Source organism: Elgaria multicarinata, chromosome 5, assembly GCF_023053635.1.
Source record: "Elgaria multicarinata webbii isolate HBS135686 ecotype San Diego chromosome 5, rElgMul1.1.pri, whole genome shotgun sequence".
Classification (NCBI taxonomy): Eukaryota; Metazoa; Chordata; class Lepidosauria; order Squamata; family Anguidae; genus Elgaria; species Elgaria multicarinata.
The window spans coordinates 109,288,831-109,410,726 of NC_086175.1; the positions used below are offsets into that span (position 1 = coordinate 109,288,831).

Below are 121,896 nucleotides of genomic sequence, written 5' to 3' on the forward strand. Positions count from 1 at the left end.
CCAGTGTGATGTTGCCAAGAGTGGGGGGAGGAGGAGGAGGAGGAAAGAAAGAAAGAAAGAAAGAAAGAAAGAAAGAAAGAAAGAAAGAAAGAAAGAAAGAAACTTTAGATGGCTTGTTCTTTGTATTCTGGAATATGGATCTTCCCCACCCCCAGCCTCTCCTCTGCAGAGCCAAGCCTTCGATATTAGAACCACCAGCACTTTGTTAGTTTGAACTCAGTACTGACGAAAAGGCTGCAGGGATGCGTCTCTGCAGACGTCCTCCTCTAACTGTGTAGAGTTGCCATGGAAATCTATGACACGCAAGTCTGGTAGCTGTCAGTCTTCTAATGCGTGCTCCAAGGGCAGAGACGGTTGTGCCCAAGCCGTTTTTACTGCTTTGGTAGAAGGGTGGGAGACATTTCAATTGTGTGAATTACAGCCGTGCTGGATCAGACCAAGGAATCATCTAGTCCAGCATTCTGTTCACATAGTAGGCAACCAGCTGCCCACAAGCAGGACATGAATGCAGCATCACCCTCCCACTCATGTTCCCCAGCAACTGATGTATATAGGCTTACTGCCTCTGATACTGGAGGTAGCACACGACCATCAGGACTGGTAGCCGTTGATCACCATCTCCCCCCCACCCCCTTTAAAGCCATCCAAATTGGTGCTCATCACTACATTTTATGGTAGCTAATTCTGTTTTTTAACTATGCGCTGTGTGAAGAAGTCCTTCCTTTTATCTGTCCAGAATTTTCCACCAAATCAGCTTTATGGGGTGACCCTGGGTTCTAGTATTATGAGTGAGGGAGAAAAATGTCTCCCTATCTTGTTTCTCTATTATGGAAAGCAGAACCGGGGTTCAAACTACATGAAACGGTAATCATGTAGCTGAGCCTGATCGTTTTCTTTAGTTTAGTGTAATTTGCAAGATATACCACTGGGTTTTGACACAATTTTCTGCCATTTTTTAATTACTCTGCTGCCTCCTATCAGGCCCCCAAATCCCATCAAGCTCTTAAAGTGAGCAGGTTTGAAGTATTTTTGGTGGGCGGAAGATAGAGGCTCCATGTCTTACGAGGCGGGATTTTCACTGTGTGTCTCCTGCTTGCCTGATAAATGTGCCGTCACTTTTTGTAGGCCACAAAAATCTTACCTTGACACATCCAGCCTTTTTTTTTTTCTTTTTTGGAGGAGAAACTCACAGCTGCGTTGGCTTCCTGCTCAGCCCACACAATTCCGCAGGCCTCATCTCATGGGCCCCTGCCTAACGCCTCTGCATTGCCCTCTGCTGCACGTGGAATGAGAGAAGCAAGAGGCCCTCTCCCAAGACTGGTTTCAGGGAATAACAGGTGTGCTTTATTTTTATTTTTCTGGGCCGGTGGGTATCCAGTAGAAGCCAGTGGCTTTGATTTTGGTGGGGCTGCGAATCCATACTGGGTTTTAATCAGAACTAGCCAGAGCTCTAAAGGAACTAACCAAGGTGCTGAATCCTAACCCCGAAATAGGTTCAGCACTTTGGATAGCTGCTTTACACTTTACACTTTGGTTCAGACTAAAATCCAGAATGGATTCACAGTCCCACCAAAATCGAAGCCACTAGGGATATACAGTTTGGGTAAAAACTGTTCTGGCTGTGCTTTGTGGATTGTCAGGTGACTTCCGTTTTTTTTGTCTGCCCATTGACAGAATCAGATTTTTATTTATTTTTAGTTTCTGAATTTGTGCAAATCCCCCCCCCCCCCAAAGGTACACTTTCATGCTTTAGCCCACGGGGGGAATGCACATTTTGGTCTTTTCTTTTTCTTTTATTAAATGTGCCTATTTTTTATGATGAAATTTTTGCATAATTCCCAAAGGTTAGGAAAATGGCCCACAAGACTGCAGACACTGCCTTACAGGAAGAAAGCCAGTCTGCTGCGGAATTCATGGGTCGGATTCATAAAAATCGAAACTCATTTGGTTCTGTTGCATATTTCTCCAATGTCCCTAAGAGCCACCAGCCTCCACTGCCTCTATCATATGTAGACACCCAGTCCACCCTTTCCACCCCATCCCAGTGTAAGTCTCTGGGATATCCCGAATATGCAAGTTGGATTTCATGGTTGGCGGATTCTCCTCCAAAGTGTCTAACTGAAACTGAGTTAAACCAGACGATTTGGATTTTCGTGTGTGCTTGGAGCAAAGCTACCCAGACCTGGATCCTGTTTTACACTGAGTTTAAGGGGACTGCATACAAGCTGTGCATTTCCCATTTCAAAGCGAATTATCTCTCAATGAAAGAAGTATTTGTTCCTTTTCGCCAATCACTTCCCTCCATCGGCAATGCTTTTCCATATGTTGGCTGGGTTCCTTGAAGCCGTGCCTTTGAACTGCTCTGTTCGTGGGCTCTTGCTAGCAATGATTTCATCACACAGAATATATAAACTTTGTTCATCCTCCAGATTCCGGACCGAGGCAACACAGGGCCTCATTCACAATCTGCCTTTGCTAATAAAGCCAACTTTCCTAACAAGATAGTGCTCCTCCAGCCACCCTCGGATTTTTACAATAAGTAATTGTATTTGACAAACACCCTTCCCCCTGCCAAAATGAGAAAAAGAATTTCATTAGAAATATATTCAGAACAATTGCTAACTTACCAGGTGATCCTATCCTCAGTTTTTGCTCACTGGGTGGGGACAGGATTGTTCCCAAGTATCTGGGCCAGCCTACAGCATTTCATGGCCTGAAGCAAAGCAGCCATTGGCACCTCCCCACTCAAGATGCATAATACTCAAGGCCATCAAGTTATTTTTGCACCCTAGACAGAAATTCCCACAAGCACCCCTCCCTCTCTGTAGATATACAATAACAAACCATCTGCTGCCCTTTCATGACACCCAAAATCACTTCCCTGAGGCAACCACCCCACCAGTCAAGGGTAGACATGGTAGGGCACCTGCTGAGGGTTGACACTCTCACAGTCTCCTGGAATTGCCTCTTCTTCAACGGCCCGTCATTCTGGCCCAGACAACGGTGGTGGTGTAAAGGAGGAGCAGGAGTTGCCATGGCCTACTTGCTCACTGGCCCTCTGTCTGTCATGCAAGCAAGTGGTAGCAATGAGGAGGAGGAGGAGGAGGAGGAAGAGCAGCTGGTGAGAAAGTACACTCACTGAGGAACGGGGACCACTGAGGGTGTCTTTCTAAAAGGCCCTCAGAAACCTGGATCTGCCTAAGAGCAGGGCCAGCCCTGTGCCTGTAAACAAGTGTAGGACTCTATGTCAATGTAACACTATCAGCAGAAGGATGGAGGTCTATGGTGCAGGGGCATTGTAGCAGACTTTAGTTGGAATCCCTTGCTTACTAAGGGGTTGGTTGCATCCCTGCTGACAGTGTATTCAAAATTAGGTGTGAGGGCAATCAGGTGGGTGTCCACACGAGAGAGGGCCTTCTCTGCAGTGGCCCCAAACCTCTGGAACAAACTCCCATCCGAGGTCCACCATGCACCATCCTTGCAGGCTTTCAAGAAGGCCTTAAAAATATTTTAGTTTACCATGGCCTTCCCATGATGAGTATTGTTATTGCTGTTATTGCTGCTGTTGTTGTTCCTGCTGCTTTTATTGTTTTAATTGCTGTTTTATTGCAATCATATTTTATTGCTTTTAATATTTTTAATATTTTATTGCTGTTAATATTTTATGTATTATATTGTTGTAAGCTGCTTTGTGAGGGCCTCTGTTTTGAGAGGTGGCCAAGAAATGTTGTAAATAAATAAATAAATGTAAAAGGGGCATACATTTAAAATAGGATTGGGCAGATGTCGGGTGTGAAGGCTCTGCTTCGATTTTTACTTGAATCTAGAGATCCACCAACTGGAGCATGGTGAAAAAGACATATTCTTAGAATTAAAGAATCCTGAGCCTAGGAATTTGCTTTAAGTACCAGAACTAAAGAAAGGTCGTAGTCCTTCCACTTAAACACCCCCCTCCCAAGTTGTCTTCATTTCAAACAGTATAAATTAAGGCAGGGAAGAGTCACTTTGTTGTTGCTGTTGAACACTTTGCAGTTCAGCATCCTTGCCGATCTATTGCAAATCGCTCAGAGATCTATCAGTAGATCCCAATCCAAACATTCCAGTTGAGGTTGGTGGAGAGCCCAAAATGACTGGTTCATCTCCTCCCACTCTGCTTCACCCACACAGCCACAACAGTGATTAGCATGCTAACCAAGGAGCAAACTAGATATGACGTTAAATGCTTGACTGTGATTAGTATGTCTAGTTTTAAAATAAAAATAAAAATCCAAAATAGCAGCCAGAGAGATATGGGAGCAAGGAACTGAAGGTACACAAAGTGCAGAACAGAAGTTTAACCCATTTCCTTCATTCCTGCAGCCCTGATGAAAATCCCCCCTCCAAAGTTTCTATTTGCCCCACGAGGGAAGCTTCCATTGGCATCATGAATTGTTTGCAGCCAGGAAAGAAAAGGTAGAAACAAGGAAGATAATACTTGTTAGAATCAGCTATGAAGTTGCACCTTGGGCAACCTGTACAATGGTGTTGCTCAGTATAAACAAGTCCATCTGAAGACAGAAGGTTCATTTAGACCAGGAATGCTGAACCTTTTTCACTTCAATGGTCAAACTCCATTTTGGAGAAGTTCTGGAGTGAGGGGGGGGCATTCTAGTGGTGGGCAAGACAGAAGGAAAAACAGGCACGCCAAAGTACCAAAAGAACCAGCATATTTTATCTTAAAACTCTTAGTGTTAGCTATGCCTTAGGAGAGGCGTTTCAACCTTTTAGAAGGGGAGAAAAGCTGCACAAAAACTAGTGGTTCTGGGGAAGGGGGGGTGCTATTTGGAGAACTACAGCCAGCCAGATTGGGACCCCCCGGTGGGATGATTTTTGACCATGGGTTCTGCACCCCAGATTTCAGACAATCTGAACTGGAGCCTGCCTATCAAGAGGTCCTTTCTTACTAACTTGGTTCCACTCATCAGTCACAAGTAGCCCCCGCCCCACCCCCAAATTAATTGTATATATGCACTGTCCTTTTAGCAACCACTTTTGGGGGTGGCTAACGATCATAAAACAACCAATAGACAAAGAGTTTGCAAAAGAAGCAGGAAAAAAATCAAACCACAACACAATTTACAACACTTCGAAAAATAAATAGATGATGATGATGATAATGAAAAAAGCAGGAGGAGATCAGAGATATGAGTAGCAGCAGGTTTCACTCCTGTGGTCCCTGGAAGGGCATCCCTGGGTCGTAGGATGTTTCAGATCTCTCCTTGTGAGAGTGGAGAGAGAGAGAGGTGTTGACCCTAGGAGGAGGAAGAGGAGGAGATCTGAACTCATTAAGGATGTTGCAAGAGTCCAGTTGGGGATTCCAGTGCAGGGGGTTTCTGCCCGTTCGTTCCCCCAGAGCCCAGCCCAGTCCTATGCTTGCTTGACTTGACACAATGCCGAATCGGGCAAGCGTGGGGATCCCCTCTTAAGTGTGAGCTGCCATTTTGTGGGAAATTGTAGGTAACTATTTTATGTAAATTGCCATTTTGTGCAAATCGCAGCTATAAACAGGGCCGTTTACACAGGCGCAATTTTGAGTAAATGGCCCTATTTACAACCGCCTTTTGCGCATAATGGTGATTTAGAAAAGTAGGTTGACCATATTTTGGAAACCAAAAAGGAGGACAACATGGACGGCCCCAAGGGGGGGTGTCCAGCACCAAGGGGGCGTGCCCACCCGAACATAGCCTTGGTCACATGTCTGATTTTACAGCATACATTTAAGACAAATCTGTTCTACATAACATCTTAATGTTAAAATCACTGAAATAAAGAACAAGTGAGAGATTCAAAGTATATGAAATTAATTTCACTTACTCCTACTTTTGTAGGTTTTGCTGTACTTTGAAGCTTTTGCTATATTCTGTGTGTTACATTCTCCCCTTCCTTCAAATATCTTTTCTGACTGTATCTTCACTCATTGCAAGCTGCTGTTGTTGTTAACAGGGTTTGCTACTGGCCGGCCGGATGGCTGGCTTTTTTTAATTTCAATTTTTTAAAAAGCTTGTGTATATTGTCACAAGTTTCTCTACTCTAACATTAGAGTGGGTGTTGTGGCAGTGAACACTACTTTGCCCATTCACACTTCTCACTTATATACATTAGCTTCTCAAGGCTTGTGTGTCGGCACCACTTCACACATTCAGACTTTGAACTCCTGTCTTCTTCCTGCACAAACATGCAACTCTGAGACCCTCTTCCTAATGCCCTGCGTTTCATGTCAGCACCATGGGGCTAAGTTACAACAGATGTCTCTGGGTTGGCTGTGCATCCTCTGTTGTCTCTCACTCTAAGTCATTGCAGACAAACCAAAGCCTCCAGCTTCAAACAATCTCTCTCTCTCTCTCTCTCTCTCTCTCTCTCTCTCTCTCTCTCTCTCTCTCTCTCTCTCTCTCTCTCTCTCTCTCTCTCTCTCTCTCTCTCCCCCCCCCCCAAAGTCTCCCAATGGTCCATCTAGGCTGCACACTTGTGGCTTGGGATATTACTTATTGCAGGTTATTGCTTGGTCATGTCTGGTGACTCTTACATCGTCATCATCATCATCATCGTCATCGTCATCATCATCATCATATCCCGCCTTTTGCCCAATACTTTAAAATCCTCTGCCACCAGCCGCCTCCACCTCCTCTCGTCCTGCACAACTTTGATGCACTCTTAAAACACTTTGTTTGGCAAGCCAGCCTCAGGGCCAAGCTACAGGTGCATCTGGGTTGCCTTCAGCCTCTCTCGGCCTTATGTCAGCCTGCCAACATTTCCAGCCTCAAATAATCCCCCATCCCCCACCCCTCTCTACCAAAGTCTCCCAACGGTCCAGCCAGGCTGTGCACTTGTACCCTGCGGCTGGGGGTAGGGCAACAGCTTATAGCTTGGTTGCATCCGGTGACTCTTGTTTTTTTTTTAAAAAAAACTCCACCACCAGCCACCTCTGCCTGCACCAAAACTGGACTCTGAGACACACTTTAAAAGGCTCTGTGTGGTACAGCAGCCTCTCAGGGCTCAGCTACAGCCATCTCTGAGTTGTGGCTTCAGTCTAACTCTGTCTCTAAGAGATATGCCAGCCAGCCAAAGCCACAAATCTATCTATTTTTCTCTGGTATGCACTTCAAATGTTCTACGTTGCATCCCAGCAGTGCAGTCAGAGCCTAGCTCACAAGTGTACAAAGTAAAGTGGAAGGGAAGTGGCAGCGAAGCAAAGCAATGATATGCCAGGTTCCAACATTCGCAGCAACAGGGCATCCGCAAAGAAGAGAGACTCTCTCTCGACTGGCACCTTACTGTTGGTCGTGAGAGTTTTTCTCTAAAGATGATGCTTCATCGCCCATGATGTGGAAATTTGAGAAAAAGGCCTCTGGCCCATTCTGTTTTGCCCTGTGGGCTGCTTTGACTGACCCCTCCTTTCCCACATTTCGATTTGTGGATGCCTTGCCTCTGCTGAGCTCCAGGTACCCGACTGCACACCAAATCTGCAACAGGACAGGTGCCCTGCTTGCCCAGGACTTCTTACCTTAAAACTGGAGATCCCCTTAATGCCAAGGGCTGAAACTGCTCAATGTGCAACACCCCAAAGAGGAGGTTTGACAACCTTAGTTTGAAGGATATGGCTCCAGCAGTTTTAAAAAACAATAATTTTAAAACGTTGAACTTTTTAAAAAAAATCCTAAAAAAAACAATGGATGAACAGAGCTGATTCAAACTTGGCATGGCTAAATCTCTCCTTAAGAGCTATCATGGTGCCAACTTTCAGCCCTTTATCTTTAAAAATGTCATTTTAAAAAAATAATAATTTTAAAACCTCAAACTTTAAAAAAACCCCTAAAACTCAATGGATGAACAGATCTGTTTCAAATTTGGCATAGCTAAAGCCCTTGTTAAGAGCAATCATGGTGCCAAGTTTCATCTCTTTATCTTTAAAAATAACATTTTTAAAAAATAATTTTAAATCCTCAAATTAAAAAAAATTCCTAAAAATCAATGGATGAATGGATCTATTTCAAATATGGTATGGCTAAAGCTCTACCTAAAAGCTATCATGGTGCCAAGTTTCATCTCTTTATCTTTAATAATGACAATTTTTAAAATAATAATTTTAAAACCTCAATTTTTAAAAAGAATCCTAAAAAATCAATAGATGAATGAATCTGTTTCAAATTTGGTGTGGCTGAAGCTCTACCTTAAACCTATCATGGTGCAAAGTTTCATCTCTTTATCTTTAAAAATGACAATTTAAAAATAATAATTTTAAAACCTCAAACTTTAAAAAAATCCTAAAACTCAATGGATGAACAGATCTGTTTCAAATTTGGCATAGCTAAAGTCCTTGTTAAGAGCAACCGTGGTGCCAAGTTTCAACTCTTTATCTTTAAAAATAACATTTAAAAAATAATTTTAAATCCTCAAATTTTAAAAAATTCCTAAAAATCAATGGATGAACGGATCTATTTCAAATTTGGTATGGCTAAAGCTCTACCTAAAAGCTATCATGGTGCCAAGTTTTGTCTCTTTATCTTTAATAATGATGATTTAAAAAATAATAATTTTAAAACCTCAATTTTTAAAAAGAATCCTAAAAATCAATAGATGAATGAATCTGTTTCAAATTTGGTGTGGCTAAAGCTCTACCTTAAACCTATCATGGTGCGAAGTTTCATCTCTTTATCTTTAAAAATAACAATTTTAAAAATAATAATTTTAAAACCTCAATTTAAAAAAAAATCCTAAAAAAAAATGGATGAATGGATTTGTTTCAAATTTGGTATGACTAAAGCCCTACCTCAGAGCTACCATTGTACCAAGTTTCATGTATTTATCTTTAAAAATGACGGAGTTATAGGCATTTTTGCTAATTCCCATTAGAGCTGCTCTTTGGCTGGGGAAGATTGGAAAAAATCCGGATTTTCCCTCCCCCTCCTGGATTTGTCACCAAACCCCGGATCTTCTAGAACATTCCTTCTAGAACATTCACAGGAGAGACAGCAAATACATGTGCTCCCAGTAATGGAGAATGTAGAGGGAGGAAAAGAAGGGGAGGAGCAAGAAACTATGCTTTAGGTTATAGAGATCTTAAGGCTAGCTATGACCAAAATTCCCATAGATTAACTGCAACACTGCCCCCTTCCTGTTACTTGTAGATGACGTTGCAATATTCCCAACTCCTCTCCCCTGGTAAGATTGATCCCTCCACTAACATTTATTTCTGATTTCCCCTCCCTATATCCACTCTTTTAATCATATTTATCAGGAAAAGGGACAAATTACTTTAATTTCTGCTAGCGTATCCTGATCCCTTCTGTCTTGCTCTCTGATCCTCTTCACAGGAAGTGCTGGGAAATTGAGATATTTGGGGAAACCTGTTATTCAGAGTTTCCATTCATCTTACGTCTGTTAATAGCTGTTACGTGGGTTTCCATAAATCTCTTGAGGCTAATCAACAGCTTCACCACTGTGATATTTAACTGAGTCTCTATGTTTCGAAAGAAAAAAAAGTTAGGCCTCTGGATTGTAAATAACATCCCCCCCAATCTGATAATTGGAAGAGAAAGCTATATAGAAACGCACCTCTGGGCTAATGAGGTTACTCCTCAGCATGGGCTATGATATCTTCATGATATCCAGCAGCCAAAGAAGAGTGTGCACATTCATTTGGAGGAAGGGGAATATACTCCAGAGAAAGTGATAACTTTTGACAGTTTGGCGAGGACAAATTTCTCCAAGATGACTGCCCGCATCGGGTTGAAAAATGTCATTACCAGATGGATGTGTTCTTGGGAGCAGATGGCCTTTCGCAAAAGTCAGTAACTCCTTGTTGTGTTGTTGCTGTTTGAAAAACCAACACAATGTTGAAGCTGACCGTAGAATTTCCTGCAACTCAGCTCCTGGGAAAGAACTCTTGAAATGGATTGATGGACTAGCCCACGTTACATCAGGGCTGGGATGGTTCTATCACTGTGGATCTGGGCTGCAGCTTTTGCAGTTTCCTTATCTTCATTGGTTTGGATGTTATAACTCTAACATACTGGATACCTACGGACCAAGGTGATTTCCTTTACTGTGCGCTCCCAACCCAAAGTGTGCCCTGACTTCACCATTGCGTTCTTCACTTCCTCCCCTAGAGATGTTCACTGGTGTGTGTGTGTGTGTGTGTATGCACTTGCAGTCCCCAACCTAATTGTGGAGGCTCTTGGCTCTGATGACAGAGGGGTGGCGAATCTCTTGAATAGCTCCTTTAGAGTTCTGACTGAAACCTGGAGTGGATTCACTGCCCCACTGACATTGGAACCCCGAGCCTCAACTGCAATCCATAATGACATGCAGCCCCGAGGGCTGAAAAGGTTGTGCCACCCCATCCCAAATATGCTTTTTTGGTGTGCATTTCCATGGAAAACGCATATTTTGGTTTGGATATTTCAAACTGAGAACGTCAGAAAATCTGGAGAGTGAGTATCTGCAGAATAACTATGTTCCAATCTATGTATTAGCCTGGGACATGCCAATTAGCGGGCTGTCTATACGTGTTAAAACAGTGGTTCTCAACCTTCCTAATGCCGCGACCCTTTAATACAGTTCCTCATGTTGTGGTGACCCCCAACCATAAAATTATTTTCGTTGCTACTTCATAACTGTAATTTTGCTACTGTTATGAATCGTAATGTAAATATCTGATATGCAGGATGTATTTTCATTGTTACAAATTGAACATAATTAAAGCATAGTGATTAATCACAAAAACAACATGTAATTATATATTGTGAAATATTTATTTCTAATTACAAATAAATGAAATTTTGTCTTGAAGCACGGGGTGTATGTGATAGGGTTGGTGCAATGATGTCATCACGCCGGGCACTCGTATGTGGGCATATCTGCATGTGGGCGGACCCTCCTGGAGACGGATAGAGGAGCGGTGTCGTTTTACCTCCAATACTGCTGCTTTCAACATAGTAGCCGCTTTTAACAGAGTAGCTGCTTGTACGAGGTGTATGTGATAGGGTTGGCGCAATGATGTCATCACGCCGGGCACTCGTATGTGGGTGTATCTGCATGTGGGCGGACCCTCCTGGAGACGGATAGAGGAGCGGTGTCTCAGTTCCTAAGACCATAGGAAAGATGTGTTTTCCGATGGTCTTAGGCGACCCCTGTGAAAGGGTCGTTCGACCCCCAAAGGGGTCGCGACCCACAGGTTGAGAACCGCTGTATTAAAAAGCCCTGCAGTGGCTGCACAGTAGTGCGCTGCATCGGTTATGCAATGCAGCAGCAACCTCGACGCCACCATGGGGCTTTCCTGCAAAGCTTCACATTTAAAAAGCTGGGGACTTACCCTGACTTTTTAGGCTGGAGTGAGGCGACCCTAACTTCACTCTGTTGTCGAGGCGGAGGCGTTCCCAGGAGGGTGGGATGGCGATCCAAATGGCCGGCGGAAAGCCTTCTGTGTGGGATTAGGTGCCACCACCCCGCAGCAGCGAAAGTGCGGTTGTTGTTGTTTTGCAAAAGCAGTGGCAACCTGGCGCCTTCAAGGCAGCCCCTAGATCAGATTGCTTAAAAACATGGTCTGTAAAAAATGTTGTCTGTAGCCACTGCAGAGATGTATTGGGAGATTTTCAGGGATCCCTTTCTGTAGGGGGCAGCAGGACTAATAACAATATTAGTTCACTTGCTAGACGGAACAGTACAACTAGAAAGAAATGTTCTTGATGTTACAGATTCCTGTTGAGATGAGGTGGATGCAATATGCCTTTTGGGGTTTTGAACCACACCCAAACAACTGTAGATTACTCGGATCCTGAAACGTTGACTCAATGTGCACGCTGTATTATCTGTCAGGATTATACTAATTCCTTATATGACAGCGCAAGCTAATTCTTCATGACTTCACTAGGCTGTTAGCCAAAAAAAAAAAAACCCACTGCAAAAATAGCATCACTGCAAAATGGGATAAACATCTTACCTGAGTCTCAAAAGCCCCCAATGTGTTACACTTGCATGGGGTGTATCTGAGACTTCCTTTACAGCCCAAGTGACATCACCTGGTATGCCATGAAGAATCTAGCATTATGTCTCTTTAAACCCCCTTCTGTGTTAAATGGTTGTTTGCATCTTTATCTGCTGTAATAGTTGCCCCAGCTGTGACAAGGGTTTCTAGTTCCTAACTGCACAGGCTTCTCTTGCATTTAGCAGCTGCCTTTGAGGGAGAAGCTCACCAAGGAGTGCATGCTTGTCCTGTCCCTGCAACATGTCATGGGAGAAGTCACACCTTTCAAAGGTCTCCTGTCCACCCACCTATTAAAAGCCCTGAAATCCCCTTTGGGCAATAGTTGGCCACCTTAACAGTCCCAGGCTCACTGGGAGGGTACTCTTCAACCAACTCTGTGTTCTCCTATATTTCTTTCTCCTGATAGAGGCTCTGTGCCTTTAAGAGCTACATCACAGGTAGATGTTCAAGGGGTGCAGACTTTCCTGAAATAGAGATGTGTTGATGGAGAAAGTTGCATCTGTTTTGATTTCTGCCTACAATGTTAGGTGTTAAAATTACAGATCTTCTGTTAAGGAACGGGCTAGAAAGTTTACCACAGGCTTGGTATTAGAGTTTTCAGGACTCCTTTTGGAAGAGCTTCTGTAATTTTAGTACTTGCATAACAGGCAGAATTTCAACAGAGGAAGTTTCCCCGATGTATCTGATATCTGTATCTGAGAAGATAGTTTCTTGCCTGATATGATACTATCCAAACCATTTCTATGCAAGGATCGGTTGAATTTCTGCCCATTGAGAGGCAGGTATCAAAGGCATAGAAACATTCCTTCCCCCCCCCCCCCACACCCCTCAAAATACTTGGCAAACCTACCAACCACATTTCCCTTCACCTTCTTAAGTTGCATGCTTAAGTGTAGATTCTAGTGACTGAAATTAGGGTTGCCAATCCGCTATGTAGGTCAATGCTCTTGAGTCTTTAATAATAGGTCCCAGGAAGGGGTCATGGCAAGGGCGACATCGCCCATAGTGTAGCAGTGGTTAAAAAAAAGAAGAAGCCATGCCTGCTGAAACTTGCCTAGGCAGTGAATACTATGATACAGTTCAGGGGTAGACAAACTGGTACACACCAGGTTTTTTTTAAAACTACAACTCCCAGCAGCCCCAGCCAGCAAGGCCAATGTCTGGGAATTCTGGGAGTTTATTTATTCATTTGTTTATTTATTACACTTATATACCGCCCCCATAGCCAGAGCTCTCTGAGCGGTTTACAGAAATTAAAGTTGTAGTCCAACACATCTGGAGGGCACTGGATTGGCTATCCCTGATATAGGATTTGTGGAGGATAGGTCTGTCAATGGTTGTTAGTGATAATGGCTATTTGGAATGTCCAGGATTCGAGATGGCATAATCCCACTCGATTCCAATTGCTGATGAGCAATGATGAAAGAGGGCTATATTGCCTTTGTGTTCTGATTGTTGGCTTCTTGGAGGCATCTGCTTGGGCACGGTGAACAAGCAGGATGCTGAACTAGATGGATGTTGTAAGGTGATGCATGTTGGGGCAAAAAACCCCAACTTCAAGTATAACCTAATGGGATTTGAGCTGGTGGTGATCAAACAAGAAAGAGATCTTGGGATTGTGGTGGACAGCTCGATGAAAATGTCCACCTGGGCCAGATCTACACTACTGCTTTAAAGTGCTTTATAACCGTTATAAAGCGCTTTAACTGCTTTAAAGCGCTATAAAACTGTTATAAAGTGCTTTAAAGCAGTAGTGTAGATCCAGCCCCAGTGTGCGGCCACTGTAAAGAAGGCAAACTCCATGTTAGACATTATAAGAAAAGGAACTGAGAATAAAACTGCCAGGATCATACTGCCCTTATACAAATCTATGGTGCGACCACACTTAGAATACTGTGTACACGTCTGGTCACCACACTTAAAAAAAGGATATTACAGAGCTGGAAAAAGTGCAGAAAAGGGCAACTAAAATGATGAAGGGGCTGGAGCATCTCCCCTGTGAGGAAAGGTTACATCAACTGGGATTGTTTAACTTGGAAAAAAGGAGACGAAGGGGAGACATGATAGAGGTGTACAAAATTATGCATGGTATGGAAAATGTGGATAGGGAGGCATTTTTCTCCCTCTCTCAAAATACTAGAACTGGGGTCATCCCATGAAGCTGATTGGTGGGAGATCCAGGACAAATAAAGGGACTGTGCATACAGAGTGCATAGTTAAATTTTGGAACTCACTACCACAGGATGCAGTGATGGCCACCAATTTGAATGGCTTTAAAAGAGGGTTGGATAAATTCCTGGAGGTGAAGGCTATCAAAGGCTACTAGCCCTGATGGTTGTATGCTATCTCCAGTATTCAAGGCAGTAAGCCTGTGTGCACCAGTTGCTGGGGAACATGTGCATTCCTGGCTGATTGCTGGTTGGCCACTGTGTGAACAGAGTGCTGGACTAGATGGACCCTTGGTCTGATCCAGCAGGGCTCTTCTTATGTTCTTATGACCTTTGGTCTGATCCAGCAGGGCTCTTCTGAAGTCCCTATGACTTCTGCAGAATGGACAACACATAGGTTGTCATCTACTTTTAGTATTTATCCAAAGAATTCCGCCTCAGGATGCTTTCAGCCTCCTGCCTTTCATTAGCAGCTAATACCATGCAGTTTCTTCATGCTAGTTGGCCCTTTTCCATCAGTTTAGCTTTCCTTTTGGCTCTGTTTCCTCACGCGATCACAAAAGATGTTCATTGCACACTTCAAAAATAGCTTCTTGCAAGGAAGTTGCTCTCAGCTGGATGTAACTTAGCCAAGCTGTATGTGATGTATGGAAACCAGCAGGTGTTAAAAGAACAAAAACATGTGAGCCATCAGCGTAATCACTCAGTCACTAGCTAATTACATTTCTATGAACATCCTCTCTACAAAATAGTTTAGCTGCAATTAGATGCAACAGGTTTGTCTTGCTTGGATTGCTTGCATGCATCCAAGGAGGCAGCTATTTAGTCTTTGGCTTAATGTCTCACAGGATGCCCAAACCGCCCTAGGTGCGCAGGCTTCTCTCATTCCACACACCTGAGCATCAGAATGTTGCACATTAGTCAACCTGCAGCAAAGAACAGCAGGACCACGAGACAGCTAAACAATGGTGTAGCTACAACCCCTGGCTAGTTAATCATAATACAAGGAATTCTCACCTCCATGTTGTACTGATCCATACATTCTTACTCTTCCATGTTGTATTGATCTTCTTGGATGATACCAATTTTCCCCAATCCATTCCAACCAAGTTTCTGGAATGATTCTGGCGCTGAGACAGTATTGCTCACCTTGTTAGTCTATGATAGGAGGAGGAGGGGGGGGCAGGAGTGAGACCTTCTTATTTCCTCTGGATATCTCAGTAAGGTTTGATACCATTTGTGTCTAGTGTAGGGCTGTGCACCGCTTTGGACCGAGGCTCTGAATCTGAGTCAAGGAGGGCCGATTCAGCCTGCCTGCCTCAGCCCAAATACAAGGTGATACCGGTTTGGCCCGAGGCACCCCAAGGCAAAGCAGATCAGTTCCAAACACCTCAGGGTGCCCTGGGCCAATTTGGGGCAGTGGTGGGCCATTCTCCCCGCCCACCTGCCCATGTGGGCAAGCTGACATGAAGCCAGCCATGAATCCATTGGCTGAGCCTTGACCTTTAGATGTCTGTCCTCCTTGAGACTAGCTAGCTGCTCAGTGTCTACCTCTGAGAGAGGGCTGACTATGTCTTGAGAGGTAAGGGTCAACAGCCGACTGCTCTGAGGACCCAGGTTTCTCCTGATGTGCTCTCTAGGATCCCTGATACAGGCTGTTCCTCTGTGATGTTTGGCTTGGCGGGGGGTGGAGGGAGAGGCAGGTTCCCGGTCTTACTCCATAGAGGGGGCTTCCATAGGGGCATGATAGTCTTTGCCCTAAGGTGCTTACAATCTAAAATGTACAATCTAAAATTTGACAAATGGAAGACAACAGAGGAAAGGGAGGAAAGGGAAGGGTAAGCTTAGGAAAGGGAAGGGTAAACATACATAGGCTTAATCTACTTTGCCCACTATGGAATACTTTGGATTGGATCCAGGATCTGCCTTCTACAGACAGAAGGGCTCCACTCATGGAAGGTGCCTCTGCCCAGTTTTGGGTGGATCCCCCCCCCTCTCCCACTGCACCATGGCTCACCTCATTCAGCTGGAACCCCTGATCTTCTGTGTAGTATTTTCAGGGGTGCTGGAGCAGCTGCCGTGGAGAGGGGGGAGGGGGGGCGTTCACCTCCATCAGCGTACTCACACACATTTAAATCTGGAACCAACCCATATTGTCTGCAACATGAGAAATAATGCGCTCAATCTGCAGCCTGGGAGATTTAGGCTGGAGGTTAGGAAGCAAGGTGAGTGTACATAAGAAGTGGGACAGGTCGCCAAGACGAAATATGTATTGCTAGAGGTCAGGGCAGGTTACGGAAACATTCAATTGGATTTGTTTAGGGAAGTATAATTCTTGAGGAATAAAGTAAGAGAGTTGGCTGGAGGGCATCTTTAAGGTCACTTCCAGAGATATATCCAAGGGTGGCCATCAGTGCAGATAACGATATCCTGTTATGTTTTTGTCGACAATAACTTTAGGTAGGCTTCCTGTTCCCAACATCGGGTGAGACTTGGTTAGCCATGAACCATTGTGAAGAAATAGATCTACAAAGCACCGTAAGTCTCTAGTGCAAAGGGCGAGCAAGTTGTGGCCCTCTAGATGTTTGGCCTATAACACCCATCATCCTTCTGGTTAGGGCTGATGGGAATTGTAGGCCAAAACATCTGGATGGGCCACAAGTTGCCCATCTCTCTTTTGCCCTACAATTCTCTTGAGTTTTGCCCTACAGAGAGCTGGCCTTGAAAAGCTGCCTCTGGTCTTCTCAATGCTCGGTGAAGCAGGGAGCACAAAACAAGAATGTCTGATCCAGTATATAGCAGGGAGAAACTCCTGTGAGAATAGAAGGCACAGCCTCCTTATGCACTTACTTAAACTTTCTGCCACCATATGACCCAGTGCAGTAGCTTTGGCCCACCGGCAACCTCTGGGTTGAGTCATTTCCTCCTCCTGTTGTTCTCGCATCTCATGAGGCCAATTCAGTGAGCTGTAATTTAGGCCTATTTACTTTTTGCTCTTGGCCTCTGATTTCAACCTGTTTCTGGTTGGTGGTGAAGGTATGTGCCATGTGTAATATTTTGCAGTGCCTGAAAGACACCCACCTTCTCGCAACAAGAACAAAGTCAGCTTTAGCCTAGTGAGAAACTTTGAGGCACTGTCTTTCAAAGCTTTGTCAAGTTCATTAAGGAAGACAGTCACAGTTTTCTGCTATTTTTTTATTTTTAACTCAGCAAGCAGGCATGTACATGTGGCTGGGACTCGATGTATGCACAGGTGGTGAAACAGATACATGTTTGCTCAGCACACATAAGAGAATATGTGCAATCTCCTACATATAGTACTAAGGTTGATATAGAAATGCCACCATGGGAAGCAGCTCGACAGCTGCTCTGTTCTTGTACATGTTGCTAGGGCCGGCCCTGCCATTAGGCAGAGTGAGACAGTCGCCTCTGGTGGCAAAAGCTGGGGGGAGAGCGAGGACTAGTGGGAAGGTGTTGACAGACAGAGCTGGGTATGCCATAAGGCCTGCCCTATACCCCCTAAGCCTACAGGAGGCAAGCTTGCACCTTCCAAATGTTTTGGACTACAACTCCCATCAGTCACAGCCAGCCAATCCAATGAACAGGGATTATGGAGTGGCAGTCCAAAGTATCTGGTGGACATTGGGTTGCCTAATGTCCTTTGTTAATGTCCTATTGCCTAATGTCCTGTGGCCCTTTGTTAACCATGGAGGATGCTGTCCCATCATGCAGTGTTGAAGTATGATTCCATTGCTAGTCTGGTTGGCTCCTGTATGAAAACAGGGTCTTGCGGGGAGAGGCACCATTTTGTCTTTCATCACAGGCAGCAACATGGCTTGTGCTGACCCTGCATACTGCACATGCTCAGTCATGATGGAGTAGCCCTTCGTTTCAATAAGGCAGGATTGAAGAAACTCTGGCCTGGGGATGAAGAAACTCAGGCCCCTTGTGGTCTTCCCAAAGGTGCCTGGTTGGTCCAAGAGGCGTCTGGTTGGTCACATGATGGAGCAGATGACCCCCTTCCCCTGGTATCACCCAGGAGGGCTCTTCTTATGTCCATGTTCATTTGTTGCTTGTGTGGAATAGATGGACCTTGGGACAGTGCACAGCTGCATCACTATGGGCAGGATCAATGGGTGAAGGGGGGGGGGGATGACTTCTGCACATGACCCACCCCTTCCAGAAACAAGCTGTTTTAGGTCTTGCCCCCAGAAGTGCTACATCATGGCCACCAGGCTGGCCACACAGGGAAGGCCCCCATTGGATCCTGCCCTGTGGCTTCCTGGCCAATAGCAGGCATGTGACATCCTTCCCTTTCTTCCTAGGAATCTTAATTTGGCACATGGTTGGATTAGGAAGTAACTTTTTCAACATTTTAGATCATCACAGGGCAACCTGTGGTCCTCCAGATGTTTTAGCTTACAGCCTACAACTCCCATGATCCCTCACTGTTGGCTATGCTGGCTAGGGCTGATAGGATTTGTAGGCCCAAATACCTAGAAGGCCACAGCTGCCTGCCCCTGTTTTAGAGGGAGATGGCTTTTGGCAATTCACTATCTCTCAGCTTTATGGCAGCTTCCTTTCTGTGCCAAATTGTACCTGCGGGAGCAAGGTGGACTAAAGGCCCTCTTAATCCAAAGCTTTAAGAGGGCCTTTAAGGCCATAATTGGTGGGGAAAGGACTGCAACACAGGAAGATGGAATTGATTCCATTCCAGCATTCTGCAGACTTGATCCTGATTCTCCATGCCCACACCTGCCATTTTAAAAGTAAGGAACTATAATGCAATGCACTCATTTTAACGTAATGTGTCAGTCTGGCGCTAACCTAGTAGGAATGTTGAGATGATAAAACTCAGAATTATCCACTTAAAAGTGTCCTAGAAATATTTAACAAAGAAGAGATTCGCCCCCCTCCCCCCTGTCCAGGCTTTTGACCCTTCTGAAATGACCACTTAGCCAATTTTAAACCAGATGGATGGATGTTATTTCGCTTATTTTCAGTGAAACAGAATTTTTGAAGGACACTTTCATGACAGTGCAATAGAAAATAGTGAACAGATGATGGACATGAGTTAATGATTTAGTACATAGCTGTGCCAGTTGGGGGTGATTTCATTTTTTACGTTTCTATACCACACCATGATAACTGAAGCTCTCTGAGCAGTTCACAAAGATTAAAAACCTTTAAAATACAATATTATACCTACTATAAAAACTGTTTACGTTCAAACATATAAACAGGCTGTGTGTGTGTGTGTGTGTGTGTGTGTGTGTGTGTGCTTTTAAACAATCAAAAATAGAAAAATCTGGGACCTGTTTAAAACCTCATCATATGGTATCAAATGCCTGAGAATTGAAGAAGATCTTAATGATAACGATGTTGGTAGGCTCCATGCAAGCCCTTGTTGGGGAGATGGTTCCAAAGACTCTTGAAACTGATAAAGGAATAACACAGAAATGAGGGTCAGAGTTGGTTTGAATGGTTCTCTAACAGAAGGTTTTAATAATAATAATAATAATAATAATAATAATAATAATAATAATAATAATAATAATTTTATTTCTTACCCACCTCTCCAATGCAGGGAATAAAACAAGGATGCCTCTTGGCTTCCACCCTTTTCAATATCTATGTTAATAATCTGGTGTCACAGTTAGCTCAAGTAAACTCTCTTTCCCCAGTAATTATGAATAAAAAGATTTTTATTTTAATGTATGCAGGTGACGTAGCACTTCTCTCTCTCTCCCGCTTGGGTCTGAAAAATCTCTTAGACATATTCAGTGCTTACTGTAAATATGAAAACATGGCAATAAACTATTCTAAGACCAAGATAATGGTTTTTGGCAGTCATAGTCCTAGGCAAAGATGGATTTTGGACCGACATGTTATTGAACAAACCCGTTCATTTAGATATTTGGGCGTTCTTTTCAGTGAGTCTCTCTCATGGAAAGGGCATAGGGAGGCAGTGAAACCGAAGGCACAGAAAACTACAGGGGCCTTAATGAAGTTTTATTAGAATAAAGGGTGACAGTTGATTGAACCTGCCCTAAAAGTCTTCAACAGCAAAGCTTTATGGGTCTGAAATTTGGGGGGTTGACAACACTATCATTAATGCCTTGGAAATTGTGCGGAACCATCCCTCCCCCCCTCCCCCGCTGAAAACTCTACTCTCTCCCACCCAGAACCCCTGCAGCTTTTTTGCGCACAGAATCTGGATGGCCAACAATTAGGACAAGAGTAGAGTGTGCTCAGTTAAAGTATTTTAAACGAGTTGCCACCTTGCCAAACGAACACCTTCCAGCTGCGTGTTACCTGGAAATGAACAAAAATTATTATTGGATGGCAATACTCCAAAAGCTCCTGCATAGCTATTACTTTCCTCAGCTGAAGCCTGTCCTTCATATGGATAATAAGCAACTAAGGGATTGGCTATTTAAACAGCCAGGGAGAGTCAGACTGCTAAGTGAAAGCTGAGTTTTAGAGCTTTATCACACCAGCGTTATACTGTGTAATCACTGCGAGTTGCATGCAAAGGACTCAGAAGCTTTCCACCTTATAATCTGCTTTGATTGTGAAGAACTCCCATGCATCCTGCCTTAATTGTGCAATAAAGCAAAAAGATTTGCCCCTACTTTTTGAATGTATCTTCCGAGCCGCCGCTGGGGCGCAGGAGCAGGATTTTAAAGAAATGCTTACATCTGCGTAAGCTTTAAAGATAAAGACACCAAAATTGGCAAAGTAATAGATATTAGGGAGAGCTTTAAGCATACCAAATTAGAATTTAATTGGGTCATCCGTTGATTTTTAATGATTTTTTTACATTTCCCCCCTTAAACTCACTTCCTGGTATGCAAAGGATTGCTGTCGCCCGGTAGCAAAAACAACAACAACGGCAAAAGCTTAGCACTACGGGGATAATCTGAGGGAAGCAGGTACGTAGGATGAAGCTCTTAGTTACGGCAAATTCTAAGTTATCTGTATAATTTTCTACTGTTCGAAATATTTGTATTACTGCATATATGTATAAATATTTTCTTCTGAATGTCATGGCCTTTGGCTAGTACAATAAACTTTGAAAAACATAATTAGGGGGTCACCACTGAGAAGGCCTTGTCCCTTGTTGCCACCTTAAGAGCCTTCCTCGGTGGAGGAACTTGGAGAGAGTTCTCAGATTTTGATTGTAGTATCCGGATACTTTCCAGTTGGGCGAGGCACTCCATCAAGTATTGTGGTCCCAAGTAATGTAATGATGGGAGGCGTACTCCAGCACATCTGGAGAGAAACCGTTTGAGGAAGTCTGATTTAATATACACATCTCTTACTTCCCTTCCATGATTTCTCAAAATGAATGGCTTGCCATTTGTGCATGTGAAGGATTTGCTACAAATACTTCTGTCAAGAAGGAGTGCACTCTTTGCTACATCAGGAAATCTGTCACCTATTGCCCCTGTTTAGTGCTCTACTTCTGGTTTATTCTCCAACTGAAAGGGGTGGGGTGGACACCTTTTCAGGTTTCAGGGTGTGACAGGGGGGGTGGAGCTGGCAGGCAAGATTAACAACTATGTTTAAAGGCCTCCTCCAGTTTTATATTCAAGGTTAAATTGCAAAACACACACACTCAAGAGGCAGTGTATTTTAAGAGCATTGTGTTGCTTACTTTTTATAACTCATAATAACCATAATAATGTTGATTCTCCTTTTAGGGAATAATCACATATGGTCTGGATGTTATGGATGGGACAAATGCCATGCTTTCCCTAAATAGTGCCCTTGGAGTGCATGTATCTCATTAAAGTGGTAACACTGTTCCTGTGATTGGTCTTGGCAGATGCCTTCTAAGCCATTATCCTTCTCTTCATACCCCTGAGTACTTCAATAACTTGCTAATTTTTTCGGCACATTTCTTTTCAGTAGACCAGATATTTCACAAACTATCTCCACCCCAACGCCGCCTTTTCCTGAAATATTTTTGATATACTGTATCTACTGTAATGTATTGGTATGCATAATGGTGCAATTTATGGAAATCTAACTTTATTCTAAGGGAAGAAAATTAAAGCCAAGTCTACAATTGCAGTACCAGCATTGTGAAAGACAAATGTGAAATGAGATACTAAAAGTGTCTGGTGGCACTTTAAAGACTTATGAGGAGGAGGATTTAAATCCTGTCTTTACAAGTTAAAGTGTTCTGAAAGTAGCTTACAAAATAAGACAACAAAATAATAAAAATTGGACTTAAAACAGTCACAGGTTTATTGTGGCACAAGCCTTTAGGAAGTAGAGTCCGTTTTGCCAGATCCATTAAGTATTTTAGGGTGACTATATGAAAAAGAGGACAGGGCTCCTGTATCTTTAACAGTTGTATAGAAAAGGGAATTTCAGCAGGTGTCATTTGCATGCATACAGCACCTGGTGAAATTCCCTCTTCTATACAACTGTTAAAGATACAGGAGCCCTGCCCTCCTTTTCATATAGTCAGCCTAAGTATTATCAGGCTTCTGAGGCTCCTTGGGCAAGTCACCCTCAATGGGCCACTTTAACACTTGCATCTAAGGGGCCTTGGAATGTGGTTTGTATAATGTGGGAATGGCATAGAGTGGAAGGAGGAGGGAGCAAAATGCCAGTTAGAAAGGGAAGATGGTTGGTGGAGAGAAGGCAGCAGGGGAGGGAAGGAGGAGAGCTGAGAGAGAAATCGCATGGGGTACTGGTTCCCTTCTATTCGGCACTGGTTAGGCCTCATCTTGAGTATTACGTCCAGTTCTGGGCACCACACTTCAAGAAGGATGCTGACAAGCTGGGCCATGTTCAAAAGAGGACAATGAGGATGATCAGGGGTCTGGAAACAAAGCCCTATGAGGAGAGACTGAAAGAACTGGGCATGTTTAGCCTGGAGAAGAGAAGGCTGAGAGGAGACATGATAGCTCTCTTCAAATACTTGAAAGGTTGTCACACAGAGGAGGGCCAGGATCTCTTCTCAATCATCTGAGTGCAGGACACGGAATAATGGGCTCAAGTTACAGGAAGCCAGATTCTGGCTGGACATCAGGAAAAACTTCCTGACTGTTAGAGAAGTACGACAATGGAACCAATTACCTCAGGAAGTCGTGGGCTCTCCCACAGTAGAGGCCTTCAAGAGGCAGCTGGACAACCATCTGTCAGGGATGCTTTAGGGTGGATTCCTGCATTGAGCAGGGGGTTGGACTCAATGGCCTTGTAGGCCCCTTCCAACTCTTTTATTCTAAGAGGGAAACCAGCACTGTGGTGAAGAAGACAAAGAAACGTATAAAGCAGCCTTCAGGTAGAAGAAGAGTGAACCTCCACAACACAGACTGGCAACAAAAGACTAAAGGAACTGAGAGAAGGCATTGTTGTTGGTTCAGACACACACATACATTCCTGTCTGAATGCTTTACAGAGCCTGAGCATCCTGCATCTAGTTTTATCACAATCCATGCAACAGTGATTCAGGACTGAATGTCTTCAAGATAATAACTCACTGAGCAACGTCTTCCCAATCCTGACCTTTGTTCCATAGCCCATGTTGGTTCTGCTGCTAGTCATCTGGCTTCATTTTATGCTGATTTGAAAATGTAAGAAAAATAGGCATTGAGCAATCTGGCTTCCTTTGCATTTTCTGTTTGAAACACACAAGGCCGGTTTCCTCTTTCTTATACATTGTAAATGAGAATGCTTCCTGCCAAGGACAATGATGCAATCACGTCAACAATAAGGCCATGTTGTCTCTATGCTGGGCCTGGGTCTGGAGTTCCCCTTGGCATTTATTTTATTTGGCATGGGAGTAGCTACCCTGATAAAGAACATCTAATTACTTTTCATTTTGATGGGGAGATGCACTGGAAGAAGCTGGTACAAAATTTCACAGGGGATGATGCTTTCACATGTGCATTTAAGAATGCATGTTTGTTTCTTAATACCTTACTTTGTGGAGCTTTACTCATGGATTTGTTTGATGTGGGTTAGGAAATGGATACCCCCCCCTCAAAATCAGCATCCCCCCAATCTGATGCCTTCCAGATGTTTTAGACTTCAACCCCCATCAGCGTCAGCCAGAATAGCCAATGGCCAGGAATGCTGGATGTTGTAGTCCAAAGCATCTGGAGGGCATCATATTGGCATTGGAAAGATTGAATTGACACCCTTTTCAAGGGAGTGATACTCTTTGCTCTTAACCGTAGCCGTCTCATCCATCAAAGGGAGATTCACATGCATGGCTGATATAGAGGCACATCACACTGCTCACCCACCTCCATTTGGACATAATAGGTGTGTCCGATGGGGATGCACATTAAAAGAACTTCACTGTCTGTCAATTAACTTCTGGGCGTGCTTCAAAGTGCTGGTTTTTATGTTTAAAGCCAAGGGTGTTGAACCTCTTTCAGCCCTAGGGACAAATTCAATTTCGAAAAAGCTCTCAAAGGCCACATGGGAGCAAGAAGGAGCAACAAATGCACAGGAACATTGCAATGTGCTTTTCTGATTGATTTTTCTTTAAATCCTGTTTGTATCATTCATGGTTTATTTACTAACATTGCTACTAGTCACATATAGAGATGTTGGATAAATCCTCAAGGGAGTTTGGATTTTTATGAATCTGACCCATGGATTCTGCAGCAGACCGGCTTTTCCCCTGTCAGGCAGTGTCAATGGACTTGCAGACTATTTTCCTAACCTCCGTAATGTTGCACAAATTTTGTCAAAGTAAAATACACAAAAACAATTTTAAAAAATGCCAAAAATTCATATTTCCCCTATATGCGAAAGCATGAAAATGCACATTTGGACGGAATTTGTGCATTTGCACATGTGAGAATTTGTGCAAATATGGAAACAAACAAAAAATCCGATTCTGGCAATGGGCAGATGACAGAGCAAAAGATGCCTGACCATCCGCGAAACAGAGACAGAACAGGTTTTGCACAATCCATACTTCCCAGTAACACACAATAAAGCATGGCTACAGCTGGATTGGGGCCAGTATGGTGGTGTATTTTTAAGCATGCAAGTTGGAAGCGACTGAACGACTAAACAACAACAAACGTGTGTCCATGCAATAAACAAAGCAAAATTAGAGCCTCATGTGAACGAGGATTTGAAGTTGAATGCTTTGCTTTCCATCTCTCTATCCTAAACTGACATGAAACTGACAACAAAATCAAAGCAAGCTTCTTTAGGAAAAAAACAGCAACATAGCCTGAAGTGCAGACATTGACAGCATAAAGAGAGCCACTTCCTGGAAGCATTTCGCCTGTTTTAGTCCCGTAAAATCTATCAAGCCACTTACGGATCATCTGAATCAACAAAATTTGCTTAAGAGGGAAGTAAAGGCGCTTTCATTATAACACACATACATATACACTATACATACAGCTTTTTTCTTTGGCCGACTAAGAAGCCCAGATGAATATATATAATAATAATAATTTATTTCTTACCTGCCTCTCCCTCTGGATCGAGGCGGGGAACAACATCAAATATATATAAAAAACTATAACATATATAAAACTGATTAAAAACATTAAATTACTACAATATTAAAATAACAGCCAGGCATTTTAAAATTCAACTGGGTAGGCTTGCCAGAAGAGATCAGTCTTTATAGCTTTTTTAAATTCAGAAAGACTGTTGAGTTGGCGGATCTCTCCCAGCAGGCCATTCCACAGTCTGGGAGCGGCAGAAGAGAAGGTCCTCTGGGTAATCTCTCTACCTATAAAGTGGAAAATATGTGTGTGTTACGTATGTCCTGAAATGTTTACCCACTTCCACATATGGTACTGTCTTAACACGGTTCACCCAGACAACTGTTTGTATACATGGATCAGAAAAAATCTAAAAACATGAATTTTGGGGTTTAAAGTATTTTTTAAAGAATAAAAAACCTAGGTTTATGCCTACAATTCCCAGCATGACTTGGGTGGAACTCCCAGCAGGCCTTGGGTGGGAGGCCAGACTTACTGGCCTTTGGTGGCCATTGTGATTCCTAAGCTCAGTCTCAAGCAGTTAACCTAATTCCACATAAAAGAAAACAACCCACATAAATGAGTTGCATTTTATTTATTTATTTATTTATTTATTACATTTTTATACCGCCCAATAGACAAAGCTCTCTGGGCGGTTCACAAAACCATTTGCAGTGCCTCCTCTCCCACCTGCCACTTGTGGGTTTAAAATCATAACTAGATACAACAGCATGTCTTTGAGAGGCCGAACTCTGGACATGCTCAAAGGAACCCCTTCCTGATATCGGTTTTCTCAGAAACTGAGGGAAGCACACACACAGCCTTCACCCTTAAGAGGGAGGAAGGGAAGGGAAGCACTCTGTGCATGCACAGAAACAGGCTTAATGAAGGGGGCAAGTGCCTGGCCCAGTCTTGGTCCTTCAGCACAGGCTCCTGATAAAGCACTTCATGGGCGAGAAGTGTGGGCTGAGGCAGTCCCAGCAGGACTTGGCCAGAGCTGGGCACATCCACTAACAGCCGCTTACCTCCCCTCCTTGGTGATGCTACTCCTGGATGCTGTGTCAAGGAGCAGCATCAGCCATGAGAGGAGAAAAGCACCTATCAGAGGACATGGGCACCTGAGGGCTGCCAAAGGCATGCTGGAAGGTGTAGTACTAGCATTCTATCTCTCAGACCTAACTCGGCCCCCACTAACTGACTTTCCCCATCTGCCACTAACTCCGCCCACCATTCCATTCTAGCCTTAGCTGTCAGTCATTCCTCCATTCTCTCTTCTATTTTAATAGCCTTGGGTAGGAGGGAAGATTTATAAGGCTGTGACAGCCATCATCTGGAAGTGGCTCACCATCCTGGGCCTGACAGGAGAGCGCCTGGGTTGGCTGCCTCAGTTACTAGGCCCCATCAGGAGCAGAAGGGAAGGAGGTTGCAGCTCTGGGCAAAAGGCATGCTGGGAGTTGTAGGATACCAATATCATTGAGGGGAAATAGGTGCAGGGAAAGCAAAAGAAAGCTTACATGTTCCTTAACTCTTGGTTCAGTCACTCTGGATCCTTTTTTGGATCCCACCATCTTATTCAAACCTGACAGTTTTTGTCACACGCTTCTCACATGCTCCCCCCTCACCCCCTACCTAGACCTTTCTTACTTGGCAGCAAAGGAAGTTTCTCCCAGCATAGGAAGAACATCCTTATCAGCTATAAGGTACAAACTCTATAGCTATTGTGCAAAGAAACTACTGTGCATTGTTAACGTCTCCTAGTATCAAAAAATGTGACTAGTGTGGTGTAGTGGCTAAAGTGTTGGACTGGGATTTGGCAGATCTGGGTTCTAGTCCCCACTCTGGGTTTTAGTCAGAACCACTAGAACACTAAAGGAGCTATCCACTTTGGATAGCTCCTTTAAAATTCTGACTGAAATCCGGAGAGGATTCATCGCCCCACTGACATCAGATCGACCAGCCTCCACTGAATTTGGTCAAGCCGAGTACAAGGCACAGGTGGGCTTTGAGCCCCCAAATCATACCGGTCCTCCCACAAAGCACAGCATACCCAATTATCAGAGAAACACACATACACCTACCCTCCTGCTCCCCCACACTCTATCTGGAAGTGTCCGTAGAGATTTACTCAACTTCTTCATTGTTATCATTTACTCTCCTCCCTACTGATATAAAACAGCCTGTTATCACATCATATCTACTTTCACAGGAATGTTTTGTTCAGAATAACTGTTTCACTGAGATGCACAGTCAGTGTCTGCTGGTTACAGAGAAAGACCTGCCCCTACCAGATTTAGTCCGTGGTGTCGGAAATCAAGCACTTGGCTTTGTGTTTTGGGCACTCCGTCACAGCTGCTTGAAAGTTGGGGCTCGCGACTGAATGGTAAAACCTAGCCCATGCTGCCTTCAACACGTGGTCTCAGGCTCCATGCGACTAGCTTGCCATAGGCAAGAAGCAGAGCAGGCTGGCTTTTGAAGCGTAGCCACCACACATGAAGTAATTATGTGAATTTCCTTTAACTTACAAAATGAGAAGTACAGGATTTCTAACCATGAAAAACCAAGATGACCCAAACCAACTTTTTGTTCCTGATTAGCTCTAAATTTGTAAGGCCAGCAAGCTGCTTAAAAAACATTTTCTTTATGACTGTTAACATGCAACACGCGTCATTTCTTATGGATTACATGGAACACTATATTTACTGGCCATGAGGAAGTTGCGACAACTTTTTTTTTTTTTTTTTTTTTTTACAAAAGAGAGATTGTGGCTCACAGCAGACATATGGAATAAGGTTTGCAATGAAAATGAATAAACAGATATTTATTCGCACATCTAAGGGTCAAACTACATGCAACGTTAATTACATTGCGTGTAGCTCCCATTCTTGTTTTTCTTTACTCAGGGGTTCCAATTGTCTGGAAGTTTATGTGTGACCAAGTGCATGCATGTAGGGTTTGGGGGCAATCAGGGGGTGGGGCAGGCAGTTAGGAGCGGGGCTAGCCATGTAGTCCTGCTGCCTGCTTCTCCATTCGTAGCTTCTACACATCGACAACGCATGAATAGCCCTACTACTGAATAGTGCTAGTGTGAACACATGAATAGGGCTTGTGTTGCAGTCCAATGTTATATGTGTTAACCTTGGAAATAAGCCTTACCGACTTCAGTGGGTAGGACTTACACTTGAGTAAGTGTGTATACTGTATAACTAGTTTGGGCAACCCATGGCCTTCAGTCACAATTCATGCAGCCTGCAGCATCTCTAGAAAATTCTGTCCAGGCCATCCTTGTCTGGTTGAGGAGGGGCATCCCCTCCTCCGCGCTCCCCCTCCCCCAAGCAGAGAAAGAAGAGTGCTTTGAAAGCTCAGGTCTGCTTTCATAAGGCATCCCCGTGGAGTGGGGGGAGGAGGGGTGTGTGAATGTCTGGTGGGTGTCATACGGGGCTGGGCAAATTTTTTTCTGTTGAGAGCTGTGTTTCCTCAGGGGTAATCTGTTTGGGGCTGCATATCTGTGGTGGTAGGGAGGTGGCAAGTGGCAGCAAAGTGTGTGCCATGCAGCTTGCTCCGGGTCCCCTAAATTAACCTGCTGCCTTCAGCTTTATATACTGCTGTATCAACGGTCTAATCTACACCAAGCAGAATATTGCACTATGGAAGCAGTATATAAAAGGCCGGAGCCACACTACTGCTTTATAGAGGTATGGGCCCATTGACACATACCATATACTGCTTTCATAGTGCTATATCTTGCGTGGTGTGGCTCCTGCCTTTTATATACTGCTTTCATAGTGCAATATCCGGCTTGGTATAGATTAGGCCAACATCACTGCTGAAGACACATTTCTCTGCCGGTCCAGTTGAATGTTGTACATGGAATGGGAAGGAGGCACCATCTAGTTCTTTGCCTCAGGCAGCAAAATGCTTTGGGTCGGCCCGGTGTGGTGGGCAGGGCCTAAATCAGCACTAAGTCCGCACTGGACAATGCCAGAGCGAAATGTGGCTGGGTCACCCCTCTTTTCTCTTTCTGCCAGGGAAGGCACAAATCACTCTTGCCAGAGGTCTGAAATAATTACTCTTGCCAGAGGTCTGAAATGAGACCGAGGGCCACAAGTTGTCCACTCCTGGTGTAGTGTGTAAATGAACAGTGTGTGGGGTGTGTATAAATGAATGGGTGTCTCTGGTAGCAAATGGATGTGTGTGTTTGAGTGTGTTGAAGAGAGCGCATATGTGATCTTAAGAGAGAAAGAGAATGGAATGGTTCTGGCCCTGCCCATCACTGTCTCTGGCCCTGTCCCATGCCAAATTCCCTCGGAGGGAATGTGACCCTCTAGGGAAAAACAGTTGCTCACGCCTGTGGGACTGATCTCCAAGTAAACATGTTTCAAGCTGACGTCCTAAACGTGCTTATTCAGAAGCAAGTGTCACTGGAATCAGTAGGGTTTCAAAGCGTTTATGGTGAGGACCAAACAGCAAATTATCTTTGTCGCTAAAGTAGCCCCACACCGGACTAATTGCGTGTGAAATACAATCAGCAAATCATTACTTGGATTCTTGGGCAATGTAATAATAAAAGGAGAGTAATGACCAGAATGAAATGACAGTTGATTCCTGTTGTGCTCAGTAAGAATGTGATAATATGATGTATGATGGATACTTAAAATTAGACTCCTGCTCATATCACCATATCATGATGGCTTACAGCATTGTAGAACATACCCAGCCAAGCAAAATTGCTTCTAGAGACCAACATTTACTTTTTACCACTACTTTGGCATCAAAGTTTCTGTGCTAATTTAAAGAATCAGGGTTGGGGAGACACACTTGTGTGTATATAAAAACAGTAGAGAGTATTTAATTAAACCCTTTTCTATGTAGAGAAATAGTGGATGACTTACCGATCCCAGAATTGCTGTAAGGATTTTATTTATCATTAAGCTACATTTAAAAGTAAAGCGTACATATTATGGTTCGCAACAGTTTGAAAACAGGGCTTTGGCTTCCTACTTCCTTTTCTTCTCACCAGCAGGTGGCATCGGCACAATCACATCTTACAAAACGTGGGGGTGCATAAGGGTCTTTGCTAGTGGAGGAAGGATTTCATGCCTGCGTTGTGCTGTCCTCTCCAATCAAGGAAGTTGAATTCTGTGGCTCAGGGCCACTTCTCATATCATGTTTTGAATACTAAGCTGCATTCTCCTGAATTTCATTCTAAGTTTCATTTTCTTACATGAAGAAAAGGTTACTAATTATGAATCTAAAACAATGAAGAGTCTTGTGACACCTTAAAAACAAACAAATGTAACATTACATCTACTCTTGTGGGTAAGTTCCCTTCTTCAATCAGATGAATGAAGGGTAACTGTAGCTGCAAGATTAAATACACGTATACATTTATGCCTGTACACACAGAGACACACACGTATGGGGGCGGGGAGTGTCAACAGTGTGTTAAAATGCAATGCAATTAAAAAGGAACAGTCTGTGGCATTTCTAAGTGAAACTCAAATGCATACTAGATAAGCAGAGTGGTGACCATTTGTTCACACTAACAATGCTTGGCAATTATACACCCTCCTTAGGTTTGCTTTGCTAATCTGATGTTTGTAGTAGGGTTAAAAAGGAAAATGAAATCACAGCCCTTGTACCTATTAAGTCCAAAACAAATACAATCAAATCGGCTGATAAATTGTAACTCGGCAGTTTGCTACAACAGGCAAACATGGCTACCCTTTGGCATTAAGCTATACATCTGTTATGACAGCATACAAATCCATGGACTTGGAAAACGTAGAAAGTGGGGCCAGCAAAGGAAAGTTTAATTCTGGCTTAAAAGTGGTCTTTCCATTAGCCCAGTCTTCCCTAACTTAGTGGCCTCCAGTTGGGTTGGGCTATACTTTCAACCATCCCCAGCTAGTATCAGCCATGCTGGTTGTGGATGATGGGACTTGCAGTCCAACACATCTGAAGAACACTAGGTTGGGAAAGGCTGAAATAGTCCTTTGTGTTGCATTGCTGCTAATATGCATTGGAGCCACCAGCCACCACTGTATATAACCCTGGCAGCTTGGCAACCCATGGAATGACAAAGCACCATTTTAGCATCATTGGTTTAGGTATATGTAAATGCACCTGTGTTTCAGGTAAAACTGAATGACGTGGCTATGCTTTTTTTTGTTTTTTTGGAAGATGATTCAGGCCTCATCCCTATGCACTCAAATGGGAATACCCAGCGGTGACTCCAACGTGTATCAGCTCCAATTTCGGCGGAGCTGTAAATCCATTCTAGGTTTCAGTCAAAACCAGCCAGAACTGTAATGGAGCTATCCAGCCCATTTTTGAGGATAGGGTTCGGCACTTTGGATAGCTCCTATAGAGTTCTGGCTGGTTCTGACTGAAACCCAGAATAGATTCACCACCCTCCACTGGTGTATAACTCTTTCAGTACACTGAATAAGGAAGGCAGTGGCCAGATCTACATCAAGCAGGATATTGCGCTATGAAAGTGGTATGAAAGCAGTATATAAGAGGCAGGAGCTACACTACTGCTTTGTAGTGGCATTGAAGTGCACTTACAGCTGTTGGGGCCCATTGACACATATCATAGACTGCTTTCAAAGGGCTTTCATAGTGCTATATCCTGTTTGGTGTAGATCTGGCCAGTGACTCAGCAACACTTCACTAAGCAGTTTATATTCTTTGAATAGTTGAAAACAAGTGGTAGGATTCATTCTACTGCAGTTATTGAAATACACTTGCCAATAATTTATTCATTTGTAAATAACGTTGCTTTTTTGCAAGGCATCTACCATACTGAGAGTCTTGTGAGCATTTAATGCTCTCTTTCAAGTTGGTTGCTCAAGGGGGGTGGGAACACAATGCTGCTCCCATTCCTTATGCTATATATGTTTTGACGGCCAACTCAGTTCACTTTTGGAACTCCTGTTAATGATTTATAACAGTACAGTAAAGAAACAGGTTTTCCCCCTTCTTCATTTGAAAAATGAGTAAACATTCTTCGAAGGAGTGAGACAAGGCATTTTGCAAGGGTGGTTACAGGTATTTCCAGCTTAAGTTGGGCTGCCCATCCCAAGAGGAAGCACAGACAGGATGGAACCTGGTAGAACATACAGCAGGAGTGCAGATCCAACAGACCTGGGGCCAAGCCCCAGAAGGCCATGCCTCTTCCCTGGCCCCACCCTCTTTCCTCCAACTACCAATCACTTGGTGGTTTCCTGCCTTTTGTGAAGTTTTTCCAGTTCTATTTATTTATTTATTTATTTATTGCACTTATATACCGCTCCCATAGCCAGGGCTCTCTGGGCGGTTTACAGAAATTCTAAAATTAAGATAAAAACAAGTATACAAAATTTAAAATTCTAAAACACAGGACATACACACATAAAGCATTAAAAACCGTTAAAAAAACAACTAAACATGTGGGTGATTAAGATGTGCCGCCATATGCCTGGGCAAAGAGCTCAACTTCTAAAAGTTGAGCTGCTTCTTAGATACTGGCAATAAGAGTTTTCAGCTAAAACATGGTGACATTTTTAGCTCTGCCTCTTTGGGCTTTGACTGGAATGGTGGGTGGGACTAAATGGAATTTGACCCTCAGGCTGATAGAAGCTCTGTGTCCCTGATGTCTACATGGAGAGAGCAATCCCATTGGTTTGGAAGTGTGTGTGTGTGTGTGGGGGAGCAAAATTCACATTGGAGGAGCCACTGCTTCCTAATTGCTGACCAGGGCAGACAGTGGGAGGTAGATTCCTCTTTCCCCTTTCCCTATTTCATTTCCCCCTCTTGTTGGCACCAATGAGAGGGAGAATTACCACATGTCAAGGGAATGAAGGGGATTCTGAAGATCCACAGTCATTTTTAGATTCATGATTAGTAACCCCCTTATCCCCTACTGCCGGTGAAACACCAGAGGGGTACATCTACACTAGTGGAAACTGGTGGCTCTGATATCAGTGGGGCTGTGAATCCGCTCTGAGTTTCATTAAGAACCAATTAGAACTCTAAAGGAGCTATACAAGGTGCAGATCACTCCTTTAGAGTTTTGACTGTTTCTGACTGAAACCTGGAGCAGATTTATTACCCCACTGATATTGGAGTCACCAGCCTCCACTGTTCTACACTGGAGGAGGTTTCCAACAGAGAACTGAGGGCTCCTGGGAATCCTAAGTGCACCCCCTGGTAGTAGATCAGTACTTCTGCAACATCCGATATCTCATCAGAGGCCAGCTGATGGGCTGTAGGATTGCAGCCCAAATGCATCTTTCTATTTTATGTGCAACTTTTAAAAATGCCTAGTAGCAACCACCATTGATAATTATTTGGATTAAAACAGTTGTTGTTGTTGTTGTTGTTGTTGTTGTTTTAAACCCTTCCTTCCTGTTATTGTTGTTTTAAAACCAACAATACCCCTCTGAAGCTGCCTGCGGTCTACAGGAGAAGGAGTTCTCCCACTGGTGCCAATGGGGGATTTTCTTCCAATTGTAAGCTGCAAGTTCTGAGAAGAGATTTCCATCTGGACTGCAGCAGGGGAGGAAAAAGTTAAACTCCCATGTGACACCTGTTGCAATTCTGATAATGATCCCCCCCCCCCGAAAGCAGCTGCTATTTGCATTTTAAAAACATACGTGATAAACTACATTCCAGTATCCGAGGCAGTTAGGCTATATGCAACAGTTGCTGGGGAGCATGGGTGGGAGGGTGGTGTTGCACCCATGTCTTGCTTGTGGGTTCCTGGTCAGCAGCTACTTGTCCACTGTGTGAACAGAGTGCTGGACTAGATGGACTCTTGGTCTGATCCAGCGTGGCTCTTCTTATGTTCTTCCAGCAGGGCTCTTCTGAAGTCCTTATGACTTCTGCAGAATGGACAGCACATAGGTTGTTTTCTGCACTCGTCAGGAAACAAAGCACTGTTGGCTTAAGTGATCTGCATTTGTGAGAGTCTGGTGAAAGGATTCTATGGTTGCTGCAACAGCCTAATGCTATTACAAGCAAGCAACGAGACAAAATCCAGTTCTAAAACCCTTCTTTAAATCAAAGCTGTGCAACCCAACCCTCCCTCCCCCCTCTCTTTAATTGAAAAGTCAAGGATAATTTTAAAAAATGCAGCTAACCAGGAGTGAGATGCATGTTTATAAAGAAAACAAAGTACACGTGTATTAGACAGCCAGGCTTAGACTAAGGCAATGGGAGAGGGAAGGCCCTGCTGCATTTAATTTATTTTTTTGCTTTTAGACTGATACTACCATGCAGTGGCCTAAACAATGTCTAGTGTTCATTAATCAGGAACGCTTTTGTCTATTTAAGAGGCTTACAAAGATGAGCTATATATGTAATTTCCAGGGATACAGTTGGCACACATTTCATCTGTCGAAAGCTTATTTTCTCCCTGTAACAGCTACCCCCACCCCAAAAAGCCATCTAAAAAACAACACAGAATCAGAATGTTTTCCACATTAATTCCTTGGGGAGAATGGTTGGTGCAGCTCACATGTTCGCTGACTGTTTCAGAAATTCAGAAAACATCTGCCTGAGTGGGGACCCTGTGTTCCTCCAGATGTTGTTGGATTCCAACTCCCATCACACTTCTGACTGAGGCTGATGGGAGTTAAAGTTCAACCACATCTGGAAGGACACAGGAGGTGGAGCCAAAGTCCAAGGCCCTGGAGCCCAGAGTGCTACCAAATAACCACCCAGAAAGGAGGCATTAGCACCTGGACCAGGGTGGACCCACCAGGGCTGACACTGGTCAGTGCAACATGCCAGCCGGGCATGTGCATGGGTTACAGATGCCCATTTTATTACTTTTACTCAGGTGTGTGTGTGTGTGTGTGTGTGTGTGATCATCTTCTGCAACAAAATGGTGGTTATTTCCAAGTATCTTATTTATTTATGCATTTAAAATATTTCTTGGCCCACTTACAGGGCAGAAGCCCTCCCAAGACAGCATCCAGCAGTACAATACATAAACCCAATACATTACTAAGAGTAAGATAAAAACCGCAATAAAAACAGAAAGAACAGAATAAAACCAAGTAAATGTGCTTAGAGTCAGGGAAGCAGAAGTCATCTTCATTTGATTCCTGTAGTCATGACTAGTAAGTTCAAAATAAGAAGCTGCACACATTTATTATTATTATTATTATTATTATTATTATTATTATTATTATTGTTATTATTTCTGGGAGCACACTTTCCTTCATTTTCCTGTCCAACCTGACGCTAAGGATTTGGGATGACTCAAATCGGTTTTAAAAGGTAGCACAATTTAAAAAGGAAAAGTAACCTAACTGCAAGAGGTAATTATACTTTTAAATTAAACTGTTTCTGCTCAATAGTTTAAAACCTTGCCATTAAAACTAGCCACTTACAAGCCCAGAGACAAACTCTAAAAATCTGATTCTGTTTTCTGTGTAACAGGCCTGCATAACACTCATTACCCAAATCCTTGGATTACCCAGATGTAGTCCTGGGTATAAAAAACACATGTCGACATGGCTGTTTGGGAGACAGAATTATGTGGATTCAGGACACATTTTAATCTCTCCAGTCCATGTGCATCCACATTCCTATCCTGCAGGATCCCTTTGCTTATTGTCCATGGCCAGACCTACACCAAGCAGGATAAAACACTTTGAAAGTGGTTTGAAAACTATATGCAGTTCGTCATGGGCCCCAACAGTTGTCAATACCATTATAAACCATTATAAAGTTGCAGTGTAGATCCTGCCCAGGTCCTCACCCATCTATACCATGGCGAGTGACAACTGTAGGACCAACAGGCTGGTTTATGTCGTCTGCATGGCATGAGGCATCCCAAAGAGATACCTGCACTTTTGAGGCGCCCATTTTGAATTCTTCCTTCAGTTCCTGTAGGAATCTACATAGGTTGCTCTACAGCTGGGTTTTTGTTTATTTATTATTTGTTATTTCATTTCTATCCCTCTCTTCCCCCTCCCCCTTGCAAGGAACCCAAGGTGGCTTACGTGATCTTCCTTCCGTCCATTTCATACTCACAACAACTTTCTGTGGTAGCTTTGGCTGAATGTTTGTGACTGGCTTAAAGTTATCCAGTGAGCTTCATGGCTGAGTGGGGACTAGAACCTGGATTTCTTGAATCCCAGTCCCAGCTCTATGCACCCTGCTATCCTCAAAGATCAAATATTAGTGTGTAAGACCATGCATGCAATGAAGCCCCATTGAACACAGTAGGACTTATGACTGAGTAGACTTGCATAGGATTACACTGTAAATTACAGTGGCATTTTCTCCAGTAAGGCTCCCTTCCCCGAATCCACAGTTGAGGCTGGTGGCTCCAATTTCAGTTGGCTTTGAATCCATTCTAGGTTTTAGCCAGAACCAGCCAGGAGCTATCCAAGAAGCTGAAACTACTTGGGGTGGGGTAGGGTTAAGAACATAAGAAACGCCATGCTGGATCAGACCAAGGGTCCATCTAGTCCAGCACTCTGTTCACAGAGTGGCCAACCAGCTGTCGACCAGGGACCAACAAAGCAGGACACGGTGCAACAGCACCCTCCCACCCATGTTCCACACCTTGGATATCTCTTTTGGAGTTCTAGCTAGTTCTGACCGAAACCCAGAATGGATTCACAGCCGCACCGAAATCAGAGCTGCCAGTGCTTCCTGAACTAACTTGGAGGCATTGTGCGCAGAAGACAGGTTGATGCTGCTTGCATAATGGTGGTCCCTTTGTGGAATGTGACAGCTAACTCCCTAATTAATCTTCGAAATGTCAGAGCCAGCTGGACGTAATCAGGCCTGACAGTTCAAGGGCTAATTAACTTCGACCCTGCATCTCTTACATAGCTTCCTGCACACTTCTAGGTCACTTGTTATTTTTCTTACTTTTGCTACTTGACTCCGGTTTGGTTTCAAGATGCGCGCACACACACACACACACACACATGTCGGATGGTATGGAAAGAGTGACGCGGCGGTTTGTTTACATGAAGCACTGTTAGATTGGGTCACGGTGCGTTACTGGTGGCAATCACAAGAATCCCCTGGGTAGGTCTTGACTTGAAGGGAAAACAAAATATACAGCAAGCTCAAAGCTGGTCTAGAGGGAGCGGCTCAGCACAGCCGGCTGTTGTTGAGTATCTTATGGAGGCATTAGTATGTAAGAAAGCAGAAGGCAAATCTCCATTTCCCATTTTTAGCCCTGTGAATCGCCTCTAAGTCTACTTCTTGGGCTTTTAGACTGTTCCCTTGGGCGACATAAATTTGCACCAGCACAACTTGCTCAGCCTTTCCCAAACTGGTGCCTGCCACATGTTTTGGATTACAACTCCCAGCATGCCTGAGAATTGGCAGTGCTGGATGGGGCTGATGGAACTTGAAGTCCAAAACATTGAGAGGGCACCTGGTAAGGGAAAGCCGATTTAGCGGAAGGGAAGTGCATTGCATATGATGCTTCCCACCTATGTAAATTTTGCAAAAAGTTCTGGGAGGAAATGTGGGTAGCGTTTTGAATCTTTTATAAATCCCACTTTTGAAATTTGCACCTGAGGGACAATTTTCAGAGCCATAATCTTAAGTAACTTTGCTCCGTGATTGCATTGCGGCTGAACATCTTAAGTCTTCATTTGCTTTGATTGATGTTACGGCAATAATGTTAGTATCTGCTTGCTGACATCGATATTTTTACTCCTTTTGCAGTTGTTGTTTTAAATCCCTAAACTGAGTCGTATCCATAATTGACAATGGGGCTGTTGTTGTTTTTGGGGTGGTGGCTGTGCTGGTGGGAATTAATTAGGAGAACATACATGCATCTTTTTGCAAACAAATTTAAGCGAAGAGCATTTGTTTGGGACTACTCTTCTAAATTGATAGTTTCGGCTCTAATTTAGGGAAGAACCACAACATAATAGAATTTTGAATAAGCAGGAGTGCTGTTTTATCCAAGGTTACTTTGACATAGAACTAACTACAGACATAATTTGGGCAACGGGTAGTTTTGGACAATAGGAGATTCACTGCTTATGAATATGGCATGTGTGTGCTGGGGAAAAGTCTGGGAGAGATACAATGCATGATGTCACCAGTTTCCTTGGTGATCCTTTGTATTTTCCCATTTCTTTTCACTTGCAGCTTTCCTTGACCTGACAATTCACACTTCGCTAATGAATGTTACTTTCCTTCTGCACTCCCCTGAGCTATCTGTGATTACGGAGCTCGAATCTAATAGCAGCCAGCATCATAAATAAAGCCTTACGGTTTTGCTTTGTACACAGAACTATCCTTTACAGTGAGCTCTGCCTAGACGAAGAGTTGTTTAACTAAAGATATGGAATTGGGTTGGCCACTTATGCACTGGCAAAAAAAAAAAAAAAAAGGATAAGAGAGGGCAATGGTTCACATAAAATTCACATACAGTAATTTAGATGTAGAGATACAATATTAGAAATGCTTACCCTCATTTAAATAGGAATACAATACATCACATCATAGTGGGCTGTGGCTAGGTGACCGTTGTGTCTGCCTGCTCAGTCTGCTCTCCAGGTGCTAACCCAACCTTTCCCAACTTGGGGGCTGTCAATATGAGCTCAAAGCCCCACAGTAGCTGCGAACTTGCGCTGCATCAGTTGTATGACACAGCTGCAAATTCGCAGCCACTGCAGGGCTTGTCCACAAAGTTGCGCAGTAAGAAAGCCGGGGACTTACCACAACGTTTTTAGTGGGAGCGAGTTCAGTATGGCTCCTCCGCTGTCCGACCTCACTCCGTGGCCGATCCGGGGTGGTTGGGTCCTGGTGGAAGGCAACCAGTGATTGGTCACCAGAAGCCAGGCAGAGGGTGGGCTGGGCTCCAGTACCCAGATGACCGCCAGAAACCCCATGCTTCCTCCTTGGCATGGGGATTACCAACACCACCCCACAGCAGAGAAACTGCAGGGTTTAGGAGGAACCCTGTGCCAATTTGGCACCATGAAGACACTCTCTTGGTGGCCTCCAGATGTTTTAGACTACACCTTCCAGCATTCCTGACCTTTCCTTTTGGCATCAACATTGTCATCTTTTTGACTTCCATCTACTCCAAGGTATTTAATGGCATCTGATGGGTTTTTTTAATGCTAGGTTTTTTTTAGTTGGGTGTTGGTAGTTGTATTGTTAATTGTTTTTACCTGTTTCAAACGGCTTTATTTTTTTGTATGTTAAAAGCTTTTATATTATATTTTCTCATGTGATGTGATGCCCAGAGAGCTTGGGCTATTGGGAGGTATAGACATGAAAGGAGTGAATGAATGACCATTAGCCATGGCGGCTGGCTGGCGCCGATGGAAGTTGTTGATGGGTAACTTCAAGGCTGCTGCTCCCCTTTTGATGGTTCTTTATCTTTAAAGCAGACTTGGAGTGGACTTCCCTCAAGTTGAGGAGACATTCAAATAGAGGACTGCCCTTCATAAAATAGGACACATGGCTACTCTATGGACTGGGCAATCTCAAGGGGGTAAAAGCACCACCACTATATATTTAAATGGCCCCATGCAACTCCAAGTTGAGTGCTGGGCACACATTTAGGAATACTTAAGAACTATTCAGAGTTTGGTTGATAAAGCTACACTGGGATGCTCAATTTTAATCTGGAGTGATTTTTTTAAGCCCTAGGGGAAATGGGAAAAATAAGTAATCCCAGGGCCTGTCTGCATTAGTGCCTTCCTCCTGTGCTTTAATGGCCACTAATTTAATGTGCATTATTCATCTGGCACTCGCATGCTACACAGCTGGATGTTGATGCAGTTTCTCAATTGCAATGCTGGAAAGGCTATTCTGGATTGAGAAAAGGTTGCTGCCATCATTTCATCACTGTCAGGAACACATTATTTCAGTATTGTGTGAATGAGAGCTCACCATTTGTGTGTGTGTGTGTGTGTGTGTGTGTGTGTAAGGGGTGGAAATAGCTGTCCCAAAATAGCTAATTAAATAGCAGTCAACGAAACCAGAAAAGAAATTTAGCAGAAGAACCTCAACAAGAAAAAAGGAGAAGCTAAGATTGGAGCCCCTCAGATTCAGAGTCCACAAAGCTCTCTGAAATAACACAGCCTTAGGCTGGTGATGTCAGAACACCAGAAAAGAGTGAGCATAGCCAAACATCTCCCCAGAGTGAGTTCTAAATTTTGGTGCCATTGTTGAAAAGGCCCTGTTGTGGATAATTCTCTATCTACTGTGTTTCAAATGGTTAGGGGACTCAAAGCAAGGCCTTAGAAGAAGAGCTCAGATGTACAAGTAGGTTCATGTAGGGGATGGTGGGCCTGTGAAATGGTAAAGCTGGCCCTGCCTTGCAACGTGCTAGACAATTTAACCACTCCCATGCATGTCAAGGGACAGATCTAGTCCCCATGATGCTACAATGTAAGTCTCTTTTCAGAATAGAGAACTCTGGATCATATTATTTTATTATTTATTTACTTTTGTAATCTGCCCTATATCACAATGATCTCAGGGCGGAGTACAGATAAAATAATACAAACAATATTAAACAATAAGTATATATATAGCTAAAAACAAATTAAACCATTAATAAGCTAAAACCAGTACAGAATTTAAAAACAGTAAAAACAATTAAAACAATGTACAGGTTTGGTGAATTTAGCCATCAAAGGCTTTGTTAAAAAGCCTTGTTTTAACTTGGTGCCGAAATGAAGCCAGTGCCAGCACCAGTTGGACCTCCAAGGGGAGGGCATTCCACAGCCAGGGTGCCACCACAGAGAAAGCCCTCTCCCATGCCCCACCATAGCGTATGTCTTGTGTTGGTGGGATGCAGAGGAGGGCTCTTCCAACAGATCTCAAGTCTCGGGCAGTCATCTATAGGGAGAGGCGCTCCCTCAAGTCCTGAGGTCCCGAGCCGTTTAGTCCTATTTATTTCAATGGGTCTATGTTAAGCATGACTAAAGACAGGAACTTTCTACTGTTTTAGAAGGTTGCTAGAATAGGTATCAGGCAGATATTCAACAAGATAATTCTGCATGGAGTCATACTGATACTTTTCCTGGTGAACATCTTCCCGTAATGCCAAAGTCCAGACAGGGGAAAAAATGGTAGCAACCATCAAAATCAAGTTATATCAAAAGATTATAGAGAAATGCTTCAATAAATTTATTCAAATGTCTCAGATTATCAATAGGAGCGGTGCAGTGGGGAAAATAAGCATATAAAGCAGAGGTGAGTACATTCAGGCAGTCTGAGGGCCAATTTCTCTCACCCTTGGTCCCTCTGGTGCTCAGTCTTGCTGCCACCACCCACTGCAACAACAACAAAAGTGGGAGGAGTTCATGCTAAACCATACTGGCTGCTACAAAGCATTACAACGGACAAATTTCGGTTATTCTCAAACTACATTTGTCCACTGCAAGCCACCATATGGGTTAGGTGCCAGGTTTTGGCAGCAAACCTTGACTTTTCACTCACTCACTCACTCACTCACTCACTCACTAACTCAATCTCCCCTCCCTCTATCCTTTGGTGTCCCATTGGGGTTTAGCAACTAGATGTCTCCTTTAGGTTAAAAAAAGACCCACAAAACATGGGACCTGGCAGGGGGAGGGAATTATATGTGATAAAAGCCAAACGTAGTTTTAAAGGTATCACAAGGGGGCTTTCTTCACAGCGCCACTCCGCCACTCCTTCCCCTGAAACCCCGCAGTATCATTGCTGTGGGGTGGGGGTGGGAAATCCCAACACCAGGAGGTAGTGTGGTTTTGCTTGGCAGTCATCCAGGTACTGAAGCCTATCCCCCACTCTCTTCCTGGTTTCCAGCCAGCAATCACTAGTTGCCATCCGCCCCGGAATGCCCCCGGATCAACACCGGAGTGAGGTCACTCAGTGGAAGGGACGTGATGACCTCGCTTCCAAGGGAAACGTCAGGGTAAGTCCAGCTTCAGGGAAAAGCCCTGCAGTGTCTGTGAGTTGGCCATTGTGCCATATAACCAATGCAGCACCACTGCACATCCACCATGGGGAAAAGAAGATGTTTAGACAACCCCTAGGTCTATGAGGAAGTGGTTTGCCCCCTGCTGATTATCTGTTTCTTGTTATGGCTTTCTCGTTTGTACCATTCTAGGAAGACTTATCACACTATTACTTACCTTTCTTTCCTGGAAAGTTGTAGAGTTTGCACATCCTGTGTAATTGAGGTAATAAAAACAGTGCTACGTATATGTTAAAAAAGCAAAAGCAAAACACACCCCCTAACTGATTAGTCAGCTTGAATTCAAGCTTTGCTAGAGAGCAGATTCCAATTTAAGCAATAGTCATTATTTCACCTATCACTAGGCAGGATTCATGCATCTTGGGTAAACACCTTTACTAGCACTTCCCACTTAAGGACAGACCATCTGGAGACATGGCAGGAGTTGTCAGCGTTATCCAGATTGCAGGGTGGGGGTGGAGGCTGAGAGTAGGGTTGAGAAAGAGACTCTGAATCGTACAACAATGAGCAGGCCAAATCTGTGTTCAAAATTGCTGTCTCCACCCCTAATCCAATTCTGAACCAATCTCAAATGCAATTTCCTTAAATTTACATTGCACTTAGAAGTAGGCCTGAATCAAAACTTTGAATCAAACTATTCTTCAGGTTCGAAGCTGCTGCCCAGAGAACTCCGACTATTAAATGGTCTAAAAGTGTGGTAAATAAAAAAATGTAGATGCTTCCTCAAGATTTTTTGCTGACGTTCTCCTGTGACCGCCCTTCTAAGAAAAATGTTAGCTGCAAAATAAGATACTTGTACATGATGTCAGAATATTGGTGGTGTGTGTTCTTCCTTCCTCAAATCAGATTGATTATCCCAATTCGGGAGTGGGGGAGATGCTGTCTCTTCTCACTTGTGTCACTTACTTAATCTTTCCGGTGGTTTCACTAAACTCTTCCTTGCATAACAGCCAATATACATTGTGCTCAGCTGCAATCAGTAGGAGTTTTGATGCTGATTCCTTTAGAAGTAGGATTGCAACCCTAATCCGAATGCACTATGGGTTACCTTTAAGGGTTTTAAACATATAGGCAAATGCAGGCAGGGGTGTGCAATTCACCCCATGGCCCAAAGCTGTATTAACGGCAGCATTTAAATCCCCTTCCCTGCCCAATTCTGCAATGGCTGAAATTGAAACTGCTCTTTTAAATAGCAAACTCAGAGGTGTGCCAACCGGATTGAGTCAAAACAGGGTCCCTGACAAACAAGACGGAGCTATTTGCCTGCTCAGGGTAACCCAAGGTCTGGAGAAGTCCAAAACAGTAAGAAAAAAAGCCAATGGGGGCAAAAAACAAAACAAAAAAAAAACCCAAACAGCCGAGGGGCTGATCCTGTTCAGAAGTCATGGAATGTTGACTCTCTGTTAGAAAAGAAAAATGGAAAATGTAGGCCTGGTTGACACACTCACCACAGCCCAACACAGCCTATTTGCAGTGGTCCACGGTGGCCATTTTGAATATTTAAGCCAGGGCAGGCAGTCACCATGGCTTATCGTGTCATTGAACCTGGTGAGGGTGGGTTGTTGGGGTGGTTAACAAACCATCCACAACCCATGGGCTATTCTAGAGTTGTAGGTGGTTTGTTAAACATGCCAACTAACCATTCTCACTGAGTTTGGATGATATGATAATTTATTATTATTTATTTATTACAAATTTATACTGCCCAACAGCCTAAGCTCTCTGGGCAGTTTACAACTAAAAAGAATGATAAGCCATATCAACCACCTGTTGTGGCTTGAATATTCAAAATGGCTGCCAGAATACATTGCAACCCACTTTGGCTTAAAGCCATGGTGTGCTTCAGCAGTCATGTGAACTGGGTTTCTTGTGTGGGTGGGGAAGGGGAGAGATGGAATGGCCTGTTGGTAGAGGACATAGCTGGCTGGCATCCTGAACATAAATACTCCCTTTAGGGAGTGGGGATACACTGCAACATTTTGTTGCAGGTTCTACTCACCTTTATTTAAAAATGTTACCGCAAATTCTAACAGGGCTGGAGCTTGTCTGGTACAAGGTTGAAGTTGGGTATCTTATTTACTGAGAACGAGCCCATGAGGTAGCCTGCCTGCATATTATTTAGTATTTATTTCCTTTAATAAATGAATGAGGCCTAAGGGTTGTCTCCATGTTTACCATTGTGGGTTACAATGAAGACAAATGTTTTAAACATACAGTAATTTACTTCATTTTCATGAATATTATGAATATCAACTCATGGCTTAGAAACATTTGATAGAAGCTGGAATATTTTTTGATATGGATCCTCAAACTCATGGCATGAAGCCATTACATTTGACAAATTGGGGCTTTGTATTATCCATGTTTTGCCTTTGTTGAATTAAAATCAGTGAATTAACACTTCTTCAAAGAAATGAAAGCTGCACAAATTTCCCTAAATTTCAAGCAGTAAGAACAAACTATCAGCTTCTTTCTGAACCTAAGGGCTTTGTTTTCGCCAGGCTGAATACTAGTGCCGGCTCCAGATTTATGAAGGTCTTTGACCAAGACATCCTCAATGCCTCCCGCAATACTTTATTTATGTATTGATTTATTTGATGTATATCCACCTTTCTACCAAAAAATGGTACTCAAGGGGGCTTTCTGACCACCTGTTGCTATTGCTCCTCTTCTTTCCCATTGTTGCTACCAGTTGCTTGCTGGACAGGCAGAGAGCCAGCCAGCAAACAGGGCATAGCTCTCCTGCTCCTCCTTCTCACCACCATGGTTTTCTAGGCCAGGGCGAGAGGCAGGGGGACAAGCAGATTGCAACGGTGAAGAGGAGGAGGAGGAGGAGGAGGAGGAGGAGCACATCCAAGATGTTTTGGGCATGGCTGGCCACACAGCTGCACGTCAAAAATGGCTGACTTTAGGAAACCTTTTCATAAATCAAGGACAGTGCCAGCGCCACATTTTTGAGGTTCTTTGGGAAAGACACCATCAGTGGGAGCCCTCTCCGTGAGTCCACCTTCTCACCAGCTCCTATTGCTCCTCCTCCTTATCTAGGCTGACCATATGGAAAGGAGGACAGGCTCCTTTAACAGTTGTATAGAAAAGGGAATTTCAGCAGTTGTATGCGTGTAGCACCTGGTGAAATTCCCTCTTCATCACAACAGTTAAAGCTGCAGGAACAGATACAAAAGAGGGCAGGACTCCTGCTGCTTTAAGTGTTGTAAGGAAGAAGCAATTTCACCAGGTGTTGCATGCATACAAATGACACCTGCTGAAATTCCCTTTTCTATACAACAGTTAAAGACACAGGATCCCTGTCCTCCTTTCCATATGGTCACCCTAATTGATGATATTCTCCATAGCCACACCTTCAAGAGGACTCCAAAAATGCAGGCAGCTGTGTTGATCCATACCAACAAACCACTTATAGCAGTTTTCATCCCACCAGGACTTTTTTTATTAGCAGGGATGGTGACGTCATCTGCCACCCCTCCTCAGACTTCCATGTTCCTTCTGAGTTTAGCTGCAATCCTTAGAGTAATGGGAAGGAAATGAATTTCCCCTGTTCCAATGCAAAATATTTTTTGAATGGGCGACTTAGGGTGCTAGCCTCTGCATGTTTAGGCTGAAAGAAGTCCTACAACTCCTAGCATGCCCCAACCAGCATGGCTGGCTGGAGGATGCTGGGAGTTGTAGGACATTTCATCTATCTAAGCGTGCATAGAATCTCACCCTTACGCACGTTCATTTTATGAAAGGGCTGCTCCTGGAGGACATGCTAGAACCGCTTTGTTGAGATGGATCCACACAGCTGCCTGCATTTTTGGACTCTTCTTGAGGGCGTGGTTATGGGCCATGGCTATGGGGACTGTCATGATGAATGCCTACACTTCAGAAATTACTCCTATACCATTTCCCCTTATTCCCCATGCCAGGGTCCCAATCTGGATCAGCCCTCCTCCACCTCTGCTAATTGGTTTCTCTTCTAGTTGGGCCATAACATATCTACCTCAAACTACCTCAAGTTAATTCTAACAGTTAGCCACAGTTTTGCTTCTGCTTGCCTCTTCCCCCCTCCCCCTAATCTGCAGTGAGGCTGAGAGCAAGGCTGGGTTTCATTTATATTCTTCTCAGATCATTTTCTAAGGGGAAATAAATATAGCAGAGCGACGTCAGCCAGAGAACAACAACAAAAAAGGCCGACAAAAACCGAGAAAGGAGGGAGCATTTTTTTAAAAAGGAAGAAAAATGGAAATGTTGTACATCCAAGGAAAGAAGTAGGACTGAGTCCAGGTTTGTCGGGACCCTCAGCAAGTGTTTGCTGTGGGGTTGGCCACAGATTTACTTGGTGGCAGTGGTGGGTTGTAACACACCACCACTTTCAACTTCCACAATGCGCCAGAGCAACATTACATCAGGCACTCTAAGGCACTATGGTAAATTTTAAATGGCGGATTACAGCAGAGGCTGGTGGCTCCAATGTCAGTGGGTTGTGAATCAGCTCTGGGTTTCAGTCAGAGTGAGTCAGAACTCTAAATGAGCTATCCGAAGCTCCTTTAGAGTTCTATCTGGTTACTTAGGGTGACCATATGGAAAGGAGGACAGGGCTCCTTTGTCTTTAACAGTTGTATTGAAAGGGGAATTTCAGCAGGTGTCATTTGTATGCCTGCAGCATCTGCTGAAATTTCCTCTTCATCACAACAGTTAAAGTTGCAGGAGTGACCAGATTTAAAAGAGGGCAGGGCATCTGCAGCTTTAACTGTTATGATGAAGAGGAAATTTCACCAGGTGCTGCATGCCTACACATGACACCTGCTGAAATTCCCTTTTCTGTACAACTCTTAAAGATAGAAGAGCTCCTTTCCATATGGTGCCCCCAATCTGGTTCTAACTGAAACCGAATCAGATTCACCACCCTACTGACAACAGTGCCTCCAGCTCCACTGTTGGATTTTAGGCGCCAGGTATGGAGGGCCCAGAGTAGCTTGCAGATCTAGTGGGCTGGATGAGGGGAATCTCTGGAGCCTTGGCAGTTGCCCAAGGTCACCAAGTGATAATGCCAGACCTGGAAGAATCTAAAACACTGGCCATTAATGGAAACATGCCTTGGATTGAGATGCATGTTAGAATTGCCAAAAATAAATAGTGTGGAAAGTTAAGCGGGGGGGGGGGAATGAAAGGTATGAATCTGAGGGCTTAAATAGAAATCATGTGAAGAAAATGTGTTCACAGTAGTTCGCATCTTAAAGAACATGAAGAGCTAGTAATTTAGAAAGTTAATAAAATCAATTTTCAGTAAAAGAAAAGAAAAAAACACCCACACATACTAAATGATATTCACTCCTACCCACCCCAAAGGTGAGAATGTATAAAGAAAAGAATATGAAAAGAAAACAAAAACAAATCAATGTTCTTTTTAAGCTCTCACCAGGAATTAATAACACTCTAAAGCAGAGTGACATAAAGGCGTGTGGGGGGAAAATCTGAGAGAAAATAATAATCAGTGTTTCTAAAAAAGACTTCAACAAACAGAGCAATCGTATGTGGCATCAGGGCAGGGGAGGGTGAGTTATGAATCCTCCACTACTTCCAAGAGATAAGAACACAAGAAGAGCTGTGCTGGATCAGACCAAGGGTCCATCTAGTCCAGCACTCTGTTCACACAGTGGCCAACCAGCCATCGGCCAGGGATGAACAAGCAGGACATGGCGCAACAGCACCCTCCCACCCATGAAAAGGGAAAACATCATGATTGTTTGTAACCTTTATTTCTCAATGTTGTTCTGAATGAATAAAGAGAAGTGTATGGATGTGGGCCCAGAAAGAAGCAACCCTGATCATCCTGAAACACCTAGGAAGTATGTTTTGAAAGTATTTGATATCAATGAAAAATATTCATAAATGGTAGATGATGCTTCCCTTGTTAGGAGTTGAGTGTGTAGTTTGGGAAATGGAAATGCTGCTGGAGAGATTAACATCTCATATTGTGAGCAACATAAACATAAAAGGTTTATGTATGTAATGTAAGAGCATAAGCAATTAGCAATTAATTGCATAAGTAATTAACTCATGGGGAAAAAATCCCATTGCCAGAAAAAGGAAACAACTCAACTTGCTTTTTGTTGTTGAAGGAATATGTGCCATACTATTAGCCCACTAACATATATTTATGTGAACAAATAAAACATTACCTGATGCCAAAGCATTACTTACTGGGAGTTCTGAAAGCAGATTTTTTTAAAAAGTGCATGCATTATGAAACTAGCTGTTCAGCTGCTTAATATGAACTGTGAGAGCATTAATCTTCTTGAGAGGAGGAGGAAGTTCAAGCTGTAATGCAGAGGCCTGTTCAAATGCTCCCCTAAAATCCCAGATGAAGAGGTAAACATTTGCTAATGGGTTTTTAAGAGAAATGCAAGCGTCATTAATAATACTCAAATACTGCCACCAATAAAATCTAAGCAGAGTGAAAATGACCAGTAGCTATAAATTCTTGGTTTTTACTATACACATTAAGAATGTTGCTGCCATACTGAAGACAGCTTTAAGGACAGTAGAAGAGATAATATCTGGTTTCAAACCTAAAGTTTTTATAAATAAAGGGATCAATCTAGTTGAGCTAACAATTTTTTTGTACTAAGGTCCAACTCTGGATGTGACTGAGAGTACATTTAAAATAGATGAAGTGCACCAGGTTTCAAAACACTGCATAATCCAGAGAAACGGTCAATTATTTTTTAAAAATAGGTGTGTAGACACCACATCTGTAGTGGACCAATTTTTTGCCATAGACATTGGACTGACAGATTAGACAATACAACCAAGGGAAGAAATCTCCATAAAGTTGCTTTGCCACTGAAGGTGAAAGAGTCCAAACATGAAATGTTGCTGGTACATTCCCCCACAATCCATTTCAGCATCTTGTTGAAATTTTGGATGTAGGGTGGCCATGTGTCCTCTTTTACAAAGGACAGTCCTCTATTTGAAGTGCTGCCAAAGAAGTATTCTCTGTTTGAAGGCGTTCTCTGTTTGAAGGGTTGCCCAGTCTAATTTTGGTTTAATGATAAAGACCCTGTTCAGACAGCACACTAAGCCATGGTGGTTAAGCCTTTTGAGCTAAACATTATGGCTTAGCATGTTGTGTCGGCCTGGTTCAGACAACATGCTAAACCATGCTGCTTAGCCACAAAATGGTTAAGGGACTGCTTTTTGTGGTTAAGCAGCATGGTTTAGCATGTTGTCTGAACCAGGCCACTATCTGAGCAAACCTGGAGATCTTTCACATGCTCAGTGACATTAGCAGGTGAGCTTCTCCTCACCCTGCACTGCTCCCAATACAGATTCGATCCCCTCCATCAACTTCATCTTGCTTTCTGTTAGGAAAGGTACTGGGTGGAGGGAAACCTTGGATTCTTCTCTGCACATACAATGCATCGTGGGTGGCTGAATGTCCAGCCACTAAATTGTGTTGCTTGTCCACAGAATTGTCCAAGGCATCCCTGCCTCCCAAATCCCTTTCACTATGAATTCGGCTCTCTCTGCTGCCTCGTGTGAGTAGGGCAAAGCAGGGGTGGTTATCATGTCTGTTCGGGGTACTAGCCTTCGCACAGACGTAATTATGTCTATCTATGCTTGTTTATGAACATTACCATCTCCTAAACTCTGTGCAATTTCTCATTTGTAGCATTTCCCTTGTAGGAATGTCTCATTTTGTGTGCATTGTATGATATAGCTGCATTTCTGACACATAGCACCTAACAATAGGTTGTCAAACAGAGGAACCACGCAGAGACTGCAAACTTAAAAACACAGAAATCACGTTATCATTTAAGAAAACATGTGTGCAGGCTAATAATAAAAGAGAATCCAACCTGGTGTTAGGTACAGACAAATATTTATGCTGGTGTTTCTCATTAAATGTTTTGTGTGGGAGTACCCTCTGCGACATTCAGATATATTATCAGCAAGAAAAGAATGCTGGCATAGGCCTGTGTGCATAGAATTGATCTTTTGTTTAATTTTGAATCAACACAGCTCATAATTAAGCTTTAAGAATAAATTATAGAGATGGGCTTCTGCTGCTATTAAGAGCTATTAGAAATCCAAGCCAGCTCAAATATTGTTATTAAAAACACACACCCGAAACTAGATATTCCAGAGACCTTTGTTAACTGCCTGTTGACTTTACAGCAATCAGGTGGTGTTTTCTTCTTTTTTTTAATACTTCCTGTGTGGCTTAAGGGACATGTTTATGTACTATACACATAAAACTACTATATACATAAATACAAAACATAGAATAAAATTTGATTTATGGGGTTCTTGTATTGCATCAATACCATTTTCTTAAAGAGAAATCTGCCAGAATACTTAGAGCTTGGTATTTATAATTATTTAATATATATTTTTGTTCAATCAAACTAATTTATATTTGTGTAAATCCATCTCCACATCCCATGCTAGTTTTTCCATTTTGGGGATTTCTTTCCTTCAAAAAAATAAATAAACCCCTTTAAAAAAGCAGTAAAGCCGAAAGGGTTTATTCAGTTTTTTTTTATAGTAACAACATTTAACTTTGAGAAGTCTTTGTTGATTGTGCCTGGTATCTATAGCAATAAGTGTAAAGGAATGGAAACTGTGGTGTTCCCATATTCCAGAGAACACTAAACTATTGTTCTGTTACATGTCAGCCATGGCTGAATGGTTGCAAAGAGTTTTCTTAACAACAGAAAATGGTACCCATGTGTTATATGACCTCTTTGGCCAATTCAAGAGCAGTGTTTATAAAAGATTGTCATTCAATCAGGGTTGTGGGAAGACTGTAAAGCAATATGGAAATCATCACTCCATTTCTAACATAGTATATGTGTGGTTTGATTTTTAACATGTGTCAGTTTTGATATCCAAACGCACACCCATTGAACTGTTCAATTCCAACCCTTATTGTTCCAAACCCAAGGCCTACAGAGATACCAGGCTCTGCCACTGTAGATGTGGAAATTCAAGAGAACTTTCCCACTTTTTTCTTTCCTTCATGATTTCTCATGACTTGATGAACTCCCAGCTAGTTGTTAATACTAGAGATGCACAAGAATTTTGTTTCTGTTTACAAATCATGTGAAGTTGTCCCATTCGGAACCTGAAACATGAATGCAAGCAGGAGCGTTTTATTGGGAGTGTTGTACCATGCACATCATATCACATGCTTATCAGTTTCCCCCAAATTTAATTTTCATGCTTTAGCCTGTGGGGGGAAAGTGCACATTTTTTTCCATGTTCAAAAATACACATTTTTCCTGTTAGGAAAAAAAAAAGATGCTCACATTCAGGAGCAAGAATGAGGTGAGATGAGCAATGAAGTGGGAAACAGAGAGCCTTGATTAGCTTGAACATTGCTCATTCTCCCATCCCTAGGTATCACTACATAATATTTCTTGATCATGTTGTCCCCAGTCCTGAAGGACAAACTGGCTATTACGAAGTCACCAGCGTGCTCTCTTCTGGAGGAAAACTGAGCAAAAGGTGTTTTGCGTTGTCCACCTCTGATAAGGGGAAGCTAAACTATATCCAGAGAAAATTAATTTCAGCCAATAATAATGGCTTCAACAGGAAACTCTGCTGAATGTTGGTTGAAAAGCTACTCTGTGTGGTAAGAAACCAGGCAGGCAAATAACCCAACTTTACAGTTGGCTTCTAAACCAGCTCTCAGTCTTCCCCAACCTTGTGTCCAAACACATCTGGAGGGTGTCAGGTTGCCAACGCTAATGCTAGAATAAAGTAGCCATGCTCCTATCCACTCCCAGTCAAGAGCAGAACAAAACAAAAGCCAATGTAGCAATAACAACAGACACCCATGCAGTTTAAATGGAAACTCTGACACTCACTGACAAAGGCTCCATTTTATCCATGCATTGAAAGCTCCAATAAGCATGCACCAATGACTTCTGCCCCCTAATGTTAACCATACAAGTACACATGCATTACCCAACCAGTAAGCACAGTGGTTTCCAAAGTGGGTGGTACCGCCCCCTTGGGGACAGTGGGATTACATAGGGGGGCATTAAGAGGCAACGGAGCAGCAGAGGGGCACTAAGAGGCAAAGGGGCAGCAGTGGGGTGCTCGAGGTGGTCTTTTCTGAGAAGCGCCTCTCCAGAAGGTCTTAAAATCCAGGGACATTTTTATGGGAGAAGGTAGTTTGGTCCCAAGCCATATAGTGGAAGAATCCACACATGTATTAATGCTGTTTAACAAGAGTCTTTTAATGGTGAATTGAAATGTTTCAAAAGCACCAAAACGCTCATGAAGAGACACATCCTGCTCGGTATGCCCCGCCATGCCAGCTACAAAACAGAGACATTCGCTCTCTTTTCCCTCCCTCCCTCGGCAAGCCTGCGGAGGGTACTTCCCATTTAAAGGGGCCAATTGAGCTACAAAATGACATTGAGCTGAAGCCAAAGTTTAAGAAATCGTACCAGGAGTTTTGGTTACAGAAGGAAATTTCTGATCACTATCCTGCACTATGGAGAGTGGTTCAGAAATTCCTGGTTGCATTTCCAGCATCATATTTGGTGGAATGTGGCTTTAGTGTGGTCTGCCTACTTCTCTCCAAGCAAAGAAATCGACTCCAGATTACTAAATGTGGTGATTTAAGACTCATGTTAAGTGACTTTAAACCAGACATTGGGAAACTGGTATCACTTCATCAAGCCCATCTATCACATTAAGAATTTACAGAATAGTGAGGTACTCTACCCTAGTTACTAAATGTGATATCTAATATTCTTGCTAAATGTCTACCAGACATTGAAAAGATGATATCACTGGATCAAGTTCATCAATTATGTTTAATTGAATAAAGTAAAACAATGTAATTGGATTTTGAATAAATATTCAATTAATTGTTACTGTTTTGAATTTTATTGTTATTATCTTCCTTAGTGGGTTGTTGAAAACCGCTATTCTGAATAATGATTTTTATGGTGTAGGGTAGGGGGCACTGGGCATGAGTTTGTGGAATCAAGGGGGCGGTTACCTGAAAAAGTTTGGGAACCACTGAGTTAGCAGGAAAGAGGCTGTACCTTCTTCTCTTGTACTAGTTGACATGGTGCTATAGGTAAGAGGCCATTGGAGAGAAACCATAGTATGCAAAAAGAAGGGTCTGGTTCTTGCTGTGGGGGAAAAATGCCTCCATGCAGATGTTTTTATAACACTCCATACAACACCCTTTTATTGCTGGCTGGAGAGGAACCAGCACTTTTTAGAGGAAGGAATGCACATGCACAAGGAAGAATGGAAGCTATAACGGCATGTTCACACCACAGACAACCCTGTGAGTTACTTTGTAGTTACTTGGGGAAGGTCAATGCAATAAAGAATTGAAGATGTGGATCTGAGTCCTATCTGAGGAGATTTAAATGTGTCTGTCCCAAAGCAGAGCCCACAATGTATTTATTATTATTATTATTATTATTATTTATCTATTTATTTATTTATTTATATAGCACCATCAATGTACATGGTGCTGTACAGAGTAAAACAGTAAATAGCAAGACCCTGCCGCATAGGCTTACAATCTAATAAAATCATAGTAGAACAATAAGGAGGGGAAGAGAATGCAAACAGGCACAGGGTAGGGTAAACAGGCACAGGGTAGGGTAAAACTAACAGTATAAAGTCCGAACAACATCAAGTTTTAAAAGCTTTTAAAAGCTTTCTTGGCCACCTTTCAGGGCAAAAGCCCTCACAAGGTGGCTTACAACAAGAAAATACATAAAAACAATTAAAACATTGAAAGCAATAAAAACAAAAAATTAAACAGCAATTTAAAACAATAAAAACCAACAATAAAATCAGCAAGAACAACAACGGCAATAGCAGAAATAACAGTACTCATCATGAGAAGGCCATAGTAAAACAAAACATTTGCAAGGCCTTCTTGAAAACCTGCCAGGATGGTGCATGGTGGTCCTCCGATGGGAGTTTGTTTCAAAGGTGTGGGGCCACAGCAGAGAAGGCCCTCTCCTGTGTGATCACCCACCTAATTGCTCTCACAGATGAGAAGGGCCTATCTTTCTGATCTTAAAGAGTAGGCAGGCTGATATGAGTGAAGGTGGAACATGTAAAGCACATGCAAGTCTCTCTCCATCCCCACCAGCAATCCTGATACAGAACACTCTTTTCTCACTGGGGAAGGGAACAGGAAGCATTGCTACCAATAAAGAAAGAACGGTCTGCATTAGGATAGCTGGGGAAGGTAATTCAGAAGATTAGAATGGCATAGTATGGTAAAGGCACCTAGTTAGGACAAATTCAGTATAACACCAGGAACACATTTTTCCTACTCCTGCTTTAGGAAATTGCATAGTACTGATGCCACATAGCAAAAACTCAGGTTGAGAGAATTAGGGTGCAAAACAACAGAATGAAATTTAATAGGGATAAATGCCAAGTTCTACATCTAGGAAACAGAAACCAAATGCTCAGTTACAAGATGGGGGATACTTGGCTCAGCAATACTACAAACGAGAAGGATCTTGGAGTTGTTGTAGATTACAAGCTGAATATGAGCCAACAGTGCGATATGGCTGCAAGAAAGGCAAATGCTATTTTGGGCTGCATTAATAGAAGTATAGCTTCCAAATCACGTGAGGTCCTGGTTCCTCTCTATTCGGCCCTGGTTAGGCCTCATCTAGAGTATTGCGTCCAGTTCTGGGCTCCACAATTCAAGAAGGATGCAGACAAGCTGGAGCGTGTTCAGAGGAGGGCAACTAGGATGATCAGGGGTCTGGAAACAAAGCCCTATGAAGAGAGACTGAAAGAACTGGGCATGTTTAGCCTGGAGAAGAGAAGATTGAGGGGAGACATGATAGCATTCTTCAAATACTTAAAAGGTTGTCACACAGAGGAGGGCCAGGATTGTGGGCTCTCCCACACTAGAGGCCTTCAAGAGGCAGCTGGACAAGCATCTGTCAGGGATGCTTTAGGGTGGATTCCTGCATTGAGCAGGGGGTTGGACTCGATGGCCTTGTAGGCCCCTTCCAACCCTGCTATTCTATGATTCTATGAATCCTATGCAGGTTAAGACAGAAATAAGTCCTACAACTCCCAGCACTAAACAACCCTTTTATACCCATATTGCCCAGGTTTGCATGAAACCACAAGCCATGGCATAAATGTGCTGCCATGGCTTGCATATTCAAAAAGGTGGCTGGCAAGCAACGCAGCCCACTGTGGCTTAAATAAGCCATGCCAGGCCGATTGGATTGTGTGAACCAGGCAATTGTTTTCTCATAGCAGTGAATACTCCATCTGTAAGTCAAGGTTCTTTCTTTAGTTCCTTCGTTGTTGACGGTTCTTGGGGCTCTTCCACACGTCGTACTGAGGCTGCTTCTATGCGACCCCAGTGCGACCCCCAAATGATCGTGTAACTTGCCTTTGGAAGAGCCGAGGAAGAGGCGTCCTTGCCGCCGCCGCCGCCACCCACAGACCTCCTCACCGGCTGGCGAGGAAGGAGTTGGGTGGCGGCGCCGGCAAGGACGCCTCTTCCTCGTCTCTTTTACAGGCAAGTTACACGATTGTTTTCGGGGTGCACTGGGGGTGGATGGGAGCGCCCTGAGTACGACATGTGGAAGAGCCCCACTGGTTTCAAGTGGCTAGCGTTGTGTAAATTGTGTGCAGTATCTGCAAATCTATTTAAAAAAGGACGTATTACTTTGTTTTGAAGGACAAATGATTTCTTCTCCCGCTTGATCCTGGTATTTTGATCGACTCCAAAAGCAGAATACTACAGTATTGAGCCTAGACATTCTGCACCTGAAATTGGGGCTCGTTTTATAACACACACTGATAGAGAACTGGAGAAAAATGCTGTGTTTTCCCAGGCGAAGAACTATAAAAAGGTACCTTTGGTGCCTAAACCTAATCAGCAGAGGCAGGCAACCAACAGATAAGAACACTGAGAAGTCTTAAATGTTCTCAGAGGGCTTTCTGAATGTAAACATACCAAGGTACACCATCTAAACACATGACGTTAATTTACTCTCAGCAAGTAGTTCATGTGACTAATTGGGGTTTGAAAAGGTAGGGAGGTCACTATTTGACCCATGCCACGTTTGAACAACTTCCTTCTTTTCAGTTTGTGTCTTGCAATCTGTGATGATCTCCCCTTTTGTGTAGCCCACAAACCAGTTAAACTGGATCACTTTTATTTAATCTGAGATCTGGCTGAAACTCAAGTATTCTCAGTGGAGGCTGTTGGCTCTGATGTCAGTGGGGTTGTGAATCCAATCTGGGTTCCAGTCAGAACCCACCAGAACTCTAAAGGAGCTATCCAAGGTGATGATCCGAACCCTCAAATAGGTTCAAAACTTTGGAAACTTCTGACTAGTTTTGACTAAAACCCAGACATCAGAGCCATCAGCCTCCATTGAGTGTTCTGATTTTCCAGTCGTCTGAAGTCGGCTTCCCTTTGGAGAGTGGCTGTGCTTGCCAATGAAACTGCATTACCTATTGAAGAAGGAAATCTGAGGCCGGCCTATAGCGCTCTTGGGGCACAAGGGAAAGGGAAAGTCCTGCATAGCACCGTGACAGAAACTCCCTCATCCCCCACTTGTCACAGAGGACAGTTGTCTTTTCAGCAGCAGGGAGTTTCCATGCCTCCTTAGCAACGGTTGCCGAAGGCGGTGCTGTTACAATAACAAGCCGCCGCCAAGGCAAAGGTTGCGTCACGTCACTTTTCTGAAGGCGGGTGGGGGGGGGCAGAGGGAGACCCTCGCTGCCTTTCAAAACTACACTACCCATCATGCCGCGCGAGCAGCGGTGCCCGGCTGGGAGGAGCCGCGCCTGACGCGTCGCCGCAAAGGAGCAGGAGGAGGAGCCCGAAGGGAGTGGGGGATGGGGGTGTCGGGTCCGTCTTTCCCCTGCCGTGTCCCCTTTTCTCAGCTCGGCGCAGACGCCATGTTGGCTTGAAAGGAAGATGACAAGAGGCGGCTGCAGGAGTAGCGGTGACGACGGCAGCGGCGGTGGGCAGCGGCGAAGAAGGGTCCCGGGGAGCGGCTCGCGTTGAGGAGAAGCTCTTTCGCCTTCTCCCCGCCCTCGCGTCTTCCCCTCCTCCCGTCCCCTCTCGGGGAGACGAGGAAAGGGCGAGCAGCCCCGCCGCGTCAGCTGTGGGGGGTTGCCGTTAACCGTCTGCTGCTGAGGGAGCCCCTGAAGGAGGAGGGAGAAGAAGAGGCGGAGGAAGGGAACTGGCGGAACAGGAGCCGGCGGCGGCGGCGGCGGCGGCGATGAGAGCTGAGACCTGAGGAAGGCGAGGCGGAGGGGGCGGCGAGCGCTGCTCCTGCTAGCGACGACTGCAGTTTAAATCCCCCCTTGAGCTGCTGCTGCTGCTGCTGCTGCAGTTTGAGGGGGGAGGGTGTTATTTCTTTTCCCTCCCTCTTTTCCTGCTCGCTTTTAGGGTGTGTGTGTGTGTCTCTTTTTAAGGCTAAATGTTATAAAACGTACAAGAAGGACCTGTGAGAGGACGAGGACCCCCTCCCTCCGGCCCCTTCCGCACGTCTCTCCAGTCTCCTCATCCCCTCTTGTACTTCGTGAAAATTGGTGGGAGAACAAAACAACCCCTCGGACAACTTCGGCCCCAGAGAAAGAGGAAGGTCCCCTTAGTTCCCTGCTTGAGTGCCTGTCCCCTTTTTTTTTTTTTAATGAGGAGGTGACTCGGACGCAGAACTATCCTCTGAATCATCTTCGTCATTCATTATTGGTCTAGGCTGGAGAGGAAGACCGAAAGAAGAGAGAGAGAAAAAGCTCCTACACAATCCATGCCCTTGTATATTTCTACCTGGCACCACTGGTGTTGGTGCTGCTGCTGCTGACAAAGATCTGCTGCCATCTCTGGTTTCTCTGGCGTTTCCTCTTTGATCAAGCTTTTTCTTAAAAAAAAAAAAAAACCCACACCAGTTCCTCTTGGATTCCCCCGGCCCCAGCCCACAATTTCCTTGCTGCAGGTGAAACTTTTATTGGAGGAAAAGAAAGCTCAGAACTTAACAAGACACACACCAAAGATTGGTTAGCTGGAAGATCTTTTATTTTTGCTGTATGCTCTTGGCTGGCTTTTAAATTTTTTCTTCTGTGTTTCTGAAACCATCGGGGTAATATCAAGATGTCCAGCAGTGTTCCATCTGATATGGTAAGTACACATTTGACTTTATTTTCAAGAATACATTGGGGAACTGATTTCTGGAGGGGTAGCCTTGTTTGTTTGTGGTGATAGTTTCTGTTGCAGGAAAAACAACAAAGAGTCATATGGCACCTTAAAGTCTTAACATTTATTGTGGTAGAAGCTTTCATGGACTTAGAGTCCAGTTTTTTTTTGTAGCAAGGTAGACCTCAAAGGCAGAACCATCTGTCTCCTTTACTATATTGGACTTAATTATCAATTTTGTTTCATTGTCTAACTTTTTAATAAACATTTTAGAATCTAACAGGGGCAAAAGATGTGCTATGGAATGAAACAAAACTATTTTAATTTATAATTCCTTACCTGAAACTAGTTTAAATCTTACTACTTTTCTTTCCCTTTCACTTCATCCATTTTACTACTTCACTTCAATGGAAGGATACTTAATATCCTTGAACTGTTCAGCAAGGCCAGCGTTTTACACAGTATCTTGGGGAAAACAGCAGTTCTGGACTCCCTTCTCAAGGATAATAGGCACTTCCTATTCCAGGCTCTTTTTGAGCTGATTTTGGATATCCCATATCGGTAAAGTGTCATATCAATGATCTAGCTGGACATATTTTGAAATCTGGACAAAAGGAGGTGAAAGCATAGATTTGAGAGGGTACCACCTACAGGTATACTTATGAACAAACAAGTTTGGATCTGAATTATTTCTAAACTCTATGATGTATTTAACTTGATTCCTCTTTATATATTAAAAATATTCTTTGTATGTAAACTGTAAATCTATTGGTATATTCTTAACAAATTATGCCATGCAATTTAAAGATAAATGATTATGGATTTGAGCACTAATATGCTCTTCATGTTTGGTATAGTGTCTAATGTTTCAGGGCCACTATCCATGCTTGGCATAAGGTGTTCTTTTTTTTTTTTTTGGCTCTGCATAACAGGAAAGCAGTAATTTGTGACAAAGGCTCTACTATAATAAATGATTATCCGCAGCTTATGCTCCAAGTGACTTGTCAAAACATTGTCATCCCTCTCCCCCGTAAACAATAGAAAGCATACTGTTGATTCCCAATTCAAATTCTTATTTGATTCTGTGGGTTGTGGCATCTTCTCAGTTCTGAGGATAGCATTATTTCACACTTTCCTTCTCTTCAGCCTTGAAATAATGAAATGATTTTTTTTAAAAAACATTTCTAGTGATAAGACAACAATATGATATATTGCTAAAAGCTCTGGGAATGATCCTGACAAGCTAAAGCATGTTTTATGCTGCAGTTCTATACACATTTAGCTAACATCAGTGGAACATCTGAGTAGAGATGCATAGGTTTGCTGAGAAAGCCTAATTGATTTCAATTGGAAAGTTAAGTACATGTTTAAATATAACTTTCCCATTGAAATTTAGAACTTTAAAGTGCTTAACTTTGCTTGGATGCCACCTTGGGGTTGTCAAACATCTTCAGGTTTAGTCTGTTTTGTTAACTTTTGCTTTGTCTGCTCTGAGCCTTTATTGGTGGTCAGTTCGGCTACTGGAATGAAAACTACAAATTGCCTTTGTAAATGTGCTGTACTTCTTTATTCTCAACATAAAAATGCCTTCCTACTTTTGATGAGTGTTTTGTTGGGTGTCTACAATTTAGTTCTAACTACAAAGGTACACACTTAGAATTACAAGTATCATCAATTAAGAACATAAGAAGTGCCCTGCTGGATCAGACCAAGGATCCATCTAGTCCAGCATTCTGTTCACACAGTGGCCAACCAGCCATCGGCCAGGGACCAACAAGGCAGGACATAATGCAACAGCACCCTCCCACCCATGCTCCCCAGCAACTGGTGCACATAGGCTTACTGCCTTGAATACTGGAGATAGCACACAACCATCAGGGCTAGTAGCCATTGATAGCCTTCGCCTCCAGGAATTTATCCAACCCCCTTTTAAAGCCATCCAAATTGGTGGCCATCACTACATCTTGTGGTAGTGGGTTCCATAATTTAACTATGTGCTGTGTGAAGAAGTACTTCCTTTTATTTGTCCTGGATCTCCCACCAATCAGCTTCATGGTATGATCCCGGGTTCTAGTATTTTGAGAGAGGGAGAATAATGTCTCCCTATCCACATTCTCCACACTATGTATAATTTTGTACACTTCTATCATGTCTCCCCATACCCTCCTTTTTTCCAAGCTAAACAATCCCAGTTGATGTAACCTTCCCTCATAGGGGAGATGCTCCAGCCCCTAAATAATTTTAGTTGCCCTTTTCTGCACTTTTTCCAGCTTTATAATATCCTTTTTTAGGTGTGACCAGAACTGTACACAGTATTCGAAGTGTGGTTGCACCATAGATTTGTATAATGGCAGTATGATACTGGCCGTTTTATTCTCAATTCCTTTTCTTATAATGCCTAACATTGTAAAGCTAGTCTATAAAAAAAAATAGGGAAACTGTTTATAAAGGACTTGGAAAGAACCATCAAAGTGCTTCTAATTCAGATTATCAATATCCTTACTGTAGAATCTAATATTGAAACTAGATCAGTTGCTGCAACTGATGCTTAGCTGATTGCTTCTAAAAGTGGTATTTGTTAAGGCATTTCCATGATTTCATCTTATGATTGTTTGGAACACAGGTCATAGTCTTTACTCATTTACTTGCAGTCAAATGAAGTATCAGAACTAGGGTTTATCAGATTAAATGTGCTATATTTATAAAATATTACTGCCTTTATTATATGAAGAAAGTTTGCTGAGACACTGGATTGGATCCAGATTTACTTATACCTGGAGTACTCCCATTGAAATCAATGGACATAAAATGATTTAATCTAGATTTTGCAAAGCAGCAGATAAAACAATTTTAAAATTTGTATAGATTTTCTTGCCTGGATAAGAGAATGGAACCTAATTTTGTTCATATCTCTGAAGTAAAGCAGGGTAAACTATTCCTAACAGTTTCTATAATAGAAAGTAGGTTATGCGGTCATCCAGATTGTCTGGCAGTATGACCCTGCTAATGTATACCCACTCACACATGCATGTGAATTCCCATTATGACATGGTGTTGGAGGTTCTTGTAGGATACTGAATAAGTTCTGTTAAACAGACTGGTGGCTAATGCTACATGCTTCTTTTAAACCATCCCCTCATTTAGTACAACATTGCAATGTTTGATCATTCATAATTGTATCTAAAAATAAGTGAGACATATCTTTAGCATGTTGAAAACTTTGATCTTTCAATGACATCTGACTTCCTCCTTCAACTGCAGTTGTTCATCCAGTTAAATATTTCAAAACACTAATCCTAAAGCGATTAACATAATTCTGTCATTTGCATTTCATTAACATATAATGATTGCAAACTAAATTCCAGGCATGCCAAGTTTGTTGTCTGTTGTTGACGTAGCAAAGCATGGGGCCAAAGACTGAGACCTAACAAATATTGGAGAATTGATTCAATTGTGAAGTCCCCTGAATGGTGTCTGCACATATCTACTAAAAGGCAGCTGCATGGTTCCCAGTGTAGGCATGCTCCAGCCACTAAGAGAAAGTCGCCAGCACCTTTACCCAACCACAATGGTTTTATCTGGAATAGAAACTTATCTAGAAATAAACCATGTTTTAACTTACTGGTGTATGAAGATGGGAAGACAGATATAAGGAGATTTTTTTTTCTTTCCGTGATCTCCTTTAAATAAAGTTTGTATGTGAAGATTCTTAAAATGTTAGTGTCATGCTATAAACGTAGAAACCAGTATTTTTCAATAACCACTTTTGATGTGTAATTTAAAAACTGTGAATCAGGGACCTGTTAGCTGTATGTTCCTTAACTTGTTTAATTTGCCCATTACTCCTAAGACTCGCATGAGTATATATAACTCCTCCCATCTCCACGTCACGATCCCAGCTCCTGTGTAATAGTAGCTGCACTGCTGCAGAATTTAGGATTCTGTGAGTACATCTCTTCCACAGCTAAACCAAACAAGTGAGAGAATGGTCAGCTACTAAGCTGGTGCTGTTTCCCAGTACTACAAGTGGTATGGCTGGAAATAAAAAAGGAAGAAGGGTGTATGTCTTGTAGTACTTATACAGCAAGAAAATCTATCTTATCTGGGCTGCCATCTAAAAGGTTTGGTGGCAGATGGACTGTCTGTCTGTCAGTTTAATACTTTTCTGAGATATTATTTAATGAGTGCACAAGTATCTGCAAATGTGAAATTTAAGATGATTTGGTGTAAAAGCAACTAAAATGTAAACATTTTAAAACAGATTGAAATTGCTTTGTCGATTTTACCTATTTATTTTATACAGTGCTAAATACTTCAACTATGGTATACATTTACAGGTTCATTGTTGGAAGCGTTAAAGGATGAACTGAAATAATCAGTGCTTTGATACAATGTTAACAGGGGCTGCTTCACCAAGGGATGAGCCTCAAAAGAGCTTTAGGAATCCAAAGGATTTATGCTTCTGTTTCTCTTTAAGAGATCTTCTGCGTTTGCCTAAGGAGATAAAAATATCTCAGGTGGTGTAAGCCTAGGCCTTTGATTTTATGCAAGTTGGATTAGTTCAAGAGATGTTGTAACGTCCAGCTTTGTTAAATACACTATCAAAACTAAAAATCTGATATAATACAACTGTAAGGTTTATTTTTTAATTTTTTACTGCAGCTGTACAGTAATGTTGAGTTGAGCCCACTAACAGTGTATATTTTAGTATTCAAAGCATTATTTATCCATGTTCCTAAACATGTAATTATCTTATAGCAATTCACTATATTACGAATGTGTAATTGAAAGTTTAATACTTACTTGAAAATAAGAAGAGTCCTGTTAGGTCAGACCAATTCAGTATTCTGTTTCCCAGTGTGGCCAACCAAATGCTTTTGGGAAACCCACAATCGGGGCACAAAGGCAACACTTGTTGTTACCCACTAGCAACTGGTATCCACCCCAGAACAGATAGACTACATTTACTTGTCATGCTTAATAGCTATTGATGAATTTCCCATCCACTTTCAAGCCCATCTAAGCTAGTGACATCTTATGGCAGTGAATTGCATCAATTATTTATGCATTGTTGGTGTGCAAAATAATAACCTTTGTCTATCTTGATTCTCTTACCCATCAATTTGATTGGGTAACAACAATTTGTAATATTATGGAAGAAACTCTTTCACTCTCTCAACATCTTGTATAATTTTATAGACTCTTTCATGACTTCCTTTGTCTTTTTTTTCTAAACTAAGACGCCTCAAATGATTTAGCCTTTTCTCATAGGGAAGGTCCACCAACCCCTTACTTGGCTAGATACAAAACAGAGATGACCATTATTATAGTGTTTATGTCCAAGCCATACTTTCCCCCTAATATAATAAGAGTGAAATCCTTAATTTCCCATCTCTCTCCATTTCTAAGCTATCAATTCTACCTTCCCACTCCTCCTTCCATTGGTCTTCCCCCAGATCTGCAAACAACTGTGATAAAGTTATTGGAATTAAGCTACTGGAATTGCTGAACTGCTGTAGTTTCCTAAATAAAGACACTAGGATTGAGATGGTTAGGCCATGTAGGCAAGAATGTCTTTGAAATGAGAGAATAATAGTGATAGTTATTTAGGCTGTGTGAATCTCAGTTTGAGCAAAGCTAGTAGATCTTGGAAGATGAAATCGCAACAGTGACATAGTCCAATGAGCAACAAGTAATCCTGTAGAAAATTCTTTCAGATATATTGTCTCCTGCTGTCTTTTTGCCATCAGATTTATATTCTTTTAGGGTTTTTTTAAAGTGTAATTGTAATAGAATCCTAGAAAAATAGAATAGTAGAGACTGTCCAGCTGCATCTTGAATGCCTCTAGTGTGGGAGAGCCCACGACCTCCCTAGGTAATTGGTTTCATTGTCGTACTGCTCTAACAGTCAGGAAGTTTTTCCTGATGTCCAGCTGGAATCTGGCTTCCTGTAGCTTGAGCCCATTATTCTGTGCCCTGCACTCTGGGAGAATCGAGAAGAGATCCTGGCCCTCCTCTGTGTGACAACCTTTCAAGTACTTGAAGAGTACCAGAAGCCAATTTGATTAGTCAATGTAGAAAGGCAGGGTGTATGTGTATGTATGTATGTATATGTGTATGTGTGTGTGTGTGTGTGTATATATATATATATATACACACACACACACACACACACACACACATATACACACACACATACACACACATAATCTTGAACAGTTATCATAAAGCAGGTTAGGCAAGTTGTTGGGCACATTTTAATTTATTGTATTAAATTAATGTATAAATTAAATCACACTGTTAAGTACTTTTAACAATGGAAAGAAAATTGGTGTAAAATGATATTTTTGATTTTGTGTTCTGTGTAGTGTCCTGGTCAGTAAAGAGCTTTATAGGGAAGTCACTTTTAGTAGGTAATGAAGATGATGGGTCAGGTCTTGCTCTACCTTCCCTCCCCCAACTTCCTAAAGTAGACTTTGGCAAGTGCCATTGCCACAGCCACTGTTCCCTCTACCCTCCACTTGCCTGGCAAGTGGGGGCCAGGTAGTGCTACTCGGAGGACTAGATTTGGCTAAGACATATAAAATACAACTAGGCTGAATTTACAGTTCCCTATAACCTCTGTAGAGATGGAAGATCATTTAGGATGGGTTAATAGATCCAAATGATCATAGGGAATATTTGGCTGACATGGCCAGTGGCTCTGAGGGGAGTTCTAATAGATTCTTGAAATGGGAAATTCAGGCCAAGACATAATAATGCCTAGACCCCCCACTTGCTTCAATTTCATTGCTGGCAATGAGGAAGAAGAGCTACATCTAGAGCCTACATGGATGAAAATAAGTAGAGAACTTAGCCAAATCTGGCTTAGAGCCCCTTTGAAGATGAAATTTTTGGTGGTATCGGTAGGGAAGATCTTGTCCTGTACTACAGTATTCTGTAAGTTTATCAAAGTACTTTGTAGATAAAATTGTTTAGATCCATTCCAACGTGTTTCACTGGACAGAGAGCTTGGTGCTGTTTGCCTCACTGCATGCTCACTGAACACTTGTCTATTTTAGCTAGTGTTGGCCTGTGGGGAAGCTTAACTATCTTGGTGATTGTGAATGCTTCCCTGTATGAAACCGCCCGGAGAGTTTTGGCTATGGGGCGGTATATTAATAATAATAATAATAATAATAATAATAATAATAATAATAATAATAATGGAATGATGTTAAGGAAGCATTCTATCTCTCATTTTTGTTGTTTCTTCGTTCAGTCGTTTCCGACTCTTCGTGACTTCATGGACCAGCCCACGCCAGAGCTTTCTGTCGGCCGTTGCCACCCCTAGCTCCCCCAAGGTCAAGTCTGTCACCTATCTCTCATACTAGGGAGAAAGTAGAAGCCTCTGTCCAACTTTCCATTCTTGGCCAAGGCGGTTGAACAGATAGTGGGACCTCAGGTCTTGGTCCTTTGGAATGAAGCATATTATCTAGATTTATTTCCATCTCAGATGAAGTTAGATTGAAATGGCTTTGGACTCCTATTTAGATGACATTCTAGGAAAGAGATGATCCTACTGGCTATTCTGGATCTCTCTGTACTTTTGGTACCACTGACCTTTTTAGTTTTTGTTTTTTGTACAGTATGTTAATTGCTGCCAATGATAGGGTGCATATTAATCCAATTCTTTACTATTGACATTTTACTGGTTTGTTTCTGGGCCTCAAGATGCTGATCTCGATCTTTAATTTAATTAGCTTGTTTACTTAATTTATATACCGCTTACCATATCTAAAGATAAGTCTAAGGGGTTTGCAGAATCTGAGATTAAAATAATAAAGTTTTAAATGGTGTATATCTAGGATATGACTTGGAAATACCTTTCTTTGTGAATTAAGATTATCTGGAGAAATGCTTCCATTACAATTGACTGTAAGGCTGGCTTCTATTAGGTATAGAGCTTTTTCAGCAGTGGTACCTGTGTTTTAGAATTCCTTCCCAACTGAGCCATCAAGCGTACTTAATTGGATTTTTTACGTAATTAGAACTTTTTTGTGTTGCCAAGCTTTCTGTAGTCTTGAAGTTTGCTGACTTTTAATATGTTGCTGTACTTGTTTTCTTAGTATTAAAACTTGTTTAATTGTATTGCTATTTTTATTGTGAACTGGTTTGAAGGCCTTGTTGACAGAAAAAGAAGATACATTGTAACATGCTAATATAAGCCTGAGCAAGATCTTTGGCCATGGTGACAAATGCCTACTTTTTTCTTTGTCTGTCACCTTAGTCTGGCTACGCTATTTATTTACTGATGTGGCAGCCAGATTAGTGCAACCACTTCCTTGCTGACCTTCCTGTTGTGTAGTCTGTTGAGGTCAGTTCATTTGCCACCTTTAAATAAAACTTTAATAGCTAAGTTTATGTCGCCCTTTTTCAAGTCTTATGTCAGCTTCCTTTCACATGTCCAGTGTTATAGTGAAACCAGGGCTCACAGAGGCGCAGTACCAGTATTTTTGATTATGGGGGACGCTGATGTCAGCATGCCACCTCGCTTGGAATTCCCTGTTCTCTGAGCTTAGCTGCAAGCCTCACATTTCAAAATTTGCCACTGCACATGTCAAGCCATTTTCAAAGTACTCACGTTTATAATGTTCTACTCTTTACACCTAACTAGGTGTATAACACCTATTATACAATAGGCACTAGATGCATGTTAGCTTTAGGTAACCAGGAAGTATATAGACAGTTTTCGTATACCACTTAATTACAGGCCCAGTGTGTGTTTAGCGAAATCTTACAAGATGCTGGTAGAATCTATATTCTTGGAGAAAATTACATCTAAAACCAAAATTCTGTATATCTCAAACTTTTAATTTTTGCTATATATAGAAAATAGTCCCTTAATTTTCACTGCCCATAAATACTTAAAATTAAAAATAATAAACGTACAAGAAAATGGCATTAAATATATCATGAGCCAAAGTGACATGAAAATAGAGAAGAATCAGGTAGAGAGCTGACTTTAAGCATAAAGTTTAGGTAAGGCACAGCAGATGAGTTCAAGTTTCTTTAATGTCTCTTCTTTGAAAACAAGCTTTTCTTTAATTGATGGGCCCAAGCTGTTTTTTATGACTCCCTTCCTGATGTCTTTTTAAAGGCAGGTCATAACATTTATTTTCAAAGTAGTTTTTACTGATTCATCCTACTGCCATTTGTGCTTATACTAATTATTTGTATTTCTAATTAGTTTTAGATAGTAGAACTTGTTATATTTGTAGAGCATGGGAAGTTTAAGGAAAACTAGAATAGAAATGTTAAAAATAAATGGATCTTCTATTAATTCTTCATTAGTAGCAAATGATTAACTTTCCAAAGCATACTCTCCTAGAAAATGAATGACTGGCTCCATTCAGTATGCTCACTCATGGAGCTTTATTTTCCAGAACCATAATGGGTTAGCGTGTTGTCTGTGGAATGTCCCACCCACCCACCGTGGGTTAATTCCCCCAAATAAACCACCCTGAAAACCCATTGTCTGCAGTAATGGTTATTTTATCTATGATGCATTAGCATGTTGTCTGTCACGCTTGCGGTTTACAGAGATCTACAGAGCTGCTCAGCAAGAGTGACCAAAAATGCTGCTGCTGCTCTACTCCTCTTAAGTGATCTCTGTTCCCACTGCAAAGGAAGCTGGGACACTTACTCTGTGTAGCTTGTTTGCCTGATCATCTGATGGGAACATGGTAGATGGTTTGCATAATCACCTGCCCTGTGTAGCTTGCCACCCACCATGGCTTAGCTTAATATATGAACCCAGGCAGTATGTATCTTTTGATTTTAAGTATGTGGATATTTCCAAGTGCAGGGCAGGACAGGGGGTGACACAAGGGAGGTTTCTTGTGTCAACAGCTATGGGTCTGGTTGATTTAAATATGTAGTTGAGTTAAATATGTAGTTCTAATTTGGCATTACTTGACACGAGAATACTAATTTCTGAAACTGCTTTAGCTTGGCATCTAGATTCAAATGCAGTTGGCAGATTAAATTGTCAGTGGGTAGAGATCTAATATACCAGCTGGGTGCTAGAAGAGCCATGTCATTAAACTACAAGTATAGAATATAAAAATCGGTATTTATTTATTTATTTATTGCATTTTTATACCGCCCAATAGCCGAAGCTCCCTGGCGGTTCACAAATATTCAAGAATTAAATATTTCACCTTCTGCTAAATTGAGTCTGATCTATAAATGTGAAAGCTATTTGCAAAGTGCTTTGTGTAGAGACATGGCAAAAATAATGCCTTTATAAATCTGGAACGGCTATTTGATGTCCATATGCCCTGTTGAATGGCATTGATAATTGATCAAAGATAATTGATCACAGATTACTTCATTCTGTAGTTTGAGTAAATCGTTAAAAAATCATGTGGCAAAACTTTCAAATGTCAGAAATAAACTTGGCATAGGTAATTATAGCTTAGTGTGGGGGCGGGGTGGGAATTGTTCAGAATATATTGTGATTTAGATCTGGGTAGTAAGAAATGCAGGGTGGATTCCTGCATTGAGCAGGGGGTTGGACTCGATGGCCTTGTAGGCCCCTTCCAACTCTGCTATTCTATGATTCTATGAAATACTTTGAATAGAACAGGGCTTACTTCATAGTAGTCTAAACCAACTTTTTCTTTTTCTTTTTTGTTCAGTTCTCTTTCTAAACTCTTAGACTTCTATCCTAAGGTGCTCTTGCATAAGCAGAAGACACTTCACTATATGCAAGGGGTGGTGGGCTTTTCCTACCCTGTTCCAGAGAATTCCCCAACCTTGGAGAGTGGATTTGGGAGGGCATTCAAGGGCTTGCAAAGGGAAAGAAGAGACAGAGGTACAATTTCTGAACAGAATGGATGTTAGAATCCAAGCCTTGGGTATCTTTTGTAGCAGAGGTAGGCAACCTGGTGCCCTGCAGATGATTTGGATTACATCTCCCATCAGCCACAGAAAATATAGCTAATAGTCAAGTTTTATGGGAGTTATAGTCTGAAACCTCAGGAGGTGCTGGGTTTCCAATCCCTCGTATATAGGATTCCAAGTTATTTCAACAACATCTCTTATTGGATACTGAAAGGGAAAATTTCAAAGAACGTTTAAATGTGTCCAATATGACCAAAATATTGAGTTCAAAATATGGAATGAGTCCAAATTATTGCTGACTTAAAATAATTATTTTCATTCGTTCTGCTGATACCGTTTTAAAGACGTGGAACAAACTATGGCAATCATTGTGTCTCTTTGGGAACTATTAAGTGGAGTGTCAATTATGACTTCACTTAGGTTTCTTTCACATTAGTGGATTTGTGGGTGATTGACACTGAATCAAAGCACAGGTAACTGGCAACTAGGGTGGATTGACTTTAAGATGGAAATCCTATGCACACCTAAGTGGAGGTAACTTCCACTTAATTCAGTGGGACTTAACTACTGAGTAGATATGCATAAGATTGCACTGTAAATTGGGTTATTTTAAATCAGTGATTTGAAATAGTTTAAATAGTTTCCCATTAGTATCTCACATATTTCCTAAAATGATGCATAGTAATTGACTAATATAATGATTAAATATGTCAATTTTTAGAAATGTAGAGCATTTGCACAATCTAGATTGTTTGTAATATATCTAATTTGATATGTTTTACTATCTATCTATCTATCTATCTATCTATTAAAGGGTACAGTGGTTTTGTTAATGGATAACCTTACTCATTACATGTGTCGTGTTGCATTGCTTTTGGAATGTTAACTAGAAGTAAAATCTGCTTTACATACAGATTTTTATCAAACTTAAGATGTTACATAAAACTTCTAAAATCTATGACAGACCCTAGAGTTCCTTAGGCTGTTATTAAAACCTAGTACAGCCTTCCCCAACTTGGTGTTCTCCAGATGTTTTGGACTACAACTTTCAGCATTCCTGACCATTGACCATGATGACTGGGGATGATGGGAATTGGGGGACCAAAACACCTGGAGGGCACCAGGTTGGGAATAGCTAACCTAGCAGATCTCATTTATTCTGCCCAATTCTACCCCTTTACTTTTATTCATAGGGCTCATATATACCAAGCAGGAGATTCCACTGTGAAAGCTGTATATAAAAGGCAGGAGCCACACTACTGCTTTGTAGTGGTACTGAAGTGCACTGACAACTGTTGGGGTTCATGACACATCTACACCAAGCAGGATATAACACTATGAAAGTGGTATGAAAGAGGTATATGGTATGTGTCATGGGCACCAACAGTTGTCAGTATGCTTCAGTACCGCTACAAAGTAGTAGTGTGGCTCCTGCCTTTTATATACTACTTTCATACCGCTTTCATAGTGGAATATCCTGCTTGGTGTAGATGAGCCCTCAGACTGGAACAGTGGTACATATTTTCCTGTTGGAAACAACTATGGGCACAGATCTTTCTAAAAGCAAGGGCTAGTAGTTATTGAGCAGAGTAGTTTATTTTCATAAGATGAAGAGGAAATATCCGTAAATTGAGAACTGAGCAAATTTACAGAGCTCAAATGCTTATAGAATACAAGATTAACCAGGCGAGCACTGTGGATAGTTCTCCTAATGATTTATTTATTTATTTATTACATTTCTATACCGCCCAATAGCTGAAGCTCTCTGGGTGGTTCACAAAAATTAAAACCATAATAAAACAACCAACATGTTAAAAGCACAATTACAAAATACAGTATAAAAAGCACAACCAGGATAAAACCACACAACAAAATTGATATAAGATTAAAATACAGAGTTAGAACAGTAAAATTTAAATTTAAGTTAAAATTAAGTGTTAAAATACCTGGCGACGAAAGCAGTACAGTGTAGGCGCCAGGCGGACCTCTCTGGGGAGCTCATTCCACAACCGGGATGCCACAGCAGAGAAAGCCCTCCTTCTAGTAGCCACATGCCTCACTTCCTTTGGCAGGGGCTCACGAAGAAGGGCTCCTGTAGATGATCTTAAGGTCCGGGCAGGTATATATGGGAGGAGGCGTTCCTTCAGATAACCTGGCCCCAAACCGTTTAGGGCTTTAAATGTCAATACCAGCACTTTGAATCGGGCCCGGACCTGGACTGGTGTAATGGAAAAGGACTGGCGTAATGTGATCTCACTGGCCAGTCCCTGTTAGTAAATGGGCTGCCCTGTTTTGTACCAGCTGAAGCTTCCGGACCATTTTCAAAGGCAGCCCCACATATAACGCATTGCAGTAATCCAAGCGAGAGGTTATCAGAGCATGGATAACTGTAGCTAGGCTCTCTCTGTCCAGATAAGGGCGTAGTTGGTATATCACCCTAAGCTGATGAAAGGTGCTCTTTGCCACTGAGTTCACCTGTGCGTCAAGTGACAGTTCTGGATCCAAGAGCACCCACAAACTACGGACCCGATCCTTTAGGGAGAGTGCAACCCCGTCCAGGACAGGGCAAACATCACCTCGCCGGACAGATGAACCACCCGCTAACAGTACCTCCGTCTTGTCTGGATTGAGTCTCAGTTTGTTAGCCCTCATACAGTCCATTACCATGCCCAGGCACTGGTTCAGAACAGCCACTGCCTCACCTGGGTTTGATGAAAAGGAAAGGTAGAGCTGGGAATCATCTGCATATTGATGACACCTCAGTCCACATCTCCGGATAACCTCCCCCAGCGGCTTCATGTATATGTTAAACAGCATAGGGGATAAGATAGAGCCCTGTGGAACCCCATGGCTTAGGAGCCACGGCACAGAGCAATAATCCCCCAGCACCACCTTCTGGAATCGGCCATCCAAGTATGAGCGGAACCACTGCAACGCAGTACCTCAAACTCCCAGCTCAGACAACCTATCCAGAAGGATATCATGGTCGATGGTATCGAAGGCCGCTGAGAGGTCCAGGAGAACCAACAGGGTCACACTCCCCCTGTCTCTCTCCCGACAGAGGTCATCCCACAGGGTGACCAAGGCAGTTTCTGTTCCAAAACCAGGCCTGAAACCCGATTGAAATGATACACACTACAAGATGGTAACTCCTGGAGTGAAAGGCTGGATTCAAGTGATGACTTGCCAGTCTCTGGCTCCCATTATGAGGCCACAACAATATGGAGAATGACCTGTTGTACCATGTTTTTGTCTTTAAAAATCTTAAAGATTTGTTTATGATTCCTTATGCAGTAAAGCTGTTCTTAACTCCAAATATTTGGTAAAAGAAAATTAATCCCATTTAAGAGTAAGTTTGAGATTGATTTAATTTTTACCAGGTGATTTTTTAAAGAGAGGAACTTAGTTGTTTCTTTTATACAGAAGCCCAGTTTAAACAACAACGAAAACATTGTTGATTGAAGGTAGACAACCTGTTGCCCTCTAGCTTCTCATCAGCTTCAGCTTTCATGCCTTCAATATAATGGTTTTAGTTGGTATGTTACTATTCCTGATGGGCCTCGAAATCCCATCTGGCTAGCTATTTGCCTCGAAGGAAGGCTTTTTTCAAAGCTGTGATACTGGTTATTTCACTAGTCTTATTCTTACACCATCTTCAGCAGACATTAATATGCTATTGATACTTGCTAGCAGTGAATTCTATTGGAATCAGTGGTATTTGCTTCCTAATAGACATGGGAAAGCCCGGAAAAAAACCCAGAAAAATTCAGAAAAAACTTTTTTTCTGTTTTTCCCCCAAAGACTTTTTTGTTTGTTTTTCCCGAAAAATTGAAAAAAATGAAGAAAAAATGGATTATGGAATGTTTTATTTTAGCATGATGAATAAAATGTTTAAGAGAAGGTGTTCAGATATTTACTTCTCCAAATGCTTTTTAAAAACTATGTACAGTATCAGATTATTACAATTCCTAGGTTCCAAACTGAGTCTACAACTCTCAAATGCAAGAGCAAGATGCATTTCTGCCTCTAGGGGGCACTGCCATTGAAGCAGGGACTGAAACTGATAGTGGTGGCTACAGTTTAGAAAATGAGTCTCATTAAATTTCATGCATATTCATTGAATCTTGGTCCCCACTTTTTCTCAGTTCTTTTTATAGGAATGGGTGCTTTACGTCTGATTGACACTGTGGAGGACCAGCAGAGACAGAAATAATTTTCTTTGTTACTAATGTTGATGGTTTCTTCTGTTGTTTTTCTAAATTGTTTTTCCCTGTTCCTCATAAACTGGCAAAACCAAAGAGGTTCCTTACAATTCAGGTGCCCCTAACAGTTCAGGAGCTTGTAGCTCCATTTGTTACCAAAAAAGAAAAGAAAAAAGAAGAAGTAAAAAAATTTAAAAAGTAAATTCAATTTGTAATCATTGTTTGAATACACTGTACTTTTAATATACCAAACGTAATAATTTCATGCCAAACCAACTTGGACATAATTACATTTTATGTTCCTAAAGTAACAAAGTGACTTTCAATCTGAAAAAAGTGCTAATATTGCATTATTTCAATTTTCTGAAAATTTCTGAAAATTTTCACCCCTGAAAAAAAAAGTTTTTTCCCCCCATGGCTTCAAAATTTCCAGAAACTTTACATCTCTACTTCCTAATAAATGTATTTAGAATTGTGGAAAATGTATTAAGGAGGGAAAGACGAAATAACTGCACAGTGTCTCTTGATTGGTAGTGCTAGGACCTATCAGTCTGGAAGGGGCTGTCTTAATGAGTGTGGAGAAAAAACTCTTTAATCCTCAGGTTTCAACATTAAATTGTAGTGCAGTTCCAAGAGCTTGAATGGTGGGAAGAAAGGAAACTTAGGTTTATGCACACCAAAGTTGTTGCTGAATGATTTTGCATTCAGATTTGAGTAAGAGAACTGATAAGCAATATGCTATCGTTCTCCTTTCTGGTTGAAAGGGCTAAAATAGGAAACCCTTTAGGTGCTAACAGCTGGCAAGGATACCTTGTTAAATTAAGGTTTATACAAATGCAACAAAATATACTGAATGCACAGAACTTACATGTATTCAGTTTTGTCAGTGAAAATCCTAATAGAAAGGGTTAGTCAAATATTACAGTGCATAGAACAGGCTATATAATACGCTATATAAAGCAGAGAGATATTGTCTGTATAATAGGCTATATAAAAGGAATAGGCTATATAAAGGGGAAAGATACAAAGCAGAAATATCCAATTTGTAGTGCTATTTGCTAACTAAATTGATGGGAATTCTATTTTCTTTACCAATTTTATGAGATTTTAGTTTATGGTGCTTGTTGGAGACCATATGTGTTTTTAATATAGTTCTGTCAAATGCCTCTGTTAATGGTGTAAAAGTCTACGGTTGTATGTAAAACCTTCAAAAAAAGAAGTCTTATCCTTGTTGTATTTGTCCATCTCCTTTGCCTGACCTATACGTTAATTTTTCTTTGTGAGAATTGAGAAGTATTCCAGAGATAAGTACACAGCAAATGCATGTGGATATGTTTCATTGCTTAGTGCATAGCACATCTCACTGGCATCTAACCTCAAGTAACATTAATCTGTCTAACATTCTGTTCTCAATCTGAAATGGCTTTTTGTGGCTCTCATTTTAAGCAAGTGCAGCGTCTCAATATAGTGAGGTGTTTTTATTAAAGAAACATTCACTGCTGACTTGCCTCATGTCTTAATTTAAAATAGCTTGTATTAATTTTAAAATAGCATATAAGAGTTGCAAGCTCTTTAATATTGAAATACTTTGAAACTGGAAGACTTACTTCTGTAAATGCTAAAGGTGCCAAATAGTTTAAGGCTGTCCATTTAGTATTCTATGTTGTTTACTATATCTATTTCCCCCCCCAAATGTAATCGAAGTAGTTTGTTGCTGTTGCATGTCATTTATTTATTTATTTATTTATTACATTTTTATACCGCTCAATAGCCGAAGCTCTCTGGGCGGTTCACAAAAATTAAAACCACAAAAAACATCCAACAGGTTAAAAACACAATTACGAAATACAGTATAAAAAGCGCAACCAGAATAAAACCACACAGCAAAGTTGATTATAAGATTAAAATACAGAGTTAAAACAGTAAAATTTAAATTTAAGTTAAAATTAAGTGTTAAAATACTGAGTGAATAAAAAGGTCTTCAGCTGGCGACGAAAGCAGTACAGTGTAGGCGCCAGGCGGACCTCTCTGGGGAGCTCATTCCACAACCGGGGTGCCACAGCGGAGAAAGCTCTCCTCCTAGTAGCCACCTGCCTCACTTCCTTTGGCAGGGGCTCACGGAGAAGGGCCCCTGTAGATGATCTTAAGGTCCGGGTAGGTACATATGGGAGGAGGCGTTCCTTCAAATAACCTGGCCCCAAACCGTTTAGGGCTTTAAATGTCAATACCAGCACTTTGAATCGGGCCCGGACCTGGACTGGCAGCCAATGAAGCTGGAAAAGGACTGGCGTAATGTGATCTCACCGGCCAGTCCCTGTTAGTAAACGGGCTGCCCTATTTTGTACCAGCTGAAGCTTCCGGACCGTTTTCAAAGGCAGCCCCACGTATAACGCATTGCAGTAATCCAAGCGAGAGGTTATCAGAGCATGGATAACTGTAGCTAGGCTATCTCTGTTTAATTAAATAGTATAATTCTATCACCTGTACAGCAGAAATAAGTCCACATTTTTCCTGAATTTACTTCTGAATAAGAATTCTGAATCACACTTCCATTTGATAGCATGAAATTATGGGGTTTTCTATCTTCCACCTCCCCCCGCCCACCTGATTGCTCCCATGGATAAATTGGGAACATGTCTTAGACTCATGGGCTTCCTCCTCCAATTTTCTCACCATGGGATATCCTATGGTTAGATGAACACAGGATCTTCTCTGGTCCTGTGAGTTAAATTTCCTGTCATTTTAGAGCACTAAAATGCTTTTTATTTAGATAAATATGAATTTGACATACAAACACATTTTATTATTGCTCAGCTATCACAGTTGCTCAGTCAATCAGTCAACTGTGTATACAAGTTGGCCCACAAATTTGCTAATTCGATAGCCAGTGCACCATAACAATGATTTATAAATCTGTATACTGCCTGGGCAGAGTTCCAGAGACACTATGAGACCACAACTGGAACTCAACGTTGGCCCTCACTGAGACCCATCCCACTTTGCAGCACCTCTTCAACAAATAGACATTTAACACGTGGTTGCCTGCCTGCAGAAAGTACTGATTTTTTAAAATGGATATTAGGATTGTATGTATGGGTGTTTGTGTGGCTTTTTAAAAATTAGATTTTCTAAAATGACAGCCGAAAACTTGAATGTCATCTTTATTCTATTAGGCTTCATATTGCAAACCATTTTATTAGATTGTGAGCCCCTTGGGGACAACAGGGCTAGCATTTGGAAAAACTGCTGCAAGCCTCTCCAAACCAATAGGATCAGGATATGAATCTAATAAATAAAATAACTTCACACTTTGTTTTGGATTAAGAACAGAGAATTCTGTGGATGTTTTTGGTGGGGGAGAGGGGAAAGCATGTGTTCAGCATACTGAATAGTTCTGAGTAGCTCATATGTACCAAAACATTTCAAACAATTCTCTTTGTTGGGAGGAACAGGTGGTTTTGTTGAGAGTGCGTAGAATGCTTTTGCAGGTATAACTACACAACCTATTGGTCCTCTGCCCAGCGCAGTTTATCTGTTCGCCTTTACATATTTAGTTGGAGAACAATGTAATTTAATGTGGACTACTAAGTGCAGTTCTTAACCAGTCTAATTTAATAACATTAATAGTCTCAACAGCTTTGCTAATCAGAAGAGAGGCATGAGGTGTGTTGCAGCCAAAGTCCCATTAATTTAAAAGCTTTATTTAAGCACTAGTCTGGTAGCCATAAGCAACGAGGAATTGCATACAAGCAAGTGGATGGAATTTGATGCAGGCAATCGAAACCAAGTGGGCTACTAGAGGAGGGAATCCCCCCACTCTATACCCAGCACAAAAATGCAGCTTACCATCACTCCTCTGCCAGCTCCCAGCAGGTTAGAAAAAATATATTTGCAGGTTAGTAATTTTGGGGGTCTAATTTACAAGGCTGATTTAAGAGTTAAACATATATATTAACATTTTCTCATAGAAAACCATAAAACTGAAATTAGTGGGCCTTGGAAACCATTTTTGCTAAAGTACATTTGTGTGTGAATTTTGATGAGTTATATGTTTTGTACAAATGCTTTCCTAAGTGATTCCTATAGACAAATCTTGAATGAAGTATTGAAAATGGAACTGAAAGAATCATTATTAGAAATTGATGTGAAAACACCTTTATAATATATAAAGGTATTTTTCTGAGGAGAGATGGCCAGAATTTTCAAAGTGGTCATGTAAACCTCCTGTGCTTGTTGAAGACTCAAAATGTTTTTTAATGAACTGTTTCAAAATAAATAAATCTCTGCTGATAGATTGAACTTTGGATGCATACATGGAACTGACCAGTTACTAGTTTTACAGAAAGCTTTGAATTCTCAAAACTGTAACCATGTTATACTTTTTTTTGTCTGTAAGAGTAATCTGACTGCAAATTTGAATAATTGTTTAGCATGTAACTTAGCAGTGTTAGTTCTAGATATGTTTTTGTTAGAATTTTGCAATGTGGAGGATAAATCTAGTAGAAAAAGAAGCAGACATGAGAGAAAAAAATCCAGGATCCACAGTTGGGTGATACCTTTATTATGACCAACCAAAATGCCAAAGAATAGTGTATAAGCTTACAAGTTCTCCAGAATGGGAGGATGGAAGAATAAACAGAAAAGCTCATTGTTGTAACCATGAGTTGAAGTTCTTCAAGCCAAAGCTCTCCTAATACTATCAGCCAAAAGGCATTGTATAATATTCCACCTTTTCTTGAAATATTTTGTTCTGGAGAGAGAAGGTTGATGAAGCATTGGAAAAACATGGAAGGGCTTCAAACTGAAGACAATGCCATTCCCCCCCCCCCCTGTAATTCTATGAATGAGGCAGTGTGGTTACACAAAAGCCTCATCTGGAAGCACCCAGTCCCTTGAGATGTAGGCTGAATGGATTAATACCTGCTAGGTGCTGCTGGAATCAAATTATACATGGCATTCTGAGATGAAGAAGTAATGGGTGACCCCCATTTCTGAAAACATAAAAGCGAGCTGTAACTCAAATCAGTCTCTTGCCTTGGGAAAACCACACAAATTCCTGGTTAGAAAGAGAGCCAAAATGAAACATGACATTCTATTGGCAAAGCCAGAGATTAATTTTAAGTAGTGTAGTAGGTAAAAATGTAATAGAAGCCCAATTGTTTAGCATTACCTAATTATGTACCTAATGATACTAAAAGCAAAACTGAAGTACTTTGGCCACATAATGAGAAGACAGGACACCCTGGAGAAGATGCTGATGCTAGGGAAAGTGGAAGGCAAAAGGAAAAGGGGCCGACCAAGGGCAAGATGGATGGATGATATTCTGGAGGTGACAGACTTGACCTTGGGGGAGCTAGGGGTGGCGACGGCTGACAGAAAGCTCTGGCGTGGGCTGGTCCATGAAGTCACAAAGAGTCAGAAGCGACTGAACGAATAAACAACAACAACACCTAATTATTGGAAGGAATAGAATCTCCAAAAAGCAAAGACTCTCTTCAGGTGGTAGAAAAACCATCTTTCTCTGGTAGATTCCAGCCTGGATTGCTGAATATATCAATCTCTAAGGTACATAAAAAGAAAATCCAGGAACATGTAGCCTACATTTTGACCTTTTCTGTTTCTTCCTCCATTCCTTGCTTTTGTACCACCTAGTCTGATAAAATGTGCTGTACATTCTTTTGTGATGTTTTGGTTAGTCTTATAAGGGTATTGCCCAAAGGTGGATCATGAAACGGTGTTATCAAAACTAGAAACGCACGAAGAGATTTTTGACTACTTTTTTTTTTTTAATGAAAATGGGGTAATATGAGGTACTCGCTTTATGCTGGCCAGAGAGGATTGAAACGTGGAAGTTTCCAAAAGTCCAATATATTATGAATGTATTGAGGCAGTTTCTAAGATTTCAAATAGATGAAGGGGTAGAAATGTCTGTTTAGTTTTTCTATGTGTAATGTGTTGTAGCTGTGATATAATTTCACTATGAAAAATGTCTCCTTTAGAGAATGCGTATATCTGGGCTAGAAAAATCCTAAGTATGTGAACACATTATTATTATTATTATTATTATTATTATTATTATTATTATTATTATATTTATTTGTATCCCACCTTTTGCCCAATACTGGGCCTCAAGGCGGTCTTACAAAGTATAAAACATACATTGTATATATATAAAAAACATTTTAAAAACACAACAAAATTATAAGTCATTAACATACATGGGGGGCAGATTATTCTCCAAAGGCCTGCTGGAACAAACAAGTTTTAGCCTGCTTCTGAAAGCACATGAAGGAGGGAGCCAGTTTAGCTTCCCCGGGAAGAGAGTTCCAAAGCACTGGAGCAGCCACTGGAGCAGGCCGTCTCCCATGTTCCCACCAAGCACGCCTGTGAAGATGGTGGGACTGAAAGAAGGGCTTCTCCAGAAGATCTTAAACTATGGGCAGGCTCATAAGGGAGAATATGGTCTTTTAAATAACCTGGACCCGAGCCATATAGGGCTTTATAGGTCATAACCAGCACTTTGAATTGTGCCCGGAAACAGACTGGAAGCCAGTGGAGCTGTTTTAACAGGGGAATTATATGCTCCCTGTAACCAGCCCCGGTCAACAATATGGCTGCAGCTCTTTGAACCAGCTGGAGTTTCCGAACACTCTTTAAAGGCAGCCCCACGTAGAGCGTGTTACAGTATTACAGCATCTAATTACTTGATGCTCATGTCTAGGAAACAATTCCCCTCAACTCTGAAATAAATGTGCTTTTTATATTGATTTATATTTTCAATATAGCTGTTCCTCTCCCACATTCACTTATTTTCCTTAAGTTTTCTCATTATATTTCACCACAATAGTTTCTCAACCATTAGTCAGTAACATTTGATCTACCTATAAACCCTGGCAGGAAAATCCATATCACATTAATCCAAAGATAACAAAAGGTGGTAGTACTTTTGACACGATATTTTAAAAGTGAACTGATCCAAACTTTCCTTCTGAAAACTGATATTTCTGGAGAACACTAATAGTGCTAAGAGCAACAAAAAGATCCTTTTCAAGTATGTTTGAAGGAAGAGGAAGGAAACCGCATGCTGCTGCTCAGTAACAATGGTGAAATTTTAATGAGTGACAAAGAGAAGGTGGAACTGCTCGACTCTTATTTTACCTTTACCTTCTCCCCCAAAAGGGAACTGTATATAACCTTGCAGAAGAAGTGTGACTGGTGAGAGGTCAGGATTGGTATTCAGGATAGATAAAAATTTGGTCAGGAAACACTTAGCTACTTTAAATGAGTTCTGGTTTTCAGGGTCAGATGAATTGCATCCTAGGATACTTGTGATGTAATCTCAGAATTTCTGTCTATGATCTTGGAGGAATCCTGGAGAGAAAGTGAAGTGCCACAGGCTTGGAGACAGGGAAATGTTGTCTTATTCTTCAAGAAGGTCCGCCTGACCTTGATACTAGGAAAATACTAGAACACATTATGAAGGTGTTGATTTGTAAATAGCTTGATAACAGAGAAGTCTGGCAGGATTTATTCTTGACAAATCAACGTTGGATCCTACTAATCATCTCTCTTTTTCCCATCATGTTACTAGCTTAGTGAATTTTGGGGATGCTGTGGATGTAATTTAACTTTTTATCAGCAAAGTATTTAATAAAGTCTTCCATGATGATTCTGGTTAGAAAACTGGTTAAATGTGGGATAGTCGATACATACTGTTGGGTAGATTAGAAAATTATACTCAAGTGGACAACAGGGCTGAAGCAGTGTTCAGCAAAGTTCTGCATTAAGGCTAAATACAATAATAGGATGGGGGGATACTTTGATTGCTAGCAATACATTTAAAGAGGACCTTGGGATTATAGTTGATTACAACTTGACTCAGCAGTGTGATGTGGCTACAAAAAGGTTAATGAAATTTTAGGCTTCATTAATAAAACCATCGTTTCCAAGTCATAAAGAGTAGTAGTTCTGCTTTATTCTGTAGTGGTTCAATCGCATTTGGAATACTGTGCCTAGTTCTTGGTGCTGCACTTTAAGCACCATATATTCAACTGGATTTAGGGGAGAGCAATGAAAGATGGTCAGACGTATGGAATACAAGCCCTACGAGGAAAGGTTGATGGAATTGGGTATGTTTAACATGGAGAACAGAGGATTAAGGGGGAACATAATATCATTTTTCAAATACTTGAAGGACAATTAGAAGAGGGAAACAAGTTGATCTCTGCTGTTCTAGAGGGCAGGACTAGATCTAATAGGCTTAAGTTACAGGAGGACAGATTTGTTTGAATATTAGGAGAAACTTCTCAACAGTAAAAGCAGTTTGATGATAGAACCAATTACTGGGCAAGGGGTGGACTTTTGCTTTTTTGACATCTTCAAACAGAGGCTGAATTTCCTGCAGAGGGTTGGATAAATGAGCCTACAAGAATCCTTCCAACTCTTACATTTGACACGTGTAAGCGTAGAAACTTACACTCCAGAAGAATTCTTGACTATAATATTGGTTTTTAAGTGTTTTACAAAAGGTGCCAGTGGCTTGCTAGGTGGAAGGGAAGGACTCTTCTATACTTAGGAGAAGGACAACATATGCCTCCTCCTCCCAAAAAACAAACAAACTCCCAATGCAAAAGTCTTGAAAATAAATCATTGTTTTTAATTTACAAGTACTCTAAAGTTTCAGCAAGATCCAGAATGGGGGTGGGGGTGGGGATCTCTACAGAAATTCCCCCTCAAGGCTAATGAAAGAATGTTTCTATCCCACAGTTTCCATGCTAATATATTTTAGATGATTACTATAAAGAATGGTTCTTCTGTTTCTTTAAAGTTTATCCCTTTAGTTTTTGAAATCAAATTCTTCAGCTTTACTCAACTTTTTATTCTGATCTGTTTGTTGCTTACAAGCTCCTTCTAAATATGTTTTCAACTTATTCTTCAATGGTCTTACTATATATCTATATTTTTATATCTAAAGGTTAATTTAAACAGAAAGCCCTACATATGAGATACTATTTTTTCTCAGTTTCTGTCTCAGAGCTTATTTTTTATGTCTCTGAAGGGTTATTGATGAGATCATGAAAAATTAGTTTCTCTCCATTAGACTGCTTTATTATGTCTAATAGTGTGCATTACTAGTTCTTTAGATTGAATATTTCCAAAGACCACTTTTATATGTCTGTTTAATGTTTTTGATTTTTTGCCACTTCTGAATTAATTCTAGAAGCCTTCTCCTTGAGAATCGTAGCAAAATGTTATAAATGTATATGTGCCCATAAAGTACAACAAACCATGGGTTAACTCTTGATTGTTTAACATATAACAACCTAGAATTTCTGTGTTTGGATATCACATTAACAACCCAGGAATGGGGTGTTCCTAGGTTGTTAATTGAAAGTGCAAGTGCTGAGCATTCAGGAGGCAGCGGCTTGCTCAGTGCTGCTCAGCCCCAACAACCCATAGTTTAAACTACCTGTGTAAAAGCAAGTGGCTAAGAACTGTAGTTCAACTGCCCTTCTCTCTTCTGCGTTATAAACACATAAAGCACCTAAAATTTGTTAAGTGTTGTACAGAGAATAAAAGATAAGGCAGTCCCCTGTCTGCAGGCTCACAATCTAAAAGGAAAAGGGAATGTGGAGGGAAGAGGATAGCCTTAATTTTGAGAACATGGCTACTTGTACTCCAATAAGGTGGAGGGGAAAGAGATCATTTTTCATATCACTGCAAAGAGGTAGTGTAGTGGGGGCATAGATCTCCCACTACACTATATTTGAGCAATTGGTAATAGGGACAGATAAAGTGGGTATGGATCTCTGAAGAACATATAACTTAACCTGTAGGGATTTTAAGGTTGAGATTTGTTTGTTTTTAATATGCTTGACTCTGATTCTTAAAGACATTTTGATAGAGATCTTTTTGCAACTTTTTTTGCTCGTAGCTATTTGTTCTATTGGAAAACCTTTACAATGTGTGCTTTCTGACCCAGTTTTGTTATGCCTGGAGTGTCTAGCAAACTGACTTCAAATGAATAAGCAGAAAAGACCAAATTGTGTTTCAACACTTAAGACAGTCTGTTATGCCCTTGTATGAATATTAAAAGCTATGATCTCACTGACACATCTATAGTGAAAAGGCTTTAAAAATTCTAGTAGTTGCCCAATGATCTACACAATGAGGCCATAGGTGTATCATCTTCTGTAATTTAGTATTCCTGTCCCATATTTAATTCCTGACATGGGCTACCAATGGTGCCTCAAGACTTCCTTGCAGCAACTGACTCTTTGTAGACCAGACTGTTGCCCTGGTCTAGTGCCATCCTCTATTCAGTATAGAGGAAGTTCCTGTTCATGAGGGTGCAGTTGAGCTCTTTATTAAGTATTATTGGGATGGGGAATTGTAAATCTTCGTAGGTATGACCTGCAATTGGCATGTTCTTATTAGGTATCTTGCCCCTACGATTCTCCTGATCAGTGGCTTCCTGGAGTCTTGCCAGAGCTATCTTAATCTGGGGTACAGGAGCTGAATGGGGGATGGAGGAGGTGTTGGAGGGAGGAAAGGCAGTAGATGGTGGAGAAGGAGGTAAGGGAAGAAATTAGGCAGCGAGGAGGGGATGCGTACAGCTGGTGGCTGGAGACTTCATGGTCCTGTTGTGGCAAAGTAGAATCTCCTTGGAATCCTCTTCCAGCCCCTGTGGTTGGAGACACAAGAAACTTTCTTTTCCTGCAGCTTTTTTCTTGTTGGGTCTCCTTATCCAGCTGCACAGTTTCCACACTTTTCTCTCCCTCCGCCCCCCAGCTGCTGAGCAGCTGATGGTCAAGTGAGGCAGCAATTGTTGGCTCAGGTCCCCATGCCCAAATTTTCCTGGACAGCACCCAGCAGTTGATCTGGGGCACCACAGCATGAGGTTCCTGGCCCTGCACTGTGGCAGGAAAAAAACATTCTCTGCTTCCTAGAACAGATATGAGTTTATCCTCTGCTGCTCAAAGGAGGGAAGCTGAGGGTTCAGTCTACTTACTGTGCTGCTTACTCAGTGCTTTCTCTGGCCTGCCCTCACCTCAATGTGAAAAAGAAGAACTGAAAAAGAGCTCCATTGGACTGGTCTGTGCAGGTGTGGAAGAAATGTTGTTTAAAAATAAAGATTACTATTTGCTATGGGTGTCCTCCATGGATGCCTATTTGCATATTAATTGCTTGCTCTTGTTTGGTTCTGGATTAGGCTAATGTTTGAGAGTCAGGCAGAGACATCCTCCTGGATGCCTACTGCATCCTCCCCCTGCACAGTAATGCCTGCCTGAAGTGTGTTAGTGTCAATGTTACCTTTGAGCGTGTGCATAGGCAGAGACATATGCGCAGCACTGCCATTGGGCAGTGGAAACATGAGGGGTGTGTGAGAGGAATAAGTATGGGCTCTAGCTGGGGACTCTTGCAGGTATGAGAGAGGTCACTGCTCTTTCTTCTCTAAAGGACGAATCGTTGCTGGTCTGTGGTATGGAGATCAAACAGATGCATGTTTTGTGCCTTGCCATTTTTCAGTTGTCTGTATGCTCTAACCTCTACCAATAGATGTGGAAGTTACATTTCCTCATTTATAGGAAAGATTACTGTTGGCTGTGGGTATCCTCCATGGATGCCTATTTGCATACTTATCACTTGATCTTGGTTGGTTCCGGATCAGGCTACCAATCTGGGTTAAAAAAAAAGGCCTAGGATTCATCAGTTAGGGAGAGATATTCTGGAAGAATAGAAACACACACAAACACACACAGCATGCTTAGGTTGAGTTCGCTCTTCATACCCTCCAGTTAGGTAAATATCAACCTTTGATATTGACTGTTAGATTGAGAGGAATGCAGGTTTTACTATGATACTAATATGCTTGCTACCATCTTCATTGTACTTTTATTGATTATAACTTGTGTGTTTGTGATCTGTCTCATCTTCGCTAAAGCTTGTTTTCCCCATAGACTGTTTGAGCAATAACAATGTATTTTTTAATACCATTCTTGTGTTGTCTGGCTTGAGAGAAATTTCATGGCCCACTATCCATATACTTCAATTCTTGAAGCTCAAAACACTTGGTAAAGATTTGCAAATCTATCACTGAGGGCCTTGCTAGACCTACCGCTGAATCCGGCTGTGAGGAGGGGCCAGGCTGCGCTAGAAGTAGCGTGGCCTGTAGGCCCTGTCTACACCTGAGGCGCGATGGGGCTGAGGGAAGCCCTGTCACGTCCGCCCTTTTTTTTTCACTTAAAGCGGCTGCGTGCGCAGGAGCGTACCACCGACCAGGTAAGTAATTTTTTTTAAAAAAAATAGGGTCCCCCTGTCCCTCGGTTTCACACCCACGACCTCCCCTGGCCTCCAATCCCCCCCCTCCCCACATCCTTGTCTCACCACCACCCCTGTCCCCACCTGCTGTGTCCTGCCGCTGCTGCCGCCAATGTCCCCAGTTGCTCTGTCCCGCGGCTGCCGCCACCGCTGCCACTGTCCCCAGCCGTCGTTTCCTGTTGTCTCCATGTCCGGCCTGTGATGCGTGCTGTGACTCAGTGTTATCCGTAGGACTAACTGCCATACCACAAAGCAATATTTAAACCTTGAAAGCCAAAATGTGAACCCTCATCATAGCAAGTGGTGCAGAGACCTTGCTCTGCCCCATCTGCCTTAATTTTTTTTTTACTGCTAATGAACAGCAGTACTTAATGAATGGGTTTTGGGTTTCTGTACTGTGGAATGGGAGCTGCATAGACTTTATTAGAGCTCAGTAAAATCCTAAAAGGTTCTAATGCCTGATAAGAGATTTATCAAGTGAACTTCAATCCTGTTTTGGTGTCTATGTATGGGCTGAGTACAACTTCTTTGCAGAGTTCATGTGTAGAGGTACTCATAATGGAACCACAGTTTATGGGCGCTCCACATGCTACATTCTGTGAATATCCAAGACTGAGGCTGTGTATAAAACATCCATAATTGCATTTTTGTACTCTTTGTTCATTCATTTCAGCCATGTTGTTATCAAAGACGTGTTGAGATATTGTAGATGAGCAAATAATGCAAAAAATATTTCAGATGAATTAACTTAAAATATTGGGCAAAGTTCTTTTGAACTATCCAGAATCAAAGTGGCCAGAATGATGATTCCTGTGAGAAGGCCTGACATTTGGACTGGTTAATTATAAGATAAATTATATATTCAGCTATAATTTCCTAGTGTTCCAAGCAGTTCTTATGAGTGTTCTCTTTGTCAGTGTATGATATTACATACATTAACTCCCACCTCCTTTGTTCCTTATTTTGTTCTGTAGTGAAGTTCTGGTAACTCTTACCCTCTTAAAATTGCTGGACTGTTTTACATAGAACTAAATATTTAAATATTTTACATCAGACTATTTAGCTACACCTTAGAGGTGTTTTCATTTGTGTGAGAATTCCTTAGTATTCACAACACTAATTTATAAATGTGAACATTAATAGTATGCTTAGATATCCTAGCTATCTGTGGCACCACTAAGTGACAGCATCACTTGTTACAAGTTGATGAGAATTGATCATGTTTTCCTGAATAGCTGCTAAAGCCTTGGGATGCCCAAGACAATAGGTTACTTGATAGCTAGTTGGTATAACAAATCCACTCTTCTTTCCTTTAAAAGCACCAGATCTCCTTGCAGCTTTGTTGGTATGTGACAGGCAGACAATTTTGGAAAGAATAGTCTATTTTCAACTGGGTGTACATTCAGAGCAGCTGTTCTTGTATACTGGATGCATGTTATATCTGTTGAATAATGCTCTTTGCAGAAGAGAGCTCTGAAATTGTAAATGTATGTACATGACTGTACCATAGGCTGCCTGAGAGACAGCAGAGATGTAATTTTAGATCATCTTAAGTCTGCTCTTTTGATTCATAAAAGTGATGGGATAAGGTGTGATAGACAAGTTTCTCAGTGTGGAATCAACTCACCATTGCAGTGATGTCTGTGTTACACCCAACAACGTCTTGTGAATGGCAACTGGTAAGATAGTCATCAATGTCTGTGGATGCTATCCATGAAAGCTTATGCCAGAATAAATATATTCATCTTTGAGGTGCCGCAAGGCTCTTTGACCCAGTTTACATGGCTTGTTGTGAACTGTGGTGTGTGCAGGACGTGATTTGCATAATCATCCGCTGGCCACAGCTCATCATGTCATCTGAACCTGGGCAGCATAGCTTGTTTGAGGGTTAGACAACCCTGAAAAAACCCTTGGGCTGTTGTAGGATTATCTGAGAGTTTTTTAACCCTCCAACAACCAATGCCACCCAGGATCAGACGATACGATAAACTGTGGCCAGATGATGACTCTGCAAATAGCGCCAGCATGCACAGAGGCTCACACAAAGCCACTGTGGCTTGTTTTGATCATTCAAACCAGCCCATTGTTGTTTTGGTTTGTTCTTATTATGTCAGAGTTGAAATTTGATAGAAAATTTGAAAAAAACCGCCGCCCGTTTTTGGTTGGATCAATGAAAATTTACTACGGTCTGTTGAATGTCAAGTGACTGGTTCTGTCAAATCGTGAATTCTACTGTAAAATTTTTGAATGTTGTACGCTGATTTTGATTTTTTTTTTTTTTTTTTTGGCCAAGTAGAGAATGGCTGCTGTCAAAATTTGCAGAGGAGAATTTGTGGGAGAAGACACAATTTGTATTTGGGTCTTCTCCCTTTCCCACTCAGTGTTCAGGAGACATCAGCAACTAATTCCTGCAGAATAAAAAGTATAGTTTTTAGTCAGGAGGATCTTGTTTTTAGGTTTCATCATTTTGATTCAGGGTATTAGAGATCTCACTTGCTCACTTGTAACACTTGCAGTGCTACAGCAACAATTGAGTTTGTACAGTTGTATTTTTTGCTGCTCTTAATAGTTGTTTATCCTTCTTGTTAGGATGATATGGTCCAATTGTTCTGTATAATATGCTTGAAAACCAGCATTCCTCAAGGGTTGGTTTTGCTTCCTCTGTCTAGAAGTGGGAACTGAGCAGCTGATTTAAACTGCTTAGTGCCAAATGTTTAGGCTAAACATGTGTGAATGTGTTTAAACCAAAGATTTTGATTTGACTATTAAACATATCGGTAGTAAAACACTTTTGCTTGCATTTGGCAAAACAAATGAAAGTACAGTATTGCAATAAATTAACACTAAGCCCTTTTTTCTGAGATGCGTGGTATTTATATATCTTGTATTGGGAGCACATTGAATGTAATGCCTTATGCACTTATGTGCAAAAAGTTGTGTCAAAGTTCATTGATGCATATTGTTGCTCCAGGAAAATGGGTAGCATTAGTTTCCTTCATCTTCTCTGTTGCATGTGGTTGAATGTTTACAAACGAATTAAGAGAATAGGAGCTTTCCTGGTTTTAGTTTCATGTTTGGGTTGCTTATTTCTGTTAAGAGTAAACCAGCTCTATACATGAAGATGATCTTTGATGCAAAATATATTTTCAAGCTTAAATCTCATCTTGCGTCTAATTCTGTTCAGAAACTTGCATGTTTGAAATGGCCAAAGATTTTGCCAACAGCAGTAGTGTTGCTTGTTACCGGGATTGGTCCCACTTGTCTTTAATCACACATGCATTTAAACACTCATCTGTACATGTGTACTTGAGTGACACAGAAATACCAGGATCTTGGGCCAGAGGCACACATGACATACACATGGCTGATGGTATGCTTGACTAGATACATTGGGGAAATTAGCTTAAGAGCACAGATTTAAGTATGTGTACATAATATAAGTTTTATTTTACCAAAAAATAATTACATAAAGAATTAGGGCTCATCTACACCAAGCAGACATTCCACTATGAAAGTGGTATGAAAGTGGAATATAAAATGTAGGAGCCACACTACAGCTTTATAGTGGGATTGAAGTACGCTGACAACTGTTGGGGCCCATTGACACATGCCATAAACTGCTTTCATACCGTTATAGCCTGCTTGGTGTGGCTCCTGCCTTTTATATACCACTTTCATACCACTTTCATAGTGGAATATCCTGCTTGGTGTACATTAGACTTTGTTAGACCATAACCCTTCACCTTGGACTGGAAACTTGTTCCCTTATGATTCCTAATTGTGGTGATAAGAGCAAGAGAAGGTTTGCCAAATAAGGATCAGGAAGGGCACTAGGGTAATGGTGGGACAGCATTTGGAGACCTATTCTCAGGAGGGAAATTCAAGTTTCAGTGGGGTAGTGTTGGCCAAATGCGGGGCAGAACAGTCAGATTGAGAGCAGTATAGGAGAGAGAGTTGGTGAATATATCAACTTCTCCTTTTAGTCTGTTGATTTCTGAAGCTGGATTAAAGGATGATAATTGGTTGCTATCGTTGGGATGTGTGGCTCAGGATCCTGCAATACTTCAGCAAAATGCCCTTAGTTCTTAGCTCTGCCACAGGAGAGGTATCCAATAACTCAAAGCCAACAACTTGTAGCAATGTTGCTACTTACTCTCACTACGAGACCTAAGCCTCCCTATAGCCAATTCACAAAGAACTACAGCCCCAACATTGGAACTGTACATATAGAGTGGAAGTCCCTCCAAGGCACCCATCAAGAATGCAAACTCCCAGCATGATTGGGTAGCACCACTGAAATGGAGGTTCCCTTAATGCATTAATGGGTGCTTCACAAGGAGTAAAGTCCTATCTGGGTAGACAGTGCATGAAGGTAGCACAAGCAAAGAGGAAAGCTTTGAGTTTGGAAACATTGGTTTTGACACAGAGTGTCAACTGATGCCAGGAGTGGACCACAAAGAATAGTCACTGTGCCAGCTGGATTCTAGAAGATTCATAGTTTAACACAGCAGAATGTCTGTCTTATGGTCACCCTGAGGGCTGAATTCAAGGGTAGTTAGAGAGTACAGATGGAGAACACAAAGAAGATCATTACTCTGCATAGGGTAGGTTCAAACAGAGGATTCAAGAGCTTATATATTTATTCAAGAATAAATATATAAATCAATCAATCAATCAATCAATCAATCTCTTTAGTTCCCATGCTTTGCAAGCTCACATGAGTGCTGGTCCTAATGATTCAATTCCAGTAGAGCAGCAGGGGTGGGCAGAAAGTAGATTTATAGATGTTGACACCAACTCCCAGAAGCCCCTGCCAGCATGGCCAATGGTCAGGATGTTGGGAGCTGAAGTCTAAAAAATCTGGGGATCTATTTTCTGCTAACCCCTGTAGTAGAGGAGATGTAGGTCATGAACTTTTAAGTACGTCAGATGCTAGTAATGTACATCCTTGTTTGGCTCCTAACTGTCCTAAGTCTCTTGTTTAGTCAGCCTCCTTGAACAATCTGGATACCTTTTTAAAAGATAACAGCCAGTAACAGCCTAATAAATGATTAGTCAGATAAATTACTTAATGTTTTCACTACAATAAATTGTAATCCAATTTGTCTTGACTTCAAGGCATGAACCTTTGTATCTTTCAATATAACATGGTATGTATCTCCAATTACTGCTCAGTCTCTAGACATATCATTCAGGTTACTCTAGTTCAGACAGTTCTTGAGGTTGTGGGCATACCAAAACTTTGAAAACACATTAGGAATGTGATCTGTTTGCCATGCAAAAGCACACATTTAGACTGCAGCTTGAGTCCTTGCCCTTCCCTTTTTTTTTCTTGGCCAAAAGTGGCTTCATGACTATACGCCAGTTACTTCCGTCATTTTAACAATAGAATTATTCCTGGACATTTTTTCTCTAATTAAAAGGCTACGGTTATGCTTAAGGTTGGCAGAAACTGATTTATAAATTGGATTGTTTTACTCTGTACAGCACCATGTACATTGATGGCGCTATATAAATAATAATAATAATAATAATAATAATAATAATAATGGATAAAAGAGTTGTTGTGCAGTGTACAAACAGCCTGACTTTGTGGGTATCTGAAAAATGATATCTGCCAGTGCGTTTTCATTATTGTCTACCCATCAGGTTTCTGTTCCTAGTTCGCAACATAGTTCACATATTTTAGGATTACATGCGTGAGCTATGGACCAGCACACTCTCCACTTTTCTTTGCTTTCGTACACTGAGATTCCCTCTCTGGTGTCTTTTGGAGCATTCCCTCCCCAATGTCTGGTTGGTTTCCCATTATATCTTGGGATTTGCTGCAAAGAAATGTATTTCCAGGGGATTGAGCAGGCCAAAGAATTGGGGCAGGGCTGGCTGCCTATGACCAAAATTCTTAAAGAACTTGTGTGATAAGAGTCGAGGTCAGATGTAGGCAATTGGGTGCTATGCAGTTCCAATTATCATGTTTGTTCCTGAATCTGCACTTGTAATCACATGTCTTAAAGTTAGTTTTAGGGTGGGAATCTGGTCTTGGATTTACACAAGGACGTTATTCAGAAGATTGAGTTATTCTTGTATCTGCAAACACTGCTTGCAATGTAATGTCTACAATGTAATAAACACAAACAAAGTTAGTGAGAAATCAGACAAATATTTCAAGAAAACATTAGTCTTCAGTGCTAAAAACTATCTATCAAAAATTAAAGTAAAATTGATATAATGAATAAAGAACAGGTATTTTTCTTTTACACAAATTGGAGAACTCCAGGCAAGCCACAGTAAAGAAAAAAGAAATGCAAAGAAAAGAAAAAAGATAAATGCTAGTGTAGAATTGTTTTTAACCAAGTCCAAATGCAGAAGAACTTTTGAAGCTGCCGTAATGTTTGAGAGTTGTCTGTGTGTGTGTGTGTGTGTGTGTGTGTGTTGGAGGGGGGCAGGCAGCGGAGAGATGAGAAAAGTTAACCAATCACAGCATGTTAAATATATATAACTCTTATTTTGGTTTTGGAAAATGTCCAGAGTGATGATATGACATTCTTGACATGTTTAAACCAATATTATCCGTATGCAGTGAAGCAGCTGCTCCTAATAAAGGGCTGTATATTTTATTTATATCATATATTAGACATATTTATTGCATAACCAAAAATAATATTAAAAGCTTTAACGGGCTTTGTTTACTGCAATGTGTAATGTCTCCAAGGACTTGTTTTTTTTAAGTCCTTGCAGCATTGGGAACTTCCAATGTCATGCTGTGCTTATGTTACTTAGTCTGCAAAATAGTGTGAAACTGTTTTGTATTAGTACATTTTGCAAAATTTCAAAATGTTCCCAGACATGTTTCACATATTCTTGTCTGAAAGAAAAAAATAGTGCTATGAGATGGTGAAAGCATACAAACAATAAAACTGATATTACATCTTGACTGGCCAATGCCTCAAGTGTGGTTCATATTCACTTTACATTATATTTCCTAATATTCTTAGAGCACAACTAGACTGTTTGTTAAACAGATGCTTTCCAGTTTGGCTATAAAGCAGGAGTGGTGAGTCTTACATTTATCACTAAATAGAACATTCAGGATAGAAGCAGAATCCACTACCCCCGCACCCAACCACCCAGTACTCTGCTACTTGAAGACTTTTTCTAAAGCCAGTTAACTTCCAGTATCAGAAGGGCTGTGGTAGTGGTGAGCTAAAGCAGTGGAGTGCAGCAAGGTAAGCGAGGGTAGGGTTATTTTTTAAAATTATTTATTAATTACATTTACATCCTGTCTTTTTTTCCTCTTGTGAAGAACCCAGGCCGGCTTACATAATCCTTGTTGTCTCCATTTTATTCTCACAGCAACCCTGCAGTATAGTTTAGGTTGACTGTCAGTGACTGGGCCAAAGTCACCCAGTGAGCTTCATGGCTGAGTGGGGTCTAGAACCCAGATCTCCTGAGCCCCAGTCCAACACTCTAACCACTATACTAAACTGGCTTTCAGTGTATTAGAATTCTGCTGCCATTCCCTACAAGTTGCTTTTAGTGATAAAAATAGACATGTACCACACACTCATACACACTCCACATACACTTATTATTATTATTATTATTATTATTATTATTTATTTATTTATATAGCACCATCATTGTACATGGTACATACACTTTATAGCTAAACTGGTGAACACAACTGGTTTGGACCTTAGATGACTGGATCTATAATTTATAGTGTTCTCTGGGGCAGAGGGTGTGTGTTTAGCTTACTTGTTCCAAAAATTGACATTCTCTTGTTGTTTCTCTAATATATGTGAAGTTGTAGACCTAAGGAATTCTTGTTCCTCAAACACGCAGTACCCAGAAGATTGAATCCCTCTTAAAGAGTTTATTCTTGTCAAAGGAATCAATTGTGAAACACCAACATGTACTGATACACATAAGGAAATCTATCCATGCATATCATATACTGGATCAAGAACCATAGGCATAAGTCAGATGCACATTTGAACGTGTGTGTTGTCTATCCACACTGCATTACTGTCAGTTGAATGCATATCTGCATGTATGCAAACTTAAGGGTTCTGTAGCCCTTACTGGTGACTGGTCATACTGATGCATAGCAGACATACTTTAAATAACTACTCACCAGTAAGTATATACAGATAGAGGTCGATTAGGATGTCAATATGTCAAATTATGCCTTTTTTTTAATGGACAGCTATTCAATTATTGTTAGTCAGTATATTATAGCCCAGGGGTCTAGAATATACTATAGTCTAGCCTATAGGTCCAGGGGTCAATTTTACCCCCCTCCCCAAACCTACTGAAGACCGCACACCTCCCTGGAACTGCAACCACTGTTTTTGCCAGCATGGCACCTCCCTATGCACCTTGTTTTAGAGCATGTCACTGAATTTTGGCAGCATATCACCATTTTTTACCACCATGGCAAATTCAACACCAACGAGTGGGGGGAGGGGCTACAAAAAGATTAGGGGGACATGTCATGCCACCCATCCCTGATCTAGCCTCTGTTTTTTTTCAGTATTACAAGGTCACATTTGATTTTGGGTTATATCCAACTTTATGCTAGTAGAAAAATTACAAGACTTGGCATTGCTCCACTAGTGCTTGTGTAACTGCTAGCAGAACAACTAGTATAGCTCAAGCAACACCTAGCCTAATGAATTGTGGAACACCTTGTGCAAGTGGAATTGAAGTATTGATTTGACACTTGCACAGGGATGAAAATGGGGTTTCTGCAAATCCTGGAAACTTTTGCAGTAGCGGAATGACATCACTAGATTCAGCCCATTGGCTGCATTCACACAACACAAGAACCCACACTCAAGGTTGAGCAAAGGCTGATTGTGGTTTGTTGTTGAATCATGGGTGGTCGTTGTGTGAACCCAGCTGCACTAACAAACCATGGCTTATTAACCACAAACACCTGTGAAGAGAATCCATGGTTTGTTGCTGTGCTGTGGGTTGTCATACAGTGGGAACTCAGCCATCGATGTTCACATTATGATGTGCACGCAGGTGCCATATTGGCATTCCAAGCCACTGCAGCTTCTCATGTGCGAACCTGGTGAGAATGGATTGTTGGGCTAGTTGACAAGCCACCAAGAATCCATGGGCTGTGTTAAGGTTATGGGTAGCTTGTCAATCACCCTAGCAACACACCTTCTTCGGGTTTGCACATAACAGGAAGTTACAGTGTGCCCTCACCATGTCCTGAATATTCAAAGTTAGAGTTGAAATTTACCCATGATTGCTTCTTGTTATGTTCAACCTGGCCATTGCTTTGAAGCCCATCTGTTCAATGCCCTGCTAGAATCTGTGAAATACCAGTTTTCAAACCACTGTGTCATAGCCACCTACTGTGTTGCTTTAAAGGAATGTTTAGCACTTCTCTATCATCCTTGATGGTTTTTCATTCAAAATTCAATAAAAAAATATTTAAAAACAAAAACAAGTCACACTTTCAGCCACTAAGTATTTTATTGGATTATATATCAGAAGCTGAAGGGGAAAAAAGTTGGGGATAGCACTTCTTCCACTCAGTGGCCATGGGTTCAGGGTGGTTTGTTAACCACTGGTTTGGATGTCATGACAAAATGTGTTGGTGATGGTATAATTTTGTAAATCCAGCTGGCATGCAACCAGTAAGTGCAGGGTAGTTAACAAGCCACAATGGCTTTATTAACCACCTTGCAATTGTGCGAACCAGATCAGTAACTGCAGTCCTATCCTATTATGATAAGCCTTCATTTTTTCATAACTTTTAAGATCAAATTTAATTTGATGAAACAAGAGGTATAATTAAGTTTTTAATAATTCTTTCAGGCATTAGCTGTGGTCTTAATTCTGTGATATTTAATTGGAGGAGTGTCTTTTCTGAAGTATATTATAATACTCCATAAGAATCTTTTGAATTACCTGTCTATGTTTAGTCCAAGTAGTTGTGACTTAATTTATGTGCTTTTTTATATTACTGCCAAAAACTGATGTGTGTGTATGTGTGTTATATTTACTGTATATTTGCTACGTTGGCCAAGATTTTAGCCACTTTAACCATAAGAATTCAGGTTGATAATTTTTGACATGTCTTCTTAATTATTTTCTCTTGCAGATAAATTTGCGCCTCATTTTGGTAAGTGGAAAAACAAAGGAGTTCTTGTTCTCGCCAAATGATTCCGCGGCAGATATTGCAAAACATGTATATGATAACTGGCCAATGGGTAAGTAATACAAATTTTTACATTTGTTTGTTTTTTGTTTACTATTGTCAGTACTCCAAAGCTTTTCCAGGGGATATCTTGTTGATAAATGGAAAAAGCTTTGAAATGTAGAAATATGATCTGTTCAGTATTGACTCTCTGTGTGCTTTTACCTCTGCCTCATCCCATTTCGGAACCCACCCACCCCGCTTTATTTAATTTTTCTAAGGCAGAATATCATTGTGCAGTTAAAGTAGGGTGAGACTGTGGGTTGTGTCTAATATTAATCCTACTTAGAGTAGACCCATTGAAATGAATACAACCTAAGTTAGACTGACATTGGATATGTTGGATAATTTTATGCTGGAATTACGTATTTGGCAAACTTGGATTTTGAAATCTGAGCTGGAGGGGAAATGACTGGGAGGAAGCTGCAGGGGAAGTATTAAATGTATCTCCAAAAGGCCATTGCATCTCCTTTGAAACTGTCCCCCCCCCCCCCCAATACTGTTTGACAGCAGAAAAGTAGCAGCCAGGATTTCCAAACTCAACTTGACTGCCAAGCATACAGTTTTTGGCTGTAGGAAGTTTGTGTGCCTCAAAAAAATAAAAATAAAAATCTGAATATTTACATTTATGTCAAACTTTAAATCCTGTGACCCATTATGCAGGCATAAATCCCTAGTGGGACTAAGTGCATGCAACTGACCTTGTGAGTGAATGCTAGTTCTCTCTGCTGGGCTTAACTATAATTAAGGAATATAATGGCACTGCCATTAAAACATACTTATTTGAAAGATTTACATCCTGTCTTTTATAATTAAACATTTTCAAGGAGGCTTACAAAGAGCAATTAAAACAACAATAAAACATAAGAGCAACATCAAAATAGATTCTATAAAATCAAAAGGCTAAAACAGTAGGAAAAGCAGTAAAATAATACAGTAAACAATAAATACACGAGCATGTTAACATTTCTGATTGTTTAAAAGAGCCTGGGCAAATAAGAAGGTCTTAGCCTGGCATCAAACTGAGTGCCTGGTGAAAAGCCTTGTGAAGTGTATTCCATAGCCAGGGTGACACCCCACAGTAGGCCCTTTCTAATTCACAACCATCTGACCTATTACAAGGACCTCTGAGGATGATCTTAACAGTTGAGCAGGGTCTTTTGGGAGTGCACAGTCCTTAAGATACCCAGGTCCAAAGCCATATAGAGGTTAAAACCAGCACTTTTGAATTGTGCCCAGAAGCCAGCAATATTGTCTGAAAACTGGAGAAAGAATGTAACTGGTGCAGTAGCCTCAGCTGCTAAAAGGCACCTTGTATCACAAACATAACTTGGGCATCTAGAGCAGGGATGGGGAACCTCTGGGTACCCATCCATCCCACCAGCTTCTCTGCCTTATCTCTGATTGGAGATGAAACAGTTTCCCGGCCTCCCCACCCTCACTGTATTTAGGCCTTTCAGAAGAGCCTCCATTGGTTTTAAAAAGCCTAATTGCAGCGTAGGAGATTCCTCTCCAACACTGTCAATCCAATGATATCATAAGCTTCTGAGAAATGCTGAGGAAGTAGCAAAGTTGCACTTTCCCCATTGTCCTACCAGTGTAAGTCATCTAGTTGAATGACTTGGCAGTGGGGGGGGGGGAAGGGGGGAGAATCCTATGCATGTTTAGACAACTCATAGTGTAAGACCTGTCTAAACATGCATAAGATTGAGCCCTAAGGTACTTCCACTCCCAAACCTGTGTCAGAAGCTGATTTATGCTAACAGTGCTTCTAGTTTAAGCTGGTTTTGAAACTTGGTTAGCATTAACCATAATGTAATAGCTGGTCAAGGCCAGTTGGGAAAATCCACATTCTAGGAGAGGGAGCACACTGCCATGTAACCCATTCCTGATGTAAAATGATGCACATTGGGACAAAAATCCCCCCAACTTCAAGTGTAATCTGATGTGATCTGAGCTGGCGGTTACTGACTAATCTTGGGGTTGTGGTGGACAGCTTGATGAAAATGTCAACCCAGTGTGTGACCGCTGTGAAGAAGGCAAACTCCATGTTAGGCATTATTAGAAAAGGAATTGAGAATAAAACTGCCGGTATCATACTGCCTTTATACAAATCTATGGTGTGACCCCAGTTAGAATACTGTGTACGGTTTTAATCACCACATTTAAAAAGAGATATTGTAGAGCTGGAAAAAGTGCAGAAAAGGTCAACTAAAATAATCAAGGGACTGGAGCAGTGGAGCATCTCCCCTATGAGGGAAGATTACAATAGCTGGGATTGTTCAGCTTGGAAAAAAGGAGGCTAAGGGGAAACAAGATAGAGGTGTACAAAATTACACATGGTGTGGAGCATGTGGATAGGGAGACATTTTTCTCCCTCTCCCATAATACTAGAACCTGGGGTCATTCCATGAAGCTGATTGGTGGGAGATTCAGGACAGATATAAGGAAGTAGTTCTTCACACAACACATAGTTGAACTATGGAATTCACTACCACAAGATATGGTTATGGCCACCAATTTGGATGGCTTTAAAAGGGGGTTGGATAAATTTCTGGAGGCAAAGGTTATCAATGACTACTAGCCCTGATGGTTGTGTGCTATCTCCAGTATTCGAGACAGTAAGCCTGTGTGCACCGGTTGCTGGGGAGCATGGGTGGGAAGGTGCTGTTGCATCATGTCCTGCCTTATTGGTTTCTGGCCGATGGCTGGTTGGCCACTGTGTGAACAGAGTACTGGACTAGATGGACCCTTGGTCTGATCCAGCATGGCTCTTCTTATGTTCTTATGGATTGACTATAATATGCCCTGTGCCAGTCAGCATTTGTGGTAGTTCTGTATTAATGTAGAACACAAGGACTTGACTGCATGTGTATGACATAAATACATGAGAATGTAAACTTGGCCCATCTATGAAAGCAGAAGTTCTCACAGTACTCATTTTCCATCTAGTACCAACTTCTGCATTAGTACAGTGGTAAGTGCAGAGTACAGGCAGCCTTTTCCGTTTCATATTGAGAACTGTGCAATCCATAGCCCCACCTCCTGTTGTAGACAAAACTTAGTGAGCACATGGGAGCTTTTCCCCCCTTTTGTAGCCAGCACTGAAGATGCTCTGCATTATTATTATTATTATTATTATTATTATTATTATTATTATTATTATTATTTATATAGCACCATCAATGTACATGGTGCTGTACAGAGTAAAACAGTAAATAGCAAGACTCTGCCGCATAGGCTTACAATCTAATAAAATCATAGTAAAACAATAAGGAGGGGAAGAGAATGCAAACAGGCACAGGGTAGGGTAAAACTAACAGTATAGAGTACAACATCAAGTAGCCATCTCACTGCACTGCTTAGAAAAGGATTTTTCATTGAGATTGAAGCTCTGTTGCATGAGCAGAGTGTCACTCACATGTCTCTGGATCCAACTCCAGGAAATACAACTTTGAAAGATAGTTACTTTTTAAGTATTAATATAACAAACATGCAAAGTTCGTGGCTTTATTTTAGTCACTTCCTGATTTTGAGTCTTTCCTCTTACTTTGGGCAGGGAGAGAAAGAATGTATCAGAGTATTATACAGTTATTTAAAAACGTAAATTTTGCTTTTGTGTTTTGTTAGAAATTGCTTTTCTTGAGTGCATTCTCAGCATGTTTACTTTTGTCTAAATGCTGGTATCCAGTGCGCAATTGGGCCATTAGGGTTATACACTTAAAAATAAGGCAGACAAGCAAAGATATCCCTCTTTTACTTGCATTACATGCAGACTCGTGTGCATGTAATTATGCCTATGTTAAATTGTACATAAATTGCACCACCGCCGTAAGGGCTTAATCAGGCAGGGTATAAATACATAAGGAATATAATGAATAGACTTGACATTCTTTTTGATACTTTTTTTCAGACTGGGAAGAAGAGCAAGTGAGCAGTCCAAATATTCTCAGACTTATTTATCAAGGACGGTTTCTTCATGGCAACGTGACACTAGGAGGTAATATAAAATAAGCTGGGTTATGGAGACCTTAGTTCTGTGGGTGATCCTGGGCTGATCTATAAAATGCAAAAAATAAAATAAAAATGGACTTCATTAGCATAGCTTGTTTGATGGGCATGAAATTGGCAGAATTTAAACATTCTCAGTTTAGAATGTGATCCAGCCGATGTTGTGAATTAGGATTGCAGGGACATGCAATTGAATACTTTGTTGCAGCCAGTATTGATGAAAATCAGTGTTAGTGTTCAAGGTATCAGAAGGTTTTTTTTAATCCCCAGTGGTCTCCTGTATGTCACATTTAGATTCATGCTTCATGTAGTACTTACTACAGTATCATCTTGCAAACTAAAGTACCTGTACTAATTACTAATTCTATTGAAAATTTGAAAAGCAGTGCTATAATTTGATTTCAGTTCTTGTATGCTACCTATATTGCATACCATTTTTAGAATCTACATTCCAAATATTATGGGGATTGCATAACAGTGCCCTAAATCTTGGCACTAAGAGTGGGGAGACACTGAGAACTGGAATAAATGGAACCTTTCTTGCTATGTCTGGCATAGCCTTGAGGACTATTAGTTACACAAGAACTAAATGGCTATGGCCTGGCTTGAAGTAGAAAAACAGTTCAATTGTGCCACCTTGTGGCTTGTTTTTCTTATTTATTTTTTACTGTGTCATGGTGTGTGTTCATAGAATCATAGAATAGTAGAGTTGGAAGGGGCCTATAAGGCCATCGAGTCCAACCCCTTGCTCAATGCAGGAATCCACCCTAAAGCATACATGCTCTTAGTTCTTGTCATCTTATTCTGGGAATTCATAAATAATGTCATTCACTATAGTGCTTATATTGATATTAATAAAATTTCAGATGGAATATAAATTGTTGTATTTGGATGTGGGTGTATATACCTGGAGTTTACAGACTGGGTTCAGACAACACGATAATCCACCTAAGGCTAAATAAGCCATGATGGGTTATTTAACTCATTGTGGGTTGTCGTGTTGTCTATCAGGAATTTTTAATTCTATGATGGCTTATTTGCTCAAAATAACCCACTCTGATAACCATTGATCTGGAGTAGGGGTTATTTAATCCATTGTGGACTATCATGTTGTCTGACGGTCATCATGGGTTATTGTGGTCGCCTACAGAATTGTGTGGCATGAGTGATTCAGACTGCTGCCACACTGCTCTTTGTGGGCTTTCTCTTTGTAATGGAAACAGCTTACATTGACTATTTCAGTAGTGTCTATGGGGGGAAATGTGCAATTGGGAACACGATAAAAAAAAGATTGACAAATATTTCAAAATGCTGCTGGAATCCAAAACAACCCCAATAGCATAGGAGGGTTTTAATTATCAATTTCTATGGTTGAGTTAAACAACTGCTTAAATTTAAGCTTTTTGTTAACTGTTCCAGATATATGGGGGAGAGGGTACTGTATTTTAAGATTTGTAAGATATTCTGAGAGCTTCAGCTGAAGAGCAGCTAATAAAACTAGAATGGGCAATACCAGGAGGCTCCAAAAAGTGATCAAAGTGATGGCTTTCAATATGTCCTATTGTGTCTGTCTAAATGAACAGAGGAATTGAAAAACTTTCTTTTTACACAGCTTTAAAACTTCCTTTTGGCAAGACGACAGTGATGCATTTGGTGGCTAGAGAGACATTGCCAGAGCCAAACTCTCAAGGTAGGGTAAACAGTAACAACCTTCTAACTTGGACTTGATGTGGGTACACCTTCAGAGTATTTGTGGTTTGGTTGCATATGCTTAGGAAGAAAGCAAATAGTCATGACTTATAAATATGCTACATTGGAGATAAATCTAGATGTTTCTGGGTGCGTGTTTCAAAATTATTTTTCGAAGTGCTGAATTTAAATTCACAATTGGAAATGGATTTAAGACATTTGTACTGCACTTTTCCCCTTCCAAAAAAGTAATCACTCAGAGCAGATTGCAAAATATCCAAAGCAAAAACCCGTTAGCAAAAACATTGTCAACAAAATAAAAGCAGTAGTGAGAGCAAAAACACAAAAGAACCCAACTAATAAATGAAATTAACTTGCCATTTTAATGATGTATAACCAAAACTTGAAGTGCTGTTCAGATTTATTCTGCTCCATTTTATCTCCACTTCCCTTCACACACATATGTAGACACACACAGTTCACAATATTTTGTATTAATTGTCTTAAAAAAAAATTCTCTATTGTTCTACAGGTCAGAGAAACCGTGAAAAAACTGGAGAGAGCAATTGCTGCGTGATCCTGTAAAAGCTCTGCTGTATCTGCTACTTGTGATGTAGAATAGTTTTTGTCTTTCATGCCGCTGGACTAGAGGAGACCAACATCGTTTCAAACACCCTTCGGAAGAGCCTATCTGTGAATCCATTGAACTGAAATATTACATGAACACTGTCACTTTTTTTTCTGTCGAACAAGGAACACTTTTTTATTTCTCCTTTTTAGGTTGTTGAACAAGCTTATTAATACATCTCCAATACATTCTGACTCCAAGAAAAGGTTAACTATTCTCTTCAACAGGAATCATTTTGCTGCCATATAATCATCCTTAACCTGAACTTTAACCAATCAAGATTTCTAGATGCAATTTGCACTAAAAATGGTTGACAATATATAGACCTCATCAACAAAAAACTCTTTTAAGTATTTCAAAAACAGAGAAATGAATCAGCACTGGAAAACACTATCAGCAGTCTTTTTTCCTTAAAAAATGGCCAACCTGAAAGCGGAAAAATAACTACTAAGTAAATTCTACCTAAGTCAGCCTTGGTGGCCAAACTGGCACAAAATACTAACTAAAATTGTCTGACAATAGACATATATATATCTATATATATTTTCACTGCAACAAACTATGTGCCTGTAATTTTAAAGCACTCTGCAGAGGGCTGTTGAAACTGATTTTTTTTTCCATTGACATGCACTCTTCTCTCATACATTAGTCGAGTGCTTGTTCAGACAGCACAAATAAGTGCAGAGAGTGCATTTCCTAGCCTTAATATGGGAGGGGTAATTTCCTGTAGTTCATAGGCTTTTATTAATGTGCATAAATATTAGAAGACCTCATTTACTAATCAATTTTATGTCTTTGAATATCAACAATTGATGTTTTTCAATCATTCTTATACATCTGTACCTTAGTGTCCAGTGTCATGCATACTCATTAGTGACTTCAAAGGAATAATTAAAAGAAAAAGGCGAAAAAAGTAGAAAACCTCTGCCATATGATGAGTTTTTGTTTGTTTTATGTTAGCTGCATTTGGTATTAGTGCTTGCAATTGTATTGGAAATCAAAAGCTGGTTTTTAAAAGCATACATAGTTACATGCAATGCCATTCTTTTACTTTATATAATTTAAAAAAATTATATTCTAAAAATTTTTTTGCACAGCACTAAAGCATGAGTTAGTTTCATCTAAATCTGTAAAAAAATATAAAAGATTTTATATTTTTTTCCACTAGGGAGAAATTCTTCCTAGTTGAAATTACAAATGTGTAGAATATATTTAATAAAAATCTTATAAAAACATGACTATAGAACTTAAATATAGATTGGCGTGTAGAATAATACAACAATAATCCATATAAATAGCTCTAGGCTTTAAAAATGCAGGTTGACATTGTGTTCTGTACTTGAGTCCATGGCCCTTACAAATGTTCCGTGTTTTTTGAATGATCAACTTCATTTAAATGTAATCAGGTTATTTTATTCAATGTTCTTGCTTTGACAAAATGCTTTATATGCAGTAGGCCTACAAAGATATTGTTCATAATGATCAAAATTAAATTTGTATAGAGCAAAGTTTTAAAACAAAATTGTAAATAGCACTAAACATTTTCTTTCTGCAACCTGTACTGATAGATTCTTCTGTAAACTAAATAAAAGAAGAATATTGTAGTGCACTTCGTTGTGATTTGAGGGCTTGACCTGACCTGTATCTGGCATCCATATTTTCAGTCTCTGGCTGAGATCCAAGGAATGACTTGAGGCAAACATGGTAAGATTGTAACTCCCACCCACTGACCCACGCAAACACTTTCTGAACAGCAGACCTCCCAGCTGTATCATGAACTTGTGGCAATAAGTAGCTGCTGTTTAGGGAACACAAACCCAAATCTCCCTTGGGCATGTGAACCTAAATGTGTGGTTCTCTGGAACTTAACCTTGTAATACAAAAGTGCTCGGTCTCTATGATTTGGGATGTGGGGTGGAGAGATGTTTTATCTTTTTTTACTTTACATCAAGGATTGGGTGTAGCTTAAGGTGGTATTAGAGACGTGTACATTTCTTGAGAGCATCTTGATGCAGCTTGTGGATTATTTTGTGCACTCTTCAGAAAGTAAATTCCAGCTTTCCCTATTGTAGATAGAGCCTGGAGTTATGAGAGCAGCACTTCTAAAACATCTTAAGCAAGTCAATAAATTAATCACATGTTTTGAGAGAGCTTGAAAGAGAATTCCTCCTGTTTAAAAAGTTCAGCAGTATCTGCTGTTTATGGATGCTGAATGAAAACCATACAGATGAGCAGACTTAGGGATCATCTACACCAAGCAGGATATTCCACTATGAAAGTGGTATATAAAAGGCAGGAGCCACACTACTGCTTTATAGCACTATTGAAGTGCACTGACAACTGCTGGGGCCCATGATACATCCAAACCAAGCAGTATATAACACTATGAAAGTGGTATGAAAGCGGTATATGGTATGTGTCAATGGGCCCCAACAGTTGTCAGTGCACTTCAATACCATTATTGAGCAGTAGTGTTGCTCCTGCCTTTTATATACCACTTTCACACCACTTTCATAGCAGAATATCCTGCTTGGTGTAGATGAGTCCTTATTGATGCACAGTTCACCTGATAACAAGATCTCAGGGTGGTTTGACAACTATTAATCACAAGACTCACTTGCAGCCTGTTCTCCCCTATCCCTAGACACCAAAAGCCCATTCACTCCTTCCAGAAGGTACCTAATCTCTTGGGGAAGGCAATGCCAGAGTTGAGTGGTATCCATCGTGTATGTCTCCCTGGATGCTTGGCACACAGATGCTAAGCTTAAGAGGATATTTGTGGTTGATATAAAAGGGTGTGGTGAAATATAGGGCTGGAGGCAGTCTCTTGGATATATTTGACCTCAGCTGTGAAGGTTTTTGTAGGTCGTCTACCTTGAATTGAACTCAAAAAGCTAGAAGGAGATATTGCGGAAGGATTTAACTGGCTAGCTAATATTGATTTTTTTAAAAAATTCCACTGGAATTCTAGTGAAACTGTGTGCATGGTATAAATGTTACAATAACCACTTTAGCATTTAGTAATTTAGCAGTACATATAAAAGCACATGTGTTAGGGTACACTAGATGCCCAGCATACCTCCTTGTAACCAACCCCCGGTCTCCAAGTGTGCCACACATGTGTTGATAAAGACTTCGGGCATTTCTACATGAGGCTTTTATTGCATACTCATGATTAATCACTCATGAAAGTTTGCTGGTCCTTTATGCAACGTCAACCTCCAGGATGTCTCCCGTGCTTTCTGCCCTTTATCCCAGTTTTAAAAAATTTGGGTATAATGCTGTAGTAAATCCACTTGAATGACTGTCTGTAATTGCACACTTCTGCTATACCACAGCACCACCTAGTGGTTGTACAATGAAACATGTAGAACTTGCAGAAAAAAAGTCCCCGGGGGGGGGGGGGGAAAGCCCATGTCAGCCAGTGTAAGGAGCTGCTATTAATCTCGCAAAGAATCCGAAGCAGAAACCCTGGTAAGTTGTGGGATAAAAAGCATAGTGTGGAGAAGTCCTATAACTCTTACCTGGTACATGAGCTGGTTGCAACCCCATGCATGTGCTATGTTTTTGTAGGTTCATTTCATTTCTGGTTATACAATGCATGTGAACATATGAAACAGCCTTTTACTGAGACACTATTGGCCCACCTACTCATCTATGCTGATAAGCTGAAGCCCTCCAGAATTTCAGGTGGAGATCTATCAGATCTACCTGGAAATGCTGGGACTGAACGTGGGACCTTCTGCATGTCAGGTATATGCTCTGCCGCTGAGCTACAGTCCCAAACCCCCATTGATCCCTAGTGATCACTGAAAGAACAGTGTTGACATTTGAGATGCTGGGAAGAGAAATGGATGAAATTGCTGATGGCTTGATAAGTACCTTAAAACCTCAGAATAGCAGGAGGTGGTACTGGGTTCCCAGACGAGCTGGAACCAGGGGGAGGGATGAGCAGTCATTCCATTGGCAATGTATTTCAGCAGTAGCTAATCTTGGATAAGCTGAAGTGCACCATGAAGTGCACCTCTTCATTTGTAGTATTTGGCTGGCTATTAGGATTCAGGCAAAGCAGAGATGGAAGCCAACATGAAGCAATAAAAGATAGGCATGAGCGCTGTGTGTGTGTGTGTGCGTGTGTGTGTGTGTGTGTGTGTGTGTGTGTGTGTGTGTATATATATATATATATATATATATATATATATATATATATATATATATATATCCTGAAACAGGGCTGCTATTAACGCTGTCCAATGCCGCTAGCTAATGTGGGAGGCCCATTGAGAATTTAGGGAGGCCCATTGAGAATCTCTGTAGGGTAGCTCTGGGATGCTCTCCTTTTTACAGATGGGGAGCTGAAGCTGGCAGATGTCCACCCAGTGGCATGGTGCCTCTGATCCTGGTAGTACCATACTGTCATCATGACTGGTCGGCACTGACAGCCCTCTCCTCCATGAATGTTTCCAACCCCTTCTAAAGCCATCTAAACTAGCAGCCGTCAGCACATCTTATGCAGTGAATTTCATAGGTTAATTATGCAAGTCGTATCCCCCCCCCCCCCAGAAAAGAGCACAGTCCTACTGATGTGAGAGGCAGGTTTCTTTGCACAGTAATTTCCAGGTTGTTCTCTGTGTGTGTGTGTTTAATGGAGTACATTTTTACAAATCCGCCTTTATAAGAATAGCCAAGGAAACACAATTCGTGTACGTTCAACTGTGTACCTCGTATCCTTTCTGCCTTGTGCCTTGTTAAATTACATCATCTTGACCACCGACTGCCCTCCCATAGGACTCCTGCTGTTTTACAGCACAGAATCAATGATGCTCAGGGAATGAGTCAGTAATGTGTGCCTAATGAGGCTATTCTCTACAAGGCGCTGATTTAATTCAATCAGGTTATACACAATTGCTGCTGTATTTTAGAGGCAGCAAACCCACTGTTCTCTGCCAAAGTAGCAGGGGTGAGCCATGAGCTATCCATCATGAAACCCAATATAAGCACATAACTGAAGTGAAAGCGAACTGTCGTATTATAATCAGGAACAGTGCGACACACACACTCACCTTGACACTTTTTGAAAGTAATGGTATGAAATGGAAACTTAAATAAACAGCTCTTTGTGGCCTTCTCAGTCGCTCGGTGTACAAAATGCAAATCTAGAGGAAGAATGATCCGAACTCAGCAGGACTTGTTCCTTTGCAAACTGAAATTCCATTTTGTCAAGCCATTCTTGTGGGGTTGGGGAATGGAAAAATTGAAGTTGAAGTTTTGTGGGAAATGGAGATCTGGCCATCATGAAGTGCACCTTCATAATTTCAAGGACTGGCGGGGGTAACATTGACCATATGGGGCTTTGCTTTGATGATACTTTTGCATGTCCAGTAAGGCAGAATGTCTCTGCCTGCCTCTTGGTTGGAGAAGAAAAGTGGAAACATGTCCAGGATATTTTGAGGCTACTGCTTCCTTTTTATTTGGGGGTTACTTGCAGGTTTGAAAAATCAAGGTCCTTACTTTCTTTCTCTTTTGAGTGAATTCCATTCGTCTTGCAATTAGGATGGCATTTATTCTTTTTCAAGATCACTGAAGAAGTATGGCCTGTTTCAGGAAAACTCCAATAAATCTCTCTAACTGATTTGCCTTCTAGCACTGGATATACTTGTCATGACTTAAATTCCATTCGTCTTGCAATTAGGAAATGTTTCAGGAAGGCAAATTACCTCGCTCAAAAAGGAGGAAGTCCCTTTGGCTCTTACAGTGCCATCATATGCATGTTTACTCTGATGTAAGTTCCACTGTATTCATTAGGGTTTCCCTCTAGTAAGTGTGTTTAGGATTACAGCATTGCTCAAATTGCAGGAGGGGGCTGGAGGAGCCAAACCCAGTTGATTTTGCAAACCACCCAGACAGCTTCGGCTATGAGGTGGTATATAAATGGAATAAATCATCATCATCATCTTTAGAAGGCTATGGGGAGGCAGAATTGGTCATCATGGCTGGTGGTCTTGTAACAGGCAAGCCCAAACCAATCCAGTTAGTGCCTTGGCACCAAGGTGCTCAGACTGAGAACTAATCTACACCAGCAGGCCTTCCGGGATTCATGGGGAAGCGGGGGAGGATCTTGGGCTTTCCAGCTTCCAGGATCGTCTCCCAGGGCCCAAACACCAGTGTGTTATCCCAGAACTGAAGAGGGATGTTCCAGTGCAGCATTTTGTTTTTGTTTTTGAAAAAGAAGAGATGTTGCGCAATTGTGCAGGCACGGTCCTGCACCAAAAGTTTTTTTTAAAAAATAATAACAACAGAAAACCTCAGTGCCCAAACTCAGCTGCCCCCCACCCCGAAGGGCGTGGATCCCCCCCCACAGCCCCACTACTCGGAGGGAGGACCCAGGAGCACTCGCCACACTGCCCACGGTCTTCGGGGTTGTCCCGGAACCATGGGAAAAATTGGGTCCTGGTTATCCAGAGCTCCAACGTCAGGATGGTATGCGATGAAGAACTTTCCATGGTCAGATTTCCCCCTCTGAGGGTGGAATCTCCCTCTCCATCTTTGGAGGGGAAGATCCAATATAATCTATTGCCCTTGGGACACCCCCTGGAGGCTATACAATTGCAGCTTAAATGTAGCTGCTTTGATATTTGTCAAATAATGCATCCCTTCCATTAGGAAGATTAAAAAATATATATGGGAGGAAGAAAGGAAGAAGAGTAACTCCGATTAATGAATGTAACAATGGTACCAATGAAGCAAATGGTACCACATACACTGAGTCCTTACTCAGTCAATGAGTAGCAGGTGTACACCATTGACTCAATTTGTTAATGTTTTCTAATATTTAACCTCTTTTAATGGATGTGCCAGACCTTTGCCGCCCCCTTTCCCTATAGGAATTTCACTCCCTTTTCAGCAGCTGTTTTGAAGACCTTTCACCCCATTTTTCCCACTGAGCAGACGAAGCTAAGAGCTCCCCCCACTTTTAAAAATGAATTTAAGATAGATGGCTATTACAGCTACATGTGATTGCTAAGAAAGGGCAGCTGGCAAATGGAAGGAAACAAATTAACAGCACTTCGGAATGGTTACTTTACATCCCTACAGGTATCGATTGTGCCATTTTCAACCACTCCTCTTCCAGCTTCTTCTGTACACCTGTGTTTAAAACATGCATCTCTTTCTCAACAGATTTCCTTAATGAATTTCCAATGGAAAAAAAAAGTTATATTGAAAAGTTGGTAGCATAGGAGCTTATAGAATTGACATTGCAACACACACGCTTGCTAGCCTGGTCCAGAGGAGGGCAGACTTCAGGTTTGTGGGCTCTATTTGAGCGTGTGGGTTTTTTAAAACTAAAATCCCATCACTTGCTGCTCCCAGGATGCACTGCAACTCTACGAAGATCATGTGGTAGATAGAGAGAGGGGAGTGCCCTGCCCTCTTAGGAAATCACGCCCTAGAAATGCCAGTTTACAATGCTTCACATGGACTGCCTTTTTCGTTTGCCACACAGAGACAATTGCAGGTGTAGCTAGAACCTGTTATCTCTTGCCTCATTATTGCCATTGGTTACAATTATGCTGGATGTGTTTGTACGATCAAAGAGAAAAAGTGGTGCTTAATTATATTTGCAGCACTGAAGGCATTTTCTTTGGGAGAACGTGCTTCAATTTTACAAACCCAGAAATATGAAACTTTGGGGAGGGAGGGGAATCCTTTCCCTCAGATTCTCTCCTTCTCCTTCTCCCCCTCCCCCTCCATCATCATCATCATCATCATCATCATCATCATCATCATCATCATCATCCCTGAAGGTAGACATGCAGATGTAGACCTCATAATTCCATAGATGTTGACAAGAAGACCTCACAAGACTTCAGGTCCAGAGACACTTTGGATGCAGCACTTGGTGCCCTGTAGCACTACCTCATGTGAGATGGCAAATATACTTATTTTAACAGGGCTGGCCCAAGACATTTTTCTGCCTGGGGCACCCCTTTCCCATTCCACATACAGAAGCCAACTGACCTGGCCTTTGAATCTTGCTTCACGACCGGCTTGCGTGGTTTATTATTATTATTATTATTTATTATTATTATTATTATTATTATTATTATTATTATTATTTATTTATTTATTTATTTATTTATATAGCACCATCAATGTACATGGTGCTGTACAGATTACACAGTAAATAGCAAGACCCTCCTGCCTCTGCCTCTCAATGCTCACTGGCACAGGCAGGAATTCCTGTCACTCCTTGATGGTTCCAGCAGGCCTATCCAGTGGAATTTTAGTATGCTTTTAGGATGTTTTAACAATGTATACTATGTTATTAATCAGTATTTTATGTGTTTTGTACTTGCTGCTGTTTCCCGCCTCAGTCAAAATGGAGAGGCGGGTAAGAAATAAATTATTATTATTATTATTATTATTATTATTATTATTATTATTCAGTGGTGAGTTGTGCTGGTGAACCTGGGCCGGTGCCAGGTGGGAGGGAGCCCTCAGCCATGAGCCCCTCTGTTGGGCCTTCTCCTATGTCTGTGGGTATTCCTGGTGGGCTTACCTGTTAGGTACTGGTACACACCTTTAAAGCCCTAAAGGGTTTGTGGACCACATACCTGAAGGAGTCCGTACTCCCATATTCAGGGTGGCCCAAGATATTTTGCTGCCTGAGGTGAAGGACAAGATGGTGCCTCTTCCATTTTGTGTACAAAAGACCCGACTGGACCGATCTTTGGTGGCTCCGAGGGCAGTGGGGCAATGAATCCACTCCGGGTTTCAGTCACAACCAGCCAGAACTCTAAAAGAGCGACCCAAGGTGCAGAGGCACCCTGGATAACTCGTTTAGAGTTCTGACTTGAAACCTGGAGCAGATTCATTACCCCACTGCCCTTGGAGCCACCAGCCTCCACTGATCCAGATCCAGCTGCCTGGCATTCACCAGAGCATTGGGGAAAATGTTTTAAGGGGACTGAGGGGTAGCCATTTGTGGTGGGTCCAGTCAGCGCTGGGCCAGCTGGCCAAGGAAGACGTGGTGAGGCCAGACCTGGTGTGAATCTGAAGAACCACAGTTTTTCCATCCTGTTATAAAATGGATGCCCAAATTTAACACCCACTGTTTTCCTCCCGTGGAGCCCTTCATTCAATTCCAGGCACTTGGAGTTTCAAGAGAGTCACATAGTTCCCCTCCTAAAAAGCAAAGGACACACAATCAACCTGTCACAGAAATTGCTGTGACTCAGACTGAAGACAGACAATAGCTTTCAAGAGACTTGCGAGTCATGTGATAGAGCCATCATTCTTTGCCATGGTGTACACACATTCATTGCTTTTGATCCACCAAAATGTCTGGATTGCTACTCATCTCATTTCAGTGAAGGCTGGTGGCTCTGATTTGGGCTATGAATCCACTCTGGGGCTGTGAATCCATTCTAGGTTTTAGTCAGAACCAGTCAGAACTTTAATGGGGCTATCCAAGACGTTGAACCCATTTGGGGCATGTGTTCAGCACCTCTTGGCTGGTTCTGACTACAACCCAGAATGGATTCACAACCCCACTGAAATCAGAGCCACCAGCCTCCACTGCCTAGTTTTCACTTCTGTGTGGTTTCCAAAACCTGCAGAACTTGTTTGACCAGAGACAAGAATAGGGCAAAGGAAATGTGCGCATACCATGGGCAGTAAAAACCTCTCCTAAGCGAACAGTATTAGAGGCTATTGTGGCCTATCTAGCCTGAGTTGTGTTTTAGGGCGTTCAAATGCAGACATTTCACAAAGGATTCACTAACTAAGGCTGGATCTACACTACTGCTTTAAAACACTTTAAAGCGCTTTATAACAATTTTGACAACTGTATATGGAGTGTGTCCTGGGCCCCAACAGTTGTCAAAACTGTTATAAAGCTCTTTAAAGTGTTTTAAAGCAGTAGTGTAGATCCTGCCTAATCTTAAGAATTTAAGTGATGACCGTCCCATCATTTCCCCAAATTCTCTTCCTTCTTAATGAACATTGGTTTTAAGGTTTGAGATTTGCCAACTCTCCACCTTGCTAATGAGACACTTCATTAGCTTTTGCCTGCTAAGCTAGAACTAGCCACCTGGTGAAGGTTGCCAAAACGGTCTCCTGGGAGACTGCGGATCATTAGCTTTGTTTTGGTTCTGCTTGGGCCAACTCTGTGCTCATTTCTGCCGGTGACGGTGATGTGTGTATACAACCAATTCTTATCAGAACCACTACTCAGGAAAATGGAATGTCAACACTGTACCTGCAAATGAAGTTGATTAAGATAGGGTGACCATATGGAAAGGAGGACGGGGCCCCTGTATCAATAATAATCTATCTATATAAATAAAAATGTAAATGTTCGTTTGTTCCTAATCTAAAATCTCCGAAAGTTCTTCACCGATTGCTTTGAAATTTTGACACAACGTTGCATTCGAATACGCGCGTGTTTTTATGTAACTATATTATATATGGGGACAAAAGTGTGTCTTAGAATCGAAGAAATAGGGTATATAAAAGCCCAGAGGTCTCCTCCTAGCCACTTATGCAAATAGAAGAGAAGTCATTGTGACATCACCAACCAGTAGGCCAATCCACTGCCTCTGCCTTCTCTCCTATTTGCATAAGTGGCTTGGAGGAGGCCTCTGGGCTTTTATATACCCTGCCTAGCAGAGGGGCCAAAACCCACTAACCTCCTCACCACACCTGTGACAGGTAAAAACATTCTTTTTTTGAAAAACATCGCCATCTGTTGGACATAAAAGCAACACATGCTGGTCAGGCTGGAAGATACATAAGCAGCAATGAAGCTGTATGGCGAATTCTTTCATTTCCCATACATGAACGAAGTCCAGCTGTTGTTCACTTAGCAGTACATCTAGAAAATGGACAACGCGTTTATTTCACAGCTGCAAATGTGCAACAAATAGCCCTGAATCCACTGGCTAGAACATTAACTGCTTTCTTCACGTTATGTCAAAATGACACGTTTGCGAAAACACTGCTGTATTCGGAAATGCCTACGTATTGCACATGGAATGCGAGTAGAAAATCATTTGAACGACGCAAACGAGGAGAGCGAGTCGACGGACAACCTGGCATATTCAAAGAAACTACGATAGGCAGACTGTACACCGTGCATCCCAATCAAGATGAATGCTTCTTTCTTCGCATGCTGTTGGTAAATGTGCCCGGTCCAACGTCTTTCCAGCAATTGAGAATTGTCAACGGCGTTACACATCCCACTTTCCGCAGTGCACGTCAAGCTCTGAATTTATTGGAGAACGACCGACACTGGGTTGTATGCATTAATGACGCGTACAACACGTCACATCCAAATCAAATTCGTGCATTGTTTGCAATCATATTGACCGCCTGCTCTCCTTCATCTCCAACAGAGTTATGGGAGAAATATAAATCGCACATGGCTGAAGATATTTTCCATCGAATATGCAAGGAAAATTCAAATACGAACATGGATTTCACAGCAGAAATCTACAATGAAGCGTTGATAATGATTGAAGATTTGTGCTTAGAAATCGCGGACACAGTTCTCAATCAATTGGGAATGCCATCACCGAATCGATCTGCTCCTGCTTCATTTGATGTAGAATTGCGTCGTGAACAAAATTACAACACGGGTGATCTTTTGTCGTATGTGCAATCAAATATTCCTAAGCTAACATTTGAGCAAAATGGCATTTACGATCAAATAATGCAAACTGTCAATAACGGGGTTGGAGAAATCTTCTTCTTAGATGCGCCAGGAGGAACTGGTAAAACGTTCCTAATTAGATTGATTCTGGCAGCAATTCGATCCCAAAATGACATAGCCTTAGCTCTTGCGTCGTCCGGAATAGGTGCGCCATTGCTACCAGGTGGAAGAACTGCTCATTCCGCTTTGAAATTGCCATTGAACATGCAATTCATTGAAACTCCCACGTGCAACATTTCCAAAGCATCCGGCATGGGAAAAGTATTGCAGAAATGCAAACTTATTGTTTGGGATGAATGCACAATGGCGCAAAAAAAATCGCTCGAGGCTCTTGATCGATCATTGCAAGATTTGCGTGGAAACATCAGACCATTTGGGAACGCATTAATCTTGCTTGCAGGAGATTTCAGGCAAACATTACCTGTAATTCCTCGATCGACACCAGCGGACGAAATAAATGCTTGCCTGAAATACTCTACTTTGTGGCGACACGTAAAGACTTTAAAATTAACTACAAATATGCGTGTCCAGCTGCAAAACAATCGATCAGCTGAGATATTTTCACGTCAATTGCTGGAAATTGGGAACTGAAAGGTGCCAGTTGATCTGACCTCAGGACGAATTTCATTGCCTCATAACTTCTGCAATTTAGTCACGTCAAAAGAAGAATTCATTGAAAAAGTATTTCCCAATATTCAAACCAATTATAAGAATCACGATTGGCTGAGTGAACGAGCTATTCTTGCGGCCAATTATTATTATTATTATTATTATTATTTATTTATTTATTTATTTATATAGCACCATCAATGTACATGGTGCTGTACAGAGTAAAACAGTAAATAGCAAGACTCTGCCGCATAGGCTTACAATCTAATAAAATCATAGTAAAACAATAAGGAGGGGAAGAGAATGCAAACAGGCACAGGGTAGGGTAAGAGGCACAGGGTAGGGTAAAACTAACAGTATAAAGTCTGCACAACATCAAGTTTTAAAAGCTTTAGGAAAAAGAAAAGTTTTTAGTTGAGCTTTAAAAGCTGCGATTGAACTTGTAGTTCTCAAATGTTCTGGAAGAGCGTTCCGGGCGTAAGGGGCAGCAGAAGAAAATGGACGGAGCCGAGCAAGGGAAGTAGAGGCCCTTGGGCAGGCGAGAAACATGGCATCAGAGGAGCGAAGAGCACGAGCGGGGCAATAGTGTGAGATGAGAGAGGAGAGATAGGAAGGAGCTAGACCGTGAAAAGCTTTGAAGGTTAACAGAACAAGAACAAAGACGTCTACAAACTTAACAATATTATTCAGTCTAACATTCAAAGCTAGGCAGTCACATACAAGTCCGTCGACACTGTTGTGGAAGCAGATGAAGCGGTTAATTATCCAACAGAATTTTTGAATTCACTCGATCTGCCAGGGATGCCACCGCACGTACTGCAATTGAAAATCGGCATGCCAATTATCATGTTGCGAAATATCAACCAGCCAAAGCTTTGCAACAGCACGCGGCTTGCAGTAAAAAAATTACTGAGCAACGTCATAGAAGGAACAATCTTGACAGGACCTTTCAAAGGTGAAGATGTCCTCATTCCTCGCATTCCTATGATTCCAACGGATACGCCATTACAACTTAAGAGATTGCAATTCCCAATTCGATTGGCGGTTGCAATCACCATCAACAAAGCTCAGGGCCACTCTTTAGAACTGTGCGGTTTAGATCTAGACACAGATTGCTTCTCACATGGACAATTATATGTTGCGTGTTCTACAGTCGGCAAACCAGACAATCTCTATATCTACACAGACAATGGAACAACAAAAAATATTGTATATCCACAAGCATTGTGAAATTAAACATATTAGAAACGTGCGCTTTCTCTTTTCTTTCTTTTCCATTTAACCGGACTGAGCCACAGCAACACGTGGCCGGGTACAGCTAATAATAATAATAATAATAATAATAATAATAATAATAATAATAATAAATTTATTTATTTGTTACCCGCCTCTCCCTTCGAATCGAGGTGGGGTACAACACAAATGCAAACACCATAAAATACATATAATTGATTAAAACATTTACAACTAATACATTAGTAAAAGCAGTACGTTATTAAAAAATCATCTTAAAATTCAACTGGGTAGGCCTGCCTGAAGAGATCAGTCTTTATGGCTTTCTTAAATTCTGGAAGGCTGTTAAGTTGATGAATCTCTCCCGGCAGGCCATTCCACAGTCTGGGAGCGGCAGAAGAAAAGGTCCTCTGGGTAATAGTTGTCAGGCTTGTTTTTGTTGACTGGAGTAAATTCTTCCCAGAGGACCTGAGTGTGCGGGACGGATTGTACGTGATAAGGTGATCCCGCAGATAGCCTGGACCCAAACCATGTAGGGCTTTAAAGGTGATAACCAATACTTTATAACTGGCAGACAGTGAAGAGATTTTAAAACTGGTTTAACGGTTGTATAGAAGAGGGAATTTCAGCAGATGTCATTTGTATGCATGTATCACCTGGTGAAATTCCCTCTACATCACAACAGTTAAAGCTGCAGGAGCTCTGTCCTCTATAGCTAGAGTGACCAGATTCACCAGGTGCTGCATGCAGACAAATGACAACTGCTGAAATTCCCTTTTCTATACAACTGTTAAAGATACAGGAGCCCTGTCCTCCTTTTAATATGGTCACCCTACTTAAGACAAATGCTCAGCTCAGGTTGGAAAACCAGTTATTGCCTCCTCATGTCCTTAATATCTCATCTGATATTATTTCAAAAGATCAAATGTGGAGACCTTAGAAGACAGCAAAAAGGTGGAGGGCAGAGCAATCTTAACTTCTGGGGTGGGGGGTGGAGAAAGACAGCCCCAAGAGGGAGCATCCACCACATCCAGGAAGTGGGGGCTATGTATTTATTTAAGCTACTTCTATACTGCTTGCAATCCTAAAATTTCTAAAACGGTTTTCATAAAAACCTGGACCACACATGAAAGAGCATTCCAGAGGGTGGGTGTCGCTATTGAGAAGGCCTGCTTACGTGTTGTTACCTGATGACGCACCATTGGTCACGGAACCATTAAGGTCTCCTCGGAAAATTGCAGAGGTTGATTTTGTATATATAGGGGAAGACGGTCAGCTGTAACCTGGGTCAGATCTACACCTTGTGCCAAATTGTTACGATCCCATCATGGGAACACTATATCACTCTTGAGCATTTATACCTCGTAGGGCACACAATGACATTTGTTGTGGAACTTTGGATGATATGGAATAAAAAGCAGGAAATAACACTATGAAAGCGGTATATGGAATGTGTCATGGGGCCCAACAGTTATCGGTGCACTTCAATACAACTATAAAGCAGTAGTGTAGATTAGCCCTGGTCTTGAGTTGTTTCCTGGGGAGGCAGTCAGGGGAATGAGGATCCTTTGGCTCTGGAAGATCCAGGCCTACCCCAAAGGTTTGGATTCCCCACACACCACTGGCGGAGTGCCATCATCAGAACATCTATGCCAGTGCAGCTTTCTGCAGGTGTACTGGGGAATCTCTGGCAGTGTGCATGTTCCCTCACAGGCTGTCCTCTCTCTCTCTCTCTCTCTCTTGACAGAGGAGCACCCACGCTGCCTCCTAGGGTCCCTCAACTGGCAATAAGATTGCTCCCTGGGTTAGAAACATGTTATTATATAGGTTTGCTGTTAATGTAATAATGTATCTCGGGGCACAGAGCCTCTTTCAGCTCTGGGGTTGAATTCAATTCCAGAGGAGCTCTCGGGGAGGGGGAGGATTCCAGTGGTGGGTGGAGCCCAAAGGTAAATAGGGGCAAGCCCCAAATACCCAAAATACCAGCATGTTTTAGCTTACAGGTTTTACTGCCAGTAACTGAGCCTTAAGTTAGGATAGGCATTTTCAACCTTTTAGAATGCACAAAAGCTGAAAGACCACCAAATGAGTAGGGTGGTTGGTTGGGAGTGGGAATCACTTGGTGACATGGGGAAGGGGGCGTTGTCATCTGGGGATTCCAGAGAGCCAGATTGGGACCCCAAGCTTCAGGTTCAGCACCCCTGTTATATATGAACTATTCTATGCCCACCCCCTGCTGTCTAAGGGCCATAGGATTACTCTCTAAGTTGTTTTTCTTGGTTGTCATGTCTTCTGATAAGCAAAATGAGATTTTTCATTTCATGGAGCTCTTTGGAATGGGTAAACAAAGTTCTAAAGCACATACAACTACAACAACAACAACAACAACAACAACAATTTCTTACCCGCCACTCCATTTTGATCGAGGCAGGGAACAACAGTAAATATAAAATACATAAAACTGAATTAAGAACATAATATATGTTGTTAAAACATCCTAAAAACATCCTAAAAACATACTAAAATCCCCCTGGATAGGCCTACAAGAAAGCACTAAGGATGAATGAAATCATGAACCAAGCAGCAACTTAACAATACCATGCCTGTAACTGCTTCTTAAGATGACAGCGACATCCTCTCCAGTGAAGGCAGGGGAATTTTACCAGACACCTGGAGGGAATCTACACATTGTACTGAAGGCGCCTGCGTGCGCCTCCAGTCCGCCCTCAAAACGATGGTGTAGACGGAGAAAGAAGAGACGGAGGAAGAGGCGGAGGCGGCGGCGGCTGGGGAACTGGCACGGCGGGAGTGTGTGTGTGTCGCCTGAGCAGCCCTGAGCGAGAGCGAGGAGGACAATGGATCGCGGAATTCAAAGGAAGACAAGAGAGAGAGAAAGAGAGAGAGAAATCCCTCCCCGCGGGAAAGGCCGGGACGCAGCGCGCGCTGCTGCCGTCGCCTCTTCCTCCCCTTCGCCCTCCGCTGCCAACAACAGTTTGCCTCTCCAAGGAGCGCACGGGGGAGATCCCCAGCCACACCAAGTGGCTGCATGGAAGGGGCTGGCGGAGGAAGCAGGCTGGAGACACACGCGTGCGCGCACACACACACACACAGACACACGCGCAGACATCCGGGCCCTTTGCACATGCCTCTTCCTCCCCCCGCTCTTTGCTAGCCGGATCTACACAAAGAGTTTCGGGTGGCTCTTACCCCGGCAGCAGAAGGCCGGTGGGGAGGCGGCGGCGGCAAGGATGCGGCCGGTTCCCCAGCTGCCTCCTCCGCCTCTTCCTCCGTCTCTTCTTTCTCCGTCTACACCATCATTTTGAGGGCGGACTGGAGGCGCATGCAGGCGCCTTCAGTACGACGTGTAGATTCCCTCTAGGATTCAGTGAGAAATCGAGGGAAGCAACGGGCTGGTAAAATAATCTTACTGGCTTGGCAGAGTATTGCTCTCTACGGGATGGTGAAAGCATGCTATGACATGCTTTCTGGGTAAATGGTTTCCCAGACTTATCTTGAATTTTCCAACTTTAATGTTATGGTTGAAATTGAACTGGCGTGCAGTTCTTTATTGCACCAGGATTGGAAGGGTTGAAGCACTGGGACTTTCTGAAGAGCGTGAATGATGACATACTCTGCTCTTTTCCCCTCCTTTCCTCTGAATTTGACTGCAATCCTCACAGTAGCTGAGGGAAGATGGATTTCCCCAGGAACAACATAGTGTTGTGAGCTATCCCTGTTGCGAGGCTGAGCTTTTTGAGACGGCCATGAATGACAACTCTATCATACAACTCTCAAGTCTCCTGACAACTATTGTCTGTCTTCAGTCTGTTTCACAGCAATTTGTGAGACAGGTTGTTTGTGCGTCCTTCGCTTTTTAGGAGGAGGATTACATGACTGTCTGAAAGCTCCAAATGCTCATTTTTGTACACAAGCCTGGGATTGAGTGATGGGCTCCATGGGAGAAAAGAGTGGGCATTAAATTAGGGCATCCATTTTGTAACAGGATGGGTAAACTGTTCACATCTGCATTCACATCAGGTCTGACTGAATAAGTTGAGGTCTGTGTTCAGACAATTGTGGGTACAAAAGAAGACATTGTGGTTTCTTTCCCCACAGGCATGACCATGGGTTGCACAATTACCCGTGATGCAATGCAGTTTGCTCTGTTGCCTGAACCTGGCGCAGTGCATAGCTGGGTGGCCAGATACAAAGAGGGCAGGGCTCCTGCAGCTTTAACTGTTGTGATGAAGAGGGAATTTCACCAGGTGCTGCATGCATGCAAATGACAGCTGCTAAAATTCACTTTTCTATAGAACTATTAAAGATACAGGAGCCCTGTTGTCCTTTCCATACGGTCACCCTACCCATATGGGCAAATCCTGGAACAGAGCTAAAGGTTTGCATCTGGTATAAGTCTATATGTTTCATTCATTTCAATGGGTCTACTCAAAGTTGGCAACAAGGCAGAGGGCCTTTTCAGTGGTGGCCCCCCAATTGTGGAATGATCTCCCCGATGAGGCTCACCTGGCGCCAACATTGTATCTTTTCGGAGCCAGGTCAAGACTTTTCTCTTTTCCCAGGCATTTAACAGCATTTAACAACGCTAAATTTGTTTGCTTTTTAACGGACCCCAGAACTGTTGTTTTTAAATGGATACTGTTGTTTTTATACTGTTTATGTTTTTGACGGTTTTAAATTTTGTATACTTTTTAATGTTCACTGTTCTTAATTTTTGTAAACTACCCAGAGAGCTTCGGCTATGGGGTGGTATATAAATGTAATAAATCAAATCAAAGTAGGACTAACACTGGAGATAACACAAAGACTGAAAGGGAGAGAACTTTTCTTCATGAGACTGTTAATTGGCTGTTATAAGGCTGTTAATTTTCTGCATGTACTTTCAGTTTTGTCGCAGAATTGAGATTCAAGCACTACATGAAGAGCATTTCCTTTCCTGCTTTTCCAGTATATAACTTCTAAGTGGCACTGTGGTTTAGCAGAATAGCAAAAACACACAGGAGGAAAAAGCGCTTTCTTTTGTTTTCACAATTAAATGCTGCATTTTCCCTGCTCTAAAAGAAACTCACTGAAAGTGCTGAGGCGCAGAAGCAAAACTGGAGGGTTATAACATTGTCTAAACCCCCCATAAACACCCATGAGTAGGGCATGATAACCACATGATACATGCCTCATGTAGAAAAGCCAGGTTTGGGCTTTGTAAACTAACAGTATTTTGATATTAGAAAATAAATACTATAAACTTCTAGCAATTTCCTTCCAAAGTAACCAAGTCTGTGTAAGCGCTGGGCAAGTGACAATGTTTACTTAATTTAGGGTGCTGTCCTAAATTAGATAGATAGAAAAAAAAGGCATACAACTCCCAGCATGCCCCAGCCAGCATGGCTGTGTGGGGCATGGGGAGAGTTGTGGGCTTTTTTTCTGTCTAAACATGCTTAAGACTGCACCTTTATTGGCTTATGCTGGCATGGGCATTTGCAGGCAATCGCAAATTCATACATGAAATGGAATGAAAAACTAGTAGGCATATTCCTACAATATATATAAAAACAC

General features: G+C 41.7%; 1 protein-coding gene across 1 annotated transcript; it reads left to right on the forward strand.

The window, feature by feature from the left end:
- Positions 1 to 57,492: 57,492 nt before the first annotated feature.
- Positions 57,493 to 104,374, forward strand: UBL3 (ubiquitin like 3). The gene is made up of 5 exons (XM_063126995.1): positions 57,493 to 58,795; positions 96,347 to 96,455; positions 100,356 to 100,442; positions 102,066 to 102,143; positions 102,675 to 104,374. The coding sequence occupies exons 1-5, from the start codon at positions 58,769 to 58,771 to the stop codon at positions 102,725 to 102,727; spliced, it is 354 nt and encodes a 117-aa protein (XP_062983065.1). The 5' UTR covers positions 57,493 to 58,768; the 3' UTR covers positions 102,728 to 104,374.
- Positions 104,375 to 121,896: the final 17,522 nt, after the last annotated feature.

Bases quoted from the DNA above. Each gene is read 5' to 3' on its own strand.
- UBL3 (XM_063126995.1), top strand. From the start codon at position 58,769: ATGTCCAGCAGTGTTCCATCTGATATG. The intron at 58,796-96,346 runs GTAAGTACACAT...TTTCTCTTGCAG, and splicing joins GCAGTGTTCCATCTGATATG to ATAAATTTGCGCCTCATTTT. The intron at 102,144-102,674 runs GTAGGGTAAACA...ATTGTTCTACAG, and splicing joins GCCAGAGCCAAACTCTCAAG to GTCAGAGAAACCGTGAAAAA.